A 130,540-nucleotide genomic window follows, 5' to 3' on the forward strand; every position below is an offset into this window, starting at 1 on the left:
GTTTTTTGCACTATTCTCCATGAACTCTAGAAACTGTTATGCGTGAAAGTCCCAGGAGATCGTCATGGCTATCCCTCGAGGTCGAGGATGATGGTCTTCATTCTGTTGATCTATTAGCGAAGACGCCTGTGCGTATATTTGTTTAATGTGTACTTGATGTTGCACTCCAAGAAGCACACGATACTTCACAAATCAACCAACTGATTCCGATGGCATGGAAACCACGACGATTGGAGCTAATGGATTTGTTGCAGCCTTCATCCGCCTTCACAGCCGTTGAATTCGAAGTAACTTCATCCGCCTGTTCCACCGTTGAGGTCTTGGTTGGATTGTTCTTTGTCAGGGACCTCACTCTCGACCTTACTGCCATGGGTGACCCTACCAGGAGCATAACTCCAGACGGCATCATTCTCTGGATATCAGGACCACACAAGCTTCTCCACCAGGACAAGGTGACAATCCACGGAGAAGGTCCCAGGAGATAGCAGTTTCTCAAACCAACCAATCTGGCACCAATACTCACTCCATGGTTAAGGTCACTTGGATCACATTTTTCCCCGTTCTGTTGTTTGGTCTGAACAACAACCGAACTTCTTGACCGTGTCTGCATGCTTTTATGCATCAAGTTGCTGCCAAATAATTGGCTAATTAGGTATCTGCATTAACGAGTTGTGCAGGTGTACCTAATAAAGTGGACACTGAAGGTATATATTTTCCAACTTGCCACTTTCAATCCCATTTTTACGAGGTCTCCAGAAGACTTCCTAACCTCTGAGGGATCCTTGCTCTGTTACTGTCAAACCGCTGTGCTATTACAGGTTCTCAGCATATTAATCCAAGTGTAGATCCTGCTCCTAGCAGTGCTTTAGTGGTATAACATCAGTCTTGAGAGCACAAAATATTCAAAGTATATTACAGGCAGCCAAAAAACAAAGAAACCCAATAGAACCCATTTAAAAAAAAACAGAAAAGACCGTCATACATCCAATTATATTTACTTCCTAACGTTTTGAACAGGTTGATCAATCACTTGTGTTCATGCAACAGTCTGGGGATATTTCGCTGGCTATAAAACAATTTATGTATTGTTTCTGTTAAGAGAGGATCAAATTTATTGACAATTTTCTTGCTCGTTGTACAATATCATTTAGACTAAACTTTCAGAAATATTTAAAATCTTGATATTTAATTGATGTTTAAAATATTCATTTGTCAGCTGATTTTGGCAACTGAATGTTAGTGGAAATATTGTCGAAGAATGATTTTTGGAAACTAATGAGAAATGATTTAATATTCTGATCTTGTCTCTATACCAGCCTGTTGGTGCCTTGTTACTTGAGCAGTGCAGAATCCGAAAGGAAGATGACACTGGCTTCTCACTAGGTAACGAGTTTTACTTCTGTTTAGTTGTAGTAATAACTGGAAGATGGACAGATAATTATTAAATTCTGTTTTGAACTGTGATGCATGTTGGGATTTTTGCTGAGTACAAGTCACAACACCAAAACAAAATATTGAACAGAAATAGCCTGTGCTGGCATTTATGTTCCTCCTGTCTTCCTCTACCTAACTCCAGCAGCCCAACTGACCTTGCCTTTCTGCTTGTTAGCACACCTCTATGTTGTTTGTCTAAACTTCACTTTGTGACAGTACGTTCCATAGTTCTCAGATAAATAACAAATTGTTTCTTGCATTTTAAGTGTGGTCACGCCAGTTCTAAACTCATCTGTTATTGTAAGTACCCAATCTGTTTCCTAATCAGATATTGAAGGGACATAAGAGTCATGGAACTCCACAGCACAGAAACAGACCCTTCAGCCCACCTGGTCCGTGCTGAACTACTAATCTGTCTCATCCCATTGATTTGCACTTGGACCATAGCCTTCCATACCCCTCCCAGACATATACCTATAAATTTCTGTATCCACCACTTCCACTGGCTATGTTATACCACATCCTAAACCTGAAGAATATTTGTGGTTCCTTAATACTTTTTATGTCCTTGTAGATTATTTATTTTCTTTCTCTTTGTATTTTTAATTGTCATGTTCTCTACTACTATTCATAAGCTATCCTTGCTTTGCATTTTTCTCATCTTTTTTTCAATTTTTCTCACCGGCATTTATGTAACACAAGAAAAGGGTGGGAAATACTTCATTCAGGTAGCATCTGTGGTGAGAGAAACAGAACTGATGACTTGGAAAAGAGAGAAAAGAAGTGTTTAAAATTGCAGGGAACGGAGAGGGCTGAAGCAGACTAGGGAATGTCTTCAACAGACTGGAGACCATGGTTGTCCAGCTGTCTCACAATACAGTTGATGTCATTTATTGAATAGCTAATGAGGATTAATAATTGTTAATCTGTGTGGAGGAATATATGAGGAGAGTAGAGAGAAAATGTGCTGATACTGTGAGATTCGGAGTGTTGCAGTTAGAAATCTGAAATAAGAGAGAATGCTATCACATCTCCTCCCTCTAGTTCCCCACCTGCTTCCCTTTATTCCATGGTCTACTGTCCTCTTCTATCAGATTCCACCGTATTCAGCTTTTTGTCTCTTCCACTTATCACCTCCCTACCTACTTGCCCCTCACTGAATTAACCTATTGCCCACCATCTTGTGCTCCTCCCCCTCCCTTCAACTTTTTATTCTGGCTTCTGCCCCCTTTCTTTCCAGTGCTGAGGAAGGGTCAATGCTCAAAACATCAACTGTCCATTTCTCTGTTGTTGCTGCCTGACCTGCTGTGTTTTCCCAACATTTTGACATATCGCTTCAGATTTCCAGCATCTTGTCTCCAGAATGCTAGAAATACTTAACAGATCGGGCAGTATTGGTAAGGAGAAGAAAACAGAATGATTGCTGTAATCTAACACACTCTGTTCTGCATCTCATAATAACAGCATTAGTTTACTCTGTGCTGACAACATTCATCTCTCTTGTTTTGCATTCCTCCAGACAGATCGAGTATAACATATCCAAGTATTCATCACCCTCCTTCAAAAGGCATTTAAAGGTAGCAATGGGGGACAAAGAAATGGCAGATGAACTTAATGAGTACTTTGCATCAGTCTTCACTGTGGAAGACACCAGTAGTGTGCCAGAGGTTCGAGAGTGTCAGAGAGCAGAAGTGAGTGCCATTGCTATTACAAAGGAAAAACTGCTAGACAAACTGAAAGGTCTTAAGGTGGATAAGTCACTTGGACAAGATGGACGACATCCCAGAGTCCTGAGAGAGGTTGCTGAAGAGATAACGGACGCAATGGCCATAATTTATCAAGAATCAATTGATTCTGGCATGGTTCTGGAGGACTGGAAAATTGCAAATGTCACTCCACTCTTTAAGAAGGGAGGAAGGCAAAAGAATGGAAATTATAGGCCAGTCAGCCTAACCTCAGTGTTTGGGAAAGTGTTGGAGTCTCCGATTAAGAATGAGGTTTCAGGGTACTTGGAAGATAATAATAAAACAAGTCAAAGTCAGCATGGTTTTTGTAAAGGGAAATCTTGCCCGACAAATCTGTTAGTTCTTCGAGGAAGTAACCAGCAGGATGAACGAAGGAGAGGTAGTGAGTGTCATTTAATTTGATTTTTAGAACACGTTTGATAAGGTGCCATACATGAGGTTGCTTAACAAGATAAAATCCTATGGTGTTATAGGAAAAATGCTGGCATGGATAGACGAATGGTAGTGAGTGGGAATAAAAGGGGCCTTTTCTGGTTGGCTGCCAGTGACTAGTGGTGTTCCTCGGGGGTCAATATTGGGATCGCTACGTTTCACATTGTCAGTGATTTAGATAATGTAATTAATAACTTTGCGGCAAAGTTTGCAGATGATACGAAGAAAGGTAGAGGGGTAGGTAGTGCTGAGGAAGCAATGCGATTCAGAAGGACTTAGATTGGAAGAATGGACAAATATGTGGCAGTTGGAATACAATGTTGGGAAAGTATGATAATGCAAATCAGTAAAAGGAACAAAAGTGCAGACTATTATCTAAATGGAGAGAAGTCAAACATCTGAGCTGCAAAGGGATTTGGGAGTCCTCGTGCAAGACTCCCAGAAGGTTAACTTACAGGTTGACTGTGATATAGAAGGCAAGTGCAAAGTTGGCATTCATTTCAAGGGGAGTAGAATATAAAAACAAGGAGATGATGCTGAGGCTTTATAAGACATTAGTCAGGCCACACTTCGCCAACAGTTTTGTCCCCATATCTCACAAAGGATTGTTGTCATTGGAGAGAGTCCAGAGGAGGTTCATAAGGATGATTCTGGGAATGAAAGGGTTAACCTATGAGGAACGTTAGGTAGCTATGGGCCTCTGGAATTTAGAGGAATACAAGGGGATCTCATTGAAACCTACCGAATGTTGAAAGGACTAGATAAGGTGAATGTGGAGAGGATGTCTCCTACGTGGGGGTTGTCCAGACCTAGACGGCACAGCCTCAAAATTATGGGGCAATCCTTTAGAACAGAGGTAAGGAGGCAATTTCTTTTAGCCAGAGAGTAGTAAATCAGTGGAATGCTCTGCCACAGACTGCAGTGGAGGCCAAGTATATTTATAGCGAAAATTGATAGTTTCCTAATTGGTCAGGGCATCAGAGGCTATGGTGAGAAGGCAGCTGTGTGGGATTGAACGGAATGGGATCCGAGATCAACCATAATGGAATGGTGGAACAGACTCAATGGGCTGAATGGCTTAATTCTGCTCTCATGTCCTATTGCATTAACTGCATTAGTGTCGGCTGGACAGCCTTGATCCACACACTCGCACTCTCTGCTTTGTACCGCCTTTTTTTTTACACCTTTGACCTTTTCAGTACTAGAAAAGCGAGGAACAATAACCTGATAATATTAACTGTTTCTTTCTCCACAGATACTACACTATAAAATTTCTCTTTTCATTTCAGTTTTCTAATATCTGCAGCTTTTTGCTTTTCAGTTAATGTCCATATTATGACCATTAAAGCAAAGATTTTTATTTATTTTATGGAGAACAGTGCAGAGTAGGCCTTCCAGCCCTTTGATCCACACCACCCAGCAATCCCCCAATTTAATGCTAGCCTAATCACAGAATGATTTACATTGACCTATTAATCTACCAGCCGATACATCTTGGGACTGTGGGAGGAAACACACATGGTCACAGGGAGAACGTACAAACTCCTTACAAGCAACGGTGGAAATTGAATCAGAGTTGCCCGTACTGTAAAGCATTATGCTAGCCAGTACATTACCGTGCCAACAATTCTTGCAGGTGATTGGAAATGCTTACTTTTCTTTCTACTTTATTGTTTCAATACATTTTAACTTTAATTTTCAAGCACTATTTTGGAACCCATGATTAAAATGCATTACTCTATTTGTCATGCCTTTATTGTTCTCTCTTTATTATCATAATTTGTACTACTTTGTGATCACTACTGCCCATGCTTCTCTTGCTCTCTGGTGTTTACAACTTACTGGGAACTAGTAGGGAATTGTCCCTTGCTGGGCGTTTTGCTTGGAGATTCTATACATGTGGTAGGATCTCCATCCCCTATTTCCCCTTTCCTACTGCTACTAACTTCCAAAGTTCAAACTAAAATTTATTATCAGAGTACATACATCTCACCACATTCAAACCTGAGATTCTTTTTGTGCAGCATACTCAACAAATCGATAGAACAGTAACTGTAAACAGGATCAATAGACACGAAGCTGTGCAAATACAAATTATAAATAAATAGCAGTAAATAATGAGCGTGAAATAAGATAAAAGAACAGCAATCTTCATAGTTTTGTTTTTTAATTTATTTTCATATTTTATATTCAGAATAATAAGTGAATTTATTTTAAAAAAATTTGATAAGATTCCTCACAAGAGATTATAGAACAAAATTAGTGGGTGGGAATGGGGTTTGGTTAATGGGTAGAAAACCAAGGTTGTAACAAATTTGGGGACCCAGGGGAATGGCTGCTATGTTGTTCATGATCTACACTAGTAATCAGAATGAGGGCAAAAACTAAAACATATCCAAGACCTCAAGACTTTGGAGCAGACTTGGGTCATTCAGCCTATCGAGCCTGCTCTGCTGTTCCAGCGTGGCTGATTCGTTATCTCTCTTGACTCCACTCTCCTGTCTTCGCCCCATAACCTTTGACGCCCTGATTAAGAACCAATCAACCCCTGCCTTAAATATACCCAATAACATGGTCTGCACTACCCTATGTGGCAAAAAAATTCCATGGATTCACCACCCTCTGGCTAAAGAAACTTTTACTCATTGATGTTCCAAATCAGGGATTCGCAACCTTTTTTCTGCCGTGGACCAATACCATTCAGCAAGGGATTCATGGACCCCAGACTGGGAACCCTGTTTTAAATGGACGTCCTTCAATTCTGAGGCTGTGTCCTCTGATTCTAGACTCCCCCACTATAGGAAACGTCCTCTCTACATCTACTCTCTCCAGACCTTTCAATATTCAATAGGTTTCAATTAGATCCTCTCATTCTTCTAAACTACAGCAAGTATAGGCCCACAACAAGTTTGCTGATACTATGTTGGTGGTAGGTGGGTTGTGAAGAAAATGCTGGAAAGCTTCTAGGGGGAATTTTGCTGAGTTAGGTGAAAGAGTGAGGACAAGGTAGACGTAGGAAATCTGTGACATCGTCTGTTTTGCCAAAAGAAGACACAGGTGGAGTTTGATTTCATAAACACAAAATCTGCAGATACTGGAAATTCAAAGTAACGCACACACAATGCTGGAGGAACTCGGCAGGTCAGGCAGCATCGATGGAAAAGAGAAAACAGTCAACATTTGGGGCTGAGAACCTTCATCAGGACTATGAAGAAGGTGGAGTTTTTTTTGTTAAATAGCGAGAATTTGAAAGTTGTTGGTGTTGGGAGCAGCTTGGTTGTCCTTGTACAGGAATCATCAAGTTCACAGCAGGTAATTAGTCAAGATAAGGTATGTTGGTCTTTGGTTCCTTGAATAGCCTTAAGTCTGACAGGTTTACCAGTTTGCAGTCGCAACCCATCAGTGGAATATTAACAAAGCTCTGAAATTAATGGTTTTTCTGCCATACATTATAGAAACATAGAAAACCTACAGCACAATACAGGCTCTTCAGTCCACAAAGCTGATATCATAACCAGGCTTGGCCTCTAGGTGATCCCCCCCACAAGAGTTTCTACTTCTCAAACAAAATGAAAACTGTCAAAAAGCATCAACTTTCCCCACTCAGGTATTTTGATAGTAAAATATTAACTATCCCCCTAACAATCCAGCGTTTGTCATCTTAAGAGACTTGTGCAAATAAGGCTTTATCTACTTTGCAATCCCCACCCTTAAGGTAATCTTGGGAGGAAATAAATTGTATTTACAGCCAGTTCTGGAATGTATCCTCTGTGATAGCAAAGGGTTCACTGTCCAAGAGTAAAGGTATGACTGTAATTACACTCAGTGGCCACTTATTAGGCACAGCTATACACCTCATTAATGCAAATAATTTAATCAGTCAATCATGTGCAGCAATTCAGTGCATACAAGCACACAGACATGGTCAAGAGGTTCAGATGCTGTTCAGACCAAACATCAGAATGAGAAAGAAGTGTGATCTAAATAATTAGCAAACACGAGGAAATCTGCAGATGCTGGAAATATAAACAACAAAACACACAAAATGCTGGTGGAACACAGCAGGCCAGGCAGCATCTATGGGGAGAAGCGCTGTTGAAGTTTCGGGCCGAGACCCTTCGTCAGGACTAACTGAAAGGAAAGATAGTAAGAGATTTGAAAGTAGTGGGGGGAGGGGGAAATGCGAAATGATAGGAGAAGACCGGAGGGGGTGGGATGAAGCTAAGAGCTGGAAAGGTGATTGGTGAAAGTGATACAGAGCTGGAGAAGGGAAAGGATCATGGGACGGGAGGCCTCAGGAGAAAGAAAGGTCGGGGGGGGGAAGCACCAGAGGGAGATGGAGAACAGGCAAGCAACTAAATATGTCAGGGATGGGGTAAGAAGGGGAGGAGGGGCATTAACGGAAGTTAGAGGTCAATGTTCATGCCATCAGGTTGGAGGCTACCCAGCTGGTATATAAGGTGTTGTTCCTCCAACCTGTGTTTGGATTCATTTTGACAATAGAGGAGGCCATGGATAGATATATCAGAATGGGACTAAATAATTGTTGGTGCCAGGCGGGCTGTTTTGAGTGTCTTAGAAACTGCTGATCTCCTGAGATTTTCATGCACAACAGTTCACAGAGAATGATGCGACAAACAAAAAGTCCAGTGAGTGGCAGTTCTGTGGATGAAAATGCCTTGTTAGCGAGCGAGGTCAGGAGAATGGCCAGACTGCTTCAAGCTGATAGGAAGGCAACAGTAACTCAAATAGCCAAGTGTTGCAGTGGTGTCAGAAAAGCACCTCTGAACACACAACACATTGGAACTTGAGTGGAGGACCCACAGCAGCAGTAGACCACACATATACATGGCCACTGACTGTATGTGCAACACTAGTGAGATCTAGAATATCTGTACAGATCACGTCTGCCTAACTCAGGAAGGCTGATGAAGGCTCTCGACCCAAAACGTTGACTGCTTCTTTCAATGGATGCTGCTCAGCCTGCTGAGTTCATCCAGCTTTTTTGTACGTCTTGATTTGACCACAGCTTCTGCAGTGTACTTTGTGTTTACAGGAAGGCTGCACTTTTGATAAGTGCAGTGAAAGTTCACCAAATGGATTCCTGAGAATGAAGGACGAATGGTGAAGGTGTCTCCTGTCAGTGGAGATTAAGAAGACTGGATCAATGTTCTTTGGAATTTAGAAGTGTGATTATTGATCTCAGAAATGTACAGATGTCTTTATTTTGCCTGGCCTGTTATCTGGAGTCTGAGACCACAGTCTAAGGCTAAGTGTCTCAACAGTCAGGGCAGATGAGAAGAAGTTTCATAAGAGTCATAGAACAGTACGGCACAGCAGCAGGCCCTTGGGCCCATCTAGTCTATACCAAACTGTTATTCTGCCTTGTCTCATAGAGTAAAGATTAGCTTTATTTGTCCATTGAACACTGAAACACAGTGAAATGTATCGTTTACGTTGAGCTTTTGGAGCTCACCATCCAAGGACAGTGAAGGATCAGTCATAGTGTATTTAAGATGGAGATGATGCATTTATTTTTGGTATGAGGACTATGGGATTAGTGCAGGCAAGTGCTGCTAAAGCGAACACCATGATCTCATTCAATGGTACAGCAGGGCTGAATGGCCTTCTATTATGTACCTTTAGTTTCTCTGCCTTCCTTGTGCTTCTTAGGTGGCCTGTTACCTACCCTTATAAGTGTGATTGATAATTTAATAACCTTGTGTATTCTGCTTGTCTTGTCACACCTGTGTATTTTATCTCTCGTTTTTATAAATGTGTCATATCTGTGCAGAGTTTTGTTTTTTTTCTCGCTAGCTATCCCTGTCTGATGTATTTGCTATTATGACCCACACGTCCACCTCCATTTCAGAACCTGATGCTGTATCTTCTTTAGATACAGAATGGGTGGCACAGCAGCATAGTGGTTAGCATAATGCTTTAAAGTGCAGGTGATCCGGTTTCAGTTCCTGCTGACGCCTGTAAGTTCTCCTCATGACCATATGGGTTTCCTCCGGGTGCTCCGGTTTCCTCCCACAATCCAAAGACATGCCAGTTGGTAGGTTATTTGATCATTGTAAATTGTCCTGTGATTAGGCTCTGATTAAATCAGGGCAGTGTGGCTTAAAGGGCCTATTTCATGCTGTATCTCAATAAATAAATAAAAAGAATTATCATTAATTTTCCTTTGATTTTGTTTTGTTGTCGTTATGATTGGCTATTGGAAGACATTTCCACCTGAGAAACTCCTGTCAGTGTTGGCATCATCCAGCCAAGTATCCATACTTCATTTATTTCAGAGTTCAAAGTACATATATTATCAAACTATGTATACCATAATCAACCTTGAGATTCATCTTGCAGGCAGAAACACAATAGAATCCATGAAAAAACCCACACAACAAAGACTCCAATGTGTGAATAAAGAGCAAATTGTGCAAACAATTTTAAAAAATGTAAACAAGTAATACACAGAACATGAACGGCAGAGTCCCTGAAAGTGAGTCCACAGCCATGGAGCCCGTTCAGTGCTGAGGCGAGAGAAGCTGGAGCAGGAGCCCGATGGCTACAGGCCGCAGCTGCTGAGGCAAGTGAAACCTCACGGATCTGAACACCTGTTCATCCTTCATTCTCGACCTCAATGACTTAATCTTTTTAATCCAGCTCAGCACTTAAATCAGCACAATGAGCCTGCACTCCCAATTATACTCATGTGACCAATTAACCTACTTTATACTTGTGACCAATTAACCTACTAACCCCTACGTCTTTGGAATGTGGGAAGAAATCCACATGGGCAAAGGGAGATCGTATAAATTCCTTACAGATACTGCTGGGAACTGAACCTGTGTCGCTGGTGCTGTAATAGAGTTATGCTAACTTCTATGCTACCATGCCACCCCACTTGTACAGAGCAACTTTCCAGGAATATTTACTTAATACCCAATATCTTTCCATTTCCCACACTAACTGCTTTCTGTGGCTTTAGAGGAGATTGCATTTTTGTAGAGGTGACTGGTAGCAATGGACAATTGTGCATAAACACAATGCAAACTGATTTTATAGTGAATTTGTAGTCTATAAAGAAATTTCTACTTCATTTGATAATATGAATCTGTAATCGTGTCCCAACCATATCTTCCTAACAAAAAAGCCTTTTTTTTTGAGGGGGAAAAAGAATTATGAGAATTATTGTAGAGTTGAGAAAATGTTTTGTTTCTCAAGGGGAGGTGACAGTGGGGGCAGAAACTGCCATCATTCTAAAAATGTTCATTTTCTTTTTAGTTGTCCTTGTGTTGATAAGCTATCATGTCAACTGCCATCTGTTTTCAAGAAGTATGATTATGTATAAAAGGAATGCACAGAACTCCTGTACAAATGCTAACGTTCAAGGCTACATTTTCTTTCTTGCACCAATGCTGAAGCACTCTATGCTAATGTGGTTTCTGTGATTTTTAATAACCTGAAATTAATGTTATCAAAAAATTTATTTATGGAAAGTACACTAAAAAGAGCTGGCTATCTGGTATTAAATTCCTGATGTTACAACTTTCTTGTTAACAACTTTGGGAAATTAACTCTAAATTTATACTTTGTCAAATAATAGTGCATGATGCACACAATGGCCACTTTATTGGGTACTTCCTGCACATAATAAAGTGGTCATTGAGTGTATGTTCGTGATCTTGTGCTGCTGTGGCCCATCCGTTTCAAGGTTTGATGTGTTATGCATTCAGAGATACTCTTCTGCACACCGATGTTTTCTGGCCATTCTCTGACCTCTCATTAACAAGACGTTTTTGACCACAGGAATGCCACTCACTGGATGATTTTTGTTTCTTGCACCACTCTCTGTAAAGTCTAGAGACTGTTGTGCATGAAAATCCCAGGAGATCAGTTTCTAAGATACTCAAATAACCCTATAAGGAGTTTTGCATTCTCCTTATTGTCGTGAGAGTTTCGTCCAGGTGTTCTGGTTTCCTGCCAAGTTACAAAGACATACTGGTTAAGGTTAGTGAGTTAGTGTTGGCGCCAGAAGTATGGTGACACCTGCAGGCACAATCCTTGGACTGTGTTTGTCATTTAAAATTTCACTGGATGTTTCAATGTACATATGACAAAGCTTATCTTTTATCTTTTTGTGCTAAAGGAACTTAATGGGTCAAGACAGTAGATGAAGGGTCTAAACCCAAAATGGTGACTTAACTCAACCTGGCCAGGCTGCACTTAAGGATTTATTTCAGTTGTCCTGTGCCCATTGGATTTGTTGTCCACATCTGCATTTTGGAAATAAACTTTTGAAGCGAAGCAGACAATAACTCTGCATGTGAAGTTTTTTTGCTTGGAAGAACATCAATCTTGTCTCAGGTTGACCTTTGTAACACACACAAAATGCTGGAGTAACTCAGCAAGCCAATCACCATCTATGGAAAGGAATAACGATTTGACATTTTGGGCCAAAACCCTTCATCAGAACTACTGGATCGAAATGTCGACTTATTTTTCCCTCGTTCCACAGATGTTGCCTGACCTGGTGGGTTCCAACAGCATTTTGTGTGTGTGTTGCTCTGGATTTCCAGTATCTGCAGAATCCCTTGAGTTTGTGTTAAACTTCAGATGTTTTCTGTTTTACCTTAATCCCAAGAGAAATTCAAGCCTTAACTGTTCAAGTATGAGTTTTGGCTTGCATATCAAATAGTCAAAGGAAGTAGCTGTAGAATGTGCATGTTAATCCTTTACTACTAAGGGTTTACATAATCAGCGAGTTTAATTTTCGTTTTAATATAAAAGTCATCCAGTTGTGTATTATGTAGTGTGTAGCCCATGTGTGAAATGTTCCTGTTGTACAGTGGTCAGCACCATTGATACCCTGCTGAGGATGACCCACAGATTTAAAAAAATATTAAAATGTAGCCAACTTTTTTTTCAATCCTGTGGCCATTTTCCTTCACCATTATAACTGGGTCTTGATGGGGGGAGGGAAGATGGGCACAAGGAGAAAAAGAATATGGTTATAATAGGTAGTAATATACTTAGAGGCAGGAATAGGCTGTATAGCATTTGGTAAACCAGTATCCATCATTAAGGGCCCCTATCACCCAGAACTCGCCCTCTTCTCATTGCTACCATCAGTGAGGAGGTACAGGATCCTGAAGACACACACTCAACATTGTAGGAAAGATTTCTTCCCCTTCACTATCAGATTCCTGAATGGCTCATGAACAATACCTTACTATTTTAGCTCTCTATTTGCACTATTTAATTCAGTTTTGTATTGATGTATGTATTTTTTATACTTTATAGTTTGTTTTTATGTATTGCACTGTACTGCTACGGAACAAATTTCATGAGATCTAACACTGATATTAAGCCTGATTCTGACCCAGTATTTCCAGCTGACTGAGTAGAACTAACTGATTAAGACAAATGAATTGAGCAGAAAATCTTATTGTCAGTGATTTTTTTCCCTTTTGTGATTTCGATATATTCGTGCTGAGCTATTGACTATAGCAAAACAAATGGCATATTTTAACTTGCTTCCACTATAGTTATTTTTTTTATTATTTGATTGAAGTATTTGTGGATGAGCCAGAAAGAAAATATTCATTTACGTGTGAAACTAAAGATGAATGTGAGGAGTGGATTGAAGCTTTGACAAAAGCTAGGTATGTAAACACTGTCATTATCTGTTTGCCATCTTTTAGAGAAGTCTTTATAGCATTGAACATTTATATAACCTACAGAAGCTTTCGTTAAAATAACCCAGGGGCTTATTTGATGAAAGGATTCTGTAAACAAATTCTAAAACCATTTTGTGTTCGAGGAAGCTAGGTCAATTTAAATTAAATTTATCAGGTGGTGCTACTTCCAACAACTGGAATTGATCCATGCTAAAGGTCCTGGATTTAACCAACTCAGCAAATTTTGTGCTTGCATCTCTTATCAACACTGCTTAGCTGGAGTTTACTGTAATGAATATTGATGATGAAGCATTTGAGGAGGTTGGAAGGTTCCTGAAACAAAGTTTAAATGGTTGGAAAAACTACTGTATTTGTTTTTCTTCAAGTCTCTGCTCTAGCCTCTTGCCTCTTCTCACTTGCCTATCGTTTCCCTCGATGCCCCTCTTCTTTCCCTTTCTCACATGGTCCACTCTCCACTCCTCAGATTTCTTATTCTACAGCCCCTAACCTTTTCCCCCTTATCATTTCTCTAGTTCTTACTTCATCCCTGGTCTCACCCATCACCTGGGAGCTTGTCCTCCTTCTCCCCCCACCCCCCCCCCCCCACACCTTGTTATTACGGCTGCTTCCTTCCATTACCGTCCTGTTAAAGGGTCTCAGCCCAAAACATTGACTATTTCCATAGATGCTACCTGCCCTGCTGAGTTCCTCCAGCATTTTGGGTGTGTTACTCTGGATTTCTAGCATCTGCAGAATCTCTTGTTTTTGTAATTTATTATAGAGGATTAAAATTTGACATGTTTGAATATTTATTTTAGCATCTATATACATTAATCATTGTTTTTGTTCCACAGCTATGAGTATATGCGGCAAAGTTTAATATTTTACCGGAATGAAATTCAAAAAATAACTGGAAAAGTAAGTTTATTAAATATGGTTCATTACTAATCTGCTGAAATTATAGCACTGAATATTACACTGCACAGTATCCGTAACCTTTATTCTAAATGTTTTTCACTATCCCTTTAACCCGGGAAATCCAGGATTTAACTACTCACAATTCTACAGGCTCAATGCAGTCCAGAAGGTCTTTGCTCAGCAATCACAACTAGACTACAATCCTGTTGGCACCTAAATTTCTGGTGGTTTGATTAAAATTTGGAAATTTGGTGAAGGTTGTTAGCTAATGACTTTTAAATTAGAACAGTAACAGTGGGAGTTTGAAGATGTTCGTGGTATAGAGTAACCATTTGACCTGTATTGAGTGGTTATACCATAGGACATAGGAGCAGAATTAGGCCATTCGGCTCATTGAGTCTGCTCCATGGCTGATTTATTTTCCCTCTCAACCCCACTCTCCTGCCTTCTCCCCATAACCTTTGACTCCCTTACTAATCAAGAATCTATCAACCTCTATTTTAAATATACCCAATGACTTGGCCTTCATTCGTGACTCATGCTTTCATTTGGATTTGAGACTAAATGGGCACCAAGACAGCGTAGTGGTTAGCATGATGCTGCTACAGCTTGGGGAGTTCCGAAGTTCAGTTCCGGCACCATCAATACAACGTTTGTACATTCTCCTCATGAATCATATGGGTTTCCTCCTACAGTCCAGACATACCAGTTAGAAGGGTAATTGGCCATTGTATATTGTCCTGTGATTAGGCTGGACCGGAAGGATGTGTTCTCCACTGTATCTTTAAAATAAAAATATAGACTGTAGTTTCTGATTTGAACTAAATTATTCTTGGTCTTCATGCAAAATTTTATCACATTGTGGCCACTGTTTCTTAAAGACTCTAATGATCAGAAGCTGTATTTGATGTTGTAATCACGCAAGAGGTAACAGGGATGTCAGAAAGTTGATTGAGCAGATTTCAGGTAACAGCATCAAGTTTGGCTTAGTATTTGCCTTAACCATTACTACTTGGCTTAAGAATGACTTATGGATAAAGGCTTAGGACGTCTGTAGTTCTGTAGCTCGGTGTCCGGATTTTGGGGGTGTGGGTTGTGTGTTTTGGAAGAAATCACTTAAGCACAAACTCTAGAAATAATTCGATAAACACCATTCATTAAACAATAATGGAAGCTGTCAGCAGAGAAGTACAGTTTGAAACTGATGTACTCTGGATTAAATATCCTGTTACTATTCACTGTTGAATGTAGAATATTCTTTGCAGATATCTATGTAGTGAAACACTGTTAGGTGACTGATCCTCCTTCTTGGAGTAATACCTGTTCCTCTACCACAGGATCCACTGGAACAGTATGGAATTTCAGAAGAAATAAGATTTCAAACCAGATCATAGAAACTGTTGAAAAGGTACAGTGATTTCTGATGGTAACTATGGATTTTTATCAGCTCTCCAGTTTGTCAACTTCAAGTATTGAAACAATTCAGAAAGTGATACATTAGCATAGTAACACTCCAATCCAATATCTGATTGTTCAGAAATCCCAATGTTTCAGTATCTGACTCATTCCTCATCCTTATCTACAAACCCCTGTGGTCAGCAGTGTGTGGGACTGAAGCCGCAATGGGGGGGGGGGGGGGACGTGTGGTTAGCAGTACAACTGATGTTCAGCATGGGCCACAGTAGTCACCAGGGTCCCATTTGTTTGCTAGATTCACTGGAGAATTTGTACTATTCTATAAATGGTTTAATAATAACTGGGTATTAATAACATCTGTTAACACCACTTAAAGTTCTGAGTGCCAGTTTGAGTTTTGCTCTAGTTACTTGTTGCAAAATGTAAGTTCTTTACTTCTCAATTACTCAGCAAGGGGCCCAAAATTCACCCTATTTTACTTTTTCTTTTTTAGATTCTGTTGGACCTGCTACTTTGACCAACTTTATCAGGGTTTTCCTCTTCCCGACGTTCCTAGGTTATTTTTAGAATGAACTCGTGCATGTAAGGATGGGGTGGTGGAAAGAAAGGGTTGGTGTCTGAGTGATTATAATAGACATTCACTGTAAATGTTTTGAATTGGGTATATTTATATTTTGTACTAGCTTTTTTGTGATGTTTGCATGTAGATACTTTGGGATTTCCTGGATGTAGCTTGCAGTATCCAATAGACTGTAACTGTGAACTTCAAGTATTTCTGTTGGTTGGAATAAAGCATTGATGATTGAGCTATTACATTGTGATTGGTTATAAAATTAGGAAAAATAATTAAGAATGCTGGGGCTTCTACATACTGTATCTTGGATAGTTATTTTAGTCTGATGGGTCTCTGCTTTACACCTGATTCAGCTGTAAGATCTATTTATGCATATTAAATTTATTAAACTTGTCCATTTCAGAAGAAAAGGTACAGTAACAAAGTGTAAAAAAAAAATCAACTTTTACTGTTGATTATAAATAAGTTTTGAGAATAAGAACAATGCTAGAAACCATGAGTGCCATTCAAGAAACGTATAGTGGGATTCATTCAGGGAGTTTGTTGGGCGGTGCACCTCAAAGGGCCAGAAGAGCCTACTCTGCCCTGTATCTCAATAATTAAATAAAAATACTCCTAAGTATCCACAGCTGATTGGATCTATTTCACAATGATTCAGTTAAAATAATTGCAAAGTAAGTTGATGGAAAATAAAACTAGGTTAGAAATGGGAGAATCAGACTGATTCAATATCAGTAACATAGGTCATGAAATTTGTTTTGTTGCAGCTGTACAGTGCAATGCATAAGTACTATAAATTACAAGAAATGTATGTTAAACATTAAATAAGTAATGCAAAAGTAGCAAGGTAGAGTACATGGGTCCATTGTCCATTCAGAAATCTGATGGCAGAAGGGAAGCTGTATAAGTGTAATGGTATTTTCTCATCTTGTTTCTTGTCCCTTTGTCTTCTAATCATCACCCTATCAAACCTCACTTTTAATGCATCACTCCCCTTGGCATTTCATTTTCTCAAGCTGTTCAAACATATATAACATCTTTTCCACCCTGACCAGATATATTCTCTAATCTTTTGGCTCCTACAGTTGCCAGAGGAAATCTGGTTACACAGCCAAAGAACCCACAGCAACTTTCATGTCAGGAGTACAGTGATAATTAAGTAGAAGCATTATGTCAACAGTGATAGCAGCATCTGCTTTGCCTGCAGCTACAGCAAAATGCTTACATAACAAATAGAAAATATTCAGTTTCATAAACACTAGTTTTGGGAATAAGGATTAACTTGTGCTATCTAAGCATTTTTTTAAAAATGAGTGGTTTTTCTTTTGACCCACTGCAGTGGTAATAGTTGCAGAAGTCATCTGAGAGGAGTAAACTTATTTACATCTTGTACTGAAAATGTCAATGTAAACCTAACCAAATCCCTCGCTGCATTACATTTCAGTAAAAGTATCCAATAGCTTTAAACTGTAGAGTAGCTTCAATGCCTCTTTGCTTTTCCTGATGCCAGTTAAGATGGTTGTAGACCTATTGTATACTTTGAACACTAAAAATACTTAATTTGCAATTTATACTGCACTTTTAGGTAATTTGTGGTGAATAATATCAATCAATTTTGGTACTGTACAAAAGGTAATATTGAGAAGGCAGGAGAATGGGTTTGAAAAGGATAAATCAGCCATGGTAGAATGGCAGAGCAGACTTGATAAGCTGAATGGCCTAATTTAGCTCGTTCTTACAGTATAAAATTTCAAAACCAAATTAAGTGTTTGATAGCCCTATCATTAGCTAACCAGCTGTTAATGATGGAGTCTGGTAATCAGTGCAAAAACTTCAGAACAGCCATTATTCAGCCAGGATTTCTTCTGTTAGGAGACAACCATCTCTGCATTTTGGATAACTACTGTAGTCTGAATTGTAACCTGAAACATTTTAAACTAGCTCCTCCTACCAGCAGAATATCTTTAAGTGCAAAAGGTAAACTAATGTATTTAGAAACAATTTACAGAATTACCACTATTACTATTAAGACAGTTTCAAGCAACAAATTGAGGAAACCCAGTTTCATGAAATAAATATAACTGACCATTTGCAAATGTGGCTGCACTAATATATATTATATATACATAATATATAATACACACATGTAATAGCTGCATTTGAAAAATTTACTACTTTCTTGCATGTTTCAAAGCTGGTATAAGGAATTCTGTTTTGCAATAACTGATACACATTGTATATATTTAGAAATACAACTTTATTAAAAGCAAAAAAAAAACAGATGCATTAAATTCTTGGCAAAATTAACATCCGAGATAAAGACCTTAAGTAAACTGGGGTAAAATGTCAAAACTGCCAAGCTGAGGAAATCTTATTCCGAAAAGCAAAACAATTTAGTAGTTGCAACTTAAATAGATTTACAGTACTTTACAACCCAGATTCTGGTGGAATGGCAAAATAACAAAACATTATTACTATATCATTACATAAGCAGTACAAGCTCTTTAGAATACCTGCCATTTAACCTTCACAAATTTCACAATTTAAGCATGAGGCAATTAAATCATAAGTATTCCTTTCCCTACCATACAGTATATGCACTGGCTGCTTTGTGGAAAATTCAAAAAGCTAAATGAAATGGCTATTAATGTTATACACCTAAGTTATACATTTCATATTCTACAGCTATGCCAATAGTTACAAGACAATTCCTGAGCGCCATCAGCTTCTCATCTTTACATACTTGATGACTTGTATATAATAGACAAATGACCACAGATTTTCTTTCCTTAACATTGTGTTTATTTAGAATAGCTTCTTTGTCTTTCTTCCACACCAAGCAACATTGTACAAGATAAACTATAGCCACAAAAAAGACAGACTATATGGTACAAGTGCAAAGAACAGCTGGTTCATCCTCCACTTTTGTTGTTAAAGGTAACGTCCATCTTACACAGGATATATGGAACCTGATGCAAATCTATGCAGATATTAAAAGCTAACATGGAGGACCTTACAGGGGAGTTAGCTGGCTAAACCTTCACAAAATTAAGATTTTTTTGCACCTTTTTAATTCAAAGAAATTTGCAAAATTACTAATTCCAACTCCTGTATGTAAACATTTTGGGGATAATATGTGCCTGAAATAATCAGGAGTTTTAACACTATATTGTAATCCCCTCTCATATTACAAGATCATAGCACACTTCATATTTATGGCAAATATTGCATTTTCAACTTGTATTACCTGTGTGGTTAAAATGGTAGAAAGCTTAACACCCATGTAAGTGCACCTGAAACAGGATTCTTAATGCACCATTTACAAGAATTGTGATATTCTATAATATGAATTTAATTATTTACAGATGCATTGCTTTAAATGCTCATTCAGGATGCAGTGCAAAGAGGATTAAAATATTCTTGTATCTTTCCCAACATAAGCATTTTAAATGCTAAAACTGTTCAAATAACCTTATGTGCATGTGGGGAAGTGAAAAATAATTAATGTCTAAAATCCAGCATATGATGGACATTATCTTTCAGTGCTGAATAAATGTAATCTGTGCCTTGTGATGGTTCACAGAAACAGGTTAGATTTTTTAAAAATGCACAATTTGTTACAAACAAAACATTCTTCAAAGTATTCTGATACACTAAAGAAAATTAGGTAATAGTTTTTTAATATATCTCAGGCATTTTGATAATATATATTAAAATAATAGGTATTACTTTGTACATTTTTCCTTACAATAAACTGAACTTGATAAATAGTGTACGGATTACAATAGATGCTTTATTCTTAAGGGGTGAAGCTCATTTACAATTTCTGCATGCTGGAGGCACCCCAATAGATTGTACAAACTGACTGTCTGCTTAAGTAAAGCAGTCTGTATTATTACTAGAAACTGACATAAAATGACGCAAATGCATCTTTTCTCTATTAAGTTATATGGCTCAGTTTTCACAGTATGTAATTACATCTCAACATACCTACAAATTTAAGGCTACTTATGAGAACATCCTGCCACTATTCTGATGTTTTATCATAACTGTCTTACTAACATTCTACCAAATACTAGTGTGAATTTTGCCACTTTGTACAAAAGTCAGATTTATGACTGATTTACAACCTTCCTGTAGATAGTTGATAGGCAGAACGTTATTATCTAAATTATCAATCTGCTGTTAACAGCAAATGCAGGCTGAGAGATTGAAATTCAACCAAAGACCATAATCTTAAACAGTTCATTTTTTGTTACTGTTTTAGTGTCTATTTGTATAGAATTGAACTCCGGATTGAACCTATTTGACTTGTATCTCAACAGCTGAGTTTATAATACCTGGTAACTACTGCATCTGTACTAGCATCAGACTAAAAATCTAATTGTAGTCACATATTTCCTAACTCAATTATCCTCTCAATTATTTTGAAAAGGAAGAAAATCAAAGATTACACTCTAGTAATCTCATTCTTCCTGAGAAAGATCTCATGTCACACTTCATGGGTACTTGCCCAAAAATGTGCCAGGATAGAGTAAGGGAAGTAAGATTCTATAGCACTATGTTATGGTATTTTAAACTTGAATAAATATTAACCTCAAGTAAATGTTAAAATATTATGGTTATGCACCCAAGATGATAACCAGTGGAAGGTGTCCAATTTTTTTGCACTGGAACACTTACTACTTTCTCTACATTATGCATAATGACGCACTGAACATGTACCAATAAGACACGTGTCACTATTTTAGTGCGCGCCATGCATAAAGGTACATGCATATATCCAAGTCAATTTACCTTAGCAGAACTACAAACCCCATAATGTAATAAGCCAACATTTCTGCTCACACTTTTACAAGATTTCATTTTATTACAGTTACTCAATCACAAACTCAAAATTCCCACATAGCCACCACTATAGCTATTTTCTAAGCAAACCAAAGCAAAAGCAGTTCATTCCCTTGGGTAAAATACAACAGTTTTTGGACTGCAATGTGGTTTCAAAACAGGCAGCAGGACTTGAGGGCATGTCCCTTACCACCCCAACCCCATATCCCTATAGCTTTTATATTTACTTAGTATGTTGGATAAAGTCTTTGTTTAAAAAGTCATGGGCTCCTCTGTGCTGTAATACAATAAATATGAAGCACGTAAATCAGCTCCTCAGAGTCATCACAGCTTCCTGCTGGCCTACAAAACTTTTAAGTCACTACATTATAGAATCCAATCATATTATACTTAAAAAATGCTTGGCATTGGTCTCAACTGCAGTTTGGTTAGTGAATACCATTACATAAAAAATTACTGCAATTTCCTTGCTTCAGACTTTTTTAAAAAAAACAGCATTTTAAAATCATTTAATAAAGGAAAACAATTACCGTAGCTTCAGGTAGAATCCAATGTTGAATTCCTAAACCAGAATTTTTTTTTGATATTTTAAAAAAAACTTGAGGTACTTAAAAACTGTATTAGTAAAGATGTCCACCATTAAATGTATAAAACAGTGATAAAGAAATGCTTAAAATACATTTTAAAAATGACAAACGCTTATGAAATCCCACTGCATTTAAAATTTTAGACTTCCTTTTCATATTTTACTTTCTTGGGTCGCTTATACGTAATACATTTTTCAAACAAAATGTGTAGAAAATGGTAACATTTACACTTCATTATAATCTATGCTCACCAGAAAACCAATGTGCTATTATTTGCAATTAAAATTACACACAGCAATAATTCAAATGTATAATAAATTTTTATCTAATGGTATTAGATTACATCATTTCAAATGCAATTTACAATGCTATAAAACACCATTAAATTAACAAGAGAATAACAGTGATGACAGTATTTTTCTGTGTTATAATAATCTATCACTCGACATACAAAAGACCAGAGGGAGAAAGGAGCACAAACAAAACTTATATAAAATAGACAAGGTTGAGCAATATTTGCATCGTACCAAACTTAACAAGTGATGCAAAATATTATAAGGACATTAGCTGTTGCTGAGAAACTCTGCAAATAATTCAGCAACCAACCTTTTAGAATAATGAGCACCAGGGATCAGAACCCACAGAGGCACAGTTTGTGATGATTAAAATAGCACCAACAGCAGGCTAACGAACGAATGCTGGTGTGTGCTGCATTTCACACCTCGAAACCCCTCTACAGGCTTGCTGGAACAATGACTAGCCCCAAGTTACTTGGAAAGAAGATAAATAGTTTCTGTTGAAATACTGTACAACAGGAGCCTTTTTTTTTTGCAGCAACACTAAAACCAATTCACAGTAGAATATATTTTATTTTATTTTCCAGTAGTAAAGAAGCAAAACAATGTTTGCAGGCCACTCAAGCACCTTTAGTTTGATGGAAGTGGATGAACTTGGTCCACACTGTCCTTGCATAGGTCACATTGTTTTGAGGTAGAATTCCTAATTACCTAGGGATAAAAGGGGAGATGTATATTATCTACCTTCGATTATGAACTTAAGTTTTTCAGATACAAAAATAATGAAGATATTAGAGGGGGAAATTTTTCCCTTTTACTCAATTGAAAAAGTTGCCCAGATTTAATAATTTATTCATCCACATACTCCAGGATTAGATTTAATAACAAAATCATTAATGTTCTGTTCTAACTTTATAGTAGGCCCTTCAGCCCACAATGTTTTGCCAACCTTTAACCTACTTAAATCTAACCCTTTCCTCCTACACTGCCCATAACTCACTATTTCCTTTGATGTCTCTTAAATGTCCCTAATGTATTAGACTCTACCACATGCACCAGTAATGCCTTCCAGTCTGTGTAAAAATCTTACCTCTGACATCTACCCTATCCTTTCTTCCACGATTTCTGCCTCTTATCAGCTTATACACCTCCATCAAGTCATCTCTCAACTTCCTTTGCTCCAAAGAGAAAAGCTTAGCTGACACAACTTTTCCACATAAACCATGTCAAAAGCCCTACTAAAATTCATCTACATTACATCCACTGCTCAACCTCGAACTTATGTTGTTACTTCCTCCAAAAAGTCCGTCAGGCTCATAAGGTATGACCTGCTCCTCACAAAGCCATGTTGACTATCCCTAATATGACTGTGTTTCTCCAAATGTTTACCAAGAATCCTCTCCATTAGTTTGCCCACCAATGACACAAGAGTCACTAGTCTAGGATTTCCAGGATTATCCCTATTACTTTTCTCGAAAAAAAGTAACATATGCCATTCTCCAATCCTCTAATAATACTTATGTGACCAGTAAGGACACAAACTTATCATCAGTGTTCCAGCAACAACTCTCTTGTTTCCTGTAGTAACCAGGGATATATCCCACTCAGCCCAGAGGATTTATCTATCTTAATGTTTTTCAAAAGCTCTAACACTGTCTTAACCTCAAGAGATACCAGCATATTAGCCCTCCGCCAAACCATCTGCGGCCATGCTGTAGATCAGGGAGCTGTGGTCACCATTTCCAAAATTCTCGCCCTTCTAGAGAGAGATCTGTTACCTGACTAGGTTCATTCCCTAGGACCAGAACAGTATGGCCTCTCTTCTAGTTGGCCAGTCCACATACAGAGTCGGGAATCCTTTCTAGACACACCTAACAAATTCTGCCCATCTAAATTTTTTGCACTAAGTAAACCACTGAAAATTAATGATTGGTCTTTATTCTATAAATTATGATTTTGGTCAGATTGCTAATACACAAATTTAAACCGTTTTAACAAGTGGCATAAAGCCAGCAAACTGTTGTTGTAACTTTTTTAATTGATTTCTTTATTTCCATAAGATATAGGAGCAAAATTAGGCTATTTGGCCCATCGAGTCTCCTCTGCCATTCCATCATGGCTGATTTATTTCCTCTCTCCACCCCATTCTCCTGCCTTCTCCCCGTGATCTTTGATGTCCTTACTAATAAAGAACCTATTAACCTCCACCTAGGGAAGTATATCCAATGAGTAGCCAGCATAGCCATCTGTGACATGAATTCCACAGATTCACTACCCTTTGGGTAAAGAAATTTTTCTCTGTTTCAAATGGATATTTCTCAATTTTGAAGCAGTGCCCTCTGGTCCTAGAGTCCACCACTATGTGTCCTCTTCATATCCACTCTATCTGGTCTTTCAATAGGTTTCAATGAGATCTTCCCTTCATTCTTCTAAACTCCAGTGAGTACTGGCCCAGAGCCAAACACTCTTAATATGTTAACCCTTTAGTTCTTGGGATCATTGCCGTGAATCTTTTCTGGACCCTCTCCAATGACATATCTTTTCTTGGATAAGGGGCCCAAAACTGCTCACAATACTCCAATATTTCAGGCCTTAAGTATGTGCATCTAAAATACCCAGGAAAACAGAACATTTCTAAAGTGATCTTTATTTTACAAAGAATATTTTGGAAGCACTGCTAGAGTTTGCATTTCATCAAGGAATCAGAAACACAGCTGCACACATTGTTATAACCTTGCAGATTTTTCTAACCTTACCTTAAGACTGATATAGTACGCAAGTTCTTATCGAGGCTTAACCCCAGAGAAATGTGTAGCGTAAGGAGGCTGCATGCCAAGTGTGACCCACATTGCAGATGTATTTGTACCAGACTGAGGAATTAGAGGTGCTGCCTGTGCAAGCGCTGAATGTGGCAGAGGTGGGTGATGCACTGTGAAGGAAGGGTGAGATGCTTTGGGCTGCAAAGACGCAAGCTTCAAGGCTAATGCAGTGTTAGCAGATTGAAGCGACGCAGTTGAAGAGCAAGAGATGGATGGAGGCAAATATCCATCACTAACAGAAGACATAGTCCGGAAAAGAGATGGGTCAGAACTAGTCGAGTTCAACAATGGAGGAGGTGGAGGCAAGGAAATATTAGGGGGAGGTGTGTTAAGCACAGACTGTGGAGGTGCTCGGGTAAGGTAAGGACTCACTCTGCTATCAGTGGAAGATAATGTACTAGAAGAGACAGACAGAAATGACTGGGAAGTTGTAGGAACAATCTGTAGTGGGTTAAAGCTATTAGATACTGGAACATTGCTGAAACTGGCTCCAAACTGATGGGAAGAGACTGAAGGCACCACATGGTTAAAAATACCTAAAACAGGAGAGAAAAAAAACAGCTCAAAGATTTCTGTCTAGCAAGAAGCAAAGCAACATTACAGCAGCTAAAGGAATGCTTGGTTTTTTTTTTCAAGCAAGCACAGTTAAAGCAAAAGAAAATAGATTTTAAATAAAGCGAAACAATTCTGGTTACCCAAAGCAGAGCAAATTTCCTCCTTTAACATCTAGCATATCTAAGGAAAAATGTTTATGTAAAAATACAGACCAAAAAACAGAATTCTTTTAAAGTTGGATAATATTTTGATTAACCACACACAAGGTTACTTACCGTGTTTTTTTCCCTCCTACCTGCCCCTGTCCAATTTTTTTCCTTCTTAGAAATATATGCACCCCAGAATACTTTCTCAATGATATTACATTATTGTTTAAGAACTAGACTACATTACTTGCTCCTTAAACTAGGATAAGATTCAAATGCCACAACAACTGAGAGCACCATTAAAAAGCACGGAAGCAGGATTAAAGTACAACAATATACAAATAAGTATCTGCATAATGGGAGAAAATACATGCACTTAAGTATAAATAATTAATATAACAAGACCTTACTGACTACAGCAGGGATTCAGATACTAGTGTCGGCCAAATCAAAGGTGGTGATAAAGGAGGAACTTTGCAAATCTGGTTGAATGGCGCCACAGCAACAACCTCTCACTCAATGCAAGCAAAACCAGAGCTGATCATCAACCACAGGAGAAAGAAGTCAGTCCTCATTAGGAGGATGGAGGAAAAGAGGGACAGTAGTTTTAAATCCCTTGGTGTTAACCTATCAGGGGATCTGTCCTGGAACCAGCGCCAAAATGAACATGGTGCATATATAGTGTGGGGTGAATGATTTATGAAACTGCAGCCAGCAAATTTTTGCCATTTAGTATTGATTCTGATAAGGACTGTCACCATTGGCAGAGAGATTCAGACTAGGTTTTCAGCATGGCGCATGAGGAGCCAAGCTATAGGCTAGTTAGCATACAAACACAGCTCATATTTTTGCCAGGACACTGGCCCCTGACAAGGAATTTGGAATACTTTTTACTTCTACAGATGTACCATGGACAGCACTCTAACTGGTTGCATCATCATCTGGAATGGAAGGACCACTGTACAGAATCAAAAAAAGCTGCAGGAAGTTGTAATCTCAGCCAGCTCCATCATGGGCACCGGCCTCCCCTACAGCCAGGATATCTTCAAAAGACGATGCCTCAAAAAGGCGGCATCCATCATTAAGGAACCGCCATCACCCAGGATATGCCCTCTCCTCATTGCTACAGGAGCCTGAAAACATATGCTAATGTTTTGGGAACAGTTTTTCCCCACCACCAAAATTATGAATGGACAACGGACCTATGAACAATACCTTACTTTTTTTTTGCTCTCTTTTTGAACCACTTTTATATATGGCCTTTAATATTGTAATGCATAGTTTTAAAAAAAATTGTATTGCAATGTACTGCTGCTATAAACAAATTTCATGACATATGCCAGGTTAAAACTGATTGATTCTTCTCATACAATATAGTCACATTTATGCTATGAAACATACTCTTCTCCAAATGGCCTCCCCAATATACTTAAACTCGTACTCTCTTTAGCCTTCTGCCCCGACTTACACAGCTTATCCCCTTTGCAGCAGTCAACACATCTTGCTATGCCTTGTTTGAGGAGACACTTAAGTCAACTTTGCCTCTCAACATGTACTGAAATTCAGACCCATCTCTTGAGCTTTGAGCAAAATAAGCACCCACATATTTCCATAAACTGAAATACAGACGATCCAGAATTCTAATTAAAAGTAATAGGAGATGTAATTATGACCACTTTTCCCTAAAGAGACAGGAGTCTCAATAAGTTTCCCAAGATGGGAAACCACTTTAGAATTACTAACTGAAGGGTCACCTGTAATAGGCCTGGTGCCAAAAGGAGAAGCTTGGCATAAAGCAGATGCTGACTGGGATCCGTTGTCAGAGTTCTTGGTCAAATTGGTATCAGATATTGGAGAAAAAGTGGATTTCCATTTACTGCTGTTGTCTGTACTACTGGAACTGAATCCTTGCTTCCGTATCGTTAAGCTTCCCACTATGAAGATTTAAAACAAAAACAAAGTTTGGTCAGCACAGTGAAGAAACAATTCTCATTTAATTTTATTTTCGAGGAAAGGATCTGAATGAAGGCTTCTAAAGTTGAGTCGGTTGCGCTTTGGTACCAGGCAATAATTGAACTGTTCTTAATTGAAATCAAAGGTCATATTTTTAAACATTAAACATTTGAAACTTGCAGAAAAGTTCAATAAACAGAAAGCAACACAAATTGCTCACAAAATGAACAGTTTTAGTGAAGCCTGATCACAGATTTGTCTCTCCATTCAAAGAAAAACCATGGACATTCCCTCTTCTAACCACCACGAACCCTAATCTGTTTTGCATTTCCATCTTGAAAAATAGAAAGTCTTTTTTTTTACTTTTTAGAACAGTAAATTATTTATCGTCCTGAAGGGTTTCAGCATGAAATGTCGAATGTTTAGTCTTTTCGATAGATGCTGCCTGGCCTGCTGAGTTCCTCCAGCATTTTGTGTGTTGCTTGGATTTCTAGCATCTGCTGATTTTTGCTTGTTTACTATTGGCCTTGGCCTATTTTTGGTCTATTTTAATTCAGGATTGGTTTTAGTCAGTTTATACCTGGGTACTGACATTTTAAGACTTTGCACTACACTGCTTCTACAAAACAAGTTCAAAAAGGACAGTGATAATAAACAATTCTGAATTTAAAGCTGTATAATTTTAAAGAACATCACTTCTCAGTCACTCTTTCAAGGCTAATGATTCTTCTGGTCTTCTGGGAGTCTCTCTGCAACTTAACTCTCTGTAACTTAATCAGAGGTCCAAGAGCTAGTCCTCATCAGAGATTCAGAGGTCAAGTGGATCATCAACTTTAAATTACTCTGTGTTATCATTCAAGAGGACCAGTCCTGGACCCAGCACCTAAGTGCAATTATGAAGAAAGCACAACAGCACCTCTGCTTCTTTAGGAGTTTGTAAAGATCTGGCACGACATCTAAAACTTTGACAAGCTTCTATAATTGTCTGTGAACAGAATATTCTCTGGCTGCATCACAGCCTGGTATGGAAACACCAATGGCCCAGTCCATCACAGGAAAAGCCCTCCCAACCATTGACCACATCTTTGTGGAAAGTTGTTGGAGGAAAGCAGCCTCCATCATCAGAGATCCCATCACTCAGACCATGCTCTTTTCTTGCCGCTGCCATCAGAAAGGAGGTGCAGTAGCCTTAGGTCCCACACCATTAGGGTCAGGAATAGTTATTACCCCTCAACCATCAGGCTCTTGAATCAGTGGGAGATAAGTTCACTCAATGCCACTGGTCCTATCACTGAACTGTTCCCACAACCTATTGATTCACTTTCAAGGACTCTTCATCTTATGCTCTCAATATTTATTGCTTACGTATTATTTTTTTTCTTTTGTATTTGCACAACTTGATGTCTTTTGCACACTAATTGTCCGCCCTGTTGGGTACAGTGTTTCATTGATCCTATTATGGTTATTGGATTTATTGAGAATGCCCACAAGAAAACGAAACTCAGGGTTGTACAAGGTGACGTATTATGTACTTTGATAATAAATTTACTTTGAACTTTAACAGCACCAGTGATGAGGGTTCAATTCTGGAGTGTTAGGGAGTATTCTGGGGTTATGGAATATAGCAACCAGTCTTCAGATCTGAATGTCAATTGTAGATTGAATTTAAAATGCTGCTCACAACAATGGTCTTCCTGAAGCGGCAGACTGGGGTTGATTAAAAACCAGGAAACACTCCATTGACCTGAGATGTCTGCATATGCATGAATGCAGCTTAGAGACAGCAGTGATTAACATTCATTTTAGGTATCTGAAATGTTGGCCCAAAGATCTAGATGTTTGAAAATTATATGCAATTCTAAGGAAGATTTGTGGATAGATTTTAACTATAGAATTGTCCTGGTGTTACCTTTGATAAAAATGTCAAGTGTTGTTGGGCAAGAGAGCCTCTATCCAGAATGACTCCAAATACCGTCAGTTTGTATGTGCCAAATAAAGATTTTTATGTTACCCACTGTGACTCTCCGGTCGATTTTGTTGACAATCACAACATGGAGATCAGTCTCATGGTTCCACATGCCCAGCCTCCCTACTCAAAGAATTCCCATTTAACATTCATACCAGTCTCCTTGATAGTCTCCAACATCTTAATAGTCTGTATTGATCAGAGTAACTTCTTTTTTAAAGTGACAGATCTAAATCAAACCCAATTCTTTCCCATTTAATCTATGGCTTTTAAATAAAACATTGCCAAGTATATCTGATTCTCTCCTTTGTCATTTGCTGACATTCAATTCCATCCAACCAGTGCCAGCAATAATTATGAAACTTTTACCAAAGGCCAAATGACCAACCAATCCAACTTCATTTGTTCCTTATGGTCCATTGCACATATTGGCAAACTGTGCCTTCCCTTCCTCACAAACCACAGACTACAGCAGATTGTGAAGACTGCCCCGAAGGCAGACGTATGAGTATCATTTCATGACCCTGGACTTGTACTCACTGGAGCTTAGGAGGAGGAAGGAAAATCTCGCTAAAACATATGGAACATTTTGAACCCCTAGATCAGGGGTTCCCGACAATACCATTAAACAAGTGGACCCCTGGCCTAGATACAGTGGATATGGAGAGGATGTTTCCTATAGTGGGGGAGTCTAGGATCACAGCCTGAGAATAGACATCCCTTTAGTACAGGGATGAGGAGGAACTTCTTTAGCCAGAGGGTGGTGAATCTGTGGAATTCATTGCCACAGATGTCTACGGAGGCCAATTCAGTGGGTACATTTAAAGCAGAGGTTGATAGCTTCATAGTTAGTCAGGGTGTCAAAGGTTACTGGAAGAAACAGGAGAATGGGGTTAAGAGGGAGGGATAATAAATCAGCCATTCCCACCGTCGCCTGTAAGGAGTTTGTGCATTCTTCTGTAACTGTGTGGGTTTCCTCCGGGTGTTCCGGTTTCTTCCCTCGTCCAAAAACGAACCAATTGGTAGGTTAAGTGGTCATTGTACATTGTCCCGTAATTAGAATAGGATTAAAATCAGGGGTTTGCTGGGCAGTGCGGCACAAGGGCCTATTCTGTGCTGCATCTCAATAAAAAATAATGATGAAATGGTAGTGCAGACTCAATGGGCCAAATAGTCTAATTCTGCTTCCATACCTTATGGTCTTAAACTACCGTATATTTTCTGGATTTCTGAAAAGTCACTACCAGTGATTCCTGCATATGGCTGTGAAGTACTGGCAGATTTTCATAACTAGTATCAAAGAGGATCAGAGATAAATACATGGATTGCAGGGGATTTGCTTACTTTGAGCCTCAATGCCAAAGTCTACAAATTGATTTAGATCACCATCCTTAATACAGAACATTAACATTGACGTAGCTAATCACTCCTTCCCTCAGCTTTCTGGAGATGTTAAAGATTCTTTAAATATAGTTGACCCTTTACTAAAATCTTCAACTTCTTTTCCATGTTAAACTCTTGCTTTAGCATGGGAAGAGACACGAGAGGTGGCGTGAGAGTGGGTAGAGGCGTGGCGAGTACCCTGGAGTCTATGCAGGCTGACCTTCTGTGTTCAGTTGGTGGAGGATGAGCTGGATTGTGCTCATCTACAACTGCATTTGCGCAAGATGAGAAACTACTGAATACTTGTACTTGCAGGCATAATTCCAGGACAACATCCCATGCACCATCAATCTTCATGCCAAATCACTCAGGGACTTAAGTTAACATTATTTTTTGAGACTGTATCTGGTATCTTACCTATATGTGCTATCTGCTGTGAACGACTGTTGGTACTGTGTTTTACACCTGGGTCATGGAGGAACTGTTTTGTTTAGCTGTTACATGTGTATGGCTGAATGACAATTAAACTTGAACCTAAACTTGCTATTTAAACAATACATTTTACTTTGTTTCTTTTGAAATCTATACTGATATCTTCTTCGCTATCCTTTTTCTATAATTCTATTGTTTCCTGTATTCTTAAAAAGGACTTCTCCATTTAATTCGTCAAGCTCGCTACCTCATGAAGCTTGCTAATGTTGTTTACGCATCTAGGCCTGGGTAGGGTTTCCCAACCTTTTTTATGCCATAGACCAATACCATTATGCAAGGAGTCCGTAGACCTCAGAATGGAAACCCCTGGGATATGCTTACTGCACCTTCCAAGATATTCATTCTGCAAAGATTTATCCATAGTTTTCATCAAATTGAATACTATCAACTTCCATTCTCATATTAAGTCTTTACTTGCACACATACCTGTTTCACAAACAACATGGAGTAAGCACCAACATCATTCAATGAACCAAGAAAGGGTTAGAATACTCAAAGCTAAATAACTTATTACCAAGAACTGTGTTTCATACTTTCTATAACGATATAAATCATTAAAGAAAATATCCCTGAAGATTGACAACCAGTCCATGACTCCCATCTAAACTAATTCCCCCATCTACCTGCACAAAGGGTGTGTCTCTCTATACCTTGCCTGTCCAAATGCTTTACAAACATCAATCTCCCTTGCTAGCAGCCACCATTCTGTGTGAGGAGAAAAAAGCCTGCCTTGCAAATCTCCTTTAAACTTTTCACTTTGAACCCTATCCTCCAGAATTTGAGATTTCCATCCCAGGAAAAAGACTAGCTATCTACATTAGCTATGCCTCTCAATTTTATAAACTTCTATCAGGTCCCCTTCAGCCTCTGACACTCCAGAGAAAACAATCTAAATTTGTCCAACATCTTACATCTGGTAGTAGTGCAATCACTTGAATCAAGTATGATGTTCTCCTGAAAGGTTGCGTTTATTGCTGGGTCCTCAGGTGGCAATAAAGGCCAAACAAGGATCCACATATTCTGGTGCAGTGTAGGCAAGGGTACATGGTGGATGTGGTTTATATTTGAGTCTTTTGGTTTCTTGGTCTCTCCTTTCACAACTGCCGCTCATTCTCTGCGGCACAGCGAAGGTCATTCTCATGTAGTGCACCTCCCTCTTGAACAGACTTCCTCCAGGTGGATCTATTGAATGCAATGTCTTCCCAGTTTTTATATGTAATGTTGAATTTTTTTAAAGGCTGATTTTGATATTATCTTTGAAGTATTTCATTTTCCCACCAGCAATTTTGACCTCTTAATGCTAATACTCTCTAATCTAGACAGCATCCTGATGAATGCCTTCTGCACCCTCTCCAAAGCCTCCACACCCATACTGTGACAGGGTGACCAGAACTGCACACAATACTCCAAATGCAGCCTAACCAGAGTTTAACCTAGCTGCAACCTGACTTTTCACCTTTTAAACTCAAGGTCCTGACTGATGACTGCAAGTATGCCATATGCCTTCTCCATCACCCTAATCACTTGTTTTGCCACTTTCAGGGAGTTATGAACTTGCACCCCAAGATCCCTCTGTACATCAATTCTCCCAATGATCTTGTCGCTTGCATTGTACTTTCCTCTTAAATTTGATCTCTAAAACACACTACCTCACACAATCCAAATTAAACTCCATCTACTGATCCATATCCTGTTGTATCATTTGACAACCTTTCTCAGTACTCACAACTCCAATCGTTGTGTCATCAGCTACACCCACCTACATTTTTGTCCTTATGTCCAGTCCTTATGAAGGATTTTGGCCTGGAATGTCGACTGTTTATTCATTTCCATATATGCTGCCTGACCTGCTGAGTTTCTCCAGCATTTTGTGTGTGCTGCTGTCCAGTACAGTCCTTTCCCCCATTGGATTATCTACATATTGTTTTAAGAAACTCTCCTAGATGCACAGATTCTGCCTCATCTAAGCCCCTGGCATTGAGGTCCCAGTCAAGAGAAAGTTAGACTCACCCACAATAACCTTGTTGTTATACCTTTCCATGATCTGCCTGCATTTGTTTCTTTGGCTCCTGTTGGCTTTAGACTTCTGTAGGATAAACCCAGCATATAGATTGCACCTTTCTTATTCCCAAGTTCTACTTGCATGGCCTCAATGGCCTTATTTCCCATGGTAGGCAATTCTAGGACAAGAGAGCACGACTTCAGGATTGAAGGATGTCCTTATAGAACTGAGATGTGGAGGAATTACTTTAGTCAGAGGGTGGAAAGTCTGTGGAATTTGTTGCCATGATAGGGTATAGAGGCCAAGTCATTGGGTGTATTTAAGGCAGAAATAGATAGGTTCTTGATTAGCCAGGGCATCAAAGAGTACAGGGTGAAGGCGAGGGAGTGGGGATAGAAACATAGAAAACCTACAGCACAATACAGGCCCTTCAGCCCACAAAGTTGTGCCGAACATGTCCCACCTTAGAAATTACTAGGCTTACCCAAATCCCTCTACCTTTCTGAGCTCCATGTACCTATCCAAAAGTCTCTTAAAAGACCCTATTGGATCCGCCTCCACACCGATCAACACCGGCAGCCCATTCCATGCATTCACCACACCCAAGTTTTTAAAAAAAACTTACCCCTGACATCTCCTCTGTACCTACTCCCCAGCACCTTAAACCTGTGTCCTCTTGTGGCAACCATTTTGGCCCTGGAAAAAAGCCTCTGACTATCCACATGATCAATTCCTCTCATCATCTTATACACCTCTATCAGGTCACCTCTCATCCTCTATTGCTCCAAGGAGAAAAGGCCGAGTTCACTCAACCTATTCTCATAAGGCATGCTCCCCAATCCAGGCAACATTCTTGTAAATCTCCTCTGCATCCTTCCTGTAGTGAGGCAACCAGAACTGAGCACAGTACTCCAAGTGGGGTCTGACCAGGGTCCTATATAGCTGCAACATTACCTCTCGGCTCCTAAATTCAATTCAACGATTGATGGAGGCCAATACACCGTACGCCTTCTTAACCACAGTAACTGTCGCTTTCCTGACAGCTTGAATGAAACTGGCCATTCTCCTCTAACCTCTCTCATTAACAAGGGTGTTTTTTGCCCACAGAACAGCCGTTCACTGGATTTTTTTTTTGTTTCTCACACCATTCTCTGCAAACTCTAGAGAGTTGTGTGAAAATCCCAGATCAGCAGCTTCTGAGATGCTCATCCACCCCATCTGGGACCAAAAATCAATCCATGGTCAAAGTAATTTAGATCATATTTCTTCCCCTTTCAGACTGAAAGGATTGGATTGGATCAGCCCATGATTGAATGGCGGAGCAGACTTGATGGGCCAAATGGCCTACTTCTGCTCCTATATCTTATGGTCTTATAATGGGTGAGCCCTCCAAGATGTCTTGTATTCAGCTGTGATATTCTCCCCAATCAGTGACACTAATCAGCCACCCCCTTTATATCCCATCTGCCAAGTCTGAAACATCTATATATGGAGTGCAGAACTGCCCTTCTCCCAGGCAGCAGGTGCTGCCCTTCTCCCAAGCAGCATTATGTAATGGTTGCAGTAACATGTCTCCATGTACAAATTCTGACTCTAAGTTTATCTGCCTTGCACTTGTACTCCTGACATTAAAATAAATACACTCCAGACCTTCAGCCCCGTACTCTCTTCTCACAGCTTTCATCAGGAAGGAGGTACAGAAGCGTTAAGTCCCACACCACCAGGTTCAGGTACAGTTATTACCCTTGAAACATTAGGCTCCTGAATCAGCGTGGATAACTTCACTCACTTCAACTCTGAACTGATTCCACAACCTATGGATTCACTTTAAAGAACTCTACAACTCATAACTCATGTTCTCAGTATTATTTTTGTATTTGCATAGTTTGTCTTTTGTGCATTGGTTGTTTGTCAGTCTTTGTGTGTAGTTTTTCATCAATTCTATTGGATTTCTTTGTTCTGTATATACCTGCAAGAAAATGAATCTCAGGGTAGTATATGGTGAAATTCTGTAAACCAATTTGATAATAAATTTACTTTGAACTTAGACCAATATTCCTTGTGTTTGTTATCTCAGTCTTGCCTATTTTTCTATTAGACCTACTTCACTTCACCTCAGTTATGTTCCCTGCTGATCTATAGCACCAGCAAACCTCGAAAGGATACTGGTGTCCATCCTTTTTAGGTTCAACTCTTCCTTCTTGTACAGGCCCCACCTGCAGTGAAAGAGATCCAATGACTGAGATATTCAAAGCCCTCTTCTCCTACACCAGCTCTTCAGCCATGTATTCAGCTGTACTACCATTCTACTCACTATCTGAAAACTGCACAGCACTTTAAATCTTAAGAAAATCCCAGCTGTGCAGCAACAAAAGCTATGTGCGCAGGAAAACTGCAGTTACTGCATGGCCGTGCACAAAAGTGCAGCTTAGAGGGAGCAGTACTGGAAGGCCTTCACATCACCAGCTCATGTCTTCTGTGTGGCATTTTGTTCTAACACTATGCTTCTTAAAATAGTGGTGGATTAGATAAGTGTATTATCATTCAGCCATACACATGTATAAAGCAAAATGAAAACAACATTCCTCAAGAACCAAGGTGCAAAACACAGCACATATATACAAAAAAGTACCAGGAAAAGGCCAGTAACATCATGAAGGTCCCACCTACCTTGCTCACGGACTGTTTTTCCTACTCCCATCAGGGAAGAGGCTACATAGCATCTACCACCAGGACCACCAGACTCAAAACAGTTACTTTCCCCAAGCAATAAGGTTGATCAACACCTCCACACACTAACCCACCCCTCCACACCCCCTCCTGTCAGTCACCTTATGGACATACAATCAAGGTATATAAACTATCTTATGTATATTTATTGTGTTGTTTTAATTATTATTGTGGTCTTTATCTTGAGAGGTTTTTTTTTGGGCTGCATCAGAACCTGAGTAACAATTACTCGTGTACAGGAGATAACATTAAACAATCTTGAAGTAACTAATTCTAACCAACATACATCACATAAAATTAAAAGGCAAGTAGGTCAGAAAAGGGTTCTTTTGTAATTAAAAATAGGTTTCATATATATCACAGCCAATGTTCCCTCTAATTTTTAGTATAGTATTTTAAAATCTTATGTTGTGCAAATTTTTTTCCTGTGACAAAAGTATGTGCACACTGAATGCACACATGGCACAGTTTATGTAGGTTTACAAAATATTTGACATAAAACTGCACAGAACAACAACAAAATAACATGCATATTTAAGTCACTCAGTTATTTTTTTCTTCTCTCCTGTCTTTGGCATTTACCCATTCTTTGTAAACTGTATCTAAACTAATAGAACTTCCATCCAATTCATAGCTTTTGATTCTCATTAACATATCCAAATGACATTCACCTAAACAGTTTATAGCAAGTTTTTGAGTTGATTCATTAGGCTAAAACCTTGCTCACAGTCCACACTAGACGCAAGAAAGGTTCCCCCAAAGTCCATCAACTGTGCAAGGTCGCAAAACTGTTCATTTTGAAGTACAAATGTCACCATTTGAGCAAAGTTTTAAATCAGTTTGGATTTAATTTTTTCTTGCACAGAAAATTTGAAATCATTAAACTGTCTAATTATTACAGTATTTTCAGCTAGAAAATCATGATATTTTAGACATAAGGCATTAACTTGTTCATCGCCAAATGTGAAGTCACAATCTGCAATTGCAGAGAAATCAAAAGCTGACCATTCTTGTACCTCATCTTCAGGAAACCTTTCTTTTAAATGAACACAAAGACGATTTATAAAAGTCAACAGCGAACTTGTATCTACTGTGACGTTTTCTTCACGATGTTGGCTTAGCAAAACTTTAACTTTGTCACTCCATGAAACATTGTCTCCAAGATACTGCTTTATCTTGTTAATTTTGCCTGGCGCAAAATGAAGTGAATCAATCGGTGTCAGGCCACTCTTTTGCAGAATCTTGCACAGTGCAGCCAGTTCATCAAAGACATCACTTAAAACCTGAAAAGCTGCTTCAAAGTGATGTTCATCAAAGACATCACTTAAAACCTGTAAAGTTCTTTTGCGCTTCACGCCCTCCGCTTCTTCTGAATTCGACATAGTGAATCAATATATTTTTCAATAAAAACTTAGTAAGCCATCTACAGGATTTGAAACAGATCTTTGTAAACTTTATGATATGAACACTGTCTGCCAAAGATGGCTACCGCCATGATGCAGCTGTACGAACCGGAACAGGAAAGGTGAGGTGACGTAAATTAGTGGTGTGCATTGTGGTATTTGAAAAACCGACTAACTAGTTAACAGAAACATTTAGCTAAAAGGTTACTTACAATAAGTATAATTATTAATTATTACATTATTTTAGGTTATTAACCTTTTGCGCACACATTAATTTATTTGTGCACTGATTGAAAAATGAGTGCGCACGCACACGTGCACAGCTTAGAGGGAGCATAGATCACAGCACTGTTGGTGATGTACTATGGGGGAAACAGTAGTATGAAAGGAAATAATTTTCAGAGAATTTTTTTCAGGATAAAAAAGATTCTACAAACTCAATTTACCTGGGTCACTTTCACCACAGACAGGTGTAATTTCTTTACTCTCGATGGACACAGTGCATTGAGTCATTTTCCTTTCAATCCTTGAAAGCAAAAAAAGTATCTTTACAAACAGAGTATTAATGAATGCACTCATAACTGTGCTGACACCCAGTGCCTCTGATAATGATTGACATTTAAAACCAGTTGAAATACTGTAGACTGGTAAAATTTAAAAAGTTAAACTTAATTCAAACACTGAAGTAAAATATAAAATAAACTTACCTGCTCTTGTGTGTAGCCAGAATGAAAGTTAAGAGACGAGCACATGTAGATAGTTAATGGGCTCAAATTTTAAGAGTTAACTGACTGTAAATTGTTATACACATTTTATATGCAATACCATTTCTCATCAAATGCTAATTTTTCCATTAGTTACTATAATTATTCCAAATAGGCTTTTTAAAATTAAAATTCAAACTATCCCACTTTAAAAAAGGACGTACTAACCAGAAGATCAATAGTCACAACAGATAAATTCAGAACAATCGCAATTAATTATCTCCTTTATATCTCAGCTCCCTTCATTCCAATTCTTGGGCTCCAAAACAGAGGAAAGGTATATAAATTTGATTACATTGCACTTCAGATGCATTTCTGAGCTTCAGTCGCATGGATTAACCCATGCCCAATATTTAAGAACAAGTGCATGAAAGTCAGCAGAAAATGTCCCACCTTCCATTAATCTGTTGATTTTCCTCCTCATGTTCTTCATCAGATGTAAGAGGTGAATAATGAACACCGTTAGATGCAAACATTTTCTTCTTTTTCAAATTTGGAGGTCCTTCATTATCCTGATGTGGAATTGGAGAACTTTTCACTGAAGTTTCTGGTGATGAAATTGCTGTTATCTCCAGGGGTTGATTGATATTATTGACCTAAATAACAAAAATACATGATTTTGTAATGCTTGACATAAATAGAAAAGATTCTATAGATGCTGGAAATCCTGAGTAACACACATACAAAATGCTGGAGGAACTCAACAGGTCAGGGGCCATCTATGGAGAGGAATAAACAGCCAATGTTTCAGGCCAAGACCATACATCAGCACTGGAAAAGAGGGGGAGAAATTAAGAGGGTAGGAGGAGGGGGGAGAATGATAGATGAAAGGTGAAACAAGAAGGATAAGAGGTGAGCCTGAATGGAGGGTGGAAGACAGAAGGGGGAGGAAAGAAGAGATTACTGGAAGTTAGAGAAATCCAGGAGATTCTGGATTCTAAACAAGAGATTCTGCAGATGCTAGAAATCCAGGGTAACTCTGACATAGACCCAACATAGAGTGGGAAACCGCTTTGTTGAACACTTCCACTCCATCTATCACAAAAAGCAATTTCAATTTGACTGTCTATTCCCATTCTAACATAATAGCCCATGGTCACCTCTACTACCACAATGAGGCTACACTCAGGTCAGAGACACAACACCTCATGCCATCTAGGTATCCTCCAAGTGACGACATGATTGTTGATTTCTAACTTCCAGTAATCTCTCCGCACTCCCTCTTTTCCCATTCTGGCTCCCTCTTAGCTCTTCACCTCACATGCCTTTCACCTCTCTCTGGTGCCCCTCCTTCCCTTTCTCCCATAGTCTACTCTCCTTGCATATAAGATTCCTTCTCCTTCAGCTGTTTACATTTTCCACCCATCCCCTCCCAACCTCTACTAAATTCCCCCTCACTTGGTCTCGCCTTTCACTTAACAGTTTGTACTCCTTCCCCTCCCCACACCTCTTTATTCTGGGCTCTTCTCCCTTCCTTTTCAGTGCTGATGAACAGTGTCAGTCTCAAACATCAACTGTTTACTCCTCGTCAAAGACGCAATGTTCCTGCAGAATTTTCTTTGTGTTGCTCAGAAAATATTCAGATAAAGGTTACAGAAAAATGCAGATAAGTGGGTTTGAAGTGGATAATAAATCAGACATGATAGAATGGTAGAGCTGACTCAGGCAGCCAAATGGCCTAATACTACTTGGTTTAAGTAGTTCTGAAATTTGGCAGAGCACAACTTTAGTCACAAAACTTTTTTTTAAATAAGTTGATTCAAACAAAAACACTGAACTGAAATAATTAACTTTACTTTCCCTCTGCTTCCTGACTCACAGATTTAGAATCCCCATCAAGTTCACCAGGGCACAACTCAGATTTGCTGTGGGACAGAATCAGGGTGTTCAAGAATTCCAACTAGATGGGATGTTGCCACTGTACTTTGCTTAGAGCCGTGTAGTGGATTATGCTTATAGATGCATCCAGTTCATTAGCACATGCAAGTCTCAAATTTTAAGTTTAAAAAACCTACTATTCAAATTGGAGCCACTGACTGTTGCTAATAAAATTTGTCCAATAATTTTTAAAAACTTGACTATTTCATCTATTCTTTAGAATCATTAAAGCGTAGTGTTATGATCCCAGCCCCCTCCTTTGTGAGAATCGCCAGAGCCCTAGTGAAGGGGGGGGTCAATGACCCAAGAGAAGAGAGAGATACGTGCGGTGTCCCTCGTTTCACGGCGAGGCAAAAGCTGGCGACTGTGGTCATTGTCTCGTGGAGACACCTTTGTGAATTGGGAACTGTACTACGTGTATACCCTCAGGGCAACGTGGGTGGAGAGATGGAAAGAGATTGCACCATCCCAACCTGATTGACATCTGAGACCCCGTGAGTTCAGATAAAAGAGGGGTTGTAAAGACGGCCCCCCAGACGCACCAGAAGACATGCTAGAAATCCTGTGACAGCGTTTAATAGCGACAGCCGGTGGAGGGGTTTGTGTGCGTCTTTTCCTTGTCTGGGATTGGCGACCTCACCACGAAAGAAAGGTTTTAGCTACAGGAGAGGCCACAAGTGAACGGCCACCCCCCAACGAGACTCCAACGGATCGAACTCCTAAAAGTTGGAAAAAACTCGTCGGGTAACTGTTTCATTCAATCTCTATCTCACTCTCTCTGTCAAAAGTGCACCACCGTGACACCCCAAAAGACGGCAGCTGGTGGAACTGCAGTGAACGCAAGAGACTTTTAGATATACGGTGGACAATATATACCTTACCCCTAGACAACGATAGAGCTTATTTCTTATTGATTAGTACTATCCCTGCGCTTTAGATTGAGTATTGACGACGTATGTTATCTGAATGTTTGTATTAACCTTACTTTTGTGCCCCTTTATAAATAAAAACGTTTAAAAATGGTACCATCAGACTTCAGCGGACCTCTCTATCTTTGCTGGTAAGTGATCCAGTTACGGGATACGTAACCACGTGGGGCCTCGTCTCGAGATTTGAAACCAAATTGGGAGGGCAGTGAATTGGGTTTGTAAGTCAAAAAATTTGGATCCGGTACGCAGGTAGCCAGACGGGAAACCAGCAAAGATGGACGTGGATGAATTTATGAAAAACCCAACTGTGGAGGCGCTAGAGACGGCCACCAAATCAGACTTGTTAAATTTGGCGAAGGGATTGGACCTCACAGAAGTGAGGTCGTCCATGAAAAAGCGGAAGGTGCGAGGGGCCATAACTCGGTATTACATTGGGAAGGAGGTGTTCGAAGCTGAGGTATTGGAAAATATCCCTGAAAAAGTACCAGCTAGTGGGATGGATCAGCTACAGTTGGAGAAATTAAGGTTGGAACATGAATTTAAAATAAAGCAGCTGAAAGCAGCTGAGAAGGAGAAAGAAAGGGAGCGGGCATTCCACATAAAGGAGTTAGAGGTGAAACGGGACCAGGAGCTCCAACTAAAGGGGTTAGAGGTGCAAAAAGAGCAGGACCAAGCTGAAAAGCAAAGACAGCATGAAATTCAGCTAAAAGAGCTAGAAGTAGCCGAGAAAGAGAGGGAACGAGCCGAGAAAGAGAAGGAACGAGCTGAAAAGCAAAGAGAGTATGAGGAGAAACGAGAACAGAGGGAACATGACTTGGAGATGGAGAAGTTAAAGAAAGAGCGAAGAGATCTAGGGTTAGATCAAGACGAGAGGTTTAATGTTAGTCGGGAGTTGAGGGTAGTACCTCCATTCGAAGAGTCGGATGTTGATAGTTATTTCTTGCTTTTTGAAAAGGTGGCAGTAAATCAGAAGTGGCCCAAAGAGCAGTGGGTGGCATTGTTACAAAGTGTGTTAAAAGGGAAGGCACAACGAGCATATGCGGCATTGGCCGTCGAGGAGGGGGAAGCGGAGAATTATGCCAAAGTAAAGGAGGCCATCCTCCGGAGTTACGAGCTAGTACCTGAAGCTTATAGACAAAGGTTCAGAAATTTACGAAAAGGGTGGAATCAAACGTATACCGAGCTAGCCTATGAAAAGGGTGTGCTCTTGGACCGTTGGTGCACTGCGGAACAGGTGGACGGGGATTATGGGCGTATCAGGGAGTTATTTTTGATTGAGGAATTAAAAGGGTGTGTTCCGGAGGAGATCCGGATGTATTTGAATGAGAAGCCGAATAAGTCCATCTCGGAAATTGCTAGGTTCGCAGATGAATATGCCCTAACCCACAGGACAAAGTTTTTCAAGCTAAAAGGTTACCCGAGAGACCGTGGGAACGACCGAGGAAGTCCGCCGGCTGAGGCAGAGGTCCCGCCGGGAGCTAGTGGCAAGGTTGAGGGGGAAAGGCCAGGCGGCCCGAGATTTCCGGGCTTAACCTGTTTTAATTGTGGGAAGGGAGGACATATTGCCTCTAGGTGCTTTGCTCCGAGAAAGGAGCCAGAAAAAGGGAAAGCAGCGGTCCCTATCGGGTGTGCTGTGGTAATCAGTAAATCAACGAGAGAGCCCCGGATAGACAGAGTACGAGAGGGGTCAGAGACTTGGCTGTCACCTGGAACCGTGTCCGTGAAGGGGGGAGACCCACCCATTCCCGTCCGAATCTGGCGAGACACCGGGGCGGAGCTGTCGTTGATCCGCCGTGAGATACTAGATTTCGGTCGGAGAAGGGGAATGGTTGCCGTGAAGGGGATAGGTACAAGAATAGAAATGGTGCCCCTACATCAGGTAATTATGGATTGTGAGCTAGTATCTGGACCAGTCGAAATAGAGGTGCCATCAGAATTCCCGAAAACTGACGCGGACGTCCTCCTCGGAAATGATTTAGCCGGGGGGCAGGTTTGGACAAGGATGACACAGCCCAAACAGCCTGTGAGGATTGTAGCCCCGCCCCTCGCATCTCCAGTCTGTACCACAGGCGCGAGCATTCACAGCCTGTCGAGAAAGGCAGCTGAGAAAGCAAGCAGTTTAAATCTGGCCAGTATTGATTTGGCCGAGACGGTCCTACCGACCCTGTACCACGAGGGTTCTGAGGGTGGTAAACCGAAGAGTAGTAAAGTGAAAGGGGTTAAGGGAGAGGAGCTAGATCTGCCCTTAGCGAAGAGAAAGGTCCTAGAGGTAGGAAATAAAGATGAGAAACGGAAAAAGCTGTTAAAAGGTCCAGAGTTGGACATGGATGATCTGTCGGGGGTGGCAGCCCTGTTTGAAGAAGTTGAGAGTTATCAAGGTGTTCCCGATAATGAGATGAAGGCAGTCCTAGATGAAAAGGATGCCATTACCTTGGAGAGGTCTGCTGGGTTGGCAGACGAGGTTGTTTCAGCCCGCGGGGTTGAGTTTACTCCGGAAGGGAGTTGCCCACAGAGGAACTGGGAGGATCAGGGGAATTTAGAATTTGAAAAGGGTACGGGTATTGAAAGCCTGGAAGAGGCAGATGTCCCACTTGAGTGTGTCCAAGATGTGGATGCACGTGGTACTGAACCTAGTAATGGAGCTCAGAAAAAGCCTGAGGTATTTGATTCAGTTGAAAAGGAATGCAGTCCCTGTGGGTCAGATGGACTGGGTTCAGTGAAGACAGGGTTAACCCTGGTAATTGGGGGAAGGGAGGGTTTCCAGGTGTTGGTACACGAAGGGGTGGTGAACTTTAAAGTGGAACTCGACCATGGGGGGATAAACATTATTATTGAAGGGAACGGGAAGTTTGTAGTTCCCAAATCGAATGAAGAAAATTTAAAGTTTAGATTGGTGTCGGAAGAAGCAACCAAGCTACAGAAACGAGGGCTTGGTAACGCGGTGCCTGCGCATCGATTACAGGTTGATTTGGAATGTAAAGGTGCCCCACACGCTGTTGTTATTCAAGAGAGCGCTGTGAAAAAGCCGAAATTTAAATGCGGCCTGAGGGAAAGGTTCGAACTGAAACCCATCAGCCTGCATGGTCTTGACAAAAGGGTTAGCTACCTGTGTAACATTAAAGAATTGGGTGGAAATTCACACGATGATTTAAGTTTGGGACACGGTGTTGAGAGAATAACCCTTATGGAACGGAAAGGCGGGAGAACTCACGTAGTTCCCTCACGTAGGAACTCACCGGAAAAGAGGTGACGGCTAATGGGGGCGCCATTTTTAAATAGAAAAACCGGCTGTACGGGATTTTGACAAAGCATGTGAATAACAAAGACACCCTTGGAACCCTGCCTGTTGAAATCTGATGCTACCAGCCTTTAGTCAGGGACAAGATGTTACCATATTAAAGGAAGTGCCACTGTAATTGTTAACTGTTTAGACGCTGAAAAATGTATGACGGTACAGTTCTGTAGTTAAAAGAAAAGCTTTTGTACTATGTTAAATCCTAAAACCCTGTAAGACTCTGTACCACTCTGTTTTAACCGCTGGTAAAAACATTTTTAAGAGGGGAGGTGTTATGATCCCAGCCCCCTCCTTTGTGAGAATCGCCAGAGCCCTAGTGAAGGGGGGGTCAATGACCCAAGAGAAGAGAGAGATACGTGCGGTGTCCCTCGTTTCACGGCGAGGCAAAAGCTGGCGACTGTGGTCATTGTCTCGTGGAGACACCTTTGTGAATTGGGAACTGTACTACGTGTATACCCTCAGGGCAACGTGGGTGGAGAGATGGAAAGAGATTGCACCATCCCAACCTGATTGACATCTGAGACCCCGTGAGTTCAGATAAAAGAGGGGTTGTAAAGACTGCTCCCCAGACGCACCAGAAGACACGCTAGAAATCCTGTGACAGCGTTTAATAGCGACAGCCGGTGGAGGGGTTCGTGTGCGTCTTTTCCTTGCCTGGGATTGGCGACCTCACCACGAAAGAAAGGTTTTAGCTACAGGAGAGGCCACAAGTGAACGGCCACCCCCCAACGAGACTCCGACGGATCGAACTCCTAAAAGTTGGAAAAAACCCGTCGGGTAACTGTTTCATTCAATCTCTATCTCTCTCTCTCTCTATCAAAAGTGCACCACCGCGACACCCCAAAAGACGGCAGCTGGTGGAACTGCAGTGAACGCAAGAGACTTTTAGATATACAGCGGACAATATATACCTTACCCCTAGACAACGATAGAGCTTATTTCTTATTGATTAGTACTATCCCTGCACTTTAGATTGAGTATTGACGATGTATGTTATCTGAATGTTTGTATTAACCTTACTTTTGTGCCCCCTTATAAATAAAAACGTTTAAAAATGGTACCATCAGACTTCAGCAGACCCCTCTATCTTTGCTGGTAAGTGATCCAGTTACGGGATACGTAACAGTATGCATATAGAAAATATGCATAAATATTGAAAATGTATCCCACATCTGCTCTTCAACCTCTAACTTTAATTTTATAAAATTCTTTATAATTGTTGAATGTTGCTTTTGTTGCATGTCATGCCCTGACCAATACACCACAGCAAATTCCTAATACAAGTAAATGTACATGATGAATAAAGTTGATCCTTGAATAGGCTTGCAAGACAGCAGTCCAGATTTTCTTCCAAACTTATCAGTAAAATAGAAATAGATCAAACCACTTACCATGGAACTTATATTCAAAGGAGATCCTGAAGAAAGACCAAGTGAAGCAAGCAAGGATTTCCGTTTAGGGGAATTTCCCGCATTCAGATTGGATGTCAGGGAAGAACGCTTTCTTCGGCCCTTCTTTTTTCCTTCTTGAGGCATCAACTGCCCAGATTCCAACTTGACAGGCGAAGCAAATGAAGTCTGTTTGTTTAAAATGGGCTGCTTTATGCTCCCACCATTTGCAGTGGAAAATATTATCCTCCGTTTAGATTCATTCTCCTGATCAGAGGCACCTTGGTCTGATGGTAAGTCTTTTCTCATTACTTCTGAGAAGGTCTTTTGTGTGTCTGCATACTGAAAAACCCCACCAACATTGGGGGAACTGGTTGTTGGGTTCTGAGAGTTAGACAGCCTGGGGCTGGCGGAATGCTGTGTGGCGGGGCAACTCTGTTCAGAATTCCGAGACTGCATCAGGTGCGCAGTTGCATGCTGTAAGTTTGTACTCTGCAAGCCAGCACTGTTGGCAAGGAGACCTACGCTGGTGGAATCAGATTCTTCTAATGTCTTGTCATGACTGTTGAGTGTTGATTGGATGGAAGAACCAGAATGGACTCCATTAACTGTCATAGAGCCAGCTGAGTAACAATAACCTACAAAACAAAACAAAAATCAGTGCAATAGCCTCACCTTTGATAAAAATATATCTTCCATCTACCTTGTGTTGCTTAGCAGAAAAGCATTCAATGTTAGAAATCAGCAGCAAAATCTTCTCAAAATACCAACATGATTTTTTTCTCAACCACATTACACCATGTCAAATTGATTGCGAAAATATGGCAAATGCACATACGCCCAATTGATTGTGTGGGTGAATTGACTAGGCCTCCTATGCACAGTAGATCCCCTCTTTTAGTGTGGGCTTTTAAGCTTGCAAGTTTTTTGTCTCAACAGGCCCATTTCTCGCACTAGCACTGCAAGTTGGCCAGCATGTAGAGTGGCTAATGTGACTCGTAAAAACATTTAATCCTACTTACTATTGCTGTCATTCTTGCTCCAAGCAAACAGTGTGTAACATACACACATGTTAAAGCACAATAACATTTCACTCAAATTTGCACGTTTTGCACCCTGTAACTTTGAGTGAAGCAGTGCTGTGATTTATGTGTTACATGGACTTACTCAAAGGTTCATTTAATATCAGAGAATGTATATGGTATACAACCTGAAATTCATATTCTTCACAGAAATAAGAAAACCCATTGAATGAGAGTTGGAAACAGTGGTCCAAAGCCCCCCTCCCCCTGCACAAACAGCAGTAATAGCATTGACCCCATTGCCCCCCAACACGCTATGTAGTCATGATAGAAATTTACAGGCATTATGTAATTAATACTTTGATTTTGACAGGCCCATCTTTAACATTTTTTCCTGCAATTTACATTTTTAAAAAGCAAATTTAGCGTTGAAACTAATAGTTTCACATTACTGTAGAGCTAGAGCTGAAATAAAAAATTCAGATATGACAAGTATCAAACTATAAAAATTGCAAATAAACTGCTACATAGTAATTAGAAAGTAAATAAAAAAAAGGATCACTACCTGAGGTAGCCAAAGACTGTGGTTTGCTTGCAGCTGAATTTCCATAGTTAGCACCATATTGTTTGTCAAGCATTGATAAATCACGATTTGAAACATGAATAGGACTAGGCGTGTTTCTCTATAAAAGAGAGCAGGCTAGATTAATTTAAGCTTAAAACAGTGAAAATGGTTCAATGTTGCCTTTAGTTAGATAACTGAAACAACCAGCACCCACAGTATATCAAAAATAGAAAAATTACATTGTACAGTATAGCTTCTGACAGAACTTTAACTCAAAAATTAAACAAGTTAGAAGTGGTGATGGGACTAGGCAGAATAGTATTTTGGCAAAGAACAGATGGGCTGAAAGGCCTGATCCTTTGCTGTAGTGCTCTATCACAACTCCCTTGTTATGCAGGATTCAATATAAATATTACTTACATGTTTTGCTTGGTATATTAGAACCAGTGGTTTATGATTTTCCAATCACTAAGGCCTGTTATTTCCCCATCATTAACCCTCCACCAGGACTATTCTGTGCATCATTGTTGATATAGATATTATGGCTTGGCCAACTCAATCAGCATCAAAGACATCTTCAAAAAGTGATGCCTCAAAAAGGCTGCATCCATTATTAAGGACCCTTATCACCTAGGGCATGCCCTCTTCTCATAGTTACCATCAAGGTGGTGCAGGAGCCTGAAGACACACTCAACATTTTAGGAAAAGCTTCTTGCCCTCTGCCATCAGATTCCTGAATGGACAATGAACCCATGTACACTACCTCAGTATTTTTGCTCTTTTTTGCTCCTTTTTGCACTAATTTAATTTTTTATGTTTTTTATTGTAATTTTTTTTTTAAGATTATGTATTGCACTGTACTGCTGCCGCAAAACAACAAATTTCACAACATATACAAGTATTACAAGCACAGGAAAGTCTGCTAGAAATCAATTTTTCAAACCGAGACCCTTCTTCAGGACTCAAGAAGGGTCCTGATGAAGGGTCTCAGCCTGAAATGTCAACTAGTTACTCTTTTCCATTGATGCTGCCTAACCTGCTGAGCTCCTCCAGCATTTTGTATGAGTTGCCAGCAATATTAAACGTGATTCTGATTATAGCTTTAAAATTTTATTTCCGATATACTTTGTTTAAAATATGAGGTCCAATCTAACTAAATAGGAGCTAGTCCAAGAAACTGCCAGACCAGTGTGTACCTTATGGTCTGGGAACTACATGAACTTGTTCCCACTCTGTTAAGAGTTTATGTTAAGAATCAAGGAAAAACCCTATCTACATATTTTCACCACAATGTAAGCTAGTCAATTCCAATGGCTCACAAGTAGTTCACTGGCCACTATGAATGCCCATAGTAGTCGTAACAAGGTCAGTGAACTTGTGGCACAAATCAGTATAAAGGAGTATGATTACAGAAATGTGGTTCAGGGTGGAGAGGATTAGGAATTAAATATTCAAGGATATCAGGTAATACAGAAGGATAGGCAGGAAGGTAAGGGAGGTGGGGTAGCTCTATTAAGGATGAGATCCGGGTGATAGTGAGAGATGATATAAGATCTAAAGAGCAGAATGCTGAATCTATTTAGGTAGAGATTAAGAATAGTAACAGGAAAAAAAATCCACTGGTGGGAGTTGTCAATAGGCCACCGAATAAGAACACAGTGGCACAGGCAATAAACTGAGAAATATCTGAGGCATGCAAGAATAAAGCAGCAGTTTTCATGGAAGACTAACTTGCACATAGATTGGCTGAATCAAGTTGGTCCTCTTGAGAAGGACTTCACAGAATGCATACGTGATAGCTTTCCTGAACAGCACGTTACTGAATCTACAAGGGAACATGCTATCTTGGATCTGGTCCTGTGCAATAAGACAGGTAAAATTAGCAATTTTGTAGTTAGGGATCCTCTTAGAAAGAGTGATCACAGCATGATTGAGTTTCTCATACAAACAGAGGGTGCAATAGCTCGATCTAAAACCAGCATATTATGCCTATAAGGGAGTCTACAATGGGATGAGGAGGGAGTTGGATAGGGTAGACTGGGAAACGGGCTATATGATGGGACAGTGAGGAACAGTGGAAGACTTTCAAAGAGATTTTTCACAGTGTTCAACTAAAGTATATTCCAGTTAAAACCAAGGGCAGTTAAGGGTGAGGAGAGCCAGCCATGGATAACTAAGGAAATAAAGGAAGACTAAAAGCTCGTGTGTACAAAGTCGCCAAGAGTAGTGGGAAACTGGAAGACTGGGAAAACTTTAAAAAGCAATAAAGTACCACTAAGTGAGCAATAAAGAAAGGGAAGATAGATTATGCAAATAAACTAGCATAGAATATAAAAGTGGATAGTAAAAGTTTTTATAATTATATAAACTGGAAAAGGATGGCCAAAGTGAACGTAGGTCCCTTGGAGGACGAGAAGGGGGAATTAATATTGGGTAAAGAGGAAATGGCTGAGGTTTAGAATAACTATTTTGTGTGGTTTTCACGACGGAGGACATCTAAAATGCCAAAGAGATAATATGGATGAAATAGGAGGTGAGGACCTCGATACAATAGCTATCACTAAAGAGGTAGTGTTGAACAAACTTGTGGACCTGAAGATAGGCAAGTCCCTGGTTGTGATGGAATGCATCCCAGAGTACTGAAAGAAATGGCAGAGGTTATAATTGAGGCTTTGGTGGTAATTTATTAAAATTATCTGGACTCTGGGCAGGTCCCGGTGGATTAGAAGAAAGCAAATGTCACGCCACTATTCAAAAAAGGATGTAGGCAAAAGGCAGGTAACTACAGGCCAGTTAGTTTAACATCTGTAGCTGGGAAAATGCTTGAAACTATCAAAGAAATAGTGACACATCTGGAAAGAAATAGATCCATCAGGTAGACACAGCATGGATTCAGCAAAACTTACTGGAGCTCTTTGACGATGTAACGAGTACAGTGGATAGAAGGGAACAGATGGACGTTATTTACTTGGATTTCCAGAAGATGTTCAATAAGTTGCCACACAAAAGACATCCATAAGATAAGGATGTATAGAGTTGGGGGTGATGGATTAGCAAGGACAGAGAATTGGTTAACCTATAAAAAGCAGAGAGTTGGGATATATGGGTGTTTCTCAGGTTTGCAATGAGTAATGAGCGATGTACCGCAGGGGTCAGTGCTGGGCCCGTAACTGTTCACGACACACATTAATGATCTGGAAGAGGGAACCAAGTGTAATGTATCCAAGTTTGTTGAAGACACTAAATTGAATGGAAAAGCAAATTGTCCAGAAGATACGGAGAGTCTGCATTGAGATATAGATATGTTAAGTGAGTGGGTAAGGGTCTGGCAGATGAAGTACAATGTTGGGAAATGTGAACTCATCCATTTTGGAAGGAAAAATAGAAAATCAGATTATTATTTTTAATGGTAAAAGATTGCAGCATGCTGCTGTGCAGAAGGACTTGGGAGTGATTGTACATGAATCGCAAAAGGTTGGTTTGCAGGTGCAGCAGGCTATCAAGAAGGCAAATGGAATGTTGGCCTTCAATGCTAGAGCGATTGAATTTAAGAGCACAAAGGTTATGCTGCAACTGCACAGGGTACTGGTGAGGCTGCATCTGGAGTACTGCGTACAGTTCTGGTCTCCTTACTTAAGGAGAGATATACTGGCTTTGGAGGTGGTGCTGAGGAGGTTCACCAGGTTGATTCCAGAGATGAGGGGATTAGACTACAAGGAGAGATTGAGTCGCCTGGAACTGTACTTGCTGGAATTCAGAAGGATGAGAGAAGGTCTCATAGAAACATAAAATTATAACAAATAACAACATATAACATATAACAATCACAGCATGGATACAGGCCATTCCGGCCCTCCTAGTCCGTGCCGAACTCTTAATCTCACCTAGTCCCACCTACCCGCACTCAGCCCATAACCCTCCACTCCTTGCCTGTCCATATACCTATCCAATTTTACCTTAAATGACACAACTGAACTGGCCTCTACTACTTCTACAGGAAGCTCATTCCACACAGCTATCACTCTCTGAGTAAAGAAATACCCCCTCGTGTTTCCCTTAAACTTTTGCCCCCTAACTCTCAAATCATGTCCTCTCGTTTGAATCTCCCCTACTCTCAATGGAAACAGCCTATTCACGTCAACTCTATCTATCCCTCTCAAAATTTTAAATACCTCGATCAAATCCCCCCTCAACCTTCTACGCTCCAATGAATAGAGACCTAACTTGTTCAACCTTTTTCTGTAACTTAAGTGCTGAAACCCAGGTAACATCCTAGTAAATCGTCTCTGCACTCTCTCTAATTTATTGATATCTTTCCTATAATTCGGTGACCAGAACTGTACACAATATTCCAAATTTGGCCTTACCAATGCCTTGTACAATTTTAACATTACATCCCAACTTCTGTACTCAATGCTCTGATTTATAATTTATAAAATTATTTATAAAATTTATAAAATTATGAAAGGGATAGATAAGATAGAGGCAGGAAAGTTGTTTCCACTGGTAGGAGAGACTAGAACTAGGAGACATACCCTCAAGATTCGGGGGAGTAAATTTAGGATGGAGGTGAGGAGGAACTGCTTTTCCCAAAGGGTGGTGAATTCTTTGCCCAATGAAGCAGCGGAGGCTATGTCAGTAAACATATTTAAGGTTGGATAGATTTTGCATAGTAGGGGAATTAAGGGTTATGGGGAAAAGGCAAGTAGGTGGAGATAAGTCCATGGTCAGACCAGCCATGATCTTATTGAATGGCAGAGCAGGCTTAACGGGCCAGATGGCCTACTCCTGCTCCTATTTCTTATGTTCTTATGATAGAGAAACATCTTCAAGGAAAGAAAACAGGCAGCCTTTTCTTTCAGGTTGGAATGTGCTCCAGGTGGCACTGGAGATGGAATGGTGTCAAGCTATTTGTGAAAAGAGTAAGGAATTGTTAAATTGCCAGGAGATGTCAGGGGAATGCCACAATGGAGACAAAACGCATTAGATGCTGTCCATTTTTTGGTTAATCAGAAACACAGAAGATTCTGCAGAGTTACACACATAAAACGCTTGAGGAACTCAGCAGGGCAGGAATCTACTATGGAAAGAAATAGAGTCAACATTTGAGGCCTGGCCTGAAACATTGACTCTTCATTCCAGTTTCCATAGATGCTGCCTGATCTGCTGAGTTCCTCAGCATTTGTGTTATTTGGTAAATCAGCATGCTCCAAAAGTCACTAATACTTTATGTAACATTGTAGGTAAAATTAAACAGGCAACCAGAAACTGGTGTGAACAACAGACTTAAATTGTTTCCAGCAGAACAAAATAAAATCAATAGGATTGTAAATGTCATGAAGCAGCAGCAGAAGGAGAAGGAATAAAATGAGAACTAGTGACTGAGCATGGGCTTCTGCTCCGACACAGCAATCCAAGCCACAGTGCCATACCAGAATGCCCAGGTCAAGGCAGGACAGAGTCATGGGAATGAATACAGGTTTGCAGCAACATTACAGGCCAACAAGGCACCTTCTGCCAGTCTCTTAAATTTAAACCATCGCCTTTGAAAGATAATTGGCAGATCAGCTTTTTTCAACAACACTCCTAAACAACAAGGGATGCAGACTCATTTGAAATTTCTAAATGCCACTTGAAAACCTATTTATTTAACCTTGCTTTTAGCTAACATCTTTTTGTCTTTTATTTTCATGTTTATTATTTTATTTTCATGCTTGCACTACATCCCATTGTAAAGCACTTTGAACAGAGAATATTGCTATATTGTATTAGTTCTGTTGCTCATTAATATTGGTCATTAATATTATTATTAATGAGGGAAAAGGAGCAATGTGACTAAATAAAAGAGCAATTTATAGAGCTAAGAATTCATAATCTCTTTAAAACTAAACAGAACACTGATGTGGTAAGATTAACCATATTGTGAGCATGTTATTAAACTATCCAAAAAGCATTAAAACATTTAAAATTTGTTATAATTTTGCATTTTTAGTATATTACTCACCGCTTTCTCAGCACGAACCGGGAGAACTACACTGGCCAAAGGAATGCTGACAGGCAATTTGTTTGGTTGAACAGTGCTCAATGGAATACTGATTGGTAGGCTGGTTATGGTTTCAGAATTATTAACTGGACTTTTGTTGAACTCCTTAGAAAGCTGAGGGGAACACAAGAACAGTTACAAATCAGTATAAATAATTACAAACGAAAAGCAATACAGCCTTTTAGAAATTGTGATTAGGTTGATGGTACTGATTTATTTGAGAAACATAAGCAATGCACATCAATTACAGTGCAAATCTTCCAAAATTCACCCAATAAGCAGGCAGATAACTGAAACCGGGGCTACTCTAATTCTGCTATTGCCCAGTATGGATTTTTCATAAAGTGTTCAGATTTTATTCTACTGTTTCAATGGGACCAAGAGACCAATGGGAGCTAGCTAAAAAAGTATTAACTTGACAGTCTGCACTATGATTGGTTAATACTGCCAGAGGGTAGGAAAAAAATTAGGTCAAGTATGATCACCATTAACATGATGGTATCGCCAACTACCCACTTGTGTTGGAGATCAAGTTGGCATCAAATGCTCCAATTTGTTTTATTAAATCTCAAGTATCATATTTCCATGTATAGTAACATTGTTTGCTTTTAGACAGGCTGAATTTTCTTCCCTTTTTTGAAAGGATTGTGTACCAACACGAAGAATGAATTATAAAATAGACAACTCTACAGAAGTAGACAGGACCATAAGATATATGAGCTAAATTAAACCAGTTGGTCCATCGATTCTGCTCTGCCATTCCATGATGGCTAATTTATTATCCCTCTCAACTCCATTCTCCTACTTTCTCCCCGGAACCTTTGAAGCCTTTACTAAGAACCTATCAACCTCCACTTTAAACCTACCCAATGACTTGGCCTTCACAGCCATGAATAAAATTCACACAAAAATACAGTAGCGTGCAAAAGCCTTAAGCACCTTAGCTATATATATGTGCCCCTAAGACTTCTGCACCGTAATATATATGAAATTCAGATGAAGGGTTTCAAAGTATTCAAGATTGTTTAATGTTATTGTCAGTACACAAGTGTAAAGGAGAACGAAATGGCCATTACTCTGGATCCAATGTAGCAAAAAATATGCACAATACGATAAAGAACACAATAATAAAAAATAATAAATATAAATACATCAGTTAGTTTATACACACAGATTGATTATAACTCCATAAAGTGACGCTAGACACAGAAGTGTCTGCCTGTACATAAGAGGAAATAAAGTAGTAGTAGTTAGGGGTGTGGAAGGGTGGTTTAGTGGGTGGAGGTGTTAATCATCTTTACTACTTGAGGAAAGTTTTTGAATCTGGTGATTCTGGGTTTGACATAATCAGAAAAATTAAGCTAATATGTATCACACCACACTACATAGTTCACAAATGATCAACGCAATAATACCTTCTCTATACTTTTCTCACATGCCATCTGCTGCATTGTTACTGATGATGGTTGTAGCTGTTCATTGGAACCATGCTGAATACCATTTGGAACTCCTGGACTCTGATGTGAAAGGCCGATTTCTTTCAGACAATCAATCCTGTAACACATTCAGTTATTGCACTTAAATACAGCGTTGAAACTGGTCGTAGAGACATGCATTTAAAGTTAATAAATTTGGTACCTTTAATAATCTCCATAAACAAGGTTAAGAATGTGTTCCAAATTTCCTATCATTCAAAGTTTTCTAAAGCTACAAAATTATGGTACACCAAAGTGTTAGTATATAAAATGAGAGGTGTAGTAAGGCTTTGGCTGGTGGGGCGGAGATACGACTCTACCAAAGGAGGTGCAGGCGCTTCTTCCCTACGGTAGGCTGCAGGTCACCGTTGGACAAGGTGTAACACCTGCTGAACCCTTGATCAGAGTCATGTGAAGCCTTGGGAGCAGGTGGTGGATGGCCATATGAGCAGCTGGTACATATCACAAGTCCTGGTTATGCGACCACAGACTCCATGCAATCTCTAAGCATACTAATAATGGCTGGGGTCACCTGTATTATAAAGGCACTGCCCAGAACAAGTCAATGAAAAATCACTTGTGTAGGAAACATTTGCCAAGGGCAATTTGTTAACCAACCATGGTCAAAACCATGATCAAAGCCTACATCATATGACATAGCACATAATGATGATGATAGATACAGTAAGTGCAAGGCTGCTTTTTCCACTGAGGTCAGGGAAAGACTAGAACTAGAGGTCATAGGTTAAGGTGAAAGGTGAAAAGGGGAACAACTTCTTCACTCAAAGGGTGGTAAGAGTGTGGAATGAGATGCCAGCGGTGGTGCATGCAGGGTCAATTTCAACATTTAAGAGAAATTTATATAGGTACAGAGATGGGAGGGGTATGGAGGGAACATTAATAGTCCGGAACTGACTAGATAGGCAGGATGGGCCTGTTTCTGTGCTGTAGTGTTCTATGATTATGATCTACAGCATTGCAAACTTTGATCTTGCAATGCAGTAAGGTGGTTGGAGTGCTTATCTTTAGTTTTTACACATTGCTCCTTCATTAAACAGATTCCTTCTATCCACAAGTTGTGCATGACAGAATTTAGTGTGTAGCTTTATGAATTCTTCAAAAATACCAAAAAATATATAGATAGGATTGTCATGAACATAGACACACTAAAATATTATTTGCATTCTAATTCTTTTGGGTGCAATCATAACTAAAATTAATTTACTAGTTTATCTTAAGAGAAGTAGTTTATCTGGTGGTTCAGAGACCCAGTGTCTGCGAATCCATGAGTCTGCTGGAGGACAATGCATGTGTGTGTGGGTTGGGATGAACGGGGCTTGTTGCATTGATGTTATTCAGTATGTTCTGTTTTGTTCTGTATTCTTCCGCTGACCACTGTAGGTATGCCGTGTTGGCAACAGAAATATGGTGTGACATCTACGAGCCACCTCCAACATATCCTTAGTGTGTTGGTTGTTATCTCAAATGACTGTTTTGATGCACATGCGATAAATAAATCTAAATCGAGTCACTATTCATACTTCTGCCTTCGATAAATATCCAATTTTGTGTGCTCATCCTGCAGAACATACAAGCCCTTTGGCACACGATGTGTTAAACCAATTAAATTAGTAATCAGCAACACACACAAAATGCTGGTGGAACACAGCAGGCCAGGCAGCATCTATAGGGAGAAGCGCTGTCGACGTTTCAGGCCGAGACCCTTCCAAAAATTAAATTAGTTTTCAAATGGCTAACTAATCTCTTCTGTCTACAGTATTCTCCCATTTTTTTCACATTAAATTGTGCAGAAGTTCAATTTTCAGTCATCTGTATTTAATTACTAGTTTTGGATTTTAAAATCCAAATCTGATAGATTACAACACTGAGCACTATTATATTTGTACACTGATTTTAATAGAGAAAACTTCTACCCACAGGGGGCAGTGCTTTCCCCTTGTTTTTCTTGGGAATGCAAATGAAACACTTCATTACAGCTCAGCCACACCATTCACTTGTCCGTCACTAACCTCTGAGCACAGGCCGATTGTACTTCATGCGTGAGCTTCCCCCCTCCAGTATGATCCTGGTTCAAATGTCGTCGAAGTGCTATTTTAGCTGGAGAAAACCTGGTGTAATCAGGAAGAGAATGATTCGATGATCTGTCCACTTTATGTTTGCTCATAAAATTTGGGATACACAGTTCATTGTCCGGATCTGGAAATGCAGTGTTGTATACATTCTGGGATTTGGAAGAAGGTCGGCTTAAAGAACTGTGAATTTCAAAAGGAGTTGCATTTCCATTAATCGAGAGTTCTGGACTCAAACCATTCATACTTCCCATTGGAATTTTAGGACAATCAATTTCAAGTTGAAATCTGTTTCTTTCTGAATCCATTTCATAATTTTTGCTTTTGTGACGTAGCTGAAGGGATACATCATCTGATGGCATGTAAGATTTCAGCTGTATTAGCTCTTGCTGCCGTTGGCTCTTCTCCAGCTCTACAATGCTTATCTAATGGAATCAGAAGAGGAGAAAAGTAGCTATAATCCATAATTATATTTCACTCAAATATGAACATATAGTTTCATACACAGAATCTAAATATATGTAAACAAAGTTACTTTAGAAATAAAAACTAAATAAAGTGGTTACATCAGTATCAATAATTTGATAGGTATCTATCTCACCTTCTCCCCATAATCCTACTTTTGTTAAATACTAACAAATAAAGCAATAGATTGCCAATCTTAAAATATTTCATGTAAGCTAGACAAAAATCACAATTATTGTAAAGTAATGCAAATAACCCTTTTCTGTTGAAATTAGGGTCTAAACCTGGTATCGATAGAATCGGGTATCACAGATGACAAGGATGATGGCCCATAATAAAATGACACCAGTTTTCACCAGTTTTGTAACTTTATAACATTTTTAAATCTGTGACAGTAGATAGTTCTTATAACCAATTATTCAGAACTTAAATGAAATTTATTGCTCATTGTGCTCTGTCACCCACAAAAGAAACTTAACGTCTTCTCCACAGGGGCTGGTGCCTGCAATGAGCAGAGCTGTCAAGCTTTGAAATTCTACCTCTTCACCACTTTCTCACCACCAACTCCTAGAACAAGATTTTTGACATCTGCTCCAGGACTCTGTGTGGTCTGGCATTAGTATTTGTTCATAACATTCCTATGAAGTGCCTTCAAACATCTTTGCTAATTACTAGTTTTTTCCCTCTGCCAAATAATCTGTTCCAAATTTATTATGTTCATCAATAACAAAGGAAGTAATTTCATTTCCTAATCTTCATGCCTAATACAAGTGAAAGCCTATGTTATTTACTAGGCTATCATCATTAAATTGTAAATAATTATACCCCAATCTCAAAACTACAAGATTACACGTGAAAATAGTGCCAATTACCAAGTTTCATAAATACATTTAAATGATATGTTCAAAACTGTCATGCCAACTTCAGAGAAGCAGACACAAGTGAAAATGAAAGTGTATGCTCTTGCCTTAATGGCAATAGAGAGTCGTAGCGAGTGGGGCTGAACCCTTACAGCTCTAGAGAGCTGGATGCAATCCTAAACTACAACGCTGTGTGCATGCTCTCCGTGACCATGTGGGCTTTCTTGAAGTGCTCCATATCTGGGCTGATAGGGGAACTGTCCACTGTAAATTGCCCCAGTTTGCAAGCCAATGGTAAGTTCTTTGCGGGATGCTCATCAGGGTATGGTGGAAGAGTTCATCATAGAATTTATAAATATTAGCACAAATTTAATAAGCTTATATCATGTGACTTTCAATAAGCTGATTAAGCCTGGTGAGTTTAAGAACAAATTCAAATACGAGGTTTGCAGCACCACTGATATAGACAAGGGAAAGGTTGGATTTAACCAACAAGTAGAATACAGACTTTCTACATCCAGTACCATTGTAATCAGACATGATGCAAGGTCCAGTTGAAGTAGGATGATGGTTATCTCAGCTCCTAGTTATCAATGCATATTCACTTCCAAAATAGTTCATTTGGATTGGAAGATCCATCACCACTGAAATTCAATTATCCTGTCACTGTCTTTTTCACAAGCCCAATTAATCAGTTTGCCATATGGCATTTCCATTTTCCATTAGCACTTTTATCTTGGATTTATCTCAGATATTCACTGTTTGATTTTATTTGAATAGAACAGCTTGAGGCTCTCCTACCTGAAGCTCTAAGCAGTGCCTCTGTTTTTCTGAGATCTGACTCTTCAAGGCTTGTTTCTCCTTCAGCAGGGTGTCCAAAGACAGTGATGACCAATCCAAATTAAGCTCTTCACATCGTGCTTTCAGCTGTAGAATTTATGTGCCACATGAAAAGCCTATCAACTGCCCTTTCCACAAATAAACATGCTTGCACTTATTTGAAAAATTACAGTATCTCAAATATTTGTGGACACCCTAAAATTGTCCCATACATGCTTAAAGCTAACTTTCATATCTATTAATGTTTTAAGATACAATGGACAAAAATAGGCCGCCATAGTAGCATAACAGTTAGCGCAACACTATTACAGCTCAGGTATCAAAGTTCGGAGTTTAATTCCAGTGTCACCTCTAAGGAGTTTGTACATTCTTGCACAGCCATGGCCATGGGAAGTTTCCTCCGGATGCTCCAGTTCCCTCCCACAGTCCAAACATATACGAGTTAGTAGGATAATTGGTCATTTTAAAGTTTCCGATGATTAGGCTAATGTTGTGGCTTTATAACAGTACAGCTTATTCGGCCAGAAGAGCCTGTTCCACGCTATATCACTAAATAAATTAGTTATATGGAACAATGTTCTTCCAAATCCAACCCCTACACAGTAGTTCCTACCAAATGATGACTAACAGTAATAAAAATACAGCTTGCACTCTACTCCCTAGAACATTATTTTCTTAAACCATAAACCCTAGATTTTTTTAAAATACTATAGCAATTATTCACAAAACTGATATTACACACCTGCTTTCTAATTATAATCCAGCCAGTTTAAAAAAACACCTGTGGCAGGATTTTTGAAAAAAACTATTTTAATTACAGCTCACTCTAAGCCCATTAAATAATTACCAGCTGCAAACTTTGTTTCCTGAGGTCACCATTGTCCTTTTCCAGCTGCTTTGTCTGCTCTTTTAGATGCTTGTTGTGTGCAATAATCTCTTTCTGCGCTTGGAGTAAATCATTGAATGTCATGGCCTTTATACCCAACTGGAAGAGAGAATATGCAAGGTGCAAATTGTAAATTTTAATTGAATTTTGAATGTTGTACAACTGAAATAGCTATTCTCAATTCCTTATTACTCTTCATACACAAAAACAATGCAGCCTTATTCACCAAAAACCTCACTTGCTCTACTGTAGCATGCAGTATATTTTTAACCATCAAGTGGTTTAGAAAATTAACTTTTTTAAATTGGCAAACCCAAACACTAGTTAGTAACTGGATGTGAAACAACCCTAAATAGCTGAAGATTTCCTAAGTAGTAGTTGTTTGAGTAGTAATTGTTATTAGATAACCAATTTTATTTAATTAAATCTGCATGTTTGCAATTAGCAATGAAGGCAATTATCATCAATTTCAATTAACAGTGAAAGCAGCTAAGAACAAGAAGACTAGGCAAAACAATTTTGGCTTAGCAGATAGTCATACAAATACTTTAAAGTTAGTAGTCTTGAAATCAGCACACACATCATGGTCATTAAATATTTAGATTAAAAGAACTGTGGGTGTTGAGGGTTAAAACTGGGAAGAGAAGAGGAATTTGCTTAACAAAAATGGTTGAATCTAACATGACAATTTCTATAACCCCTCTCAAATGAAAATTCTTTTAACCACAGGTTTCCTTTTCACAATTTTTCTAACCGACCAAACATCAGATAAGTTTGTAAACACATTCAGGGAATACAAGCTTTCAAATGAGAAAATAACTTCAACCTGGACAATGTATGATACAGAGAAATAATATGGTTGAGCACTATTTCAAATGTCTCTTGATTTGCACTAAAACCATAATTTGCACTCAAATAAATCCCTTTTCCTCTACCTTTAGGCCCATTTTTATTTTGCTTTCCATACAGTTAAATCTGTTTTATATTTCCAGGTTTATACCTCCTGGTTAAGGCTCTGCACGTCTCAGTGAAGATTCCTCAAAACGCTTGGTTGAAGAGCCTCACTTTCTTGTCCTGCTTGAAGAGCCCCACTGTTTCTTGTCCTGCTCAGAGCCTCCGCAGAGAGCGCCACACTGAAACAGATGCCAGTTAGAAAAAACGTCGCCTCTCTGAAGCCCATAAAAAAAAGCAGTGGCAGTTGTCAGCAAGGTGCAAGGCAAGCAAGTGCCTTTCCTGCGAACTGCTAATGCAGGCCACTGCTTTCAATATTGCGTTTCTGAGCAATGTTTCACATAGGACCCCCAACTGTGAAAAGCTACAGAGAACTTCGCCACCTGCCCTACCTTGTCAAGTTTTCAACCAGGGCATTCTGATATTAGATATTTGCTGAGGGTTCACATTGAAAGCTTTATAAAGGGAATAGGAATCGTAATTAAAATAGGGTGCCAAAATATTATTTGACATCAAGGTTGTGTGTGTACAATACAAACAGAGGAATAAAGCACGGTGCAAGTGACTGACGACAGTGAGTATTGCAAGGATTACACTTGAAATGTTAAAAGAACTTGCATAATTTAGTATTAGAGAGAGAGACCTATGTTCAAGGTAGTGCAGGACTAGCAAATAGCTTTACACTCTACAGATGCAGCCACATAGTTAATACCTCTTCAAGTTTCTGCTGAAAAAGAAGGCGGACCTCTTCTTTCTGTGTCTGACAATGTTGAAACAGCTGCTGTGCCGTCCCTGTTAACTGCATGTTCTTCAACTGCAAAAGGAACAATTAACACCTCTTGTTAATAGCTACCTACATAGATTATATCTTCTGAAATTTGTGTCAAACAAAAAAAATTACAAGAACTGTTAGCACAGCACAGATACAGGCGCTTCAGCCCACATCTGTGCCAAACATGATGACAAATTTGACTAAATCTCATCCAAATGTACATAATATCCCATGATATTCGTATATCTACCCAACAACCTCTTGAAATCCACTATTCTATCTGCTTCAATCACTACCCCTGCAGCCTGCTCCTGACACCTACCACTCCCCATGTAAAAACACTTGTCCTGCATATCTGCTTTAAATGCATGCCCTCTAGTACTGTCTACCTTTAAGTACAGGTTTCAAAAATTTATTACAAACCTATCACATTTTTGCTCTGCATCTGATGTTCCAAAGAAAACAAACCAAGTTTGTCCAACCTGTCCTTCAGAAGTCATACTCTCTAATCCAAGGAACATCCTAATAAACCTCTTCTGTTCCTTCACCAAAGCTTCCATATCCTGCTTGTAATGGGGCAATCAAACCTGCATGCAATACTCCAAGTGCAAAGTAACCTGAGGTGTCTTTGGATCCCTTAACATTAACCCAAAAACAAACACAGCTGTTTTAAGAGGATTGGATACACTTGCCCCCTCTTTGTAGGAATTTTACTTGATGAGGCCCATCACATTTGTGAACTTTATTAGTGAACTGAGTTCAGGAAAATCATATAAATCAAATACAGCACTAGGAAATCTGAAAAACAGTTATTAGAATGAGTCTGGTATGGAACACAAATTGAGGGTAAAGTAAAAAACGAAGTTCTCAACAGTGAGCTGGGGTTAAGTGTGGGTGTGGAAGGGGCAGTAGAGAAAAAGGAAATTATAAAGAAATATATGAGCAAGAGAAATTAGATCAGCAATGATATGCTGCATGCACTCAGCTAAAACTTGCAGAGTTTAGAATTATAGTTGTTGTGTTTGTTATTTTTAATATTTTACGATTCTTTACAATTCTTTCATTGGAAAATTAGCAGATTTTCTCAATATTACGATCAGGAAGCAAAGCCCTTCATGTGTTTGACAGCTACTTCAAACTGCAGGCAGCTCCCTAACACACCCAAAGTGTTTTTCTGCTGTGGCATGACCAAGGCCTGGTCATAAGAGTACAAGATCACATAGCATGTCTGCCATCATCTGTATTTCCTACAGTTTTGGGTTGAAAGTCAATGTTTGCACATCTGAGAAAAATGCAAGTCAATTTATCATGTAGATCAGTGGCAAGAGTGGGCAGTGTCATTAACATCACGTTCTGTCCTAAGGGAACTAATATTACACCAAAGCTCACTTTTATCAAGATATTGAAATAAATGGTAACCATAGTACCTGGACATTCAAGCCAATGCGATCAAATTACAGCCTTCATTACCTTTAGCTCATTAATTCTGATATCATTTTCTTGAAGCATATTACTGATGCACTCTAATTTTACCATGGAATAAATCAAGCAGCGTACCTTTTCCTGGTCCAATAATTGCTGCAGGTTAGTTTTGTACTGAGGTGTCTTCATATATGCCATAAACTGCAGATACTGCAACCTGAAAGACTCTAGATTTGATCAATACTTATTAGTGCATAATTAATCACTTAAATTATCACATTTCTTCATTCAATATTCAGGGAGAATACATCTGTTTTTGTTTGGAGAATAACTTTCCAAAACTTTACATGGGGGGGGGGGGGGGGTGGGCAAGAGATGCACCACACTGCCAATAAAGCAAGTTTGCAGTTTGTGTGTTAACAATATGGCAATAGCAAAAGAACATCACTAAGCACTTTAGTCCATTTCCCTCATTAGAGCAAAGTGGCTGTAGTGATGAAGCAAAGGATCTGGTAATATAATTTTTCACAATGAACAGAATCTCTTCAGTGTAATTGAGTTTCAACTAGAAAATTGCCAACTTTCTCTATTGCCACAGAAAACTGATCAAAACTACAAACATCAACTGGGGAAATCAACATGATTGCATGTTCATCATATCCTGGAGCCCTCAACTCTTTATTCCTCTCCACAGACACTACCTGACCTGCTCCTGCTGAGTTGTGTGTGCGTTACTCTGGATATCCAGCATCTGCACAATCTTTGTATTTAGGAGTCAAAAATAAAAATTATATTCAATCAGCAGCATTCCATGCGGTTGGCCAAAAGAAAAGGGGAATTATTTTTCACTTGTATTCCGCAATCTTAAGCCAACAGCAAATGAAGGTTCCCCAGCTTCAAGGGTCTATCTGCAGATTTTGCCGTAACAGAGACCTGCCACATCATACCAGTGTCTGGTTAATAATGTGCAAGAAATTTGATGGATAATTCACTTGCCGGCTCTTTCCACACAACTTTAAAGCAGCAAAAGGCCTAGATGCATTCACTTTTCAGAAATAACACAGAAACTCAAGCTGTGTCCAAATATTATGAAGTAAGCTTTACCCTTGCTTCCATTGCAGAGCATCAGAAAACTAATTTAAATCAAAGGTTTGGGCAGAAACCTTAACGTGTTCATTCACAGTTTGCACAACTTTCAATGCAAAGCATTATGTGAGTTACTGGTCAGCCAGCCTGATTATTGCAAAACTTTGATTAGAGCCTTTAATTCACTAATTGGGTCCCTACAATGAGCTTAAGTAGAGAAAAAAATCAGCAACTGCAAATCATAATTAATAATCCTTATAAATAACAATGGCTTAAATTTTAACTGCTTACTTCACTTTTGCAAGTCCAAATACATTATTTCTATGTTAAATCAAATAAAGTTCAAGAAATCAGTTATAGAGCACTACAGCACAGAAAGGCCCTTTGACCTATCTAGTCCATTCCACACTGCCAACTCTCAGAGCCGCACCCATACCCACACTTTGTAGTTACGCAAACTTGTCTTAAAAGTTGCAATCGAATCCACATCCACCACTTCTGCTGGCAGCCCACTCCACACTCACACCATCCTGAGCGGAAAAGGCAGCCTTCAGATTCGTCTTTAAACATTATGACCTATTATGACCCTTAACCTATGACCTCTAGTTCTAGTCTCACCCATCCTCAGTGGAAAAGCAAGCTTGCATTTACTCTATCTATACCCTACAGTTCTCCATACTTCTGTTAAATCTGTCCTCATTCTCCTACACTCCAGGAAAGAAAAGTCTTAACCTGTTCAACATTCCCCTATAACCCAGGTCCTTAAGTCCCAGCAACAACTTTATAACTTTTCTCTGTACTCTTTCGATCTTATTGATCTTCCATGTAGGGAGGTAACCAGAAATAGATAGAGTGATCTAATATCATTAGATATTATTTGGATTTTTTTAATCAAGTCATTTTGCATCCCAACCACCTTTCCACCCCAACCTTCATGTCACTCAACCTCACACTAAACAAATAGGAAGAGAAAGCACAGGTTTTCAATTTGCAACAGTATCCAGACTTCACAAACTTGATACATAATCACCAATGACAAGGTGCTGACTACTTTATTCAAGACAAACTATTTTCAAGTTCAGTTGGTATCCAGGCTATGTTTTCTTCCAAGTCTCGATCTTTTCCTGTCAACAATTCAAAAACCTATTCCAGTTCCTTTCTAAGTTCAGCATGTATTACTGAATAAAGCTGCAATCAGATTTGTTGCAAATGGATAAAAGATGCCCATTTTAATGTACAACCCATTTGATTGTTAACAACACTGGGTGTAAGGGGTGGGGGGGGGGGGGGGGGGAGAGAGAGACAACATGGCCAAAATGAATACCAATTAATGAATGAGGAGGAATTTCTTTAGCCAGAGGATGGTGAATCTGTGGAATTCACTGCCAAAGACAGTTATGGAGGCCAAGTCATTGGATATATTTTAAGCTGAGTTTGTAAGGTTCTCGATTAGTAAGGGTGTCAAAGGTTACAGGGAATGGGGCTTAAAGGGATAATATATCAACTATCAGAAATTGAGGAGTCTAACAGCTAATTCTGCTCCCAAGTCTTATGGTCTAATAGGCCTACAAAGGTAGTTGTAAGCTCCCCATGAGATGGATAATACAAAGGATATGATTAGTTTGTTTATTAAATTTTCTCATTGAAGTAGGACAGTTACATAATAAAGTTGTCACAAAAAGAACAAAATTTCCAGGGGCTACACATGCAAGTTTAAATCCAGCCATGCCCAACATTCAAAATTCTACAATAATTAAAGTCCAAAATGGCAGAGTTTACACTCAACTGCATTGATTTATATAACTAAATAATCTGGCATTATTAATATGTTAGGTTTATCATTTACTAATTCAAAGAAACCTAGATACTGAAACAAGAAATCAATGAGATAATATTCTTGTGTGACAACAGTACAGATTAAAAGCCAAGTGTATTGACTGACTTTTGAAGTTGACAACTATAAAAGCAACAGACAGAAAATATAAAAGATAGACAGACAGTATTGCAGGCAATAATAGCTTTGTAAAAACCAGAGCAGAGAGAATGAAAATTAAATTTATATACAGTCCAGAGCAGCCATATAATTCCATGCAGGTACACAAGCACCAAACAGCAGCAATACTCACCTAGCAGCTTCTGTAGTGCAGGTGGTGTAGGACCCAGTAAAAACTGATTGGGTGAATAGCGTTGCACTTTGGGAGGTAGTTGGTAAAATGGACTATGAGGTGACTTGTATGCATCTGAAAAAGGAAAGTAATGGACTGGAGTTTTTCGTGAGTTATAATGTTACAAATATCAGCTGTTATTAAGCAAATTGCACACCAGACAATACATGTGGCTTTATCAACACTATCAAAGAAGGGCAAAAACATTTACAAAGCTAAAGCAGCAAATTGACAAAATCCATGTGGGCAAGACCAAAATTAACATTAAACTCCACCTACTGTAATTAAAGACCCAAATGTTATTACAACTGAATCAAGGCCAACTTGATAGATTTATAAGTGCAAATATTTTAATAGCAAGTTAGTATGCCAAAATATAATGAAAAATATGGCATTTAGCCATATTTAACAACTGCGTAATAGTTTTATGTATTTCGTGCCAACTACTCAAGAGTGGGTCTAGATGTAGCACCCTATCGCAGGGGTTCCCAACTTATAATGGTAGGGATCCATGACATTAAAAAAAGTTTGGGAACCCCTGCCCTATCACATGTCAGATATTTTAGTTATATTTTCCACCAGTGAACTAATTTTTCTTCAATCCCAATTAAGGTCATGCAAGTGGATGCTGAATCTTCATGTAGGTATTTAAAATAACCATACTTCAGGTCAGAAGCATGCAAAGTAATATTGGTAGGTTAAATTTAGCACCTTGTTAACGAGTAAATATCAGTTAATGCCTACTAAAAATTTATCCCCAAACCTTTACAGAATTTGAGTGAACAAGTTACTCAATAGTTAGTAAGACACTGCTTACAATTTACCAGAGATGGGTAAACCATTGGAAATTATAATGAATTTTCAATATTTCTGCATTGAATTTATAACTTAGCTTGAAGTAATTAAATGCTACTTATCAATGCATTTAGAAGTATCAAGTGCATGTGGTTTAAAAGACTCTGTTTATACAGCAATGTAATCATACCTGAAGGCATTCTTTGTTGCCATTAAATTAGGCAACATTAATGAAAATGAATAAAACTACAAAGCTTTTTACTTGCCCATTCACAGAACAAAACAGGGAAACTGACTGCAGAACTTACCCTGAGGTGAGGATGCCGATAGAGTCTGAGCATGTAAAAGATCCAGTGCAGATTGGCTTTTCTTTGTATTTCTTTTTGAAATTGCAGTGCTCATTTTCTTGGGACGCCCTCTTTTTCTTACTGCAATTCTCTTGCCTTTGTTAATTATCTTGCTCTTCCGTGGTTTAGCAGGTGAAGCTGATTTTTTAATTCCGGTTACCCCAATTTTCTCCTCTTCAGGACCAGAATCCTGTCAGTTGCATTAGCATTATTAGGGCATAATAAAGAGTCAATTTTATTGATCATTCAGTATGAAAAATTGTATTTCTCTAACGCAGGCATAGTCAACCAAGGTTCAAACACTGATAATCAGTAGCCAGCCGGATGAACAGACAGACAGACATACTTTATTGATCCTGAGGGAAATTGGGTTTCGTTAGAGTCACACCAACCAAGAATAGTGTAAAAATATAGCAATATAAAACCATAAATAATTAAATAATAATAAATAAACTATGCCAAGTGGAAATAAGTCCAGGACCAGCCTATTGGCTCAGGGTGTCTGACATTCCGAGGGAGGAGTTGTAAAGTTTGATGGCCACAGGCAGGAATGACTTCCTATGACGCTCAGTGTTGCATCTTGGTGGAATGAGTCTCTGGCTGAATGTACTCCTGTGCCTAACCAGTACATTATGGAGTGGATGGGAGACATTGTCCAAGATGGCATGCAACTTGGACAGCATCCTCTTTTCAGACACCACCGTCAGAGAGTCCAGTTCCACCCCCACAACATCACTGGCCTTACGAATGAGTTTGTTGGTTCTGTTGGTGTCCGCTACCCTCAGCCTGCTACCTCAGCACACAACAGCAAACATAATAGCACTGGCCACCACTGACTCGTAGAACATCCTCAGCATTGTCCGGCAGATGTTAAAGGACCTCAGTCTCCTCAGGAAATAGTGATGTCTCTGACCCTTCTTGTAGACAGCCTCAGTGTTCTCTGACCAGTCCAGTTTGTTGTCAATTCGTATCCCCAGGTACTTGTAATCCTCCACCATGTCCACACTGACCCCTTGGATGGAAACAGGGGTCACCAATACCTTAGCCCTCCTCAGGTCCACCACCAGCTCCTTAGTCTTTTTCACATTAAGCTGCAGATGATTCTGCTCACACCATGTGACAAAGTTTCCCACCGTAGCCCTGTACTCAGCCTCCTCTCCCTTGCTGATGTATCCAACTATGGCAGAGTCATCAGAAAACTTCTGAAGATGGCAAGGCTCTGTGCAGTAGTTGGAGTCCGAGGTGTAGATGGCGAAGAGAAAGGGAGACAGGACAGTCCCCTGTGGAGCCCCAGTGCTGCTGACCACTCTGTCTGACACACAGTGTTGCAAGCGCATGTACTGTGGTCTGCCAGTCAGGTAATCAATAATCCATGACACCAGGGAAGCATCCACCTGCATCACTGTCAGCTTCTCACCCAACAGAGCAGGGTGGATGGTGTTGAATGCACTGGAGAAGTCAAAAAGCATAACCGTCACAGTGCTCGCTGGCTTGTCCAGAGTATTTATCTCATTTAGAAATACAGAATGGAACAGGTCCTTCCAGCCCAACAAGCTGTATCACCCAGCAACCCACCTAATTGCAGGACAATTTACAATTATCAATTAATCCATTAACCAGTATATCTTTGGAATCTGGGAGGAAAGCCGAGCACCTGGAAGAAACCCATGTGTTCACAGGAAGGGATGTACAAACTTCTTTCAGACAGCATCAAAAATGAATTCTGATGCCCCAAGCTGTAATTGTGTCACACTAACCGCCACACTGTATTTCAGAAATATTTTTAAAATACTTGTCTTATATATAAATATTTACTAAGCTAACTAGGTTGTGCCTTTAGCAGGCAGAAGGAGGGAGCATACAAATGGCAAGAAGAACAAGGACATGACAAAATACCAAAGAGTTGCAAAGATGAGAAAAATCAGTAAAATTATCCCATGGTAACAGGCAAGAATTTAATCAGACAGATGTTGTAAAGTGCAAACTTAAATTCAGGAAAATGCTTCAAAACCAAGTGCTCATAATCAAATGATCAGTCAGGGGAGAATAACTGACATCTTGGTTGGGCCTATTTGCTATTTCGTGCCCAATGTGGTTGGCTCAAATGTCCTCTGAAATGGGCTAGCTCTCAGTTCAAGGGCAATTAGGGATAATAGTAAATGGTGGCACTTACAGCACTACCCCCAAAAGCAGAAGTAAAAATTATCTAACATCTAAAAACTAATTTCCAATGTCACTTTAATATGAACGAGATTACAAAGAGTTAATTATATGCTGGTTGATGAATCACAAGCACATCTACCCAAATAGTATTGTGCAGTTACCCTTCAAAGATATTTCACACAAATTAAATGCATTACCTTGGTTGGAGTTGTTGTACTACTCTTATTTTCTTTGTTTTCCTTTTGTTGTCTACGTCTAGCTGCCTCTTGTTCCTCCTGTAACCAAAATATCAAAAGTTCATTCATATTGTGTGGACTACGATTCATGAAGTGACCTTTCATATTTGTCACCAATGCCAAGTGTCATTTTCAAACTAACTGTTTTGAGAAACAGAAATCATATTTAATTAAACCTCTGGAAGACTGAAGTGCCAGAGCAACACTCATTGAAAGAGCAAGAAAAAAATCAATTATTTCAGCTTTGCTCGGCAACATATTTCTAGGCACAGTAGCACTGCAATTACTGTAGTGCTATCACACCACCGGCTGTAAAATTAGGGTTCAATCCCCTCCCCTCCGCTGTCTGTAAGGAGTTTGTATGTTCTCCCTGTGACCCCTTGGGGTACTCCAGTTTCCTCCCACACTCCAGAGACATATGGTTAAGGGTCAATGAGTTGTGGGTATACTATGTTGGTGGTAGAAATGTGGCAACACTTGCAAGCTGCTCAGCACAATCCTCACTGATCTGATTTGACGCATTTCACTGTTTTGATGTGCATGTGATAATAAAAGCTGATCCTTAACCTTAAATGAAGATAACATTATGAAAACCTAAATTATAAAGATAGAACAGGAAACAAGCTGTTCTTGTTTTATTCTACAAATGGGATGGTGGGGGAAACAGATTAAACTGCACAAAACTTCATCCTACTCTATATGCAACGGCACAGTAGTGCAGAGGGCAGTGCTACTGCCTCACAGATCCAGCAACCCAAGTTCAAAACTGACTTCTAGTACCGTGCAGAATGAGCACCTTCTCCTAATGCAAGGGCTCACAAACATTGTTACGCCATTGACCAATACCATTAAGCAAGGGGTCTATGGACACCAGGTCAGGAACCCCTATCCTGGTAAGTTTTCTCCCACATCTCAAAGACATGCAAAATAGTTCCTGCAAATCACTTCCAGTATATATTGGTGATAGAATCAGGTGGATGTTAATAGGGCACCACAGAAAGAACTGGTTGCAGAGAAGCTAGTGGAATATGGGTGGCATGGGGTGTTAAAGTTCAAGTTTATTGTCATCTGATTGTACATATATACAATCAAATGAAACAAAGCTTCTCCAGACCATGATGCACTCATAATACATACATCACAAGCAGCCCATAAACCAAAATATCAACACAATAAAATATAAATCAAAATGCATGTAATGCATAGCACTAGTCCTGATGCTGCCTTCTTGCCAGTAGTGGGTCAAAGTTATTGTGGAATGGGTGGTAGAGATCCTCAGCAATGCTTCTTGCCTTTCATCAACAACATTCCTGGTAAATGTCACAAATGGGGGGAGGGAGACCTTAGTGATGCTCTCAGCAGTTTTTACTGTCTTCTGTTGGGTCGCAGTCCAATGCCTTGCACTTTCCGTACACGCAATGATGCAGCCAGACAGGACACTCCTGACGTGCTCATGTAGAAAGCTGTTAGTGTGGAGGATTGCGCTGAGAGCCAGATTAAACACAATGGATCAAATGACCTCCTCGAATTACATTAAACAGAGTAAATACAAATTCTAATAGGAAACAAATAGCCCATGCAAATTAGTAGTTGTTCACACCAATTTACACTGAGCTTTTCATATTCAGAATTACATTTACTTTCAAATTAATTGCTTAACGTGCAATTTACTCTTCTGGTCCACCTTCTCCAAAAGGTTATTCCATTGGTTCAGGAATCAATTATTTTGTTCCAACACAACTACACTCCACATTTTCAGATGATTATATTTATACTGGTGTACAGGTACAAAAGAACACAAGGAATAGGAGCAGGAATTGGCCATCTGACCCGTCGAGGCTGCGCTGGCATTCAATAGGATTGTGGCTAATCTGGCTGTGGACTCAGCTCCACCTACCCGACTTTTTCCCAAATTGCTTATTTATTGTCTTCAAATGCATTAAGTGCAATTATTTTAACAAGTTCGAAACTTACCCTGAGTTTTGGGTTTTTGAGACTAGAAAAGTAGTTTTCAAGCTGAAATGGAAAACAAAATAGGTTATTTGCTACTTTCCAGTTGCAACTCCAAAATCAATATAGAAACATAGAAAATAGGTGCAGGAGTAGGCCATTCGGCCCTTCGAGCCTGCACCGCCATTCAGTATGATCATGGCTGATCATCCAACTCAGAACCCTGTACCTGCTTTCTCTCCATACCCCCGATCCCTTTAGCCACAAGGGCCATATCTAACGCCCTCTTAAATATAGCCAATGAACCAGCCTCAACTGTTTCCTGTGGCAGAGAATTACACAGATTCACCACTCTCTGTGTGAAGAAGTATTTCCTCATCTCGGTCCTAAAAGGCTTCCCCTTATCCTTAAACTGTGACCCCTCGTTCTGGACTTCCCCAACATCGAAAACAATCTTCCTGCATCTAGCCTGTCCAACCCCTTTAGAATTTTATACGTTTCAATAAGATCCCCCCTCAATCTTCTAAATTCCAGCGAGTATAAGCCCAGTCAATTCAGTCTTTCTTCATATGAAAGTCCTGCCATCCCAGGAATCAATCTGGTGAACCTTCTCTGTACTCCCTCTATGGCAAGAATGTCTTTCCTAGATTAAGGGACCAAAACTGCACACAATATTCCAGGTGTGGTCTCACCAAGGCCTTGTACAACTGCAGTAGAACCTCCCTGCTCCTGTACTCAAATCCTTTTGCTATGAATGCCAACATACCAATTGCCTTTTTCACCGCCTGCTGTACCTGCATGCCCACCTTCAATGACTGGTGTACAATGACACCCAGGTCTCGTTGCATCTCCCCTTTTCCTAATTAGCCACCATTCAGATAATAATCTGTTTTCCTGTTCTTGCAACCAAAGTGGATAACCTCACATTTATCCACATTAAATTGCATCTGCCATGAATTTGCCCACTCACCTAACCTATCCAAGTCACCCTGCATCCTCTTAGCATCCTCCTCACAGCTAACACCACCGCCCAGCTTCGTGTCATCCGCAAACTTGGAGATGCTGCATTTAATTCCCTCGTCTAAATCATTAATATATATTGTAAACAACTGGGGTCCCAGCACTGAGCCTTGCGGTACCCCACTAGTCACTGCCTGCCATTCTGAAAAGGTCCCGTTTACTCCCACTCTTTGCTTCCTGTCTGCCAACCAATTCTCTATCCACATCAATACCATACCCCCAATACCGTGTGCTTTAAGTTTGCACACTAATCTCCTATGTGGGACCTTGTCAAAAGCCTTTTGAAAATCTAAATATACCACATCCACTGGCTCTCCCCTATCCACTCTACTAGTTACATCTTCAAAAAATTCTATAAGATTCGTCAGACATGATTTTCCTTTCACAAATCCATGCTGACTTTGTCCGATGATTTCACCGCTTTCCAAATGTGCTGTTATCACATCTTTGATAACTGACTCTAGCATTTTCCCCACCACCGATGTCAGGCTAACAGAGTCCTGACGAAGGGTCTCGGCCCGAAACGTTGACATCGCTTCTCCCTATAGATGCTGCCTAGCCTGCTGTGTTCTACCAGCATTTTGTGTGTGTTGTTGTTTGAATTTCCAGCATCTGCAGATTTCCTCATGTTTGCAGTCTATAATTCCCCGGTTTCTCTCTCCCTACTTTTTTTAAAAAGTGAGGTTACATTAGCCACCCTCCAATCCTCAGGAACTAATCCAGAATCTAAAGAGTTTTGAAAAATTATCACTAATGCATCCACTATTTCTTGGGCCACTTCCTTAAGCACTCTGGGATGCAGACCATCTGGCCCTGGGGATTTATCTGCCTTTAATCTCTTCAATTTACCTAACACCACTTCCCTACTAACATGTATTTCCTTCAGTTCCTCCATCTCACTAGATCTTCGGTCCCCTACTATTTCCGGAAGATTATTTATGTCCTCCTTAGTGAAGACAGTACCAAAATAGTTATTCAATTAATCTGCCAAGTCCTTGTTCCCCATGATCAATTCACCTGTTTCTGACTGTAAGGGACCTACATTTGTCTTAACCAATCTTTTTCTTTTCACATATCTATAAAAGCTTTTACAGTCAGTTTTTATGTTCCCTGCCAGCTTTCTCTCATAATCTTTTTTCCCTTTCCTAATTAAGCCCTTTGTCCTCCTCTGCTGGTCTCTGAATTTCTCCCAGTCCTCAGGTGTGCCGCTTTTCTGGCTAATTTGTATGTCTCTTCTTTGGACTTGATACTATCCCTAATTTCCCTTGTCAGCCACGGGTGCACTACAATCCCTGGTTTGTTCTTTTGCCAAAGTGGGATGAACAATTGTTGTAGTTCATCCATGCGATCTTTAAATGCTTGCCATTGCATATCCACTGACAACCCTTTAAGTATCATTTGCCAGTCTATCTTAGCTAATTCACGTCTCATACCTTCAAAGTTACTCTTCTTTAAGTTCAGAACCTTTGTTTCTGAATTAACTATGTCACTCTCCATCTTAATGAAGAATTCCACCATATTATGGTCACTCTTACCCAAGGGGCCTCGCACAACAAGATTGCTAACTAACCCTTCCTCATTGCTCAATACTCAGTCTAGAATGGCCTGCTCTCTAGTTGGTTCCTCGACATGTTGGTTCAGAAAACCATCCCACATACATTCCAAGAAATCCTCTTCCTCAGCACCCTTACCAATTTGGTTCACCCAATCTATATGTAGATTGAAGTCGCCCATTATAACTGCAGTTCCTTTATTGCACGCATTTCTAATTTCCTGTTTAATGCCATCCCCAACCTCACTGCTACTGTTAGGTGACCTGTACACAACTCCCACCAGCGTTTTATGCCCCTTAGTGTTATGCAGCTCTACCCATATCGATTCCACATCCTTCAGGCTAATGTCCTTCCTTTCTAATGCGTTAATCTCCTCTCTAACCAGCAAGGCTACCCCACCTCCTTTTCTTTCCTGTCTAACCCTCCTGAATATTGAATATCCCTGGATGCTGAGCTCCCATCCTTGGTCACCCTGGAGCCATGTCTCTGTGATCCCAACTATATCATATTCATTAATAACTATCTGCACATTCAATTCATCCACCTTGTTACGAATGCTCCTCGCATTGACACACAAGCCTTCAGGCTTGTTTTTAAAACACTCATAGCCCTTATAAAATTATGTTGAAAAGTGGCCCTTTTTGATTTTTGCCCTGGATTTGCCTGCCTGCCACTTTTACTTTTCACCTTACTACTTTTTGCTTCTACCCTCATTTTACACCCCTCTGTCTCTCTGCAGTTGTTCCCATCCCCCTGCCACATTAGCTTAAATCCTCCTGAACAGCAGGACTTTCTTGACTTATTTCTATTTTCCTCTTCCTCGACCCTAACACCCTGGTTTCCTTCCCCTTGCCAACTCAGTTTAAACCCTCCCTAACAGCTATATTAAACAATCCCGCCAGGATATTAGTACCCTTTGAGTTCAGGTGTAACCCATCGTTTCTGTATAAGTCATGCCTTCCCCAAAATAGATCCCAGTGATCTAAGAATTTGAAGCCCTGCCATCTGCACCAGTTACTTAGTTACTAATATACAAATCAATGACGAATTTGATGACCAGCAAAAGGAAGCTGCAATAACGGCAGTTAACAGAAAGCATTGCCATGTTTTTGTCTATCACCTGGGAGATCAATGAGATTCCACAGGTTCACACAATTTTCATTCCCAGCACCATTCTTGGTATTATTCTACGTGCTAAGAGTGCAATATAAGAAACAGAAACAGTAGTAGGGTGCTGAAAATGCAATGTTGGTGCCAGAATGTATGGTAATACTAGAGCTACCCCTAGCATATTCTTGGTTTGCGCTGGATGCTAATGCAAATGGTACACTGTACTGCATGTTTCGATGTATGTGTGATAAATAAATAGATATGCCACAAGTGGCCACTCCATGATTCAACAACACCTTGGTTAATATGCCAACTCAGTGCTACCTTCAATTTCCCCTTTAATACTCTGTAACTAATCAATCTGTCTTAAACATCATCTGCAACAAAGCTTCTGCTGCTCTCATAGAGAATCATAAAGATTTACTATCAATCACCTGGGTGAGGGAATTTCTTCACACCAGTTTTCTGAATGGCTGACCAATTGAACTGAGAAAGTGAACCCTGGCTTGAGGTAGAACCAGCAAGGGAAGCATCATGCCTGTATCTACTCCTATGAGAAATTTATATTTCAAAAACAAGTTACTGTTTATGAGAAAACAGTATTAACCAATGATTTTTAAAGAGTAATAGAAAAGTACAGCACAGAAACAGTCTCTTTTGACCATCTAGTCCACGCTGAGCTATTTAAAACTGTCTACTCCCCATTGATCAGCACCTGAACCATAGCTCTCCATACCTCTACTGTCCATATACCTATCCCAACTTCTCTTAAACATTGAAATCAAGCTCACATGCACTACTTGCACTAGCAGTTCGTTCCACATTTTTCTTATGCCATCGTCAAGACACCAATAATCTTACAATTTGAATCAGGTTTAACACCACTGGCACATGTTGTGAAATTTGCAGTTTTGTGGCATCAGTACATTGCAATATATAAAAAGCTATAAATTACACCAAGAAATATATATTTTAAATTAAATAAGTAGTGCAAAAAGAGCCCAAAAACAGTGAGTTAGTGTTCATGGGTTTGTTCATTGTCCATTTAGAAAATTGATGGTGGAGGGGAAGCAGCATGGATGTCAAAGTAGCGTAGCCGTTAGTGTGATGCTATTACAACTCGGGGCAGATTTCAGAGTTCAATTCCGGCGTCACCCATCAGGAGTTTGTATATTCTCCCCGTGGCCGTGTGGGTTTCTTCCAGGTGCTCCATTTCCTCCCACAGACCAAAGAACTACCAGTTAGTAGTGTAACTGGTCATTGTAAATTGTCCTGTGATTAAGGCTAGTGCAAAATAGATCGGTTGTTGGGCGATGCAGCTCGTTTGGCTGGAAGAGCCTGTTCTGCATTATATCTCTAAATAAAGCTGTTCCTAAAACAGAGCATGTGTAAGGAACAAACACGAGGAAATCTGCAGATGCTGGAAATTCAAGCATGTGTAAGGAAGGAACTTTTCTGGTAACTAAAACATCTTATATTTTACTTACTATGGTCCGGTCAATTGTATGCAGGTAGTAGGAAACTGGTTTACCAGTCCATGAAACTGATCCTCGCAGTGGTGATAACTCCACAACCTTCATAATGGTGCCAATATCTTTGAAGAGTCATAGAAATAAAAACAGTTTCTGATTAAGTCCTTTTTAAGTTTCAATATCACACAAAAAACTTTTGTCTTTATAACAAGGTTTCAAAACAAAAGTACAATTAATGAAAAGCAGCAAGCAGTTCTATGAATTACTAACTGCAATGATGTACTGAGAGCAATGCATCTCAACTACAGTAGATTTAGCTCCAAGATTTCCCCAGTTTCATTTAAGAAAATGAAAAGTGATCAGTTCTGGTCACCTCACTACAGGAAGGATGTGGAAACTATAAAAAAGGTGCCGAGGAGATTTACAAGGATGTTGCCCAGATTGGTGAGAATGCCTTATGAGAATAGGTTGAGTGAACTCAGCCCTTTCTCCTTGGAGTGACGGAAGATAAGAGGTGACCTGGTAGAGGTGTATAAGGTACTGATCGTGTGGATAGTCAGAGGCTTTTTCCGAGGGCAGAAATCATTAACACAAGCGGACACAGTTTAAAGATGCTTGGAAGTAGGTACAGAGATGTCAAAGGTAAGTTTTTTTTTTAAAAACGCAGAGAGTGGTGAGTGCATAGAATAGGCTGCAGGCGACGGTGGTGGAGGCAGATACAATAAGAGACTCCTGGATAGGTACATGGAGCTTAGAAAAATAGAGGGCTATGGGTAACCTGAGGTAATTTCTAAAGTACTTGTTCAGCACAGCACTGTGGACTGATGAGCCTGTATTGTGCTGTACATTTTCTATGTTTCTATGTTCAAAAATTTTTAATTGCCACCTACAGCATGTAAAGTATTTAAAACCCCAAAATATCTCCAAAGTTATATAAAGATTTAACAGCTAGACTTCCAAACATGTCAGAAATGTCTCTTTTGAACATGCTCAATTGGCAACCACCTTCAGTTATATACTAGCTCACATGTATCTGCTCTTGCACCCAGCCAACACCCATGGAAAAGCTTTCACACACAGATAATTTTTTTTAAAAAAACATTTTTCCTAAAGCCTTCTTAAATTATTAATTTCCTGTTACAAAGCCTCAGTAGGCTGTATTTCTGACATGCCAAACTTAATTATTGATCTACCTTCATCTGCGCTTTCTAAAGCTCTATAGGATGTTCCCCATAGAAGTCAAAACACAATATTTTTTAAATTAAATACTGCAGTGCTAAATACTTGCCAAAAACTTGATTAACTTGCTTCTCAACATTCTTCTATCTCCTGCAGCAATTTTGGGGCAGGATAGACAACATCCAACCAGTAATGAGCGCATGAAGTTTAGAGTTACTACTTTCTCCTTAGGAGAAAGTTGTTTGGTCACATGTATTATTACAGCACATTGTGCCATGAACTAAGATGAATTCAATTAGTAAGAACAAGAAAATACTCAACTTGTTTCCACTAAACAGTAACATGGCCCAATACCAAGCCTGTGTCAGTCAGTGTGGTGTTAGAATGTATAATGAAATTGAAAAGAAATTTCATTGAAGTATAAAACAATATTCATTTCACGAGCAGAGAAGAAAATGACTGATTTTCTCAGTCCAGCAAAGGGCTTTGGGATAGACATGAATATCAACATTACTAATGCATTCCTCCAATTCAATAATTAAAAAAATTCAGAGATCTACATAAATTTGGCATAATACATACAAGCTAATCTTTTATAAAGGTATAGTTTCACAAAATAGATTAAAGGATAAAGGGTTAAAACATTCAAGTCATATCTGAGAAATCTCATTCTCAAAAGGTACTTAACAAATGAAAAATCTTACCACTCAAATTCCTGCTATTTATTCTGAAATTCAATGGTGCAAAGGGCTTGGAAGAAACAATTTTACCACCTGTAAAAATGACAAGAAACATCATTGTCTCACATTCCTCAAAATCCACTGCCCACCCTTTCAAATAAATTTTTCCATATAGAATTTTGTGGATAATCAAGGTTAGGCAAGGATAGATATGGGACAATTATAAAAATAAAAACAAGTCAATTAAGTAAATTAGCAAATTACAACCCCTGAATACAGCCTTGTTTAACTTGTAGAGAGGTTCTAACTCCTGGCCTACATTCAAATGACCATAAACAACCACCAAATAGTAATCTATCATGAACACAAAGATAGAGCATACGCCATGGCTATTCAACTGGGGCTATTTTTATTGAAGATAAATAGGAGGGATAAAGAGACCAAGTAGTTCTAAAAAAGTACAAAGTTATATTCATTTCAGAAGCAGAGACAAAAATTACTGATTTTTTCATTCAAAGGGCTTTTGGACAGAGACATGAATAACTGCCACATAAAAACAGATTTCACAACATATGCCAGTAATATTACACCTGATTCTGAAGCAATGGTTGTGTGTAGTACAATAAAATGTGTATAGTACACGGAGATGGAAGTGCAAGCATAAATACAAGAGAGAAAGAGGCCAGTGTAACACACCCAAGATGGTGCACATGTTCACAGTCGACTGCCTAACAAGTATGAGAACAAGCATACGCAAAGAAAAATGATTTTAAAATGTTCCAAGATTACTTTACTCTCAATCTTGGTTTACTCATGACAAGCCAAACAGCTAACAAAGCACTGCAGCCACTCACAGCACATCTAATGCTGATTTAAGAAACTAGAGTCAAATTTTACCTAAAAACCGGGTACACTGCATACTTCTGTTGAAGAATTGCACTATATCGAACAGTACAAACGAACGCTATTCAAGTCTTCTAGTCTCTCAGTTTCAGAAATATGGTGCTGCTGCTACTCTCACACCCATTGCTCATACACATATTTTTAATTCCCTTTTGAAAGCCACCAATTAATCTCCCTTCACTGCCTTGTCAGGCAATGAAATCCAGATGTTAACTGTTTACTACATGGAAGAGCTTTTCTTTGTATCACCTTTGGTACTTTTCCAATCATGAATCTGAAATTGAGAACTCCATGTCAACATAAAGTGTTCCCAGGATTGCAAACTATGAAGCACTTTTCCAAATTCAGATTACTACTTGGCCCAGTGTTATCACATAAAAGCATTGGAAATAATTCAGAAAATGTGTAGTTCGGGTGGTTGACGGTTGAGTTGAGTTGCCAAGATCAGAGAACAACTCAACCCAAGTATAAAAGCATGTTACAATAAAGAATATCTCATAATGAGCTTCTTCAAGCTCAACACTAAAATCCATTACATTTCTGTTCTACTTTTTCATTGTTAGAAAATCTGCCAATTTGGAGCCATTAAGCAAAATTCTGCATTATCAAAATCTTGGAGAAAGGATAAAACTTCTTACCTTCTTTCATGTTTGCAAATCGTTCCTTCAATTGGTGATCCACCTCGGGACCAAAGGCAAAATTATTCACAAACACAACACTGCAAAGAAATACTGAAAATATAATTTTTCAACCATCCAAAGTTGTAACCTAAAGTAATACACGTTATCAAATCAATTCATTGTGACAAATTTTACGTCGCACCAAAGCACAATCAAAAACATTTATATTAACTACCATACACAAAAGGGCCAATTGACAGTTAAGAATGCAGAAATTTTAAGTAACAAAATGAGTCATTAGTCCAAACAACTTATCAAAGTAAACTTTTGCAATTATCATAAAGTTAAAACACAAAGAACTGCAAATACTCGAGCAGTTCTGAGACGTTACCCCTTCTACTCTTTACATGGCCATTGCCAAATACAGCAGATAGTTTATACAAAACACATGCATTGTTTCAGATATGACTTTGTGAAAACTATTTTCTTTCGAAACTACAATGGATTTGACACCATCAGAAGAGCAATTTAAAAATAAACACACAAAAACTATAAAGACCCTCAAATTTGAGTGAGATGTGAGAATTCTAGATCTTCAGGCTCCCAGATAACCACATCTGCACCAGGTACACCAAACTGCAGCTCTTAAGAGAATGTGTTAAGGAACTGGAGCTGGAAGTGGATGGTCATGCACTTCTAGTAGGAATAAAAGAATAGACTATTTTCTAAATAGGGAGAAAATTTAAAAATTCAAGGTACAAATGGGATTTGGGAGTCCTTGTGCAAGATTCCCTTGAGATTAACTTGCAGGTTGAGTCAGTGGTGAGGAAGGCAAATGCAATGTTAGCATTCATTTTGAGAGGACTAGAATAAAGAGACAAGGATGCAATGCTGACGCTTTATAAGGAACTGGTGAAGCTTCACTTGGAAAACTGTGGGCAGTTCTGAGCCCCTTATCTAAGAAAGGATGTGCTGATATTGGAAAGGATTTAAAGCAGGTTGATGAAAATTGCTTATCATATGAGGAGTGTTTGATGGCTCTGCAACTGTACTCTCTGGATCTGGAAGAATGAGGTAGTATCTCATTGAAACGTATCAAATGTTGAAAGGCCTAGATAGAGTGGATGTGGAGAGGATGTTTCCTATAGTAGGGAGTCTAGGACCAGAGGGCACAACCTCAGAATAGAGGGTTGTCCAGTTAGAACAGAAATGTGGAGGAATATTCTTAGCAAGAGGGTGCTGAATCTATGGAATTCGTTGCCACAGGCATTGGATGTACTTAAGGCGGAGGTTGATTGATTGTTGACAAGTCAGGATGTGAAAGGTAATGGGGAGAAGGCAGCAGGAGAACGGGTTGAGAAGGAAATACATCTCCACCTACCTGCCATTTCTCCATAACCTTTAATTCCCCTACCTTGCAAAAGAGACTTGATTCCCTAATTCTGCTCCCATGTCTTATGATCAAACTACTACAGTTACAATAACAAAGGTAATGCGAAGATTAGAATCTTCTGACCTGGATGAATTAAACTACGAAGGCCTTGTGAGCTCTATGTAACTCAGACAAAAAGTTAAATCTATCTTACAAACTTTGGGGTCAAAAGCAATCCCAATGTTCAGATAATGAACAAGATAGAAATTAAGCATTATTTAGGGATAAAAATCAAAATTAGTACCTTCTGAATATATTAAGGAAAAGGGGGGGGGGGGGGTTCAAAGAATAAAATACGCCAAGTTTGGACAAACTACCTAGTATGAGAAGCCAATTTAAATAATGAAGAATGTACATAATTTAAATAATGAATATCATACTAGAAACATGAGCCGTCTAATGTACTTCACTGCAGTCTTGGCTTCTCAGTCATCATGTAAACTATAATTTGCATATGGGTGCTTATATTCATTAAAAACATAATTTAGCCACAATAATTTAATGCCCGTTTTAAATTGAGTTGGTAAAACAGGTCTTCAAATATACACAAGGTAATACATAAATTATTAATACATTATTAGCTGAAAAGACCATTACAGACTACATTAGAGCACCTGACCTGAATCAGAAACAATGAACCAAGAACATCTTGTTATTAACAAATACAATAGATGGTCCAAATAAGGTTCTAGAAACACAACGAGATCATTAACAACTGCACTTATAGACATTAATCAAAGCTGGTCAATATTGGACTGGTGCAGTTCAAGGATAATCACAGGAAAGGAAACCCAAACATGAAACATTTAAAAGGTTTAATCGAGAAGAAGAAATGACTTTTGATTGCAGTAGAAAACAAATTTTTTAAAAGGCTGCAAAAAAAAACTGGAAACAGGATGGAATATAGATCAAAATATTCCAAGAATACAGTACATACATCTGAAGATTTCTACATCTTAAGAATGTTAAAATAAAGGATAGCATTAGGAACCAAAATCTGAAGAAAAATACCAGTTACTGACCCAAACAGGAGACATGACCAGAGATGACCAAATGTTTTGAGTTTAAACAAGAATCTTAAAATGATGTCTAAACATCAAGAGGAAGTGCAGAAATTTCCAACTACCAAGCCGCTCACACTACTGGTGGGCCAAAAGTGTTACAAGGGAGGGTAAAGAAGAAATATAAAGCATTTCCTGTCATCAGTGAATGATTATATCCATTGATCTGTTATACAGGTATAATTTTAAAGATTAAAAACCTGAAAATTGAAGAGGCAAATAGTCTTTCACAAAAATCATTAAAACAAAGACTACAATCCTCAAAGTAAAATCACTATATTTAAGAATTGGATAAAAAAAATAAAAGACTAGAGAAAGAGCAAGCTAGGCTAAACAGATGTTAACAATAAAATAATTACATTTGAAAGAAAAACTAAACAAAACAAATAATCACAAGATGCATGTCAACTAAGTATATTAAGCTTTAACTAATGAAAACTTCCAAGTAATAAACTGTTTTTAGATTTGTGCGGCTATACTAACTTCTCCTTAAAGTATGATAAAATATTGTTTTTAAAAAAAGGAAATTACAAAATTGTAGTTTCAAAAAGGATACACAGAGAAACAAATTGTAATTAGCACACCTTAAGTGGTCTTTAAAATAAAATCACTTTCAGATGTGAGCAATACCAGCCAGGATGCCACAAATTCCCCCACGGACAACACCCAGCAGCAAGGGATGGCACAAATTTGCCATCCACCATCCTCTACGTATGGAATGGAAGGCCATCTTGAAGCACTACTAACATTTAGATCAACTACATGGATGGCTGTATCACTTCAATGAGTAGTCAACAGGTATCAAATGGATAATGATAGCCGAGTTCCTAAACTTACATATATCATGAACCAACCACAACCTGGAAGTCCTCAGACTTCCAATGTATGTCAATGATGTATGTATGACTTCCTTTTTACAATGTATGTCAATGATTGGACTACGGTACTAATGGATTTGTGGCTAAATTTGCCGATGATACAAAGGATGAAAGAGCGGGTAGTGTTGAAGAGACAGAGAGCCTCCAGAGATACTTGGATAATTTAGGGGAATGGGCAAAGAGGTGGCAAGTGAAATGTTGGAAAGTGTATGGTCATGAACTTTGATAAAATATAAGAGCAGGGATGTGAAGTTGAGGCTCTATAAGGCATTCGCGAGACCACACTAGGAGTACTGTGTGCAGTTTTGGGCTCCTTATTTTAGAAAGGATATACTAACATTGGAGAGGGTTCAGAGAAGATTCATGAGAATGATTCCAGGAATGAAAGGGTTACCATTTGAGGAACGTATGGCAGCTCTTGGGCTGTATTCCCTCGGTTCAGGGGAATGAGGGGGGATCTCATAGAAACATTCTGAATGTTAAGAGACCTGAACAGATTAGATATAGCAAAATTATTTCATGGTAGAGGATTCCAGGACAAGAGGGCACAACTTCAGGATTGAAGGATGTCTATTTACAACAGGGATGTAGAGAAATTACTTTAGTCAGAGGGTGGTAAATCTGTAGAATTTGTTGCCACAAGCAGCTGTGGAGGCCAAGTCATTGGGTGTATTTAAGGCAGAGATGGATAGGTTCTTGATTAGCCAGAGAATCAAAGGGTAAGGGATGAAAGCAGGGGATTGGGGATGACCGGAAGAATTAGATCAGCCCATGATTGAGTGGTAGAACAGACTCAATAGGCAGAATGGCCTACTACTGCTCCTATATCTTATGGTCTTATGGTTTTCACTTCTTGATTTATGACAAACTCTCAGGGGATTAGATTCAAAATCAAATTCTCTTCACAAGTGCTCCAATTTCTGGTCATCATTACTAGGGCCTTTTGTTTTAAAATTCATTTCCAGGAATTTTTTTTGTGATCTTGTGAAAAATGTTACCCATGATTTGTACAAATTGTGCAGAATTTCTTTGAATGCAAATGAGCAATTTACGAGCAAAATTGTTTGAAATAGTGCTAGCTTTCCTTGTGAAGCTGTGAATAATGTTTACAAAGATAAATGTACAAACCACAACAGCAATAATAAATCTAAATAAATTACAAATTGAGACATTGGATCGGTCACCTTGTGCTGGCAATTTTTTCTTTCCATTCTTCAGAAAGGAAGTCACCCCTTTCCAGCTGAAAGAAACAAAAGACTGCTGAAATAACAAAATAACATTTTCCTATACATTCAGGAAAATACATAACCTATATTTTACCAAGAATTTCACATTTAAAAAATCCTTTCGCAATGGATTTGGAAAATACTGCTTTCTCATCTGGCTTTTCAGTAGCATCTTGGTTTATTTTATTTCTACCTGAAAATTCAATAAATTTAATGTTACAACAGAAGTACTAGGATATTATGCTGACCCTTGCACAGAAGTCCTTTTCTTTAATAAAAAAACATGTAAAATGTAAGTAAACTTGATGCGTCTTTGGTCTGTCACCAAAGACTCTAGGAAATTTCTACAGCTGTACCATGGAGATCATTCTAATTAGTGGCATCACTGCCCGATATGGAGGGACCACTGCATAGGATTGAAACAAGCTGCAGAGAGGTACAAACTCAGCTAGCTCCATCGTTAGCACTAACCTCCCCACTATCGAGATGATCTTTAAAAGGTGATGCCTCAAAAAGGCAGCAACCCTCATTGCAGGTGAATGCCATTTGCCATTTTCTGGAATATATATTACACAAAGCATCATTGTATTTGTTTAGCTGACAATAAACTAAAGAATAGGAGGGAGCTCTCCTGATAACTTTCCAGTATTTCTCAGAAGACTCCAAAGTAAAAATCATTAATTTCATACCACACACTATGTTGTCTGCTTTTGCATACATTACTGCATCTCAAAACAATCTCGTTAAAAGCCAGCGATATTCTCTTATGCAAACCAATATGAAAAGTTATCACAGCAGTTTGGAGGTAAACTGGGAAGAGAAATTGGCAAAAATAAGACTGTCAAAAATATGGCACATATTGAGAAATGGAAAGGTCTTAGATTTGGAAATTGCTTGACAAAGAGCAACTCAAAATTTGGCTGCAATACCCAACAGCAGTAATCCAAATTATTAATGGAACAGGTTCAAGCTAAATAGTCTCCATGCTTTTCTCTACAGCTGCACCAATGATGAAGCAATGAGACAAGTGTATACAAGAGATCCAAAAAGAGCAACAGAATATGTTGGAAAATGGACAGAACTGAAAATATCTGTTAAAGCTAGACAAAAAAAATCTTGCAGATCAAGGGATTCAAACTTAATGGAAGACTAGCAATGAATGAAAGCGCCCTAGAGTGCAAAATGCATGTGACAAGTTTGTACAGTGGAGGATAGCAAACTAACAAGGATACAATTTCAGAAGCTTAACAAACAAGAGGTCAAGAAGCAACAGAAAGGGAATTAATTGCAAAGACAAAGTACAATAAATGGGAAGAATGTCAAGAAGATGATGAGACAGCAGAAAGGGCACTGCCAAAATTAAAGGGGCAACCAAGGACTCAATTTCCAACACACACATTTAAAAATGATAACCAAATCCTGTATAGCTCTTTTGTTGCAAGTTCACCCAAAAAGACAAAGCTGAGAAACTAAAGCAATTAAACACAGGCCAGAACAATAAAACAATAAGATGCTTAAAATGATAGAATACAAGGAAAGTTAAATCACTAAGGGTTTAGGTACATGACTAACAGGGGGATCTCTTGATTCATTGTAAATGAAAGATTAAGCATGGATCAGATAAAATGGGACAGACAACAAATAACAGAGTACTTAGATGTAATGGAAACCCATTTTGGTAAATTTATAATGCAAGGAGCTTTTACTGGTAAGAATATTACAATACATATCTTTAACCAATTCTAGCTTGCAGGCTAAGAATTCTAATTACAGGAAAACATTCTCATTGAACTTGAATTGATTTTTATAGGTTGGGATTGAAGCTTAGCATAAAACACACTTACAGTATACTCTCCATATTTCTTTCCATACCACCTCATCCATTTCCTGAACTCTATATCCATTGCCTATGTAAGAGAGAAAAACAATACCATGAATAATGTATTACAGCACACAGGAGTTAGCCAATTAACTCAAGACAGCTTCACCATTTAGATCTGGCCTGATCAGAATATTTTTCATTCAAGGGATTTGAGTTAATTATTGATCCCCAACTGTGCTTGAGAAGGTCATGGTCAGATGTCTTCTAAACTGCAGCAGGGAAGAAGAGGTGGTCTCATTTTTTGACCCAGCAACATAAAATAATGGCAACATATTAAACTGCACATACCCGCCTTCTCTTCCAAAATACCATAAAACCTTTGTTCAACAAAAATCTCATCACTTCCAGATTTAAATTTAACAGATGGCCTAGCATCAGCTACCACTTGTAGGAATTCCAAATGTCTAACCTGCTTTGAGTGTTCCCACTTTGAAAAGAACCATCTTTATTATGCATTTACCTCAGCATATTTTGCAGGTATCTCTGCCTTTTCAACACCATAGTAATGCTTGCACTGTGTAGCTGCAGCAACTTGCAACACGACTTGACCCACTCCTTCAAGCAAAAGAAATCAGTTGGCATTAAACAAACAAAACCACACAAAAATCCAATTATCCAAAGCATTGTGAGCAGATTTAGGCCCTATATTTCATAAAGGATGGGCTGGCATTGAGAGGGTCCAGAGGTGGTTTTCAAGACTAATCCTGGGAATGAAAGGCTTGTCATATGAGGAGCATTTGATGGCTCTGGGCTTGTATTCACTGCAGATTAGAAGAATGAGAAGGAATCTCACAGAAACCTAAATATTGAAATGCCTAGAGTGGACAGGGGGAGGATTTTTCCAATAGTGGGAGAGTCTAGGACCAGAGGGCACAGCCTTACAATACACAGGTGTCCCTTTAGAACTGAGATGAGGAGGAATTTCTTTAGACATAGAATGATGAATCTCTAAATCACTGCTATGGATGGCTGAGAAACCCAAGTCATTCTGTATACTTGAAGCAGAGGTTGATGGTTTCTAGGTTCATACGGGCATCAAAAGTTACGGGAAGGAGGACTAGGAGGGAAAACAAATCAGCCATGGTCAAATGGCAGAGCAGACTCAATGGATCGAATGGCCTAATTCTGATTTTATGTCTTATGGTCTAAGTGTTATATAGTCAAAAAACAATTCAGAAATTTTATTTTTCTCTCCATATAATCCCTCTATTGAATTAGGTAAATGATGCAATCGGATTAACGCAAGCCCTTCAGCATTTCCCCACCATTATTTTGACAATTCTTACCACTTCCTAAATCAACAAATGTATCATCTTCAGTCATCTTGATCTCATCAATCATTTGAGCAACTAAATCAAAAGATGTTTCCCCATAAACTTCCGGAGAAAAGGGTTCATAATTATTCAATTTCTCTGGATCAGTCACTGAGTGGTTGTAGACCTGTTGCAGAATATGTCGAAGCAGGCCATTGCAAGGGCGAGTATTCAGTTTCATAGGCTGTGTTGTTCCTTTCCACTATTAAATAGAAGGTAAGCTATTGTTAGAAGCATTACTCTTCTGTACATGTCCAGTTTAACTTAAACACAACCAGTGACATGGAGCTTCAATTAAACTATACAGCACAAAATAGTACTTAAACGAATAAAAAATACAATGCATTCAGAATTATATCCAAAATAATTCAACTACCGGTAATCGCTCCTGCAAAGCAACAACTACCGTACTTGGATTTATGTGTGTTGTTAGAATAACAAAAATACTAGGGAAAGCCCTCCCCACTGTTGAGCACATCCACATCGAGAACTGTCACAGGAAAGTAGCATCCATCAAAGACCCCCACCATCCAAGCCATGCTCTCTTCTCATTACTGCCATTGGGGAGGAGGTACAGGAGCCTTGAGACTCACCACACCAGGTTCAAGAAGAGTTATTACCATCTCAACCATCAGGCTATTGAACCGAGAGGTAACTTCACTCACCCTCACAATGAACTGCTCCCACAGCAATGGACTTACTTGCAAAAACTTCATCTCATGTACTTGATATTTATTGCTGATTTATTATGTTTCTTTGTATATACTGCAAATGCCCACTAGAAAATGAATCTCAGGGTTGTATATGATGACATATATACTTTGATAATAATTTACTTTGAACTTTGAAGAAACAAATTACTTCAAATGAGCACTATTAGATGAAGTATGATAAGCTACACAAAAATATACCTTGGTCAAAAGAACTAGTTTTTCAAAAGCAGCTTAAAACAAAAAGTGGAAAGAAAGGCTACGACACCTCAGAGCTTGGAGCGAATTATATACAGTACCTATAAAAAGTACTCACCACCCTCCCTTGGAAGTTTTCATGTTTTATTGTTTTACAGCATTGAATCACAATGGATTTAATTTGGTTCTTTTGACACTGATCAACAGAAGACTCATTCGTGTCAAAGTGAAAACAGATTTTTACAGAATGATCTAAAGTAATTACAAATATAAAACACAAAATAATTGATTGCTCAAGTATTCACCCTCCTTTAATATGACACACCAAATCATCACTGGTGCAGCCAATTGGTTTTAGACTTCACATCAGTTAAATCGAGATCTGTTTTGGAGACCTGAGTGCAGTCAAAGGTTTTTAAAATGATTGTAGTAAAAAATGCACATGTATCTGGAAGGTCCAACTGCTGGTGAATCAGTATCCTGGCAAAAACTACACCGTAAGGCAAAAGAACACTCAAGCAACTCTGCAAAAAGGTTATTGAAATGCACAACTCTGGAGATAAATAACAAAACATTTCCAAGAATATGCCTTGAAGTACAGTTATATCAATCAAGAAATGGAAAGAATATGGCACAGCTGTAAATCTGCTTAGAGCAAGCCATCCTCAAAAACTGAGTGACTGCAAGAAGAGGATTAGTCAGGGAGGTAACCAAGAGACTTATGACAACTCTGGAGATGATGAGCTTCAGTGGCTGAGATGGGAGGGTCTGTGCATACAGCAACTGTTGCCCAGATGCTTCACCACTTACAGCTTTATGGGAGAGGGGCAAAGAGAAAGCCACTGTTGGAAAAAAAACCTGTGAAGTCTTGGCTAGAGTTTGCCAAAAGGCATGTGGGAGACTCTGAAGTCAACTGGAAGAAGGGTCTATGGTTGAGGAAACCAAAATTGAGCTTTTTGCCTGTCAGACCAAAGGCTATGTTTGACGTAAGCCAAACGCTGCACATAGTCAAAAACACACAATCCTGACTGTTAAGTATCATGCTGTGGGGATGCTCCACTACAGCAGGCCCTGGAAGGTTTTTAGAGGTACAGGGTAAAATGAATGCAGAAAAATACAGGAAAATCCTGGAGGAAAGCCTGATGCAGTCTGCAAGAGAACTGCAACTTGGGAGAAGATTTGTTTTCCTGCAAGACACTAACCCCAAGCATAAAGCTAACACTACCCAGGAATGGCTTAAAAACAACAAGATGAATGCCCTGGAGTGGCCAAGTCAGAGTCCAGACTCTAATCCAATTAAAAATTGTGGCTGGACTTGAAAAGGGCAGTTCATTCTCGATCCTCATGCAGTCTCAGAGCTTGAACAGTTTTGTAAAGAAGAATGGGGAAATATTGCAGTATCCAGATGTGCAAAGCTGATCTAGCACACAGTCTCAAGGCTATAATTGCTGCCAAAGATGCATCTACTAAATACTGACTCGAAGTGGGTGAATACTTATGCAAGCAATTATTTCGTGTTTATATTTGCAATTTATTTAGATCACTTTGTAGAGATCTGTTTTCCCTTTGACATGAAAGAGTCTTTTCTGTTGATCAGTGTCAAAAAATCAAATTAAATCCATTGTGATTCAATGTTGTAAAACAATGAAACATGAAAACTTCCAAGGGGTGAATACTTTTTATAGGCACTGCATTAGGATCTCATTTTGTGTTTGCCTATGGCAAATTGATTAAAATTCACAGGGAGAAAAATATGTCTTTTCAAGTTATAGAAGCCACCGAAATAAGGAAACAAGTTCATGGACGGATTTCCAAATTAGCATGAGGATTATAAATAAAGGTACTACTTAACTAGTAACCAAAGAATATTAGTGACCATAGGGATAAGAAGCGAACAAAAGAGTCCAAGTTTGAGAAAGAACATGCGAAAGATAATTTCAAATTTTTGAAGCAGAGTTGCTCTCCAAAAGGCAAGTAACCAAAAGATCCATTAAGCTCCCACTAATTAAATATTTTGTAACAACTTTCAATGAGTTTTAATCTGAAATAATATCTATGCAGAGCAAACTCTCCACTTCAAATCAATGCCAAACAAGAAAGCTTTTTTAGGACGTAAGCAAAGTACAAAATGAATCAGGAAGGGCACTATATTGCTGCCGAAATCTGGAAAAGCACTTACCCCTACAGTTCCAACATTTGATAACCCACCCCATAGGAGATCCTCACTAAATGCATCCAAATAAACAGCCAAACACATTTCCTTCTCATTGCTACCATCAAAGTGGTGGCATAGGAGCCTGAAGGCACACACTCAATGTTTCAAGAACAGCTTCTTACACTCCACCTTCAGATTTATGAATGGACAAGAAACCTTGAATAATACCTCAATAATAACTGGAGGGCAGAGCTTAGTCATGATGGAGCTAAACGGCGACTCCTTTGTTTGCAAATTCGGAAACAGCTCTTTTTCCATCTTTAATATCTCTATTTTTCACTTTCAAGGTTCTTTTGAAGACCCTGACCTGAAGTTACACTCTGACTTCAGTTCTTTGCAGGAATGGGACCCGCTCTCGGGGTTTCACGACTGGCCTTTATTCGACATGCCAAGGACATGTCGCCTTCGGAGGTATAAGATCTCATGGCTCTGGAGACGGGCAGATCGAAGGTTGGTGCCCTGGCAGGAGATCGGTGTGTTGTGGGAATCGGAAGATCTATGGCTGTGTGCCCAGAGACCTGAGATCTTTGGGCACAGAGTTCGGAAAAAGCGACGCAATAGACTTTTAACATTGTAAACCAGCAAGTTGTTTGTTATGTCTCCCCTCTTGCTGTGAAACTGGGGCACCTCTTTCTCCCTTATTAGGGAGAGCGAGAGAGCCTGTGGTATGTCAAACACCAGTGAACAAGTAGTCTTTGGGGTACTGCAAGTTTGTGTCTTTGCTGTTGCTTTCCTGCATGCTTGAGTGCTCAGCGGAGGGTGCTGAAGCTCTTATTTTGTTGGTGGGGGGGGGGGGGGGACTTTGGGGATCTAACATTTAACTGTCACTCTTTGGTGGAACTCCTCTGTTTTCGTGGATGGTTGCAAAGGAAAGCATTTCAGGATGTATATTGTATACATATCAGAAATTAAATGTATCTTAGAAACCTTTCAATTTTTTTTCTTTTCTTGTTCTCTTTGCACTATTTACACAATTTTATATACATTTCTTATTGTAATGTATAGCTTTTTATTATGTATTGCATTGAACTGTTGGTGCAAAATAACACAGGAGTGTCTGTACGTAAAGTGACTCTGAGAGGAAATTATAAAGTAGTGGTGGTTGGGGGTATGGAGGGGTGGGTTAGTGGGTTGAGGTATTGATCACCCTTGCTGCTTGAGTAAAGTAAATGTTTTCAGGCAGATTTCAGCCCGAATGTAGAACAGACTAAATTTACTTTTTTGAAAAATTCAGTTGTAACAGTTATCTATCACTACAAACAAGTCGATAGTTGATATACTTACCAACTGCTGAATGCTATCCATGGCCCGGTTGTACTTCTCACATAGTTTTTGCATGCTCTCAAAGCTGGAGTATAGTAGTATAAACAATAAGAAAACATTTAACATGAAAAGCAATGAGTAATTTTTTAAAAATTATTTAGAGATACAATGCAGAATTGGCCCTTTGAGCCACAATGCCCAGGAACTCCACCCCCCCCCCACCCCAGTTTAACCCTAGCCTAATCACAGGATAATTTACAATGACCAATTAGCCTATCAAGCAACATGTCTTTGGACTGTGAGAGGAAACCAGAGCGCCTAGAAGAAACCCCCTACCCCACATGGTCACAGGGAGAATGTACAAACTTCCTACAGGCAGCAGCAGGAATTCAACTCCAACACCCGAATTGAAATAGTGTCGTGCTAACCACTATGCTACTGATTATTACAGTGGAAATTCTCACACTATTTCTACAACATTCAATTTTGTATAGGGAATAATAACTAAACTTTGACATGCAATAATAAAATGGAATCTTAATTTAGCAGTACATAAAAACATCACTTAAACATTCTGATTGTTTGAAACTTAAAGACACGAAGTTGAAACCAGACTGAGCTCATGAGAAAATAGTATCAAGTCCTATGATTAGAAGCTAACCATTTTGAGATATATTCAAATTAAGGCTCCAGTTAGTGAAATTTGTTTAAAACCAAGCAGCAAATTCATGCACTTAAAATCCAGAAAGACCTCGTGTTTGAGTTGTAATCTAAACTACGTTCTGGACCATATATAAAGCTTACTCACCCTACCCACGCACATGGCTTCACCTATCACCTTCCAGCTTGTACTCCTTCCCCTCCTCCACTTTCTTATTCAAACACCTACCCCCTTCCTTTCCAGTCCCTGATGAAGTGTCTCGGACTAAAACTTCGACTGAAACCCAAAACGTCAACTGTCTATTCACTGCCACAGATGCTGCCTGACTTGCCGAGTTCCTCCAGCATTTTGTGTGTTGTTCCTTCAACCTTGCCTGCTTCTATTAATGGAGTGTACAATTGAGAGAACGTGACCAAACTAGAATTTATCTTTTTACTTGATCAACCAAGAACATAACTATTGTTTTCCATGCACTTCATAAAAGTGCATGCATTTCTTTGTAAAATCCTAGTTCTATATTGTCTATGCTGAGAACAAATGTCCTGCAATCATATGCTGAGTAGGAAATTACAGTTGGAAATCAAGGGGGATTGGAAAGATGGAATTAAACAGAGAACATCCTTTGGATTGAGCCAATCATAAACATGAGAAAATCTGCAGTTGCTGGGAATCGAAAGCAACACACAAAATGTTGGAGGAATTGGGGTCAGACAGCTTCTATGGAAATGAAGGAGGGTCTCGGCCCCAAACGTCAAATGTCTATTCATTTCCATAGATGCTGCCTGACCTGAATTCATCTAGTGTGTTGTTTTGGATTGAAGTTTCAATTAAAATCCAGTGAAGAAACTACTGCATTTAACATCAAACCCACTGAGCTTAATCATTGAAATCCACTTAACCTACAAAAGAAGCATTCAATATCCAGTATACAGAGAGGTTTTGAAGAATTTTATACACTAATAGTATACAAGTCAATTGAAGAAACAAAACCCACAATTGCCCAGACATAGACCAAATTTATAAAGTCAAAGGGAGGGTTATATAACCAGGGAAAATTGATAATGTGAAACTAATAGAAATGTGCAGACTATACAATGGATTACATATTGATATGGGAACAAAGTGATTGTGTTCCTGGACTAAACATCCAGAGAATGGGATCCCCACCCATACCACAATTTTATTGCAATGTCATATTCTAAGATTATGACCAAAAACCTGTCAAATCATGCAAAAGAGCCTTGGGTTCAATTAAATGTAATACTGTAACTGGTAAATTAGCTGCCAGAGTTCTGGATCACTGGCCTTTAGTCAAGCATGAATACAACACCACCCAAGGAATATGAATTCAAGTAATGAAATACATCTGGAATGAAGTCTGTGATGTTGAAGCTTCAATGGACAGTTCCAAAACCCAACTTATTCACTAATGACCTTCAGACAAGAAAATATGACATCCTTAACATTTCTGCCCTATATGCAACCCCAACACAAATGCAATTAAACGTTATATACTCATTCAGTTCACTGCCAATTAGGGAGACTATAAATGCCAGCATTTCTAACAATATCCATATTCCCTTAATAAATATTTCCTCCCTAAATGCAGAAAGGTTTTAAGGAAAACCACCCAACCCCAGTGCAATCTGGCAAAAAAAAACACATTCCTAATTCAATCTCTGAACTGTATGAAATTGTTCTTAGTTTGGGAAAACAGCCCACAAATCACCTGCACCTCACGTGTCCCCCGCACCCCTAAATAAAAAATTAAGGAAATAATAAATTAATACAAAATTGGTTTTGTTAATCAAAAATGTAATTCACATTATTTCCACTCATTGCTCAAGACACCATAGAAATTTTCATATTAAGAGCTCACAAGTAAACATTTCATATTAGAAAATCTCTACATAAACTTTACCAGTAACTACGCAAAGTAATCAAGAAACAATATATTTAGAATGTCAGATCTGCCTATTCCAAAATGGGAGTTGCAGGCTTCATTCGTTAGAGTGAACTATGTCTTTTTTTTGGGAAATCAAAATAAAAATTGCAAACTGAAATAAAAACAGAGAATGCTGCAACAACAGTCAAGCCACATCTATGGGAAGAAAAACCAGAGTCAACTGCTATTTTTAAAATTTTAGGATGGACATCTGAAATTTGTTCCAACTACTTTCATTTCCAGTAGTGTAAACTAGAAATGTTTTAAAATAACATGCATCTTCAGCATCAGCACAATTCACAATGAAATGGTTGCATGTTCATTAAATTTAAAATTACAAGTCATCAATAATATTCTTACCATTTGGTATCATAGTCCACTAGCACGTAGTTTTCCATAGCAAGCTTAAGATCAGGGACCTCTTCACAAACCCATCTGAAATAAAATAAGCACAAGATTCAGCCTTCTAACTCTGTCCTATTTTCATGTTTAATGACTTCCTGATTTAAGTAGTTCCAACACAATCAGAAGATCAACCTGATCTAAACAAATGTCCTCACCAAGAGAAAGAAATAAACAAAAAAATCACAAATAAATTCCAAGCAACAAAGGATAATGCACAAAGATTAATCCTTCGATTTCCTCTGCCACCTCTCCAATATTGTCCTTTTATGTTTCCGCTTGCCCTTCTCATTCAATCACAGTCAAATACAGACATTACCATCCTTCTTTTCCTATTCCCACAGAACTACAAATCATATCACTGACATTATCCCACATACAAGACAGGACACATATAACATCAAATGAAGCCCCTTCTTCTCTCTCCCACACACATGGACAGACCTCCAAGCCTCCATTACATTTAATTTATATACTGCCCATTCATAACAGCTTGAAAAGGGTAGTAATGAGCTGCCACCACCTATTAGGTGAAGACATTCACACTGCTACTGGTAGGGAGCCTTGTTGGAAGAGTGCATCTATCTGCTCAACTGAGAAAGCAGCTCAGTAAGCAATTCACCAGATAATGATACAAAATAGTTCTAACCTCAAGATAAGACATAAAATGGTGTCAAGAAGATGATTTAAAAATGTCGCTGAATTACAAGAGATATCTAGAAAAGAGAATTAAAACTAAGTTGTAAAAAATCACTTGAATTTAACTTCAATTCTTACCGGATGGTTTCAATAATTTCATGAGCAGCATCGTGATGTTTGTCCTGGAAAAGATGCAAATAACAATTGTAAAATCCTTAAGGAGAGAAACAATCTGCTGTCCAATTAATTAAGTTATTTTAGAAATTAGATATGGACTTAAATATAGATACATAGATGTCCCTCAGATAGATAGATATAAAATAAAAAATTTAGTTGACATAAATTCAGTTGACATCGCTGCTTCTGGATTTGTTGGTGAGTGAGAGAACCACAGCAAGGGAGACAAATGAGATTTTGCACTGTACAAGAGAGGAGGAGCGTCCTGCCTTTAATCCTAAATGGCCCGGCTCCAATTCTATATATACTCCATTAATCAGAGCTCCTCTAAAGGACAGGTTTTACATATCCTCTTTACTAAATAATTAAATCAGTAAAATACCTTGATTATCCCTAAACCATTTAAGATACAAGGAAATGTAAGAAAATCTCTGCATCTTGTTTGAACACTGATACAGGGTCTCAACCCGAAATGTCAACTGTTTATTCATTTCCATAAATGCTGCCTGACATGCTGACTTCCTCCAGTATTTTCTGTATTTCTGGATTTCTCCTGTGTTTATGAACATTTCTAAGCCTTAGATCTTGTCATACCTGTTCCAAACTCCCAGGTCTCCTCTGAACATGCCCTCTATTAAACCAAACGTAGAAATCTTATATTCAGCATCTGAGATGAAGATTAGGTTTTCCATTAGCCTTGTGTACCAAGCTATGTGATGTGCATATTTGGGCACCCAAGTCCTTTTCCTTCTCAGATTCAAAGTGGATGACTTCACTTGCTGGTAAAGGTCTTTGCTCCACATGGAAATGCTAGCAAGCTCAGGCTTAGCTCGGTTTTTCTACGGCTGCACTAGCACATGATGAGGAACTGCTGCTTGTTTGTTCTTGCAGAAACATGGCTCAAAGACAACATCCCATACACCATCAATCTTCAGGCCATGCCATTCAGGTACTTGGACTATTTTTTTGTGACTGACATTTTACAGCTATTATAAGCTATGTGTGCTTATACTGTGTTTTGTACCTTGGCACCACAGGGATGCTGTTTCAGTTAACTGTATACACGTACAGTTAAATAACAATTGAACTTGAACTTGATTTCAGCTCAAACTTCTCCAAGTCAATAATACCAAACTTATCGGCACATTATTACAGGGCATTTGTCACAACTCCCTCAATGACCTGCTCAAGGAGCAAGCAAAGCAATAAGTTAGTGAAACTCCCCATCAGCTAAGGTGTGTTTCTGGTCAGGGCTCCAGTGTCAGGTTTGACCTTTCGAAGGTCCGCAAACCATTCATCTGAACAGGGACATTAGGGTTATTCGGAAGAGAGGCAAGAATAATATATTTACATGTTCTTAATTACGTGTTGATTGTAATTTCCTTTATTCTGAAAACTTCTCTTCTGATTTTAATTCTTTTCATGTTATTTTTAATTCATCTTTGCTTGCTTGTTAATCATTTCATTTCTCAATAGGTTTTGAAAGATTCTCTACATCACAGGAATTGAGAGGTGATGAAAAATTGACAGCTTTGATACAGCAAACCTTGATACAGCAAACTGGAAGACACAACTTTTCAAAGTCCAAAGATCGTCTCAGCCATTTGAGGACCAGGCTTGCACAGATACTTAAGGCTTCCCCGACTTAGAGGCCAAATTTAACCTTTTCAAAATGGATTCAATGAGTGTGATGGAGATCAACAAAAGTGCAGAAATCTTTAAATTTATGGAAATTTCAAGATAATTGAGTTAACTAAATTGGCAGTTTAAGAATTTAGCAAAGCTACAGAGCAACAGATTGCAGGATGTTCATTTATTTTGTTGCTCCAGAATCAGTAATGTCACCAGTGCCAAGATCCAATTTCCCATAACTAACATAGATCTTAAACACATTGTAAGTAATTGCAACATAATTGAACTCATTTCATAGAGCTTAGACAAAAGTTCTTTCAATTTTATAGGAAACTTAGATGCCAAGAGGATAGGATCAACTTTTCACTATAGAAATTAAAAGTTTGGGGACAATAGTAAAAGGATTTGCATGAAGTTTAGAATACAGTGGATTCCAGTGAATTGGGACACATCGGGACCAGTACATTTTGGCCCAATTAAGCTGCTGCCCCAGTAAGCCAAAGTTTCATGGAAATAGTTAAAAGTATAAAAAGATAAACTATTAACTGAGTAACAACTTATGTATTTAAATGAAATACAAAACAAATTAGAACAGTACTAATACTACTACAGTACTATATAAATGTTAGCTCTTAATAGTTATCAACGGAGGAATTCATCCAGGGTATCCTGCTGTGTTCCTAGCAAGGCTCTAAGAATTTTTAAAGTCAAAAGAAAAAACAAAATTATCAAAAATCACTGCTTTTTGAGTTGGCATCCATCATCAGTACAAATGAATATAACTCAAGCACACAGAACTGGCGCTATTTTAAAAATGTTCGCTCTAAGCACAGTGTAGAGGTCACGCAAGTCCACGCAACTAATGCTAGTTGGAAACCGTTCATCAACAGTCTCTTGTCCCAATTAAACAACAGTGTGCCAAATAAACGAAGGGAACCCTGGTTATATTCTATCCCAAATAAGCAGATGCCCCAATTAACCAGAATCCATTGTAATAATTTTCCAGAAATCAATATGGCTTAAAACATAGCTCTAGCGGCTACTCAAATTAACCAATGCCGCTGCTAGTGACCAAGAACAGGAAGTTATCTGTATGATGTGCCCTGTGATCAATTCAACAATAATGTTCAAAATAGTCGAAAAAATTGGCAACTAGCAAAACATACAATCTTGAAGCGATGAAAGTTATGAAACTGAACCTAGCAATATTAAACATACATTAAGCAATTTAAAATGTTATTAAGCAAAGTTAAGCCATCAAAAGATATGACACCTGGCGGTCCCCATCTCTGAACTGCCTAAAACAAGCAATAATACACATCTAACACTTCACTATACCACACCCCCACCCATATGACTAGTTACCATAATAAACATAATAAATGCACAACACAAAATACAATGCAGATAGAAAACAGATGCATGGCTCTTGCAATAGCTTTTGCAGTAGTAACAACTGGCACTATAAGACATTTCCAGAAATATTCATGAACTACCCATTAATGGAAAGCAGAGTACCCGTGGTCTAGAAGCCAAATGGGAAGGCAAGGAGAGAATGAATAATCTTAAACCAGAACACACTGTTGACATCTAATTTACTGGAGTTTGGGCTTTTCCCAGATATCACACAGATCAGTTTTAACTCCCAAGTCTGCATTACTGCTCTCTATCTATAATTAAAACAAGTTTCATTTCTTAAAAGCAGATCTAGCAACTACAGTTGCACATTATCATTGGTCTGTGCAGTTTGCATTCTAAGGCTATTTGAGGTTAGCACCCCTTATTATATTTATAGAACTAACACTTCAATTTTGTCCAGCAACTAAAAATGCTTCAGATATTACTGTGCAAGGGCACTGACATAAACATTTAATATATTAGAAGCACCCTCTGAAATGCTGTTAAAGCTCAGATTACATGTTCAATGGTAAAGGTAGTCGAGTAAGGAGTTCATTAATGTCTCATTAAAGGATTATTCTGCATTGCAACTCATAATCAATTGTGCAATTCTTCTTCAACATGCAATTAAAATGTGGACAAAAGAAAAATAAGAGTATCAAGGTGGATGGGAGGGGTACGGAGAGCTACAATCCTGGTCCAGGTCAATAGGACTCGGCAGATTAATCATTCAGCATGGACTGTAGTGCTCCCTGACTAAATTTTCCAACAATAACATTCTTGAGAGCAGAATGCTGAGGTATAAAGAAACAGTTTCAAGCTAATAGAGAACTGGTGCCATCAATTTTCAGCAAGTACAATATAGCAGTTCAGTACAAATCAGATGGTCCCACAAGATTAAAGAATGATTTACTTTTGCTTCTCTGGCCAACATGCAAACCACAGTCTCTTTCACAAATGAGTCAGGAGGTACATGACAGAACTACTGCTCTGTGCTCTCCCAACCCATAGACAAATTCTGAACACCATGCCAACTGCTCACTCACTACTTTAAGCAGTCAGGGAATCCCACGAGTCAGTATTTCTCCCCAGGTAGAATAAAGGGAGCTCAAGATGAGACGAGTCAAAAATTGCTAATGGGTACGGCTTTATTTATATTAATTTTGTGTGTTTCAATTCAGATTTCCAGCTCTGCAGATTTTGCTTTGATTGTTTTTTGATCAAAAACTTCAGAGAAACAGAAAGTGTCATTGACTAATGTAAGGCAAATATACTAAAATGTTTCATCCCAGCACGATACAGAGATCATCACACTAACGGGAAGGGGCCATTTGGAACTGCTCTAACATTCAAAATGATTATCAATACCCTTTCATTCTTCCATACTCTTTCCAATATTTTTATTAATTTACATATAAGAATACAGACTGTAAGAAAAAATATCTCAATACATTATACTAAATCGCATATAAAGACTTCTTACCCTTTATTCATACAGATTAATTAATTTGTAATATTGAAATATAGTAATTTCATTATATAAAAAATCTAACCCACTACCAAGACCGAAGCTGATTAGTGAAGAAAAAAAAGGGAAAAAAATGTTTAGTCAACATCTGTGCTTTAATAGCAAATCAAAGGTTTTGAAAATAATTCAGAAAAGGTCCCCACAATGCTTGAAAGTCTTGACTAGATTCAGAGACTGAACATCAAATCTTCTCTAAATTTAAATATGTCATCACATCACGTAACCATTGGGTGTGAATAGAAGGGGCCGCATCTTTCCATTTAAGCAAGAACGTCCTTCGGGCCATAAGAGTATTCTTGCATACTAACCCCAACTCAATTCCTCATCATCAACACCTTCATCCCAGCAATTGCCTTTATCGGTCTGCCTCCTTGGTGTAAAAAGCATCCTTCTTCTAAAAGGAGACTGAATTGCACACAAAATTCCAGATGGAGTCTTGCCCTGGAGCACAGATTTCAGCATCTGCAGACTCTTGTGTTTTACCCTGGCCCCGTTTAGCAGCAGCAACATCTTTAACCTTGTTCTCAAATCCTCCTCCAAAGACCAATATGCCATCAGCTTTCCAAATTACTTGCTGCACCAAATAAATGTTTTCAGCAACTGGTGTACAAGGAATCCCAGGTCTCTCTACAGTTTCCCTTCTCCCAATCTATTAACATTCAGATAATCTATAATTCTGTTTTTTTCAATCAAAATGGATAATCTTGCATTTCTTCATGCTAATCTCCATCTACCACACTTTTGACCACTCGTCCAATATGTTTAAAATAAAAATATTCACAAAATTTAAAATGTGGAACACTAATCAATAATTTTGGGTTGGAAGAAATGACGCAGAATACAAAATTTTACAATATATGTCAATGATTTTGGACTACAGTATTAATGGATTTGTGGCTAAATTTGCCAATGATACAAAGATAGGTGGAGGAGCAGGTGGTGTTAAGGAAAGAGAACCTCCAGAGAGACTTGGATAGTTTAGGGGAATGGACAAAAAAGTGGCAAATGAAATACAATGTTAGAAAGTGTATGATCATACAGATTGGTGGAAGAAAAAAAAAACGGGCGGACTATAACTTAGATAGGAAGAGAATTCAAAATGCACAGATGCAAAGGGACTTGGGAGTCCTTGTTCAGGATACCCTAAAGGCTAACCTCCAAGATGAGTCGGTTGTGAAGAAGGTGAATGCAAAGTTGGTATCCATTTCTAAAGGTATAGAATATAAGAGCAGGGATGTAATGTTGAGGCTCTATAAGGCATGCGGTTTTGGGCTCCTTATTTAAGGAAGAATATACTGGTGTTGGAGAAGGTTCAGAGAAGATTCACGAGAATGATTCCAAGAATGAAAGGTTTATCGTATGAGGAACGGCTGGCAGCTCTTGGGCTGTATTCCCTGGAGTTCAGGAGAATGAGGGGGGATCTCATAGAAACATTCCAAATGTTAAAAGGCTTGAACAGATTAGTTATGGCAAAGTTATTTCCCATGGTAGGGGAATCTAGGACAAGAGGGCACAACTTCAGGATTGAAGGACATCCTTTTAGAACTGAGATGCGGAGAAATTACTTTAGTCAGAAGGTGGTAAATCTGTGGATGTTGCCACAAGCGGCTGTGGAGGCTAAGTCATTGGGTGTATTTAAGGCAGAGATAGATAGGTTCTTGATTAGCCAAGGCATCAAAGGGTATGGGGTGAAAGCAAGGTAGTGGGGATGATTGGAAGAATTGGATCAGCCCATGATTGAACAGCGAAGCAGACTCCATGGGCCGAATGGCCTACTTCTGCTCCTATATCTTATGGTCTAAAGTTTGTTTGCCAAGAGATCAAAGCTTTTATTAAACTTCTGTTAACTAAAAAGATGAACAAAAAACAAACTCCATGGAAGTTTACTTGTAAATTATGATTACTATGGCTTTATTTTTCAGGATTTAAAAAAATATTGTCAGTTCTTCCAGCATTTCCATTTTACAATTGAATACATATGTATGTGCCCATTTGCTCTCCAACTCAGTTTAATGAATGTGGTTTTCTCAGGGAAGGCACTGCAACCTAGATTAAATTAATCAACTTTTAGCTGTGTGGTGAACCTAAAATTCAACATGCAAAACACTAACATTTTGGTAAAATGTGAACATCAGATTAGTCACAAATCAAATAACAAAAGATCTTAGAATATCCAGCTTATGGATCTTCAACAGTGTTGGTTCATGGCTAACCAACAATTCTTCAGGCAATCCCATTTTATGTACACTACTGAAATAATACAATTTTGTTTAAAAATAGCTACACTCTTCCATTACAAAAAAAGTTGTTAATATAGGATTACAAGCTACTTTATGGACGTCCCTACTTAAATGTATGCTGATAATATTAAGTTCAAAAGTCCAACACAAGTTCACTTCTACATGTGACAGAACTATTTTCTTTTTTGTCACCACATTTAGTAATAGTTCATTCTTAACAGTCTTGTGTTGTTGATGCCATTCATTGCAACACTATGGCTACATGAATTTTCTGCATTTCTCAGCTTATGACCAAAATCAATACGTGGACAACCGTAGTAAAGGAAACTGCTTGTTACTCAGCAATTGCCTATGTATATAAAGAAATTTTGAGAAATTAATTCTCCCTAGGGCAAGAATTCCTTTAATGCACAAAATATACAAAGACACAGCATTTTATATTTTCTTTAAAAGCTATTAACAAAAGAAACTTAAGCAATGAAAGGCAAATTGAGCAGGCTAATGCAATTAAAGTAATTCTAACCATTCAATGCTTTATTTTACTTCCCCACTTTATGATCTTAATGCTACAACTACAGTCGGCCCTCCTTATCTGCGAGTTCCGCATCCGTGAATTCAACCAACCGCGAATCAAGAAAACCCGAAAGTGCTATACCAGCACTTACTGTTTGAGCATGTACAGACTTTTTTTCCTTGTCATTATTCCCTAAACAATGCAGTATACCAACTATTTTACATAGCATTTATATTGTATTAGGTATTATAAGTAATCTAGAGATGATTTAAAGTATATGGGAGGACGTGTGTGGGTTATCGTGGATCAGGATCGAAAAAAATTGCAAGTTCTCTTACTAAGTAAGTCGGAACAGGTACATCCAGTATTATTTAGCGTCAGTTAGTCAAATGTTTGTCTTAGTATATAGATGATATTTTACCCTTCTATGCATATAAAACACTTAAGAACGTCAGCGCCAGGCTCAGGAACGGAAGTTCCCGAGTGCGAGCAAGTGACAGATTACTCCCTAGCACGCTCTCCACCCGTGCCTGGTTGATGTGGAGGATCAAAAACCCAAAACCCTGATTAAACCTCTGCGTTGCTCAGTAATAATTGTAGCTTTCATCGGGGCAGGGCCTTTCTCACTTTATCCTTTAAAATTGTTCAGATTGTTGACCGACGTAGCCGGTCAATGCTTTTACAATGACCGATGGCGTTTTAACTCTTTCCGATGGCTTTATTATTTCCACTTTATTTTCAATCGTGATCGTGATTATTTTTGTGAACAGAAACACTGCGGATTCAGAGCTCCGCCGCCAGGTCCTAATGTCCACTGCACTGAGACGGGTTAAATAAGGTCTGGGATTCCACTGGGTCCTAAGGTCCACCATATGGAGACAGGTTGTATACGGGATTTGAGCATCCACATTTTTTGGTATCCACGAGGGGTCCCGAAACCAATCCCTCGCGAATAAGGAGGGCCGACTGTACACACTTATTTATCAACTCTGCAGTAACCAATGCTCAACTCAAGTGATGCAGACTACTAAACAGTCAGAATACAATTTGTCAATCTTTTAAAGTGAATAAAGTTAGTATAAATCTCAAGAATACTTGCATTTAGAGAACATCTTTCAGGACCGTGGGGTACCCCGAAGCACTTTAAAACAAGTAGCAGTTTTGAAGTTTAGAAACTGTAGCATAGTCACACCAACAATAATGACCAGATGATACAAATAAATATGAACAACATCACTAAGCTACCAAACTCACGAGGTCATCTTCAAAACAGCTAACTACTCTATATTCCCTTTCCAAACACCAATTAACACAATGAAATTCAATGAGATTTCTAGGTGAAGTTTTGATGGGAGTGTGATTTATTAGCCAGGTGAGCAGGATCATTTCCAATCATAACTGCAGTTTTATTTGCTGTAGAGAAACAGAATTGTGGAAGTGTTAACATTTGAAACTGATCAGCATGAGAACCTTTGAGATATTTGTTTCAGTCCGTGAGAAAAGGCGAGGCTTTGGTTTTATACTTCATACAAAAGACAATACTCCTGCCAGTCCAACACACTCATAGCTACAGAGTACCAACCATGTATATTTATACTCAAGTCCCCAGAATCAGTTACACACACCTAGGTTAAGAATAAACAATTTTGGCTCCAAAAGTACCATATTGCTGATAAAAAAGAACAAGGGTTATGCATACCATGACTTTTAAAGAATCTGCATTGATGACAGCAAATTAAATATCTGCATGCAAATATCAGGGGTAGAACAATCCACAAATACAACATTGCAGCAAAAGTATCAAATTTCAATCATTAGGACATTTTGCCTCTTGTTTAACACACAGAAAAATGCTAGAGGATCAGGCAGCATTCTTTGGAAAGGTAAAGAGACATTTCAGGCTGAGACACTTCATCAGGATTAACTCTTGGTTGGTGGTTCCTTGGGACCTAGGTGAGATCCCTTGGGATGCAGCGGATTCTAAGCCCCTTCCCACCATTGAGCACATGCACAAGGAGTGCTGTCAAAGGACCCCCACCATCTGGGCCACGCTCACTTCTTGCTGCTGCCATCATGGAGGTGGTACAGGAGCCTCAGCACCCACAGCACTGGGTTCATGAACAGATATTACTCCTCAACCATCAGGCTCTTAAACAAGAGTGGATAACTTTACTCATCTCAACACTTCCATAACCTACAGACTCGCTTTCAAGGACTCTACAACTCACGTTCTCAACATTACTAATTTATTGTTACCTTGTTTTTTGGGGTTTTTTTGTATTTGCATATTGGCTTTTCCTCTGTCTTTTTGTCTGTCCTTGCTTGTGTGCAGTATTCATTGATTCCATGTTTCTTTGTATTTAATGTGAATGTCCAGAAGAAAATGAATCTCAGGGTTGTATATAGTGACAAAGCCATAACATACATACACACACATATTATATAGAGCTAGGGTGTCTAAGACGTTTACACAGTACTGTATATTGTGTCTTTCCAGTTACTAAGTAACACTTAATACCACTGAGCCAATACAAAGCTAAGTACTCTTATTGCTGTTTCCCAACCACCTTCCTATTTTAACCAATATACAGTTCTGTGCAAAAGTCTTAAATGCTCTAACTATATGTTCCTAAGACTTTTGCACAGTAATGTATGTAACAAATTTAGATAACAAATTACTTAGATAACAAATTTACTTTGAACTTTGATGTGCTTCCACTCTAGCTTGTTGACCCAATATAGGAATTTAGGGTTTTTTAAAGAAAGTTGGAGAAGGGGGTAACTGACAGGTGGGGGGGGGGCAGTCTATGAGATGGTACACTGCTTTCCATTGCTTACACAGGGCTTCTATGCACCTAATGCATTGCCTCTGGTTGGAAATACTGTCCAAATGCTCTTTCTGCAACAGTAAGATTTTGGACCAGAAGCACCTAGGAGTCAGTGGGAATGTTGGACTTCAAGGAAACTTTTGAGCACATCCCTGAATCCTACCTTCTCACTAAATAGTCATCTTCCCCCAGGATTAAGTTTGAAGCAGAATTCCATTTTATGCAGTATGATATCTAACATTCCAATGATATGGCCTGTCCAATACAACTGACAAAGTAACTAGGGTTTCAATTGTGACAATGATGGCCTGGGAGAGACTACCAATGTTCAGCCACTAATTCTGCTGGGGAATTTAGAGGAACTTGCATGGGTAATTTTGATTATATTTTTCCTGTAACTTGAGATGCCAGCAGATAAAGTCCATGATACATTAGTCTTCAATGGCATTAATACAGACTGTTTTCTGCTTTGCAATAACAAAGATCTACTCAAAATGCTGCTCCACACTTCAGAGTGATTACATTTAAGCACAGATAGAAACCATATTCTCACAGAAATAGCATTATACATTTTATAAAACTGACCTTTTTCTCTTTGAATACACGGTTAATGGCACAGGGGCTCCCCCAGTTACGGATAACCTGACTTACAGAAATCCATCTTTACACAAATTTTCACTTTTTTTTTTACAGCATTACTTAAGATAGCATTGAGAATAATAGTGTTTTGCAGCATTCATTACTGACTGGATTATGTACATATTCCATAAAATTAATTATTGGTAGTGCTAGGGTGAAGGAATTGTAACAAGTATATATAGAGAGATGTGCATATAGCTATAGAAAACAGGCATTTCTGATATACAAAATATACCTTCATAGAGACAGTGTTAAGGAACAGAACCCTCACATAACCCAAGGACTACCTGTATTTGTTACATCGTGGCTTCTTTTATAGGCATTTAGTTGTTAAAATGAAATACTGAATATTTTGGAATTTAATAATCTTTTAAGAATTACTGGAATTTCGTAAATTCAATCCAAGGATTAAGTTGACATTGAAAGTATTTTCCAATTTAGGGCATTTTCACATTATAAATACCAGCTAAATAATGTTTTAGTTGAGTCATTGTATTAATAAATATTTTGGCATGACAAACTGGAGATTCTTCTGAACTCACATGCAGGACATGAGCAAGTCACGCCAGATAAAATTTAAATTTTGCAAATCAGATCTCATGAAAGAAGGGCAGAGGAAGAACTCCAGAAAACCACCAATACCATGACTTGCCTCACTTTCTCAACCTAACTTTGCCCCCATCAACTTCATTTTGCCAATCAAATCCTTGTCGCCTTAACTTTTTTATTTACAGTACACTCAAGTGCCAGTGCTCATTTTCTAAAGGACTTAAATCAATACTTCACTGCCCCCATGTCAGCACAAATCAATTCTATCAGTATTTCCTTTCTGCCTCCATAATCTTACTAAGTTAATGAAAAACAATAAACTTGTTAACCCAAGTAGTGTTCAGTCCAACAAATGAAAAATATTGTAGAACAAGATATAATCAAAAAACAGCCTACATATATGATAAAAACAAAGGTGTCTAAATGGATTGATATAAAAACAAAATGTACGCTAACAAGATAAAATCTGCAGATGCTGGAAATCCAAGCAACTCACAAAATGCTAGGGGAACTCAACAGGACAGGCAGAATCTACAGAAAAGAGTATAGTCGATGTTTCAGGCCAAGACCTTTCTCCCTAAATGTACGCTTAAATGCCCAAAATTAAATTATATGTAATACTGAACTAACTCAGTGAACTCAGGGTATTTAAAAAGAATGCACACAGAGTGCAATTAGTTCAGACTGTAGAAGTGGCCTATTGACAAATTAAAGATCGTACCTGGCCAAAGGAGGGAATTCAAGATAAATTTTGAATAAGTGACTGTCATTGCAACAGTTTTATGTTTTAATAAAACTGGTGCTAAATTAGATGAAAATGTTGCTTCTAATTAAGACAAAAACCAAACAGAGCAGTTAGACCAGATGATCCCCACCCAAGGTCCTCTGGCAACACGTGTTTTGGAAGCAATGCAAGCATATTTTTCCAAAAGCTCATTGCACTGAAATTGTTCCTACACACCTGGGACATAATCCAGATGTTTGAACTTACTACTACCGATGCAAAGCATTATTGATTAAATAAAGACATTAGGGACACCCAAAATGATTTTACTACCGTTTTTACTTTTGAGGAAAAATAATCTTGCGTATGACAGAACTTTGCCAAGTATTAGGTACGCTAAGACAACTGATAGCAAACAGAGCTAGAATAAAGTTTGACAAAGCTGGAAAGCACATTGGGATACACTTGAACCATCTTGGAAAAACCTTTCAACAATGGTATCCAGCAAGGATCGATGTTAGGCAGATTGACCTTCATAAATAATCTGATGTAGGTGGGGGCTGTGGGTAGGCAGTGGGGGGGGGGATAGAAAGAGAATGGCAAAATGTAACAATGAGTTCATGACTGGCCTGGACAAAAGCAATGTTAAGCATTTGGGCTAGGCTTGACATTAACCATATGAAATAGACGATCATGGTCTCATGACCATGATTGTTCTTCGCAAATTTTTCTTCAGAAGTGGTTTGCCACTGCCTTCTTCTGGGCACCATCTTTACAAGACAGATGACTCCATCCATTATCAATACTCTTCCGAGATTGTCTGCCTGGGGTCAGTGGTCACATAACCAAGACTTGTGATATGCACCAGCTGCTCCCATAGCTTCAAGTGATCCTCATCGAGGTGGGAATGGGGGTGGGGCTCAGCAGATACGACACCTTGCCCAAGGGTGACCTGTAAGCTAGCAGAGGGAAGAAGCACCTTACACCTCCTTTGGTAGAGTCGTATCTCCAACCTGCCACCCACACCACCCAACATTCATACAAGAGATAGAGACCTAAATATTATGGTAAAAGTATCTCAAAAGCAATATCAAAAAACATTCAGATAGAGTTCAAGTACATTTGTGGGAAAAAGGCAAAGCATAATTTCCTATTGAAAAGCTGGTTAGTCTGTGGAATAGTTTTGCTTTTGATTTCAGAAAAAAAAATGCAGATTACGGCAATAAACTAATTTGCAGTAAAAGCAGCTCGGCAATAAAAGTGGACCAAGGGAGTTGGTGCCTACACTTAAGCATGGACTCTGGCCTCATCAAATCAGATAATTTTTTTTGGAAATGGGCTACGTTCGTTCGTCCATCTTGTACCATTTCATATGTCATGGGTAAACTTGTTCTTTCCATAACCATGATTGTTCTTGGTAAGTTTTTCTCCAGAAGTGGTTTGTCATTGCCTTCTTCTGGGCAGGGTTGATAGTATATTCCAATTAAATAAATCAATCAAGGCCAGGCTTCTCAATTATAAACTGTATAAATCAGATTAAGGTTAAAAGATAGGTGGTGTTTTCTTCCACAACAGAACAATGGATTTCTTGAACATGTTGCTGTCTCATACTGTGAGCATCAACTCAATGACTTCCTTCAAAACCAAACTGAACCTGCTTCTGATCATCTCACTTCCCTGCACCCCCCCACCAACTTCTTATTCTGACTTCTTCCTCCTCCTTTCAATCCCTGATGAAGAGTCAGCTCTTTATTCCTCTCCATAGAAGTTGCCTGACCTGCTTAGTTTCTCCAGTAGTCACAAATCAACTCCAAAACAACTTCTGTATCTCAGGAAATTCAGATCCAGACCAGGATCTTGAATTAGGTTCCATCATCTTTCTAGGGTGGATAGGATTTTTGACCTTTTTTTGCTTATCCCAGAACACAGTATATCAAGGAGAGTGAGCTGTGTTTATTTTGTGATACACAATTTATCAGTATTATGGGAGACCAGCTGGCTGAACTAGAGAGCCTTCAGCTGTACATTATTAAGTCTTGTCCTGACTGACAATTTCCATTTAATAGGACTAGTACTCATTATTCCTCATTTCATTCATTTTCTCACCACCAGCCACTCTTCATGCTCTGGGGATCACTCTTGCATCCCTTCATTAATTTTCAGAAAGACTGGTCATTTTTAATCATTTTTCAGCTACACCCCATTAACCCATTATCTAATCTTCACATTCATTTTACCCATGTAAAAAGTACTCTAGTATGGCCTCCCTGTTCGATGAATATGACTCAAATTCTAAGAATTGTACTTGAGTAAGAGAAGGCTACCCCCTGCACTAAATTGATCATTCTGTGCTATATCGATACAAGTTATCAATTACTGTTTCTCCAAAAGTTCTAAAACCAGAGATGAAGAATATACCAAAAATGTAATTTCCAACCTGTATTACAAGCATTTGACAAGTCAACAGCATCATGTTTATTATTTAATAGAAATTCTGCCAAAGCAAAAGAGGAATTTACTGTAATTACAAGGTTAAATCAGACAGGCAACCTCATGGTGAAAATTCATTGGAAAATTCTACAAATTTCAAGTTCCACTGCAATATAAATCTCAGATGTGTAGGAAAACTTACTTGGTGATATAAATGAAAAATATTACTTCACACTTGAATATTTAGGATGAACATTTATATTCATATAATATTTGACATTTTATGGCTGCAAGGTCAAAATTCTCATTTTACTGAACTCCTGATGATGGAGATGGGGGAAGGGAAAAAAAAGATGCAATCAGCCATACAAGCATACAGGCATCACAGATGGGGTCGAAAGAAATGCAGTATTACATCAGAAACATCAGTATATTAAAACATCAAGGAGAACCAGGCAAATCAAATGTCACAATATGCAAAAAAACTCATTGGGCTCTTCGCATTTTAAAACTGAAGAATGGGGAACACATTAATGACAACCAATTGTGACAACAGAACCTACAAAACAAATAAACCAGCCATTGTAAATAAAATCAATTTAAAAGCAAGCAGTATAAATTCTGTTCAATGTTTGAAGGCAAAATCCAAATTATATAATTTAGACCATTACCAAGTGGGAATAACAAGTTTTCCAGGATCGCAATGCCTTATTGTCACCTGAGTGAAGGTACAAGTTCTGTAATAGAGACAATCTCCATTGGACATCAGCCCCAGACTTCAAGTAAAGGTTCAGTTTATCGCCATTCAACCATGCACATGTATACCACCAAATGAGAATGTCCCCAAGACCAAGGTGCACAACACAGTACATATTATTCACACATATGACAAAGAATATTATTACAAATAAATTAAAACACTAAGGTGCTTTACATGTGATGAAACCTGACTGATGGTAGGGAGTTCAATAGCTTTAAGGCCTGGGGGGGAGAAGTGCAGTCCTTGTCCTAATGCTATGGTACCTCCTGCCTGATGGTAAGGGTCCATATACTTATGAAATAAATGGAGAAATTAACTATTGTTTCATTGTTACTTAATTGCATTCTTCAAACTACTATTGGGATGAGTAGCAGCCCTCATTTGTCAACTAAGTTGTCAAAATTTACTGTCTAGGGTCCTACATCAAGTTAGCCTAATTATGAAAGTATCACAGTATCAAATAGCAGCACAACATGTATCAATAATGTCTTCAAGAGGATAAAAAGTTCAAACATGTCCATAAGGCATTCTTGCTTTAAATTGTCTCCAAACAAACCCATCCAAGCAGAGCTTTGCTTCCATCTATAAAGCTCTCTCCCACTCTGCACCCCTACTCCTTTTACAAAATGATCAAAACATGCATCTTAAATCAAACCTTCTGTCATCTGGACCAATTTCTCAGGATCATACCAACACGTTTGGACACTGTGTTAAACTTTTACATTAAAGTAAAAGTTTATTTTTGTTCAGTTTGATATGAATAATTCTCCAGAATCTATTTGGGAATATTAAAATATTCTCCACTTTCCCAAGGATGACATTAAGCATTAGATAAATATAGTTACTTTAATGCAATGCAATATAATCCCCAACCAAAACTAAATTTCCACTGGTAACCTCAGAGATCCCACTTTTTGCCTGTGGCCATATTTAAAGTGTGCTTGTGACCATACTTACATGTCTACAAGGACTTGTAAGTGGAATACACATTTAATAAATATATAAATATTTCAGAAAACTAAATGTAACATTAACTTAACACAATATTCTGAAGATGTAGTACATATGCAGTTGTAGCTCAAAGGTTTAGAGATAAAATTTACAAAACTGAAACATAAGTTACATTGCTTTTGTACAACTTCCAGCTCCAATCTTAACGAAGCTTCACAAAAGGATCATTACTTCAAAGTTCAAGATGTACTACTTGAATCATAAGCAAAAAATCTAATTAACTCCTGCTGAAACCCTGCCAAGTGTTAAACTCCCTTCCACATTTTTTCAAAAACATAAAATACCCTGAAATAAACTGGATAAGTAACAGCCAATAAGACAACATTAAAGATATAAATACAATAGCCAAAAAACCCTTAAGTAGTTTGCATCTTCCCAGATGATGATGGCTGATTTTTCACCTCTGCATCACTTTGCAATGATCCCTCAATTCCTTTCATTAACAAAACCCCTGCACCTGAGCCCCAGCCATGCTCTTGTATAAAGAATTCCAATGATTCACCACTTTCTGAAGAAATTTCTCATCACTTTTGTCTTGAAAAGCCAACCTCTTATTTTGAAACCATGACTCCTCAAAGTTCAAGACATCCCAAGCAGTGCAAATATCATCCTTGCATCAATCCTAATAAAATCCATGATAATTTTAAAAAATGGATCACTCACATTACTTTCTTTTCCCAAGTTCTACAGAACTCCTTATAACACTTTGAACTGAATTGAATTGACTTTATTTCTTACATCCTTCACGAGTAAAAAATTAACATTACGTCTCCATCTAAATGTGCAATCATAGTAACTTATAATAATTTATAATAAATAGAACAGTCAATGTAACATAGAAATACACTCAAATCAGAATGAGTTAATCAGTCTGATGGCCTGGTGGAAGAAACTGTCCCGCAGCATGTTGATCCCAGTTTTTATGCTGTGGTACCATTGTCTACATCAGCTCACAAAGCAACTGACTTTGCCCATCAAGTTAACCTGTAATCTATTCTCCCCATTTTCACAAATCCCTCCCCCTGAATTCTACCACTTTCATAGAACATACTTGGGGCAACAGTGACCAACTAATCTACCAACTCAATGTCTTTGGGATGCAAGGAAAAAAATAGAACATCTGGGGAGGAAACTCAAATGATCACAGAGAGAACATGCAAACTCCACACAGAGAGCAACAAAGATCAGCACAGAACCCAGGCCACTGGAGCCATGAATTGGAGGAGTTCTACTAAATGTCACTGCATGCAAAGCCAGTTCAATCTTCCTTATAGAACAACTCTTCCCTTCTATAAGATGATCTAGGAGCAGAATTAGGCCATTCAGTCAGTGAATCTGATCTGCCACTCAATCATGGGTGATTTATTTTCCTTCTTAACCCCATTCTCCTGCCTTCTCCGTAACCTATTATGCCCTTATGAACCTCTGCTTTAAATATAACCGATGACTGTCTGTGGCAATAAATTCCAGATCCATCATCCTCTGGCTAAAGAAATTCCTCATCTCTGTTCTAAATGGAATGTCCTTCAAATATATTCTACCCCAAATAATTAGTAATCTGGTAAAAACTTTGTTGTACTTGCTGTATTTCAATTATATCCTCCTTTAAGTAAGGAGACCAGACAGGTACACAACATTACAGCTGCTAACTCACCAGAGCCCCATTTGCTCTAAATCCTTAAACATTACTAATCAGATGATGTTAATTCACTCTAATATCCTATACTTTGACTTCATTGTTATCAAATTGCGTGTCTTTCTTCTATTGGTAATGTGAATATACAATATATATGTAGGCCTCCGTTAGTCTCATAGACCATGGATTTCAAAGCCTGGGCAAGGTGGGGTTTTTTATATGGAAGACCAGCAGTTCCCAAGCTGCAAGTCTCCCCTCTCCACACCACTGATGTTGTCCAAGGGAAGATACAGTACACACATTTTGTAAATTGCAAGCAAAAGCAAATATGCTCACATTTGCTGACAAATGTGACTCAGTGACTCAAATTGTAACGGTGCGCAAGTCTCTAAGACTGTAGCAAATTTCTACAGATGTACCAAGGAGAGCATTCTAACTGGTTGTATCACCATCTGGTATGGAAGGGCCACTGCACAGGTTCAGAAGAACTTGAATAAAGTTACACTGTGTTTGTGACTTTATCATGGGCATCTTCATCTCTATCTTCATGATCCAGCTCCATCATGGGCATTTTCATAAGCCAATGCTTCAAAAAAAAACACAGTATCCATGGATCCCCATCACCCAGAGCATGCCCTCTTCACATTGGTACTGTAGGCTTTCATAAATAAAACTACGGGTGTTTTAAGTTTAAGGGAAACTGTAACAACTAACTTTGTCAACCAAACAGAAGAACAGAGCATGGTTAAGGAAAACTTTACATCATCACATTGGATCTGCCTCTTAAAGTCAACCCCCAACTCAATGTAAGTGGTTATGAATTATGCATGTTTCCACCCGACCACCCTACACAACCATCAAGGTGGAGGTGCAGGAGCCTGAAGACGTATATTCAACATTTTAGGCACAGATTCTTCCCCTCTGCCATCAGATTTCTGTATGGACAATGAACCCATGTACACTTTTTTTTTATCTTCCCAGTTTGCACTACTTATTTAATTTGCAGTGTTTTTTTTTAAAGTGTTGCACTGTACTGCCAAAAAAAACAAATTTCATGACCTAGTGATACGTCAGTGATAATAAACCGATTCTGAAAAAGTACAAATACTACGTGGATTTTTTGGGAGTAAGACAACACTTCAGCCCGTACAGGGGAAAACCCTCGTCTTTTCCCTTAAGCTGTCGAACATGGTATCATCTTGAGCCAACAGCTGTTTAATGCCGATCAGCCAAAACGAGTCTCCCCTCCCACCGCCTGGGGGAACGTCAGCACGGAGCCGTGTACTATCAAACCATAACAACGCATGGTCATTATTACCATAGTCTCGCCGACTGGTACAGTTTTATTGCCGAAAAAGTACGACAACTTTAACAGTATGCTGTTAAAGATACGGTTCCAGGGTGCAAGTGGCGGTGCTACCTAAACTTTATAGGAAACAGACACACGTCCAGAAAGCGTTGTCGCTCGTGAATTCCAGTCATTCCGAAGTCAAAACAGACAGCAAACACAGACAGTTTCCACACGAGTACTCTTCAGTCGTGATTAAAAGTTTAACACAAAAATAGCACAGAATAATTGAAGCTAACCGACGGGGGAGGGGGGGGAACAGAAAATCATGCACGTGGTGAACTTATAAACTGAAAGTAGAAATAACACTTCCTTAAACAGACCCAGCAGAGAGAGAGAGAGAAAAAAAATGTGCACGCCGGGTTAATGTATAGAGTTGGGCCTCCCGGTCTGAAACAGGTCAGCAAAAACAAATCGGTCCAGGTCACGTTTACAGGGCGGGGAGAAAAGGGAGACTGGCAACAACGCCAGTGACTGAATCCATTCCCAAACACAATGGAGGAACTGCCCGTCCTGTTTGAAATCCCCGCAATCTCAACGCCTTCGGCAAACAGCCACTTCCCTCGCCGGCGAGCACACACGAACCCCGTAGTGAAAGCGGACTTTCAGCAGCAAGCCGTCCCCAAGATGGAATTAAATTGTCCTCGGGGGGGGTGAAGGCTGAGACAAAGGGTCCGGGACACCGGCTCAGGATATCCAAGTCCCCCCCCCACCACCACCACCACCCGCCACCCCTTCCCCTCAGACACCGCCGCCGCGCTCTAACGACATTATAAGCGGGGAGACCCGGGCTGTCGAAGCGGCTGGGCCCGGATCCGCGCTGCCCTCCCCCCCACCTCCCCGCCCGAGAGCCCGCGAACAACCTCGGACCATTTTCGCCTTCCCTCCACTTACATAGACCGGCAAGGGCCAGGGATACACAGCAGCCTCCGCGCCCACTGGGCTTTTAAGACGCAGTTCGTGCTTCTCGCCCATTTTCTTCCCGGCACTATCATGCTACGTCTTGACGGATTGAAAAGGGGTTTTGGACAAAATCACACAAGCGGAGAAAAAATAAAGAGAGGGGAAGGAGGAGGAGGTGGGGGGGTGGGGAACTGAGAGGCGAGATGGAAGAGCAAAGGGGGCGGGGAGGAAGGGGCGTTGGTTTCTTTTAATATATGAATGAGTCAAAATAAAAAGTTCAAATGTAATTTGTCATCCTCTCCCTTCCGTGACTCCCCGTCACCAGAGCCCAGGCATCAGCCATCTTGGGCCGGCATGAACTGAACGAGCGCCAGCGCGCTACTGCAGACCCGACCAACTCCGGGAATGGGGAGGTCCATCCCTCGGCGCGGCGATCATTGCCAAGCCAGCCCTCCCTCCGGGTCTTTCTCCGCAAGATTTGTATTACTGACCCCTGCAAAAATCCGCCTGCTTAACTCTAGCCCCTTAAAAGTGTTCTTTCCCTCCGGTAGCTACGGATTTACTGTTAATACGGTGGGACACCGGGGGATTGCACCAAAATCGAGTTGCGGGGATGCGCTTTGGCAGCCAATCACAGGGGTGTTATTCTAATTGGGCCGGGGAACGCTTTCGCGCACGTGATACAGAAAGACCGGGGAGAAGTGAAGGGTGGGTTCCTGCGCTGGGCTGTGGAATGTCCTCCCATTCAACCCTGTGGCCCAGCGTGAATCTCATCGCCCAGGCTCCTGGTTGTAAACTGTGCACAAGGTAGAATGGTTGCGAAGGGGCGTTCAGTCAGTGCATTACTTGGTAAGGTCAATTGGTGGCTGCGCTCATCATCAAAGAGCCCCAATATCCAGGACATCCCCACGGGCAGGAGGTACGGGAGCTTAAGGTCCCACGCCACCAAATTCAACAACAGTTATTACCCCTGCCTTCAGCCATCAAGCTTCTGAACCTGCGTGGATAACTTCACTCACCTGATTTCACAGCCTACAGGTTCACTTTCAAGGGCTCCACAACAATCACAGCATGGAAACAGGCCATCTCGGCCCTTCTAGTCCGTGCCGAACGCTCACTCTCACCTAGTCCCACTGACCCGCACTCAGCCCATAACCCTCCATTCCTTTCCTGTCCATATACCTATCCAATTTTACTTTAAATGACAATATCGAACCTGCCTCTACCACTTCTACTGGAAGCTCGTTCCACACAGCTACCACTCTCATGTTCTCTCTTTTAGTTTTTATCTCTACAATTTTGTGTATTGGTTATTTGTCACTTTGTGTATGGTTTTTAATAAGTTCTATTGTATTTTGTTATTTCCTTGTAAGTGCCTGAACGAAAATCAACCTCAATGTAGTATATAGTGAAATATGGGTACTTCAATAATAAATTTACTTTGACATTGAGGTAACCGGGTTTGCCTCTAATTCTAGCCTTGTTGGTTTTCAAGTTGCTGTCTCTGCCAACTTGGGATGGACTTCTGCCACTGGTAGGGTTAGTGTGTTTGACAGGGCAAATGTCTAGCTGGTTTGGGAAATAGAAGACCGGTTGACTAAGTTTTCATGTGCCCTTGGGGCTGGGTGCGTCTGTGCAGGGGTGGAATAATAGGATTGGAGGTTCCCAATGCCATCCCAAACATTCTGTTGCCAATTTGTAACTCACAAGTTCGAAGTAAATTTATTATCAATGTACAGATTGTCAACATATACAACCCTGAGATTCAATTTCTTGCAGGCATACCCAATAAATCCAATAACCGTAATGTAATCAATGAAAGACCACAACGACTAGGTGCACAACCGGTGTGCAAAAGACAATAAACAGTGCAAATGCAACAAAAAAAATTATAATTGAATAACAAATAAATATTGAGAACATGAGATGAAGAGTCTTTGAAAGTGAATCTATAGGTTGTGGGAACAGTTCTGTGTTGGGGTGAGTGGAGTTATCCCCTCTGGTTCAAGAGCCTGATGGTTGAAGGGTAATAACAGTTCCTGAACCTGTTGATGTGGGTCCTGAGGCTCCTATACCTTTGTTGTTATCGTGGACAAAATCCATTTGTCGTGGATTTTGTATGGGTACAAAGTCCAAAACCAGAAAATGAAGTAATTTGTTGAAAAAAATTGAAAAATATTTACATTTAGGTAGAGCTTAGTAATATCATTCACCAACCTGGATAGGGACCCAACCTCAGAAAGGAGGCACCATCATTAAGGACCCCTATCACCCAGGACATGGCCTCTTCTCATTGTTACCATCTGGTAGGAGATACAGAAGCCGGAAGACACACACTCAATGTTTTAGGAGCAGCTTCTTCCCCTCCGCCATCAGAGTTCTGAATGGACAATGAACCCATGTATACTACCTCACAGTTTTTTGTTCTGTTTTTGAATTACTTAATTAAAATTTTCATATATTTTTTTATTGTAATTTTTAGCTTTATTATTATGTGTTACACTGTACTACTGCTGTAAAACAACGAATTTCACAACATACGCCAGTGCTTCTAACCCGAGTCTGATTCTGATCCATGGCAGATACCTTTATTAAAGAGAACTTGGGTTAAGAAGTGAGTAATGCATACACAGAAATGGACCTTGTTGTTCCTGATGTTACATGTCATCTGCGTTTTCAGTGACACCTTGCAGCTTACTGTTGGCCACTTTCTGCTTACAACTGTCAGAAACTCTTCCTAGGGCTACGAGAGGTGAAGAACAAGAGATCATGGGGCAAACTAAAAACGAGATAGGGAAGAATTTCTTCTCTCAGAGAGTTGTTAGCCTTTGAAACCCCCTGCCACCAAGAGTTCAGGGGCAAAGTTCTGATGTATATTTAAGTCTGAGATTCATAGATTTGGAATCAGTAAGGGGGATCAAGGAAAGGGCAGCAAAGTGGCTGTGAGGAACATTGGATATGCCATCATCCTATTGAGTGGGCATGGCGGTCAGTGCAACGCATAGCTCAGGACATCAGAGTTCAATTCCAGTGTCCTCTGCAAGGAAATTGTGTACTTGCTTCCCATGTGCGCATGGGTTTCTTCCGGTTGTCTCCCACAGTCCAAACACGTACTAGTTAGTAGATTAATTGCTTATTTTATATTGTCCCATGATGAGGCTAGGGGTAAATCGGTGGGTTGCTAGGTGATGCAACTCAGTGGGCCAGAATGGCCTGTTCTGTGCCGTGCCTTAATAAAAATAAAAATAAAGAAGCCAAACGGCCTGTACCTATACCTACTGCTGGTCGTATGCCGAGACATTTAGATGTATGCTTTTAGAGCAAGTTTAAATCAGAAAGATCAGGGAGGAGAATAGGTTCACTCTACTTGTACATTTACGAATATGGGGAAGGGTGAGTACAATGGGTGGAGTCCTTAAATTTTGGTTCTTCTTATCAACCTCGATATATGTTCTGTATGTGTCCTTACTTATTTCCAAGTGAGGGAGTGATTTCTATATCACTCCAACATAAATTACACTGGACAACAAATTCTTTCAAACGTGTTGCTTCCTCAGAATTCTTGTTCATGATAGACCACCTGAAGCTGAACACAAATGTAATTTCAGACAACTTGTATCACGTAGAAACAAGAAATTAATCTTTATTAAATATAACGTGTTTAATTGAATAATGGTGCTGACGCTTTGCAATAGTTCAACTAAGATAAAAAGGTTTCGTTGATGATTTTTATTTGTACTCAGTGTCTGAGGCTTCTCGCCTAAGTGCCCAAAAATAATCAGCCAACATTGATGGATTCCAGTTGCCCTGATACCATTTCTCCATGACCGCAATGTCCTGGTGAAACCTTTCACCGTGCTCGTCACTGACAGCGCCAAGATTGGCAGGGAAGAAGTCTAAACGGGAAGGCAGGGAATGAATCTTTAGTGACATGTTGCACTTCATGGTTTTGTGAGCTTGAAGCAGGTTGTCAACCAGCTGCACACAGTTTGGTGCTCTGTAGTTGCCAGGAAAATTTTCAGCAGCATCCTTGAATGCCTTCCATGTGATTTTCTCCGGTCCCACTAGAAGTTCTATAAATTGCCTGTCATTGATGACCTGCTTAATTTGTGGACCAAGAAAATGCTTTCCTCAATCTTCGCATCTGTTATTCTGACTTGAATTATGTATTGAAGTAAGAAAAATAGGCGATTTTAAAAAATGGTGCATGATAGGGAAATTTCATGGTAATTTTCATGATGAACGGTCCAAAATCCACGATACGTCCAGAAGTATTCAGGATGCAAAATCTTTGTTGTACCATGTTACTTATGTGGATGCTTCAATAGGCTCCAGTCAACTGTTCGTAAACCAAACAGTTCGCAAATCCGAAGCACAGTTGCAAGCCAAGTTCTCACTACCGTGTCCGTACTGCCAGTCTCCCAAATGCTTGTTCATATGTAATGGCTGAACATCAGTTGACCATTCTTAAACTGGGGAGGAATTGTACCCTCAACAAAACACACTTCCAAAATTTCAAACTTAATAATGCCTTTGGCAAAACAGTACAAAGTGCAAATAAATTTATTATCAAAGTACACCATATACAACCCTGAGATTCATTTTCTTGTGGACATACTCAGTAAATCTAACAACTATAACAGAATCACTGAAAGACCGTACCCAACAGGGTGGACAACAAAAGACAACAAATTGACAAAATTTAAAAGAAATATTATAATCACAGACAAACACTTGGTAATATTATTTCATATGTTGTGTATGAATTATATGTACTGTGTTGTGCACCTTGGAGTGGTGTGAATTTGTTTTTTTCGATGGTGTATATGTGCATGGATGAATGACAATAATCTTGAACTTGAGCGCTAAAGCAAAACTCATCTCAGCAAGCCAGTTCACCGGTACATTGTAGGATCCCTTCTGTCCTTTGTAGTGAGCCCAGATCTTACCCTGATTGTCATTGTAAGACCCATTACACACCTCATAGACCTGCCATGTCAAAGATGCTAACTTTGATCTCATGGTCCCTCACCTGAACCTCTGTAACTCCATAACCAATTCCAAAATTCGCAAAGTTTTTGCGAACAAATCATTTCTTGGTGTAGCAATCTATTTATTTATTTATTGAAATACAGCCTGGCCTATCGAGCCACACCACCCAGCAATCACTGGATTAAACGCTAGCTTAATCACAGGACAATTTACAGTGACCAATTAACCTACCAACCCATACATCTTTGGACTGGGGGAGGAAACTGAAGTACCCGGAGGAAACCCACGCAGTCACAGAAAAGTCATACAAACTCCTTATGGATAGTGGCGGGAATTGAACCCAAGTTGCTGGTACTGTAAAGCCTTGTACTAACCACTACATTACCGTGATGACCCCTTGTTTATGAGCAATGAGGGGCAAATATTGTAGGATGTCATGAAAGGCATAATGAGAGACTGAATTTTGCTACAGTATTCAAAGTTTGAAAGTTGATTACAGTATTCCCTTGGTTAGTTTAGTTGTTATAACTTAAAAAAATGTTCTCCCCTAAATGCATGGGTTTGCGCATTTTCCCCGTGACCATGTGGGTTTTCTTTGGATGCTCCGGTTTCCTCACACATTCCAAAGCTGTACAGTTAGGGTCAGTGAGTTGTGGGCCTACTATGTTGGCACTGAAAGCGTGGTGACATTTGTGGTCTCTCCAGAACAATCCTCACTGGTTTGTTTTAATGCAAAGAATGCATTTCACTGTATGTTTTGATGTACATCTGACAAATAAAACTAAACTTTTAAATAAATCCAGCACTTGGCTCACTGTCGCTCTGTGCTATTATAATCAGCACACGTTTATGAGTTTCTGGGGTGTAGTAGGGTCACTGTCCGGTACCGGAATTGCAAGGCATCTCACCGCAAGTTCCTACAAAGGATTACAAAGATTGCTGAGAGGATCAGCGTACGCAGGGCCCTTAGCTCCGTCAGCGATCCCTCCCATTCATCCAACAACCTCACTGACCCTCCTGCCATCAGGCAGGAGGTACCACAGCATTAGGACAAGAACTGTTAAGATGGCAAACGGTTTCTTCCCCCTGTCCGTGAGACTACTGAACTCGCTGCCACCACCCAAGTCTCGACACATGTGAAGCGCCAGTAGCATTATACTGTTTATTTTTTAATTTGTGTTGTAAATGTATCTTATTATTTGTTAACTTATTTGTGATAATATTACCTTTGTGTTGTGTGTAAATCATACCTACTGTGTTGTGCACCTTGGTCAGGAAGAAGGTTTGGTGGTACATATACCGCATGTATTCGGCTGAAGGACATTAAACTTGAACTTGTTGGTGGTTGGAAAATATCATCAGCAACAAAAATGGGAGTAAACACATTGCATCAATAAATGACTGGAGGGCAGAGTTCAACAACTTTGAGTTCTAAAGTATTCCATGTACAGTACTTCACATTCAAACAACCACACATCATGCTGCCAAGCAATGTGTAGTAATAAAGAGGAAGAAATATTCGTGCCTTCTTTCACAACGCAGGAGACAAACTTCACAACATAGTTTTCCCAATATAATGTTGAAATGTGGGAGTTTTTAAAAAATTGCTGATATAGTACTGCCTCTCGGTGCGATGGCATAATGTTCAGTGCAGCGGCTGTAAGATCAGGGTTCGATTCCCGCTGCTGTCTGTAAGGAGTTTGTATGTTCTCCCCGTGACCGTGTGGCTTTCCCCCACATGCTCCAGTTTCTTCCCGCATTCCAAAGAGGAACAGGTTAGGGTTAGCGAGCTGTGGGCATGCTATGTTGGTGCTGGAAGTACTGTGACCCTTGCAAACTGCCCACCGCAAATCCTCACTGTTTTGACTTGACACATGTGACGCATTTCACTGTAAGCTTCAGCGTATATGTTACAAATGAAGGTAATTTCTTTAGTCTTCCCTCAGCATCTCTGCAAAGTATTCGTCGTCGTGGCTATCCCTCGAGGTCGAGGATGATGGTCTTTGTTCCGTTTCCACAGAGCGAAGACGCCTGTGCGCATATTTGTTTAACGTGTACTTGATGTTGCACTCCAAGAAACACATGATACTTGACAAATCAACCAACTGATTCCAATGGCGTGGAAACCACGACGACTGGAGCTGATGGATTTGTTCCAGCCTTCATCCGCCTTCACAGCCGTTGAGATCGAAGTAACTTCGTCTGCCTGTTCCACCGTTGAGGTCTTGGCAAAGTATTAATGTTCTGATCAATAGGTCCGTCAAAAGATAATCTCATAAATACTAGATAACAGAAAAGTAACCATATCAATAGATAAAAGTCAAAGTAAAATTTATTGTCAAAGTATGTACTCCCCTGCAATTACTTACTTAATGCCCAATATGCTGCTGGTGTTTGGGGCAGCAGTGAAGTCTCCCACCTCTGGTAGTGTTCAGGACTTCCTTCATCGTGTCAGTAGCTTGGTTTTCACTACTGTCTGTCATGCGAGTTCTGAGTGGAGACTCAGGAATACCGTTGCGCTTTGATGTAGAAGGATTCTTCATCCCTGTTTCTGTATCAGTTTTGTTTTACCAGTCTGGGTTGTTAGCCCTGAATCTGGAGGACAGGTGAACCATTCTTAGTCTGGCCTCTGCCCTTTGACCTGTTTGGCACGGGTGACCCTACCAAGAGCCAAAGCATAATGCCCTGACTCCAGCCAGCATAGCTCTCTGCGCCAGCGAGGAATGCAATGACAAGATTGTGGTCCTCTTGCACATACCCAGAGAATGCCTGCAAGAAACTGAATCTCGGTAGCACATAGTGATACATATGTACATTGATAATAAATTTTACTTAGAGTTTTGACTTGACGATGAAACAATATCCTGTGTGGAAGCCCTTCAACCAAAATTCAGAACTCAGAAGAATTTTGTCCTGTTACTTTCCAAAATGCACAGAAAATATTACATTTACAAGAGTAACTGGAAAATAGCAACAGCCCCTTTCATTCATTTTGTCCTGAGTTAACACAAGGTGAAAAATAAATTGTTCCAAACAAAGGCACACTGACAAAAGGAGGAAATGACACATGCAGCAGATCTTTTTTTAACACATCACTCATATTTGCTGAAGCAAAGCTCATACTTAGAACAATGCGGCAAGGTTGTAACTTATTTCTGTGTACTCAGTTTGTGTACGTTTCCTGCTAGGAAATAGTCAATGAGCAAAAGAACAACCTGAGTATTCTATACTGCATTATACACACATCTTTACAGACAGTGGAAAGACTAGGATGAACAACTTCACCTAGACCAAAGAGAAAAAATCCACTGAATTGTGCTGTGATGATAGACTGTCAGAGACTTACAGTATTAAGACCATAAGATATAGGAGCAGAATAGGGCAATTCGACCCATCAAGTCTGCTACACCATTTCATCCCTCGTACTTATTTACTGCCCATTATGTTTAGGGCAGCAATGAAGGTCCTCCCTCTCTGGCAGTGTTCACAGCTTCCTTCATCGTGTCAGGAGCTTCCTCTCGGTTTTCACTACAAGTCCCGGGTGGAGACTCAGGAATACCGTCGCACTCAGATGTAGAAGGAATATGCATTGCTATTTCCGCAATAGTTTTGTTTTATCAGTCCGGGTCGTTAACGCTGAGCTGAACCCCTGAACCTGGAGGACCGATGGACCACTCTTTGTCTGGCCTCTACCGTTGGTGACCATACCAAGAGCCAAAGCATAAAGCCCTGACTCCAGCCAAAATAGTTCTACAGGTCATTGAGACATGCAAGCCTCCATGACCCAATGACAAGGTTGTGGCGCTCTTGGAGGCATTTCATCATTGGCTGAGCCGTTTTCCTCTCAGCTTCATTCTCCTGTCTTCTCCCTGTAACCTCTCATGCCCTGACTAATCAAGAACCTATCATCCTCTGCTTTAAATGCAACCAAAGTCTCCACAGCTGCCTGTGGCAACAAATTCCACAGATTCACCACTCTCTGGCTAAAGAAATTCCTCCTCATCTCCATTCTAAATGGACGTACCTCTATTCTAAGATTGTGCCCTCTGGTCGTTGACTCTCCCACTATAGAAAACATTCTCCCTGTATCCACTCTTTCTAGGCCTTTCAACATACCATAGGTTTCATTGAGATTCCCCCCGCATTCTTCTCAATTCCAGCGAATACAGACCCAGGGCCATCAACCACTCCTCATATAATAACCCTTTCGTTTCCAGAATTCTCGTGAACCTCCTTTGAACCCTCTCCAATGTCAACACATCCCTTCTGAGATAAGGGGTCCAAAACTGCTCACAGTACTCCGAGTGAGGCCTCGCCAGTGCCTTATAAAGCCTCAGCATCACATCCTTGCCTTTATATTCTAGTCTTATATTTATATTTACAATGTGCATTCCACAGAACTGCAATTCTTTTTTCAAATGTGTGAGCTGCTGTAACTTTGGGAAGAAATGCGGCAAAAAGACAAATGCTATCTTATCGCGTTTATAAAAAGAATAAAGATCAGCTTTATTTGTCACATATACATTGAAACTACAAGATATTGAATGAAATGAGTTGTTTGCATCCATAACCAACGTAGACCACGGACTGTGCTGGGGTCAGTCTTCAAGTGTGGCCACGCACGGCCGCAATTTACTAATCCTAATTTATCCGTTTTTGGAATATGGGGGGGGAGAAAAGAACACCTGGAACAAACCCACTTGGTCACAGGGAGAACACACAAACTCCTTTCAGACAGCAGTGATAATAGAACCCTGCTTGTGCTGCAAAGCATGATGATAACCACTACACACCTTCAACATTCACTTCTGCATAACACTGTGGCTGTACAAGTTGACAAGCTGGTAAGGAAGGTGTACGGCATGCTTGCCATTAGTAGTCAAGGCACTGAGTTTGAGAGTCTAGAAATTATGCTGTAGCTTTATAAAACTCTTGTTCGGCTGCATCTGGATTACTGCATTGCATTCTGGTCACCCAATTACAGAAAGGATGTCGAGGCTTTGGAGAGTGCACAGTAGAGGTTTACCAGAAAACTGGCTGGATTATAGGGCATTTTTTCCTCCCTCCCCTCTTCCTCTGGCCTTTTACCTCTTCTCTCCTGCTTACACCTTCCCCTTGGGGTCCCCTCCTCTTTCCCTTTCTACTACGGTTCTCTCTCCTCTCCTATGACCTTTCCCATCCCACCTGGTTTCACCTTTCACCTTCCAGCTATCCTCCTTCCCCTCCCCCCTCATCTTTTTTGTTCTGGCATCTCTCCCCTTCCTTTCCAGTCCTGAAGAAGGGCCTCAGCCCAAAACGTCAACTGTTAATTCATTTCCATTGATGCTGCCTGACAAAATGATTTTCCCCAGCATTTTGTGTGTGTTGATGAGGCCTTTAGGATAGGATGGACAAACTTGGGTCATTTTCACTGGACCAGAGAAGGCTGAGGGAAGATTTGATGGAGGTTTATAAGATTATGAGAGGCACCGGTAGAGTAGACAGACAGTATCTTTTTTCCCAGGGTTAAGATGTCTACTATCAGAGGGCAAACATTGAAGGTGAGAGGGGTAAGTTCAAAGGAGATGTGTGGGCTAAGTTTTTTACGGAGAGAGTGAGTGGTGAGTACCTGGATTCCAGCTGGTAGTGATGGAGGTGAATAAGGTAGAATCACTCAAGAGGCTCTCAGATGAACACATGAATATGGAGGAAATGGATTGAAATGGACATGGTATAAGCAGGAAGTTGGTTCATTAAGCTGGAGAAGCTCCCACTACCTAAAATACGGGCCAGCCGGTGGTGAAGTGGCATCATTGCAGTGCCAACCTGGGCAGCAGCAGTATCTGTGTGGAAGAAAGGGGAAGGCCTGGCAATCCACTTCAGTATCTTGTCACAAAAACACCATGGGCAACTACACTATCCACAGGGTCGACATGAGTCGACGACAACGCAACGGCACTCAACAACAACAACTTACTAAATGCTTCCGGCGGTGTGGGTCTGAAATGTCCTCTAACGACCGAGTCCAGCTCCTGGCCTTCACATCCCAGCCCTGTGACCCCATTTCTACCGACAGGAGAAGGGACGAAGTTGGGTTACTTCTGGCAGATGGGGCCCATCAGCTGTGATTGGCAGTTCATCTATGAGAAGAAAAAGCGCTGATCTCAGATCTCTGTTGCCTTGCGGCTATGCCCATCATGGGGAAGGCTTCGGGAGGTGACCCCGAGGAAACATCCAGATCTGGAGTCCCTAAGGCAGTCCAATGTTGAATTCAACACTGACTGGCAACTGCATAGGCAATATTTTGCTCTCCGGGTGATACTGTCCTGGCTTGTGTATCATGTAGGATGCAACATCCATGCTACACTCTGACCAACAGAGGGCCTCAATAAACAAGAGAGAATAGTTTATTTGAACATTTGATTACCAAATTAATTGTGGGCCAAAAGGCTTGTTCCTGGGCTGTATTGCTCGCTCTTGTGCATTCTAAATGAAACTAGAGTCAGAAGGCCCAATGACGACCTCTTGATGTTGAGTGGAAGGGTTATATGGTAGTGTAGCAGTTAGCGGAACATTTAACTCCTGCAAATGTGCAGTGGGGAGAATATTGACTGGCTGCATCACAGTCTGGTATGGAAACACCAATGCCCTTGAATGGAAAATCCTACAAAAAGTAGTAGATATGGCCCAGTCCATCACAGGTAAAACCCTCCTCATCAACGAGCACATTTACGCAAAGCATTATCTCAGGAAAGCAGCATCTATCATCAGGAACCCCCACAACCCAGGACATTCTCTATCCTCGCTGCTGCCATCAGGAAGGAGGTACAGGAGCCTCAGGACTCACACCACCAGGTTCAGGAACAGTTACTACCTCTTGAACCTCTATCAGACTCTTGAATCAAAGGGGAAACTTCACTCGACTTCACTTGTCCCATCATTGAAATGTTCCCACAACCTATGGACTCACTTTCAAGGATTCTTCGTCTCATACTCTCTTTATTTATTGATTATTTATTTATTACTATTATTTCTTTCTTTTTGTATTTGTACAGTTTGGGTTTTTTTTTGCAAGCTGGCTGAACGCCCAAGTTGGCGCGGTCTTTCATTGATTCTATTGTGGTTATTATTCTATTATGGATTTATGGAGTACGCCCGCAAGAAAATGAGTCTCAGGGTTGTATATGGTGACACATATATATGTTCAGCACTGTCCCTTGATAAAGCACTGCAGACTAAGAGTGCAAAGTGTGAATGATCGAGGATGAAGTAATGCTGTGATTCTCCTGGTGGTTCAATCTGATGCTCTAATGGAAGTATTAAATAATTAAGAAAGGAATGAATAATTTTATTGGCTCAATGAAATCCATAGGAAAATATTTTAAATCATTTAGCCAAAGGGATGCAATCCATCACATCAGGTGTTCATCCCAGAAAGGTGTGAAGTGATCCACTTTGGAAGACCAAATTTGAAGCCAGAATGCAAGGCTATTGGTAGGATTCTTGGCACTGTGGAGGGACAGAGGGATCTTGCAGTCCACGTCCATAGATCCCTCAAAGTTGCCATGCAAATTGATGGAGTGGTTAAGAAGGCGTACGGTGTGTTGGCCTTCACTAGTCAGGGAATTGAAATCAAGAGCCGTGAGGTAATAACGCAGCTCTATAAAACACTGTTTCGACCACACTTGGAGTTTCGTGTTCAGTTCTGGTCGGCTCATTATAGAAAGATGTGGAAGCTTTAGAGAGGGTGCACAGGAGAGTTACTAGGATGCTGCCTGGAGGAGGACGAGAGGAAATTTGATAGAGGTGTACAAGATGATAAGAGGCATTGCTCAAGTGGGCAGTGGAAATGGCTAATACAAAGGGATATAATTTTAAAGTGATTAGTGGGAAGGATAGGGGAGGATGTCAGAGACAGGGTTTTTATAAAGAGATTGCAGGGTGGGTGGAAAGCTCTGCCAGGGATGGTGGTGTGGAAATTGCAGCAAGGCAAGGACTGAGATACTATCCAGGCAAGAATAGCTTACAGACAGTATGTAGTCAGCCCAGGTAAGTGAAGAACATAGCTTCCCTTTACACAGCAGGGGAATGGAACTATTTGGCTTACTGAGACAAGAAAAGGATGTAAAGAAAGGATTCTACAGTGACACCTACTACTGGCCAGTTACTTTACTAATTCTGAACCATTATTGGCCTTTTAAGTGGAGACTCCATTGGCTATTGATACCTGTATTACCATGGTGTAACTGGTAATTGGTCATGCAAATAAGGAATTTGCATGTACACAGGGTTACCAGTTGGTCAGCATCTGTATCTAAGTAGGCAGTTCTGTATAAAAGTGGTCATTTTTTTGTTCAGTCTTCAGAACAGTGTGGCTGACAGGGGCTGGGCTGTTCCCCTTGTGCAAATAACATGTGATCAACTCAGTCAAAGACTTTCTTTGGTCGGCCCGAAACTTGATGGTCTACCAGCACACGGAGATGTCCGTGGGGGAATGCTGCCGACTGGCACATTCTCGGCTGCAGGAGTACGTGCTGAGGGACGCACTCAGACTTGGTGCAGCCACCGTAAGGGCCCGGTGGGGAGGGACCACAGTCTAGAGTTCTTCTCCCGTGGGAGTTGAGGGGTAGGGGTGTTGGGGGTATACCCCCGAATGTAAATATGAAAGAACAAAGTGCCACTTGGGTGGCAAAACTTTTGAACTTTGAAAATGTAAAGACAGTAATGGTACCAACTGTAAAGAATTGAAAGTCTTTGAATGGTTATTGTATATAATTTTATTTTTGAATAAAGTATATTTTTGTTTAATAAAAAAGACGTGATTGAGGAAGGAGTGTGAGCTTCTAGAGTCCAGTTAATCAACAATGACAGTGGTAGGGACAGGGAGAGGGAAATCATGGTTGGGAAAAGGGAAGAGAGAGGAGACAGAGCAGGAAGCACCAGAGGGACATTCTGTAATGATTAATGAACCATTTGTTTGGTATCAAACTTGCCTAGTTTCACAGGGTTGGGTGTGTCTGCACACACAGCACCCCCCACCCCTGGCACTTTTTCTCTGCTACCTGTCCCACACCCTTCCCACAGCTCCCCTCCCTCGCCATTCCCATGCACCATCAATAACTCA

The 130,540-nt window shown here is 39.5% G+C and overlaps 2 protein-coding genes across 3 annotated transcripts in view; one reads left to right on the forward strand and one right to left on the reverse strand.

Annotated features, from left to right (window-relative positions):
- The window catches only part of plekhj1 (pleckstrin homology domain containing, family J member 1), a 25,982-nt gene extending 9,547 nt beyond the window's left edge, over nucleotides 1-16,435 (forward strand). The window contains exons 3-7 of the mRNA XM_073068205.1: nucleotides 1,317-1,383; nucleotides 13,186-13,276; nucleotides 14,146-14,209; nucleotides 15,547-15,617; nucleotides 16,119-16,435. Coding sequence (XP_072924306.1) covers nucleotides 1,317-1,383; nucleotides 13,186-13,276; nucleotides 14,146-14,209; nucleotides 15,547-15,603 — 279 coding nt within the window. The 3' untranslated portion in view covers nucleotides 15,604-15,617; nucleotides 16,119-16,435. The remainder of the gene's footprint in view (nucleotides 1-1,316; nucleotides 1,384-13,185; nucleotides 13,277-14,145; nucleotides 14,210-15,546; nucleotides 15,618-16,118) is intronic.
- A 4,614-nt stretch (nucleotides 16,436-21,049) lies between these two features.
- dot1l (DOT1-like histone H3K79 methyltransferase) lies at nucleotides 21,050-116,878 on the reverse strand. 2 transcript variants are annotated; one of them, XM_073068201.1, is made up of 29 exons: nucleotides 116,437-116,878; nucleotides 96,267-96,310; nucleotides 95,448-95,522; nucleotides 92,503-92,566; nucleotides 88,069-88,297; nucleotides 87,243-87,337; nucleotides 86,745-86,807; nucleotides 84,859-84,914; nucleotides 80,322-80,401; nucleotides 78,805-78,873; nucleotides 76,937-77,043; nucleotides 71,791-71,832; nucleotides 69,778-69,855; nucleotides 67,379-67,607; nucleotides 66,237-66,350; nucleotides 63,160-63,251; nucleotides 61,543-61,644; nucleotides 59,841-59,978; nucleotides 58,955-59,080; nucleotides 56,769-57,253; nucleotides 54,679-54,817; nucleotides 53,225-53,377; nucleotides 47,221-47,338; nucleotides 45,637-46,271; nucleotides 38,537-38,739; nucleotides 37,826-37,905; nucleotides 27,205-27,384; nucleotides 24,687-25,285; nucleotides 21,050-22,641 (listed from the first exon to the last, which is right to left on the reverse strand). In XM_073068201.1, exons 1-28 carry the CDS (start codon nucleotides 116,515-116,517, stop codon nucleotides 24,714-24,716), a joined length of 4,449 nt encoding a protein of 1,482 aa, XP_072924302.1. In that variant the 5' UTR covers nucleotides 116,518-116,878; the 3' UTR covers nucleotides 21,050-22,641; nucleotides 24,687-24,713. The 2 variants fall into 2 exon arrangements, with proteins under 2 accessions (XP_072924302.1, XP_072924303.1); XM_073068202.1 differs by lacking the exon at nucleotides 24,687-25,285 and having other exon boundaries at nucleotides 116,437-116,875.
- Between the last annotated feature and the right edge of the window lie 13,662 nt (nucleotides 116,879-130,540).

Source organism: Hemitrygon akajei, chromosome 16 (assembly GCF_048418815.1).
Source record: "Hemitrygon akajei chromosome 16, sHemAka1.3, whole genome shotgun sequence".
In the NCBI taxonomy this organism is placed as follows: Eukaryota; Metazoa; Chordata; class Chondrichthyes; order Myliobatiformes; family Dasyatidae; genus Hemitrygon; species Hemitrygon akajei.

What these genes read in the sequence shown, in the direction of transcription:
- dot1l (XM_073068201.1), bottom strand. Translation starts at nt 116,517, where the DNA reads ATGGGCGAGAAGCACGAACTGCGTCTTAAAAGCCCAGTGGGCGCGGAG. An exon ending in CCTGGCCCTTGCCGGTCTAT is followed by an intron (nt 96,311 to 116,436) that starts GTAAGTGGAGGG and finishes CATCTTTTCCAG; the next exon opens with GACAAACATCACGATGCTGC. An exon ending in TTCAGCAGAAACTTGAAGAG is followed by an intron (nt 59,979 to 61,542) that starts GTATTAACTATG and finishes TCTCTCTTCCAG; the next exon opens with TTGGGTATAAAGGCCATGAC.